Source organism: Pristis pectinata, chromosome 13 (genome assembly GCF_009764475.1).
Source record: "Pristis pectinata isolate sPriPec2 chromosome 13, sPriPec2.1.pri, whole genome shotgun sequence".
NCBI lineage: Eukaryota > Metazoa > Chordata > Chondrichthyes > Rhinopristiformes > Pristidae > Pristis > Pristis pectinata.
The window spans coordinates 38,045,437-38,189,615 of NC_067417.1; the positions used below are offsets into that span (position 1 = coordinate 38,045,437).

Below are 144,179 nucleotides of genomic sequence, written 5' to 3' on the forward strand. Positions count from 1 at the left end.
GACTGAGGAGTACAAGTATATGGTTCCCTGAAAGTGGTATTGCAGGTAGACAGGGTGGTGAAGAAGGATTTTAGCACGCTAGACTTCATCGGTCAGGACATTGAATATAAAAGTTGGGATGTTATGTTGCAGTTGTGCAAGTCGTTGGTGAGTCTGTATTTGGAATATTGTGTTCAGTTTTGGTCACCCTGCTATAGGAAAGATGCCATTCAGCTGGAAAGTGTGCAGAGGGAGATATACAAGGATGTTGCTGGGACTCGAGGGACTGAGTTATGGAGAGAGGTTGAGCAGGATGGGACTTTTTTCATTGGAGTGTAGGAGAATGTGGAGTGATCAGATAGAGGTGTATAAAATTATGAGGGGCATAGATAGGGTCAATGCGCACAGTCTTTTTCCCAAAGTTGGGGAATCAAGAACTAGAGGACATAGGTTTAAGGTGAGAGGGGAGAGATTTAATGGAAACCTGAGGGGCAACCTTTTCACCCAGAGAGTGGTCAATATATGGAATGAGCTGCCAGGGGAAGTTGCTGAGGCAGGTACATTAACAACATTTATAAGATACTTGGACAGGTACATGGATAAGAAAGGTTTAGAGGGATATGGGCCAAACACAGGCAAATGGGACTAGCTTAGATGGGAATCTTGGTCAGCATGGACCAGTTGGACCAAGGGGCCTGTTTCCATGTTGTATGACTCTATGAAGTGGATTATTGTAGTAGATCAGTTTCACTACAATCCAGTCATTTTGTGGTCATCACTACTGATAGCTAAGTTTCCCTTCCAAACTTTAATTGGATTTAAATTTCATGGCCATGATGGTGGGATTTGAACTCAGGTTTCTGGATTACTGGTCCAGCAATGTATCCACTGCATTCAAATCTGTCAAACCATACACATTAGTACACCCACTCTTCTGTAGAAGAACTCAGCGGCTCAAGCAGCAAAGGGATATTTCAGGTCGAGACCCTGCATCACATGCTTCTGCAGATGCTGCTTGATCTGCTGAGTTCTTCTAGCAGTCCATTTTTTGCTCCAGGTTCCAGCATCTGCAGTCTCTTGTGTCAGCATTTAGGATCATATTGATAGCCTTCAATCCTTGCATTGGGAATGCACTGTAATGTAAACTGCAGAAGTATCCCTGACAACTAATTCTTGTTAAACTGCAGTTCAAATACATCACATTCCATGGTTTCCTGTCGTCTATGCTACTGGTAACAACCTCAAAAACATTCCTACAGATTTGTCAAACATGATTTCCCTTTCATAAATCCATGTTGTCTCTACCTAATCATTTTGTTGTTTTCTAAGTGTGCTCCTACCACTTCCATAATTCCACCATTTACCATTCTGTTGATGTCAGGCTAACTCGTCTGTAGTTCCCTGTTTTCCCTCCTCCATCTTTGTTAAATAGTGGGTTTTCATTTGCTACTTTCCATTCTGTGAGAACCGCTCTAGAAGCTATGGAATTTTGTAAGATGATAACCAAGGCATCTATCATCTCCACAGGCATATCCATCAAAACCTTGGCATACAGCTTATTAGGTTCTGGGAATTTAACGACTTTAAGGCCCATTAATTTCACCAGTACTACCTCTTAATTAATGCTAATTTCTTTCAGCTCTTCATTCACTCTTCACCTGTTGTTCTTCACTATTTCTGCGAGGTTTTGTGTCTTCCATGAAAACAGGTGCATAATATTTTTAAAATTTTTATGCTTTTCCATATTCCACAATATAATTTCTTTTGTCTTAGTTTGTAAGGTACCTACTTAGCTTTTGCTAATCTTTTTCTTTTTACATATTCATAGGAGCTTTTGAAATATGTTTTTATGCACCTTGCCTTTTCCTTATCAATTTCTTGGCGTTCTTTGTTGAATTCTGAAATTTTCCTAATTCTTAGGCTTTGTGCTCTTTTTGACAAAATTATAAATTTATTCTTTGACCTGATATTATCATTGACTTCTCTTGTTTGCCTAGGCTGGATCACTGGTGGGTTTTTGTGCCTTCAAGGGATATATACAGTATATATTGTTAACTACGTATTAATTCTTTAAATCTTAGTCTTTGCTTGTTTATTATCATGTCGTTTAATGTAATTTCCTAATCGATCATAACAACTCCAAGATCACACCTCCGGGTTTGCATTAAATCCATTTAAGATTTCGCTTTTGTATTGAACAAAATTGCCTTCATTTTTAATATAAAATTCTGTTGTATTTTGATTGTTCTTCCCTAAAGTCCTTTAACTACCAAATTATTTAATAATCCTTTTTTATTACACAGTACCAGATTTAAAATCACCTGTTCCCTCACTGACTTCTAATCATACTGATCTAGAAAATAACCTTTCCTACACTTAATGAATTCATCATCCACACTATTGCTACTAAATTGGCTTGTCCAGTCCATGTATAAAATAATTAATTAATACCCTTGTTACATTCATCTTTAATTTCCTAATTTATACTGTGCCCTATCTTGCCACGACTGTTTGGGAGCCTATGGACATCTCCCATCAATATTTTCTGCGCTTTGCTTTTTCTTGTCTCCAGACTTCTTGATTTTCCAAGCTAATATCCTTAATCTCCATTGTCCTTATTTCACCCTTTATTATCAGGGCTACTCCTTCTTCTAAAAGTTAAATTTCCAGGAACACTTGACTCCCAATTCTTTGTCACTTTGCAACCAGGTTTCTGTAATGGCAATTATCTTAGCTATTTATTTGTCTTGCATGAATTCATCTTTCTTTTTCTGAATGTTATGTGGATTCAAATAGCCTTCAATTTTTATCTTTTTACCATTTTACCTGTTGCTCTGATAAAGGATCTTCAACCGGAAGCATCAACTCTGTTTCTCTTTTCACAGATGATGCCAGACCTGCTGAATGTTTCCAGCACTTTCTGATTTCACCTATGGCTATCATTATCCATTTACTATTCTGGACTATTGCCTGCCCTTCTCTTTAACTTTCTAAATTTCCCATCAACTATTTAGTTCAAGGTCTTATCTGTTTTCCTAGTTATTCAATTGTCCCAGCCTCATTCAGGTGAATCCCAACCGAACAGAACAACTCCCTCTTTCAAAGAAAAAAATTATAATGTTGTCAGGAAGAGTACCAGGGTCTCACGGATTGAAACTGATTTCTCCCACATCACTCTTTGAATCATGTGCTCAACTCATCCAACTGATCTCATGCCAATTTCCACATAGGTGAGGTAGTAATCCAGAGAATTCTGCTTTCTAATTTGGATCCTAGCTGCACATCGTCCTTTAGCAGATCTCTTTTCTTCGTCATATCCAACTCAATCGTTCCCACGTGGACCACAGCATTTGGATCTTTCCCCTCCCATTCACAAGATCACAAGATCACAAGACAAGGGAGCAGAAGCAGGCCATTCGGCCCATCAAGTCTGCTCCAAGGAAAGGGAAAAAAGAAATGGGGAATGGGGGAAAGAAAAAAAACCTATTCTAATCCCAATTTCCGGCCTTATCCCCATATCCCTTGATATCCTGACTATTTAGATATCTATCTATCTCCTCCTTGAACGCCCCCACTGATCTGGCCTCCACTGCTGTACCTGGCAAGGAGTTCCACAAATTCACCACCCTCTGGCTAAAGAAATTTTTCCTCATCTCTGTTTTGAAACTGTACCCTCTAATTCTAAGATTGTGCCCTCTGGTCCTGGACTCACCCACCAAGGGAAACAGCCTAGCCACATCCACTCTGTCCTTTCCTATCAATATTTTAAATGTCGCTATGAGGTCCCCTCTCATTCTTCTGTACTCCAGTGAGTACAGTCCAAGAGCCGAGAAACGCTCATCATACGTAAGCCCTTTCATTCCTGGAATCATCTTCGTAAATCTCCTCTGAACCCTCTCCAACGTCAGCACATCCTTCCTAAGATGTGGGGCCCAAAGCTGCGCACAATATTCCAAATGAGGCCTCACTAGTGCCCCGTAGAGCCTCATCAACACTTCCTTACTTTTATACACTATACCTCTTGAAATGAATGCCAACATAGCATTCGCTTTCTTTACCACCGATCCGACCTGGTGGTTAACCTTTAAGGTATCCTGCACGAGTACCCCCAAGTCCCTTTGTACTTCCGTACTTTGAATTTTCTCTCCTCCTAGATAATAATTTGCCCGCTTATTTCTGCTTCCAAAGTGTACAACTGAACATTTCTCAACATTGAATCTCATCTGCCATTTCCTTGCCCATTCTCCTAAACTGTCTAGGTCCCTCTGCAACCTTCCTATCTCTTCAATACTCCCTACTCCTCCACCTATCTTGGTGTCATCCGCGAACTTAGCCACGAAACCATTTATTCCATTATCCAAATCGTTAATGTACAAGGTAAAAAGGAGCGGTCCCAACGCCGACCCCTGCGGCACACCACTAGTAACCGGTAACCAACCAGAACGAGATCCTTTTATTTCCACTCTTTGCTTCCTGCCAACCAGCCAATGCTCCACCCAATCTGTTATCCTACCCATAATTCCATGACCTCTCATCTTATTAATCAGTCCCTTGTGAGGCACCTTATCAAAGGCCTTTTGAAAGTCTAAATACACAACATCTACCGCCTCTCCCTTATCCACCCTACCTGTGATTTCTTCAAAAAACTCCAATAGGTTGGTCAGGCAGGATCTTCCCTTCACAAAACCATGTTGGCTAGGACCTATCTTGCCTTGCGCCTCTGGGTATTCCGTAACCCCATCCTTGAGGATAGATTCCAATAATTTTCCCACCACTGACGTCAGACTAATAGGTCTGTAATTTCCTTTATGCTGCCTCCCACCTTTCTTGTACAACGGAACTACATTTGCGACCCTCCAGTCCTCCGGAACCATGCCGGAATCTATCGATTTCTGGAAAATTATCTCCAATGCCTCTGCTATCTCTAAAGCCACCTCCTTCAGAACCCGGGGATGCACCTCATCCGGTCCGGGAGACTTATCAGTCTTTAGCCCATTTAGTTTTCCTAGCACCTTCTCCCTAGTAATCTTAACTGAACTCAGTTCCATTTCGTGAGACTCCTGACTAACCGGCACATTGCTGATGTCCTCCACGGTGAAGACCGATGCAAAATATTCATTCAATTCCTCTGCCATCTCTCTATCGTCCATTATAATAGCTCCTGCACTGTTATCAATTGGTCCTATATCAACCCGTGTCTCTCTTTTACATCTTATGTATTTAAAAAAACTCTTAGTATCCTTTCGAATGTTATCCGCCAACTTCCTTTCATAATTCATCTTTTCTTTCCTAATGACCTTCTTAGTTTCTCTCTGCAGGTTTTTAAAAGCTTCCCAGTCTTCGGTTTTCCCACTAATTTTTGCTTATTTGTACGCCGCCCCTTTTGCTTTTATTTTAGCCTTCACCTCTCTCGTTATCCACATTTGTGCCTTTTTTCCATTCAAAACCTTTTTTCTTGGAATATATCTATCCTGCATTTTCCTTATTTCCTGTAGAAATTCCTTCCATTTCTCCTCTGCCAACCTATTCATACCCTATCGACCTATTTGATTGACAAGTTAATTAATCCAAGGGGTGTGACTGTTTCCTAGAACAAAATGTCCAGGTAACTTTCTCCTCCCCTGATGCACACAGTCACTGAATCCTGGAATCCAGCTGATCAACTCTGAGCCGAAGTTCCTCCAACTGCAGACACTTACTGCAGATGTGGTCACCACGGTTTACATCAGCTCCCACTTTCTATACCTGCCCTGCCATTCCTATTTTAACTGAATTTAATCTGATCCTTCCTCACCAAAGCCTCTTTCTCAACAAGGTCCATTCTTCTTTGATACTTCACTCAATTGGTCTGCTAAAACATGACCAGGGGTAAATCATGATCAGAAGTGCTTAATTTCATTTCCTGAGTGTGGCAATTTGAGCTAGAAGTGGTTACAATCATATTTCACTCTGGAAATGAGCAATTTTCAGTCAGATAGACAAATAATAATGTGAAGATCAGCACCCCAATTTCTAGGTCTTCATATTTACTCATTATTTGGGTTTCTGAACAGTCATCTCTCAATATTTGCAACGGTTTGTATCTTTGACCTTTTAAAACCTTAAGCTTCGTCCCTTAAAGCCATGATAATGAATCAGTGCTGCAGACTAATAGTTTCTATGACCTGGTTTTACAGTTTCTCTAAGTATTATTACACTGATGTTTTGCATTTTCCTTTTATTCTGATATCATTCTGTCAATTTTGTGCTCTTGAACAGGCAAATGATTACTGTAAGTAAGTAATCAATAAGTAGAACCTTGTCATTTATCACTCTTCTATCTAATGTAAGGCTTGGAAGCAGTGCCAAGGAGAGTCAGAAAGTCAATCCTAATGAAGAAGTGAATTGTGAGGAAAGGCTAGAAATGCTTGGATTTGCCAGCCTAGCCAAAGATCCTATTAAGATTTATTATGATTAAGTGGAATATAAATCCTGACAATTAATTCATCTTAAACCATGCAAGACAAAGACACCAACTCATAAAAGACAGGTTCACAACTGATGTCAGGAAGCATTACTTCATCAAAAGTATGATTAATACTGGAATGGTCTTCAAGATTAAAATAAAACAATCTTGCTTTTATATAGTATGTTTCAAAATGTCTGAATATCCATGGCATCTTGCAGCGATGAAATACTTTGTAAATGCAGGCAGTTCTGCAACGTATGTAACAGTGCTGTCAACAATTTCCTAAGGACAGCAATATGATGACGACCAGATGATTTCCTTTTGGTGATATAGATTAAAGAATAAATATTTGTTAAGGCAGTAGAGTGAACACCTCTGCTTTTCTTCAGAATAGTACCACGTGATCTCTTATCTAAACCTGAGAGAGCAGATGGAAATTCAGCTTAATACCTTGTCTAAAAGATAGCTTTTCCCACAATATATTGTATATTTCAGGACTGCACTGGAGGGTCCCTAAATTAGTGTGTTCATGTCTTTAAAGTTGGATTTGAACCTCCAAACTCAGATTCAAAAATGAATGATACAAACTGAGGCACAGATAACAAGCTAAATTTAGTATTCAGGATGTATCTAGAGGCTCTAATGCATGTACTGTAGCTGTTTATGCATTCCCTCTTTTATTCTTGTCTGTGAATTCCACACTTCAATCTTAGGTGACATTTTCTCTGATAATTTATAAACATTATGCTTCACATCCCATGACTTCTAACTCCTCTTGTGCTTAATTAGTACAAGATAGCCAGTAGGTCCCAATGTTAAGGACTTGTATAAAAATACTGGTGCACAAATTTGGTATGCAAACTGTGTTTGTTATTTAGTTATTCTATCATACTGATTCTTTCCAAATCTCTCCCAACACCCATGCACTGTTCTTATTTCCAGTGTTTTGCTTTATTTTCTCTACTAGTCGTGTGCATCGCTCCTCTTCTTTCTCACTCTGCTTATTTGATCTGTCTTTACTCTTCCAAGTAGCTGCCTCTCTCTTTCCAATGACTGAAAGTTATATTTATGTCATGGGTGAGATCAAGGTTACCCATCCTTCATTTATAACTCTCCTCTTTCACAAAAAGCAAAACAAAAATACCAACCTATTTTACAAGCATCCTCCTGCAGGCAATTAAAGAATCACTAGTTTTGCCACTTTGTGTTCAATTCTGATGGATGAGTTTTGTGGGTGGAAGACCATGAATCGGTAATGAACAAAATCAAGGCCAACAGACAGGCATCATACCAATTTTCAATTTGCTCTTTTCCCACTTGAAGTGACTATCAGGACTGGAGTCAGAAGATAATCAGCCCATTTGGTGTGTCTTGGCATATGGGTATTTTGAAGGCGTTTTGTCAGTAGGAACATAGGAACAGTAGTAGACTCAATAGTCCTTTGACCCTCTTTTGCTGTTTGACGAGACCATGCTCATTAGCATCCTAATTCCATCTACCCAATTTGCCTCCATATCTTTAACACTCTTGGCTCATAAACTCAGATTTTTATGAGATTTTAAGTTATTAGTTGAGCTAGCATCTAGTGTCTTTTTGTGTAATCAGGTGATTTATTTCCATCTTCTCTGCTGAACACTCAGTTAGCACTTCAAGTTGACCGCATGTTTCTGTAACCCAAGTTCTCCTATCAGCAGAAAAGTCCTTTCAAAATCCTAAATATCCTCAATCAAACTTCCAGAGAATACAAATATAATTTCTCTTCATAATATAACCTATGGAACCCTCAATACCTTCTAGCATTACAATTATTGAATGTCCTAGTGTCACCTCCCTGGAGTCCCATTGGCTAGAATATTAACTGAGTCAACAACATAAATTGAAAATCAGAAAACTATAAATTCTGTAATGTGAAATAAAAACAGTAAGTGCTGGAAATACTCAGCAGAATATTCAGTGAAAGGATTATTGCTAACTCTGTTTCTCTTTCCATTAATGCTGTTTAACCAGTACTTTTTTGTTTTTATTTCAGCCACATGAATCCTGTGACTACAAGGTTAGGTCAGTGACAGGATATTCTGTGGCAAGTGATTTATTTTCTGTTCTTCAAAAGCTCTTCCATCACCATTTGCAGAGCAAAAGACTTGAGAGTGTTGTAATACCCTCCACTTAAACCAGGATGAATGCAGGTCAACAACAACGAAGAAGCTTAACATTATCTGAGACAAAGCAGCCTGTATGAGTGGCACCTTATTTTATGTATTCACTCCTTCTATCAAAGGCGTAATGTGGTTGAAAGGCGTAAGACGCATGATAGAGAATCACTAAGGCTTTTTTTTAACTATCTCAGATCTGCCACCTCTAATATCTAACATCAGGCTGAATGTGGAAACACCACCACCTTCAACCTTTCCTCTAAATTATACATTAGGATGACTTGGAAATATTTCACCATTTTTTCATCATCACTGGGCTTAAATCCATGAACCCTCCCCTTTAGCACTTCATGGATAGTTCAAGAAGGGCACTCACCACCATCTTCTGAAGGGCAATTGGGAAGATGTAATATGTATGATGTAAAATTGAGGGTAGCACACATCCTTACAGGAAAACATTACAGGAAATTCCTGCTGGCATAAGAACATACCAATAGCCACTTCTGTGTCTTTTCAGCCTAACTAATCTCCTAACCATGTCAATAATTGGCCTTTTCTTCCACAATCTTGAATTCCAGCTAAAACTCTTTTATATTAGCCGTATGCAAGGTCTGGTTTGTGTCTTATTGAGTTCCAGGCTTTGATTTTCTGGAGTGCAAAGGACATGAGAAGTTTGCTTATACAGGGAGGGAAAGAAAATAAATACACTTTCAGATATCAAAGGGGCAAGTTAGAGAACAGTGTCAACAAAGGAGCAGGCCAGAAATGTATGTAATTTGAATGGGTAAAGCAGAAAACAATTAGAAATTAAAAGATAGGGGAGAAACTAGAAGCTTAAAATCTCTAGTTGCTGATGTGCGCTCATTAGCTTAGATCTAAGCCACTTATTTTCAGTTTTAAACATTTGTACTCATCAAAAAGAAAAGATTAGGCATTTGTGACACCTTAGCAAGCTTAACAAAAATAATTTTGGGGGACGGCTATGAAATTTTTCACTTTCTGGAATGTAATTGTAAACCTGCAATACTCTTACAAAAATCACTTCATTAATTACATGCAGATGTACATTTTAGCAGGGAATTAATTAAGCACAAATGAATGCATTTTGAAGATTTTCCATGATTCCTAATTTTTTAGGTCAAAAGAAATACATATCATGGAAAACGGTTACCAGTTTTCGAGAAATAACCATCATTCTTCTTAAAATAAATCTCTCTATAAAGTGGTTTCAGAGATAAAGAGATAATTGTAATTGTCCTGATTTCATTGTTCTTGGCAACAGACATGGGGGGTGCTACAGATGGGATACAAGTTAAAAACGTTGACATATATACAGAAAAATATAAGTTTGAAGCAAATTATTTTTCTATCTTTAAAAGCCATCATCATTGCATATTACATGAATTTTATATTCACGTAATAGTGCAATAGAGCACAAAATAGAGGGGATACTGTTCCTCTATATAAAGAAGTGAAATAAAACCACAGTCTGTATGGATAAATGCATAGCATGTTGCGAGCAGGACAAGCTAGGCCCATTTTTGCAACTCCACATTCTTTTGTCTGTATTCTCACCTTCCAACTGCTCCCATTCACTCATTGACCAGATAACCTTGTTTACAGCTTATCCCCATGGTCACTCCAGTTTTACCCCATCAGAGACATCCCCTCCCCCACCCTCCCTGCAGCTTTACAAGCTTATTTTTGTCTTGTTTTCAGTTCTGAAGAAGGTTCTCTGATCTGAAACATTGACTCTGTTTCTCTTCACACAGATGCAGCCTGACTTGTTGACTATTTCCATATTTTCTGTTTTTGTTTCTTCTCAACTTATTGCCATAGAGTCATAGAACACTACAGCACAGAAACAGGCCCTTCGGCCCATCTAGTCCACACCAGCCTGGTTTTCTGCCTAGTCCCATCTATCTGCACCCGGACCATAGCCCTCCATACCTCTCTCATTCATGTACCTATCCAAACTTCTCTTAAATGTTACAATTGAACCCAGATCCACTAGTTCCACTGGCAGCTTATTCCACGCTTGCATCACCCTCTGAGTGAAGTAGCTCCCCCTCAGATTCCCCTTAAGTACTTCATGTTTCACCCTAAACCTATGACCTCTAGTTCTAGTCTCACCCAACCTGAGGGGAAAAAGCCTGCATGCATTCACCCTATCTATACCCCTCATAATTTTGTATACTTCTGTAGGATCTCCCCTCATTCTCCTACACTCCAGGGAATAAAGTCCTAACCTATTCAACCTATCCCTGTAACTCAGGTCCTCAAGTCCTGGCAACATCCGTGTAAATTTTCTCTGCACTCTTTCAAGCTTATTGAAATCTTTCCTGAAGGTAGGTGACCAGAACTGCACACAATACTCCAAATTTGGCCTCACCAACGTCTTATACAACTTCATTATAACATCCCAACTCCTGTACTCAGTGCCCTGATTTATGAAGGCCAATGTGCCAAGAGCTCTCTTTGTGACCCTATCTACCTGCAATGCCACTTTCAAGGAATTATGGATCTGTATTCCCAGGTCCCTTTGTTCTACCGCAGGCTTCAGTGCCCTACCATTCTCTGTATAAGTCTTACTCTGGTTTGTCCTCTGAAAGTGCATCACCTCACACTTGTCTGCATTAAATTCCATCTGCCATTTTTCAGCCCATTTTCCCAGCTGGTCCAGATCACTTTGCAAGCTTTGATAGCCTTCCTCGCCGTCCACTACGCCCAAAATCTTGGTGTCATCAGCAAATTTGCTGATCCAGTTTACCACATTATCATCTAAATCATTAACATAGATGATAAACAACAATGGACCCAGCACCAATCCCTATGGCATACCATTAGTCACAGGCCTCCAATCAGAGAGATAACCATCTACTACCACTCTCCGGCTTCTCTCACGAAGCCAATGTTGAATCCAATTGACTACTTCATCCTGAATGCCAAGCGACTTAACCTTCTGGAGCAGCCTCCCATGTAGGACTTTGTCAAAGGCCTTGCTAAAGTCCATGTAGACAACATCCACCACCTTCCCTTCATCACCCTTCCTGGTAACCTCCTTGAAAAACTATTAGATTGGTTAGACATGACCTGCCACACACAAAGCCATGTTGACTATCCCTAATCAGGACATGTCTGTCCAAATACAGTACTTACATGTCCTGTCCCTCAGAATACCTTCCAATAATTTACTCACGACTAATGTCAGGCTTACCGGCCTATAATTTACTGGCTTATTCTTATAGCCTTTCTTAAACAACGGAACAACATTAGCTATCCTCCAGTCCTCCAGCACTTCACCCATGGCTAAAGACGTTTTAAATATCTCTACCAGATCCCTTCTGATGCCATCAGAATTGTCCTTCCTCCAGTTTAGAGACTTAACCATTGGACCAGTCCTATCCTTTTCCATAATTATCTTGAAACTAATGGAATTATGATCACTACATACAAAGTGTTCCCCTACACTCACTTCTGTCACCTGCCCTGTCTCATTCCCTAAGAGGAGATCCAGTATCACGTTCTCTCTAGTTGGGATCTCCACATATTGATTAAGGAAACTTTCCTGAACACATTTGACAAACTTGATCCCATCCAGTCCTTTTACAGTTTGGGAGTCCCAGTCAATATGTGGAAATCACCTACTGTTGAAATCACCTACTATCACAACTTCATATTTCTTGCAACTGTCTGCTATCTCTCTACAAATTTGCTCCTCTAAGTTTGCTCCCACTGCTTTGTAGCAAATCGGCAGAGTTAAGTACAGCTTTATGTTTCTCCTGGTTATAAAGCAGTATCTGTGATATTCACTGCTAGAAGCAAGTTTTTCATTTTGTATTAACATAAATCACACATTAAACAGTGCTAAAAATACTTCACATCTCATTACATTAGTTTTTTTTAAACTATCACATTTTTTTCATTCAATGTAATTGTCTTTGGAAGTTATGCAGCTGTAAGACTACATTAACACTGAAAATATTGCAATGACTGTCCCAAAAACAATCATGAAATTCAAAGTCATCTTAGACAAAGTAGTTTGCTTGGTGGGCACTCCATCACCACCTCAAATATTCACCAAATGATTATTCCCATGCATCACTTTAAACATTTACGCCCTCCACTACTGATGCATCATGATTGCAGCATGTACTGAGGGCCCATCTGCTCTCTTGGGTGGATGTAAAATCCCATAGCACTATTTCAAAGAAGAGGAAGGAATTTATCCCCAATGTCCTGACAAAATCTTACCTAACTCTACTGAAGTAAATAATCTGGTGATCGTCAAATGTTTGTGGGAGCTTGCTGTCAAAAATTGGTTTTGTTTTTACAAGATGCACAGTAGCAACTTGACAAGGCTTCTTTGACAGCAGCTCCCACATCTGCAACCTTTACAAGCAAGAAAGGCAAAGGTGTCAAGTATTTTGGAACACCAGTACCTGAAGATCCTCCTCCCAGTCACACATTATGCTGGAAACATCACCAGGCTTCTTCATCATCATTGGATCAAACATCTTAAACTCTCTTGCTATCAGCACTGTGGGGCCTGCCGAATTTTAAAAAAAAGTAGCCTTTCAACATTTGTGGGTTGTGTAATAAGTGCTGTTTTTGCCAGCAATGCCCAAATCCCATGGAAGTGAAAAATAATCTGATGTAAAAAGATGCAATGTTGTGTGTAAATGTATTTGAAATGGCTTTTATAGCAGCAATATACCACCAGGTGGCAATCATAGAACTATGAAGCTGAACAACCTCGTAATGTTCCATTTAAATTTGGAAAAAAGCAATATTCTTCTCAGATTGTCTCTCAGGAACAAAAATGATTTGCTTCTACTTCCATTCTGTGGGTTCTGTTGTGGCTGATGAGGGTGTGCTACAGGTGATGCAGGAACTGCTCGATGAGGCAGGCAGGTGGGTTGATTAGGGATTCCTTCAATTGCTTATGCTGAACTTCTGTGTGCTTCCAATGCAAGGTCTCAAGTTTCTCAATGTCATCCTGCATATTCCTTTTCCGTTTTGAATAGTCGTGTGCCAGGAATTATTAAGAGTCAGGGGATGTTATACTTTTTCAAGAAAGCTTTAAGAGCATCCTCGAATCTTTTCTTCTCCCCACCTGGTCCTCCCTTGCCAGAAAGGAGCTTGGAATATCATGCCTGTTTCAGGAGTCAGATGTCAGGTATGTTATCAATGTGGCCCGCCCATCATAGCTGATCAGGTGTAGTTAGGGCCTCAGTGCTGGGGATGTTGGCCTGTGAGGAGATGGTGACATTTGTTCATTTATCCTGTCTGTAAATTTAGAAACTTTTGTAGAGACAGCCTTGGTTTAGACAGAATATGCAACCAGTGCCCAATCTGGTCGGGTATAAGAGGCAGTTCACATGTTCCAGGGTCTCATCATGGATCTTTATATCAGAGTTGCTGTGCTGTTCAACAGGGGTAAGTTAGTAGAGGCTCTTTGTTTTGCAGATTTTGAATGAAAGGCTTTTTTTTGTGCATTCCAGGGAATGAATTAATGATGATCTGTGGTTTGCCCTCATCTGTGTAATTCAGTTCAATGACTGAAGTTGGATGATCTTGGTTCCCAACTGAACTAGATGTAGACTGAATAGTTTTCCATATGTCCTGTCGGTTACATCCACACAAAGTTTTTTTGGAGGTGAGGTGCAGCATTGCAGCAAGAAAAAAATGAGTCAGGTTTTAGGACAATGACACAAACGTCCTTGACACAAGACTGCATTGAGATTGGACTGTTGTGGACCTGTTGGTTAAGAACATAAACTAATCCATAAATAAAAAGGAGGTACTCAATGCTTCAGTAGGCTTAAAGGTGGATAAATCCCAAGGACTGGATGAGATTTATCCCAAGGTGCTATGAGAGGCAAAAGAAGAGATATCTGTAGCTCTCGCTCAGATTTTTAAACCTTTGTGGCCATAAATGAGGTATCAGATGACCGGAGGAAGCAGCATTTCAAGAAAGTAGCTAAGAAAAACCTGACAATTACAGACCTATGAGTCTAACATCAATTGTGGGGAAGTTAACATAAATAGTACAGCACTGGACGGGCTGTTCGGCCCATGACATTGTGCTGATCTTATCCAAAGATCCTTGAAGGTGACAGCACAGGTAGATAATATAGTTAAGAAGGCAAATGGGGTACTGGCCTTCATTAGCCGGGACATTAACTACAAGAGCAGGGAGGTTATGCTCCAAATTTATCAATCATTAGTCAGACCTCAGCTGGAGTAGTGTATGCAGTTCTGGTCACCACACCGTAGGAAAGATGTGACAGAGCTGGAGAGGGTGCAGAAGAGATTCATCAGAATGTTGCTTTTCAGTTAAGTGGAGACACTGGAGAGGCTTGGTCTTTTTTCCCTGGAGCGGAAGAGATTTACAAGGGGAAATGATTGAGATATATAAAATTATAGTGGGTATAAATTCTGAGACTAGAAACTCCATCATGCCCCAACAGGAAAGAAATAGCTCTACAGGCACCTGTAGTGGAGATCCAACAGAAAATCCATAGCCTGAAGAACAAATTGTGGGTGGAGAGAGCACAGGAGCTGCAGCAACTTGCTGATAATTGTCTTTACCACGATCAAAGCCATCTTTGGCCCAAGTACCCAAGGGCCCACCTACACAGTTGAGAGCCAAGAATGGAAATGAACTTATCAAGGACTGAAAGGTTGTCCACTGGAAGGAACACTGAAAAGCTCCTCCACTGTGACTCTGACATTGACTTATGTGCCCCTGACTCCTTTCCATTGCAACAATCTGGACTAGCCCTGCTGCCACTCAAGAGGTGGACAAATCAGGGAACCTTAGAGATGGTATAAATAACAATGTGTTGTACTGCTTAGTAGAAGATGTGGAATCTAGCCTTTAAGTTTCAATACATGGCAAGCCATTCATTTCAGATAAGCTATACAGTGAGGCATTTCACTAAAAGCAAGGAGAGCCTTTGACACTATATTGGACAGGGTAACAGAAGTACTGCTGGAAAACCTTAATGAGGATCGATTAATGCCAGATTAATGCCATTATAATATTTTCTCTTTTGTTGCCCATCTTTACCATCTGCTGCCATATGGAAAAACCAGCAACAAGGAACTCCAGCAGGCAAGTTCATAGGTAGCCCTGACAATCAGGAGCTACAGATTGGTGTTTCTGCTGGTGTGAGAGAGGGTGCCAGAAATCAAGGATTGATGAAGATACACTCAGGAGAGAGGAAAGATTGTAGCTGGAATGAATTTGGCCATCCGGGGAAAGAGCGAACAAGAGGTTGGCATGGAAATGGGGTAAATTACTGCAGGTGCACTCAAGTGACAGATCAACAGATCAGGGCTTGAAACATGCCGTATGCCCTCTCAGGAGGAAAGGTTCAACAGTTCGGATTAGGGTGAGATCACTAACTCAGGCAGGAGGGTGGAGAAGCAGTGATTGGCAGTTGGTGGCAAAGAAGAAGTTGAAGGATTCCATGAGGGGCTCGGAGATGTATACAGAGCACTTACCTTCTAGAAACGTCAACTCACACCTCCCTTTTCCCTTGGAAACCCACATGGCAACTATTATGTTTGAACCAGACTCCCAGTTCTACTGTGTTAAGTTTGTTAACACAGTTCTCACTGACAGGAACGTGCATTTCACATTTTTAATTTATAGCTACACTCATGGCCATCCCCTCCTTGTCCACTGTGGGAAGGTTATTATCAAAGCCAATCAGAGGTTAGCTGCAAGAGATCTGGGCAAAAATCCAATAGTGCTGAAAATCCAATAGTGCTTAGAAGCAGTGATGGCAAGTTTCCCCACAGCAAGTGAAACCTTTTTTTAAACTCACTTCAGTTTTCCAGGAATTCTGAGTTGTGGATTTTTAGGCTTTTGTTTCAAAGTCACTTATTTGAGCTTTCTTTGAAGCCAACCTATATGATCAGTAAAATGATTGCTTACTTTGACTCGAGGCTTTGCTGGAAGCCTGATGTGCTTGAACTGATGACTCTGATGTCACACCCACATTCCACATGAAGCCTGTCCCTGAATTCCCTTAACGTTCAATCAAAGCATATTAAGCATCTCCCTGGAAACTCCCACCTTTGGTTGTGAGTACTCAGACAGCATTTCACCAGAATGTTTGCAAGCTGAATACTTTGGATCCTAATTTATTTGAAGTAGATGTTTGTGATCAGCAAGAACAGAGCTTGCAAACAAATCTGAATATTTGAAGATGATTTTAATATTAATCATTCTAAAATTACTGTAGCATAGAAATTCAATCATGGAACATTGTTTATTTCAGGACTTAAACAAGTGAGTATAAATGTTTGCTGGAGCAAAATGCAATAGCAACCACGCCAGATTATTTCACATCACTCTGGAAATTCCACTGCGTTCTTTCTGAGTCATGCTTGTGCAGCTAACATGTTTTCCGGGTTAGATATGCAGCAAATAATATCATTCCCCATGCTCCTGGGAATTACTGTCATTGGTCACTCGGGAAACAAACATGCTTTTATTGAGCGATGCTGAGCTGGGACCTCACTAAAATAAGTCCCACGACCTACTTTCTATCTTTCAGACCCTTGCCCCACAGAAGCATTTCCCAAGCCTATTGATTTCACCCCACTCAATTCCCTAGTTGCTCCAGCCGTAAATCACCAATCATGCCTGACCACAGATGCTCCTCCCTCTTATCACCCTGCCGACCTTCTGACTGCTGATCACTGACCGTCACTGAGCTCCCCATCCACCCTCTCCAAATGGAGGTGCCCGAAATTCCTGAATCTTCCAAACGCTGGCCCCTGCAACCAACCCCAATGGAGGACCCAATCTCCATTTCTGCCCTGGGCCCAAATGAGCGTCTAACAATCATATTTACCATCGTTCCACAGTGTCTGAGGGAAATCTTGCAGTCAAGCATCACTTCCCTTATCAGTGAATACTTTATTTAGTAGTTTCTTACAGCATTGAGGAGGCCATTCAGCCCATGGAGTTTATGGTGGCTCTTTGAGAAATGCCATCAATCCCATTCTCCCACTTATCACCCTGTAACCTATTTTTTCACACATGTGTGTCACCCTCATTCTTAGACCACCCACCAACACTGGTGATAAGTTACAGTTATAACCGTGAACCAGCATGTTTTTGGGATGTGGGAGGAAACCAGAGCACCCAAGGGAAACCCACATGGTTACAAGGAAAATGTGTAAACTCCACACAGACAGCACTGGAGGTCAGGTTTGAACTCGTATTGCTGGAGCTGCAAAGTAGCAGCACTACCTGCTGCACCACTCTGCTGCCCATGTTTAGCACCCTTCATTGTACAAATGCTGTTGCATCTTTTAGACTCATAGAGCACAGAAACAGGCCCTTCAGCCCACCACATCCATGCCAACTGTTTTGCCCATCTGCACTGTTACCATTATCATAGAATCAAATAACCGTACAGCATGGAAACAGGCCATTTGGTCCAACTCATTCACACTGACAAGTGAGCATCCTTCCATATTAATCCCACTGCCCAGAACTTAATCCATAGCCCCTTGTGCCTACAGTACATGATTCAAGGGCTCATCTAGACACTTCTTTCATGCTGTCAGTGACCCAGCTTCAGCCACTCTCTCAGGCAGTGCATTGCAGGTACTTACTAATCTCTGGATGAAGGTGGCCCCTCTCATATCCCCTTTAAATCTCTTCCCACTTACCCTAAACCTATGTCCTCCAGTTTTATCAACCGTTGATATGGGGAAAAGTACCCTGCTGTCTGCCCCATCCATACCTCTCATAATTTTATATACTTCAGTCATGTCCCTCTTAACCTCCTTCGCTCCAAGGAGAACAGACCTAGCTTCTCCAGTCTCTCCTCGTAACTGAACTGCTCCATTCTAGGTAACATCCTGGTGAATCTCCTCTGCACCCTTTTATTCATGATGTATGTCCTAGCTTTGTTAGTGCTCCCAAAATGCATTAAGTCTGTATCCTTCTGTGCCTTGCTTATTCAAATTCCTGTCTGAATGCCTCTCTAACATAAGTGATTGTATCTGACTTCACCACTTCCTCTAGCAGTGCATTCAGATATCAATCATTCTCTGTATAAAAAGCTTTGGCCTCAGATTCCCTTTAAAACTCCTTCCTCTCACCTTAAATCTATGCCCTCTTTTGTTTGATACCCATACCATGGGAAAAAGATACTGACTATCTACCCTCTCTATGCCTCTTCTAATTTTGTGTATTTCTATCAGGTCATCTCTCAGCCTCCTTTGCTCTGGGCAGAACAAACCCAGCCTATCCAATCTCTCCTTTTCACTGAAGTCCTGCAATCCAGGCAATATCCTGGTGAATCTCCTCTGCACTCTCTCCAGCACAATTAAATCCTTTCTATAGTGTGACCAGAAATGCACACAATATTCCAAGTGCGGCCCGACAAATGTTTTGTACAGCTGCAACGTGACATGGCAACTCTTACACTCAGTGCTTCGGCCTATGAAGGCAAGCGTGCTAAATGCCTTGTTCACTACCCCATCCACCTATATCACCATTTTTAGGGAGCTATGAACTTGTGCGTCAGGGTCCCTCTGTATATCAACACTCCTGAGGTCCCTGCCATTTACTGTCTATGTCCTGTTAGTATTTGACATCCTAGAATGCAATATCTTGCACTTGTCTGGATTAAATTCCATCTGACACTACTCCACCCAATTTTCCAGCTGATCTGTGTCCCTCTGTATCCTTTCACAACCCTCTTCGCTATCTGCTACTCCACCAATTTTTATGTCATCAGCAAACTTACTACATTCTCATCCAAGTCATTTATGCATGTGACAAACAACAATAGTCCCAGCGCCAATCCCTACAGTACTTCACTAGCTACAGACTTACACTCAGAAAAATACCCTTGACCACTACCCTCTGCCTCCTATCACCAAGCCAATTTTGGATCCAGTTTGCTAACACACCTTGGATCCCTTGTGCCCTATCCTTCTGGACCAGCCTACCGTGCAGGACTTTATCAAAAACCTTGCATGTTAACCACATCTATCATGCTGCCTTCATCAATTTTCATTGTTACCTTCCCAAAAAATTCAATCATATTCGTGAGACAGGATTTTCCCTGCAGAAAACCATGTTGACTCTTCCTAATCAATCCCTACCTTTCCAAGTGAACATAAATCCTACCCTTTAGAGTTTTTATCAATAATTTCCCTACTATTGATATAAGACTCACAGGCTTGTAGTTCTTTGGCTTATCCCTACTGCCCTTTACCTCACATAGCTAATAAAAATGCAAAAATCTCTATTTAGAGCCCCTACAGTCTCATCCCTTGCTTCCCATAGCATCCTGGGATAGATCCCGTCAGGCCCTGCGGGTTTATGCACCCGATGTATGCAAATATCTCGATCGCTTTCTCTTTCCTGACACAGACATGTTCAGCATATTAGCGTACCCTTTCCCTAACCCTCCATCCTCCACATATCTTCTCCCTAGTGAATACCGATGAGAACTATTCATTTAGGATCCTGCTTGTATCTCATGGCTCTGCACATAGATTTCCATTTTGGTCCCTGAGGGTACCTACTCTTTACCTAGCTACCCACTTGCTTCTAATATACTTATGAAAGGTTTCCTAGAAGTATATTTCTCTCACTAATTACGATTGAGCATGTGGAAGTGGACTGTAGGGAAATTGCTTCCTTTGCGAGAACACCAAGTCAATTATGCTTTCAACAGCCATTTTATTGCCGTGCCTCCTGGGGACAGAGCTGCTCGAATTAATCAGCCAGTCAACCCACCTATTAGACATCTTGAATTGTGAAGGGGACAAAGCTTCAGACACATTGCCAGGGACATGCTGGCTGCGGCTTCTGGTGACTCCTGGGGTGCCATGTGACAGTGAACCACTTGTTTTGGGTTTGTTTGAATTGCAGTGAGACCAGGCAGTATTGCCTCAGAGAGGAGTAACACTGACAAAAATCAAGAAACTGTAGTGCTTTAAAATATTTTTGTTGCATACTTCTGTTAATCTACATCTGTAACACGAAGACAAAACTTGCCCTTGAATTAAATTACAATCAATCCAGTGACAACTGAATGAAGAAGCCTCAGAAAATATCAATATATTTGGTCGCTTTGGGGTGTTTACATCTCTATTAATACGAACCACTATAATTACATTTTATTCTCATGTAGCCAGACTCCGTAAAGCAGACTAATTGACTTCAGACAGAGTGCCTTTTTTCCATAGGTCTGAAAATTACCCTCTGTATTTCATCTGGAAACTTAACTGTTGTGCAAAGGTTTACCTTTGAAACCGGTAGCATCAGAGCCAATTGTCTCTGGCAGCTGTTACAACTGAGCTCCCCAAAAAACCCGCAGATCAGAAACCATATCCCCTTAGTTTACTCGGAATATACTACACCAGTACATTTATTTTTGTTTACAGTTTGCTGTTAACCTAAAATTTAGCAAGCTTAGCTAACTAGTTCTTTATAAACATTCCTTTACTATTTCTCTATGGGATCATTAAATTGCAAAGTGGTTGCCGTTTCGAATTACTGTAAGAATTTGACCAAAACATAAAGATATCTACAGTATTTAATTATTTAAATGCCTTAGATTATTTTACATTAGACAGAGTTCACAAAGCAGAAAGAGATCATAGAGTCCAGTTGGTCTATACTGCAAGTTTATGCCTCCTCAGCTCCAACTTCACTTAAACCTGCCACCCCCTTCTATTCCTTTCTCACTTAACTACTCAAACAGCTTCCAATTAAATACACCTGTGCTGTTTTCCTCAATTTTGCTGCATAGCATCGTTCCACATTATAACCACACTCTTCTCATCACTTCATGTGTGTGAATTTTTTCCATGCTGGGAGATAGCAATGATCTGGATCACAGATTTCTTTTTGATATCGTTCTGTGGTTCACTTCCTGAAGTTGTAATTTAAGTGGGTGGCAAAATGGCAGAGCTGGTAGATGTGCTGCATCACAGCTCCAGCAACCCGGGTTCGATCCTGACCTTTGGTGTTGTCTGTCTGGGTTTCCCCTAGGTGCTCGGTTTCCTCCTACATCCCATAAGTTGCGGGTTGATAGGTTAATTGGCCACTGTAAATTGCCCCTAGTATGTACGTGATTGATAAAATCTGGGGAGGAATTGATAGGAATGTGGGGAGAATAAAATGGATAAGGCTAAATAGATGCTTTATGGTCATTGCGGACTCAGTGTACAGAAAGGGTGTGTTTCTGTTCTGTGTGACTCTATGACTCTAAATTGTTTGCCCCTTTCATAACTGGCAATTTTCTCTGACATCCAGTATTCCATCAGTCAGCCTGATCAAGGACTCATGTTTTAGTGATAGGGAACTTTGTTATAACAACCTTTAAATCTTTTCAGCTGGTCATTTTACAATTCATTCATTTGCATTACTGTCACCATGACTTAATTCAGGAATATTTTAAATTGAACAATTGCAGTTTGCCTCTGCCCAGCCACTTGGTAGATCTACTCATTCAAGCAAAGTGCAGCTAAGTCCTGGATTCAATCGACACGTTATGCTGAATTAGTTGGTCTGAGCTAGGGCAGAGGAGGGGCACTAAAATTGGTCTCATTGACCCTGATCAAGGAATGAGTATGAATATATTCTAGGAACAAAAAGAGAAGAAAATTTTAATATCAGTAAAGCATTGAGGGATTGTTTACATGCCCCTCGTAGAAATGGTTATGTCAAAGTAAGTGTATTCACATAGATTAAAAGCTCTCTCTCTCATACACACAAACTCCCTCTCAATCTCAATCTCCCTCTCAATCTCAATCTCAATCCCTCTCTCAATTTCTCTCTCGATCTCTCTCTCTCAATCCCCCCCTCTCTCTCAATCCCCCCTCTCTCTCTCAATCCCCCCACTTTCCCTCAATCCCCCTTCTCTCTGTCAATCCCCCCTCAATCCCCCCTCTCTCAATCCCCCCTCTCTCAATCCCCCTCTCTCACTCCCCCCTCTCTCTCAATCCCCCCTCTCTCTCAATCCCCCCCTCTCTCTCTCAATCCCCCTCTCTCTCTCAATCCCCTTCTCTCACTCTCAATTCCCCTCCAAGCCTCCATTCAGCTTTCAAACTGATGAAGTAATAATCTTAATAATCTATTACTAGTGGGAGCAAACAAATCTGTTACAATTGGACCTGTGCAACACTATCTGATAGCAAGGTACTCGAAATCAGATTTGTATGAATGTCCATCCAGCTTGCAGAGAGAAGCCCCCTCTTTAATGTACGTCACATCAGAAATTTGCTCCAAGAAGTCCAATGAACATGTATCAATATTCAGTTCCAAATCATTACTTTATTTCTATTTTAGGTTGGCAATAGTTAATTTGAGTTTTGTGCATGCTATTATTTTTATTTTTCTCAAACCTACTACAACTGGTAGGCTAAAATATGCCTTTGAATGTATTGGGTTAAAGAGGCAATGAAGATATCAAGCAGATTCAATGACACAAATTGTGTCACTCTTATCATCTTCTTACTCCTTGATTTAGTTCTGGTAACTCTTCTGCATTCCATTGCATTGACAACTCCCTAATAGCATAAATAAAACAGCTGTGCTGCGCAACGTTGATTCCTCTTGCTGCCGTGATTTAGTGTACACAAAATTGAATGTTTCTCTCAGTGTTGTTGTATCTGATATAACTCACTCTGCTCTTAATTTTTTGATGATAAAATCTGGACATATTGATTCACATTGATCAGATATTGGGGTGGAGAACCATTACATTCATTCCTCATTAGTTCCAAACTAACTGCAGTTTTTTATTACCTATATTTTTTTTCCACTTGGTAAGTTGATAGTTTTCATGAGTAGATAAATTCTAATGGCAAGATTCTCCAAGATTCACGGTTATAGATTGAGTCTAAGAGGTTTTTTTAGGCTCCATTGTACAATATCATTCACTGTAAGGATTAGAAAGGACACCAAGTTTTCAACTCTTACAATTGTCAACATTGAACAATATTGGTCAATTCTTGTTTCCCAGGCAACTATCACCATGCACTCTTTTTTAGGCATTCTATATCACCATGCACTCTTTCTAAGGCATTTGTTACAAAGGCAAAGTCTTGTCAAATGAAAAATGAAGGGTGTGAGATTGCCGGTTGTGTAAGATCCTCCTGGAACTGAGCAAACCCTTGGCTCACAACAGCTGTTCATTGGGGATGAATGTGTTTCAAGATCTGATGCAATGCAGGCAGCCTGACTCTTAGGTTGCTATATGCAAAGATATCAGAAGTGGTTGGTGGGAGAGACTCAGTATGCTGTATGGGATGGCATGCAGTAACCAACCCAGCTAGGAACTTGCTGCTAAGTGCTGCCTCAGTATTGCACTGAATTCTGTGACATCAATGCCAAGAGCATGAATGAGACCTATGAGATCATGATTCTCACCAGCTTGTCCCTAAGTATGTCAAACTGATAACCATTGCCCATTCTAACCTAGAATCTACCCTCCATGGTATCTGTAAATTCACAGAAGAATCATACGTTGCTTTAAAGCCTCTTCAAAGAGAGGAGCTCCACTGCAGTTGTCCCTAGAATCAGATGTACAGTGTGAAATCGCAGAGTCACTGCGATTTTGCGATAGACCCTTACTCCCTTTTCAGTGGCTGATGTACCCAACTGATATTGCAACTGGAAAATGTTAGCTTTTACTTTCCAATAGAAGTGACATGGTAAAGTGCTCAGGTACATGATTTGTTTTCAAGAAACAATTAAGAAATTAGGACGAAAAGGAAATGGTTCTGAGCTGGACTGGGTTTTGTACTTGCCCACCTCTAGTTCCCTTGTTGAGGATTTGTTGCAATCCATCTAGTATGGGGTTAGTGCACGTGCATTAAGGAGCCCTCCTCCAACTTGTGTTCTGGTTTCTGTTACAAACTGCTTCTGTTGCGAGCAGAACAGAGGAGATAAGAGGTTACAATTGTCACAATAATATACAGTGTTGCCCAAGTGTCAGCACGTGGCCCACAACAGGCGTGATAAGGTGCAATATGCAACTACTTCTGAAGCTTTGGAATAGTTTACAATACTGAAAAAAGTGAGTGAAGGAACACTTTCAGGGGAAAGGCAATAATGCTGAGTGTACAGTGTCATCTTAGACACGTTGCAAACGTTAACCATAACTTATCATGAAAGTCATCAAAATTTGTGGAGGTGATATGGTCAACATTTCTGGTATAAGTGATTGTAAGTGCCTGTCAGTGATCTCTGCCAGAGAATGCAGCATCAATGGGACAAAGGGGGTGGAGTGGGTCACATATTATATGCAGTGGATGCATTATTTGATAAGGTGACTGCCAGTATGATGCAAGATGCCCATCTTAGAGAAAGGGAGTTTTTGAGGGTCAACTTGGAAACATTGGTATTGGTTTATTATTGTCACTTGTACCGAGGTACAGTGAAAAACTTGTCTTGCATACCGATCGTACAAGTCAATTCATTACACAGTGCAGTTACATTGAGTTAGTACAGAGTGCATTGAGGTAGTACAGGTAAAAACAATAACAGTAAAGTGTCACAGCTACAGAGGAAGTGCAGTGTAGGTAGACAATAAGGTGCAAGGTCACAGCAAGGTAGAAACATCCTGTTGATGTCCATTAAACCTTTTTTATAGAACCAAATCAAAACCTTCTTGAAAAGTTTCTGTGAGGTTTGAGCCAAATCCCAGGCTTGGACCTCTTGGTGGATACTTCCAATCCTGCAATAGATGGTATACCGTCTTTCACTGGATGCATCAGTCACTGGACAAGCCACCTCTCAGTGAGTTTTCATTAAACAACATCTTGGGTAAGCTACCAGAAACACTAAAACTAGGAAAGTTGGTACTGGTCGAATTCCTAGGATCTTCTTCCTGTCGCATTAATGGTGGGAGTATATTGGAAGTCTGTTGTATTTTCAGCCCTCATACAGGACTGGGTAGGGGAAGTGATAATTGTAAATATTATTATATGATGGAAGGTGACTGTAATTGTTCTTTGTGTCTCTTCCTGGATTTCAATGTAGTAGGAATTTCAATGACTACCTTTTCCCAGCGTGAAAATATCAAATTCTAGAGGCCATAGGTTTAAGGTAAGAAGGGGAGTTTGCAAAGTAAGATCTTACACAGAGTGGTGGGTGCCTGGAACATGCAGCCAGGGGAGGTGGTAGAAGCAGATACGATAGCAATGTTTAAAAGGCATTTATAGAGACACATGAACAGGTAGGGAACTGTGAGATGCAGACCATTTGGCATCATGGTTGGTGCAGACATGGTGCACTAAAGGACCTGTCCCTGTGCTGTACTTTTCTCTGTTTTATGTTCTATAACTTTACTAGATCCCAGAAGTTCCATAAGCTATTGTGTTGGCATTATGCCTGCTTATGACCCCCAGCACTATCCCACTAGAGTTTGTGTGATCAGTGGAAGAGGATCTGATTATTCTGGAACCAATAGCTGCTCCATTATCTAAAGATTAAAAAGCCTCTTTCTGCTCAGTGTGCAGCCTCCAAAGCTGGGGCATGGGACCCTCCTTAACCACACCCTTGTGATGTGAGTGAGCTAGTAAGATACTGACAGTCTACCCAATCAGCATGTGAAAAGGTTGAAAATCAGCCCCATTGTGTCTCCTAAATCAAATGGATGGAAGGCCACTTTGTAAAACCTGTTTCTACATCAGAAAACACCCAGTGAGTTTAACAATAGTTGGCTATTTGCTGCTTGACTGTGAAGTCTATCCCTTCTGTTTTTAACGTCTATTTAAGAAGAATTTACCCCCTGGCTCATTTTGCGCCTCTGATATGTTGACATTTATTGCAGTTGTATTTATTTTCCCAAGTTAGTACTTATGCAAATATTTGCTATGTTGAAACAAATATAAATAGTAATTTTAGAATTAGCAGGATAGAAATTCTATCATGTGACACACCTTGCATATGGCGCGATAGATTTGAAAATGAAAATCAGTTGCTAAAAGCGATTAGAAGTATTGAGCATGCAGAGGACACAATAGTCAATTGCATTGTGGTCCTCTGCATATATGACTTTCCTACACTTGGAGCTTACTAGATGCATAGCAGCAGCATTAATGAGAATGCAACACTTGATTGACATTGCTGCTGCAATATTGCAGCTTGAAAAGGCACTTTAGAAATGACACTGACCTCAATTGCTGGAGTATTAGTCCTTACAGCACCCCCCCACCCCCACCCCCAAAGTGCCTGTAAGGGAGTTTGTGTGTGGAACTCCTTAGCTGGTCTTGAGGACTGTCCACTTTGATCATTTGCCACTTTCAACAACATGATATCTCTTTCACCGCTGGAGACATGTTGGTTCCTGCTCCCATCTCCTACCCTCCACTTGCAGTGAAAGCTGTCCTAAATTGTCCCCACTATTTGAAGCAGTGTAAGAAACTCAGTTCCCCAATTTCCCAATTAGACATACTGTTCAGTTCACTTTTTCAAGTGCACAAGTATTTCTAGGCCAGGATTTTTTATGCTATAAATATGACTGTTCATCCTGGGGCTTGACATAGGCTCTGTATGACTTATTCCCTGAGCTGTGGAAAAACCATTAATATTTGACATGCCTAGTAGTTAGTTATTGAACTGTCTGACCAGATTAAGCACTTAAAGGTTTTCAAGTACCCATTACAGTGAATTGAATAACAATAATAGATTATTGACCAGGTACTCCAGTTTTTGTAAAATGTCCCACTCGGTACATAAAAGCTCAAGTGTAATTTGACAGAATGTTACTGCATGGGTCCAATCTACTTAGCCCATGAGATCTGCTGTTTTCTTTCCTTCACATGAGCCCCTTCAGGGGAAGTTTCCTGACTTTTTGCTCCCAGTGGGTTACTTTAAATGTTAAAAGCACATACTGGAAATTGCAATGACCACTGAATATGGTATTACTACCACTTAAATTAGCATTGTGTGCTGCTGGTCCCTGTCTTTGGTATATTGGGCAGGAGGCAAAAAGAAGGGAAGGTGAGGGAGTAAGTAGCAAAGCATAGCCCATTTCTCATCTTTGACCAACTCTCTCGGTTCCATAGAAATGTTGGCAGGGAAAGGGTAGAAAATCACATGAAATCACAGGTTCACATTTAACAGCCACCAGCCACTTGGATGAGTAGCCGTGCATTGTCAGACTGATATCCAAGGAGTCAGTTCCTTCATGAAAGGAAGAAAGTATAAAAAGGGAAAAGAAACTGCTTATGTTGTGGCCTTATTGAAGACTAAGGTGAATGTGAACCATTACACTGTGAAAATCCAGGTTGTTGGTGATGTATGGCATGCAGCAACATTGACATTCCTGAATGGAACAACATGGAAGCTCATTGAATTGGAACAAATTGTTCCAGGAATTTAGTCCAAAATAGAAATTCTGTAACATAAAGGGGTTGAAATTTGACGAAGTGTTACCTTTTTTTATAAGCAGTACAAAAACCCTTAAAATTCAAACTATGGCATAACCGCACAGTCATGGCATAAATCACACTCAATGCTGTTACGGTGAAGTATTGACATGTTCGTACTGAATGACTGCTGGAAATATGCAGCATATTGTGATAATAATAGCAGTGCCTTTCCCCAACACGCACATCTGAACACACATTCAGCAGCAGGTAGGACCTTCAATGTTGATTTTTAAAGAGTTCAGCATCTATTTAGGTTAGTTACTGTCTGATTTCCTTTTGCTGTTGCTGCCATTTTGTAAGTTTTTGGTCCTCTCCAAAGCTGTGTCAGGGAGTGGGTGCTGCAGCACTCTTTGTTGATTACTCTGCTTGATTTGCTGGACAAAATGATTAGGCTGCACGTGGAGTATTGAGTGCAGGTTGGTCACCACACTACAGGAAGGATGTGATTAAGCTGGAGAGGATGCAGAAAAGATCCACAAGGATGTTGCCTGGATTGGCAGGCTTGAATTATCAGGAGAGATTGGATAGGCTTGGTCTATTTTTCCTGGAGCCAAGGATGCTGAGAGGTCATAGAGCAATACAGCACAGATACAGGGTCTTTGGCCCAACCAGTCCATGCCGACCATGGTGCCCACCCAGCTAGTCCCAATCTCCTGTATTCTGCCCATATCCATCCAAGCCCTGGCCCTCCATGTACCTATCCAAATGCCTCTTAAATGATGCTATTGTGCCTGCCTCAACCACCCTCTGGCAGCTCGTTCCATATTCTCACCAACCTCTGCATGAAAAAGTTGCCCCTCAGGTCCCTATTAAATCTTTCCCCACTCACCCTAAACCTATTTGGACTCCCCTACCCTGGGGAATAGACTGTTACCATCCACCTTATCTATGCCTCTCAAAATTTTAAACACTTCCATAAGATCACCCCTCATTCTTCTACATTCCAAGGAATAAAGACCTAGCCTCGCCATCCTCTCCCTATAACTCAGGCCCTCTAATCCTGGCAACATCCGCGTAAATCTTTTCTGCATTCTTTCCAGTTTAATCACGTCTTTCCTATAACAGGGTGACCAAAACAGTACCCCAATTGCGGCCTCACCAACTACTTATACAATACAAACATAATGTCCCATGGTGACATGGTGGTAGTATATAAAATTAGGAGAAGCATAGATATGGTGGATAGCCAGACTCCGTTGGCAATGATAGCGGTGAGTAAAGATTTAGCGGTGAGTAAAGGGCAGAGATTTAAGGTGAGAGGGAGAAGGTTTAAAGGGGATCTGAAGGGTAATTCTTTTTCACACAAAGATGTTGGTATCTGGAATGAGCTGCCAGAGGAGGTGGTTGAGGCAGGAACAGTAATGACATTTAAGAGGCATCTAGACAGGTACTTTGAGCAGGGCATAGAGGGATTAGTATGGATGGGCATGATGGTCAGCGTAGACAGGGTGAGCCTAAGGGGGACCGATGTGGATAACCTTGGAAAGGGATGGGAGTAGTTCACAGCATCAGTCAATGTGGCAGTCAGGCTCATGAGGTTCAGGGATGGGCATTAGTTGGGGGAGCTTTGCTATCAGCCACTGAAGGATGGATTAAGATCACAATTGGGTTGGTGGTGAGGTGCAAGTTTGTGATCAGGTTGGGTGGGTCATATCCAGAATGGTGCACATATAGGTGATAGGAGGCTGAGGAACAACCGCTTAACAGATTAGATTGAAGTAATGCAGTCCCACCATGTTTGGTTGTAAATGGTGGAAGACAATTAAACAGTTTACAGGACTACAAGAAGACTGTAAGAATATCCCTATCCTTAATGAGACTGGGGCTCAGCACGCTAGTGCTAACAATAAAACAGAAGTACTTGCAAACATGTTCAGCCAGAAGTGCCAAATAAATGATCTTCCTGTCGAGATCACCACCATAACAGAATCCAGTCAACCACCAATTTAATTCATTCCACATGATTTTAAGAAACGAGTGTGTCGAGAGAACACACACCAGTCCTCATTGAGGGGTCAGCGGTGGAGAGGGTGAGCAGCTTCAAGTTTCTGGACATCAACATCTTGGATGATCAATAGTGGGTCCAACACATTGAGGCCATCATGAAGTAGGCACGCCAGCAGCTCTACTGCATTAGGAACTTGAAGAAGCTCAGTATGTCACCAAAGACTCTTATAAATTTCTATAGATGTACATTGGAGAGCATTCTGACTAGTTACATCACAGCTTGATATGGAGGCTCCAACGCACAGGATCGCGAGAGGCTGCAGAGGGTCATAGACTGTCAGGTCCATCGTGGGCACAACTATCCCCACCATCGAGGACATTTTCAAGGGGAGGTGCCTCAAGAAGGTGGCATCCATCACTAAGGACCCTCACCACCCGGGACATGCCCTCTTCTCATTATTACCATCGGGGAGTGGGTACAGGGGCCTGAAGACTCACACTCAATGATTCAGGATCAGCTTCTTCTCCTCCGCCATCAGATTTTTGAACGGTCCATGAAACCCATGAACACTACCTTGCTACCTGACCTGCTGAGTTCCTCCAGCATTTTGCGTGCATTACTACCTTGTTATTCCTTTTTTGTTGCACAATTTATTTTTGTAATTTATAGTAATTGTATATCTTTGCACTCTACTGCTGTCGCAAAACAACAGATTTCATGACATATGTCAATGATAATAAATCTGATTCTGATTCTGAAACATCTCGATATAGTAAAGGCTCTGGAACCAAACAATATCGAGGCAGCAGTACTAAAGACCTGAACTCCAGAACTAGCTGCCTCTCTAGCCAAAAGGGTCCAGCACAAGTATAACACTGACATCTACCAGACAATAAGGAAAATTGCCCAGGTATCTCCTGTTCACAAAACACATCACAAATCCAATTCAGCCGATTAAAATCCAATCGTTCTACTCTCAGTCATCAGCCAATTGAGTAAAGGTGTCATCAACTGTGCTATCAGGTGGCACTTACACACCAATAACCTGCCTTATTTGGGTTTTGCCAGGACCATTCTGTTCCAGACCTCAACACAGTCTCAGTCCAAATATGAACCAAGGAGCTGAATTCCAGGTGTGAGGTGAGAGTGACAGCACTCAACATCAAGGTAGCATTTGACCATACATAGCATCAAGGAGCCCTGGTAAAACTGAAGTCAGTCAGCATCAAGAGCAAAACACCTCAGTGATTGGAGTCGTATCTTACAAAAGAAAGATGGTTGTGGTTGTTGGAGACAAACGGTGAGCCTCAGAACAACATTGTTGGAGATCCTGAGAGCAGTATCCTCAACTCAGCCGTCCTCATTTGCATCATCAATGACCTTCCTTCCATACTGTCAGAAGTGAGGACACACAAGACACTGCAGAATCTGGAGCAAAGAACAAACAGCCGGACGAACTCAGCGGATCGAGCAGCATCTGTGGAGGCAAAGGGATAGTTGACGTTTTGGGTCGAGACCCTGCATCAGGACCATGTTATCTAGATTGATCTAGGTTTACATCAGTCTCCAAATTTACAATTACTGATGCTGATCATGTTTGTGCTCTGATTGTTTGCATTTTGTAGCAATTCTGATTGCTTGTTACTGTGCAAATATCATTACCAAACTGATTTTCATTTTTAAAACAGAATTAGAAAAATAAACACAGTCAGAAACATGCCTTGTGACATTTTAAATAAATTGAAAATTCTAATTTTGTATCTTTTACATCTGCACAAAGTCACAACCAATTTTGCATAATGAAACCAATTTAATGTAAAATTGGGTCCCTAGTAATTTCAAATAACAAAGGTCTGCTCCCAAGATTCTCAATGATCATTTCCTTGAGAAACCAAAGTCTTCAGACACTGCACTTCATGTAGGTCAAGGGAAGTGTTGCATGATCTAATATATCAGTTGGCTGAGTAGCTTCGTAGTTTCGCCTTCCATCGTTAATGAAGACAGGGCCTCTCTGCCCCATTCTTTCCCCTCATCATCATGAAAAGGCCAAGTACAAAGAAATGTCTCGAGGTAAAACCATTTTCACTTGTACACTTAAGAATTCCCTTGGGTTCTCCCTCAGCCTTTCGTAACATCTTTCTTCCTGAGAAATACTACCATGCAAGCTTTGTGAGTAATACATTAGAGAGATGAAAGTAAATCTTACAGAAAATGCTGTTCTGCCATTGTACCCTCACATGAATCCATCCACTAATTTTATTGGTGGTGATCAGGAATACTTCCTGACACCAAGCCATTTTCTGCCAGCACTTGCCACTCTGTTCTCACTTTCAGTGGATAGAATCTCTCGGAAAAGTATTCTAAATAAACATTAGAATTGCTGTCTAACAATTCAGGAAATGACATATGTAGGGGTAGTTATAGTATCATACAGCATGGAAACAGGCCCTCTTGCCCACCCAGGGCATGCCCACCATCAAGCACCCATTACACTAAACTTGCAGTAGTCCCATTTTGTTCTCCCACATTCCCGTAAACTCCCCCCAGATTCTACCACTTACCTACATACTACAGGCAATTTACAGTGGCCAGTTAACCTTCTTGCCTGCACATTTCTGGGATGTGGGAGGAAATTGGAACACCTAGAGGAAACCTGCATGACCATAGGGAGAACATACTAACTTCACATGGACAGCAATAGGAGTCAGGATTAAACATGGGTTGCTGAAACTGTGAGGCAGCAACTCTGCTTGCTCTCCCACTGTACTGCCCTAAAAAAATTAAAATTAACCAGGCATGATGTTGTCACTGTTGCTTTCATTACTCTGAAATAGTCATGGGATTAAAGATTTTGTGTTCCTATCTTAACAATTGAAGAGATATTTGTTATTGGTGCAAGTGACATAAAATATATTGCCTCTGCACAATGAAGAAATGAAATGTTCTTGGAAGCTCCTATTTGGTTAATTCTAATACAAATGCTGCCACTTCAGTTTGGTAATGGAGGATCCTTTGCAAGTCAGAATTAAAACCGGGTCACTGGAAGTGTTAGGGTGTAGCTCTACTAACTGTGCCATTGTAGCACGTGAAGGTAGGGGAGTTGAGGGCTTTACCCCATTGTGTGCTTGCAATAATGAAGGTCCCATTTGTTTTTTTATAGGAGCTTCCACTGGGTGTACTTTAGCCATCCAGGACATCTATCTCAATGGATCAAAATCAGGTGGAATTAATTTTCAGTCAGTCTTCAGAACGTGCTGTCGTCACTAATCTTGGGGCAGCATAGACACCAAAGTCAGCCACGTTTTCTGCAAAGAAGGTATCTTGGAAGTTGGGATATAAAACACTCCTAATTATTCTTAAATAAATGGAGGTAAAATGTGCCTTTAATCTTAGCTATCCAGATAAAATGAAGCATCCGTTCTAATACCACTGCAATCTCCATGCCCTTTTCTGCTGAACCCTTTCCACATCTTCTCCTCCCGCACCCCACATACTAGTCCTCCCGTGCAACATCTACTCACATTCCCTCCACTACACCAACCCTGTTCCTATCTTTGGCCAATGCCATGAGTTCTGGCCAGTATGATTTTGATGAGATTTATGTTCTTGCTCCAAGATTCTCCTCCTTCAATCCAAAGCTTGAAAAATGGCCTCTTTAGTTCCCAGCAATGCACTGGAACTAAAATAATTATAACAATTACCATTAAAGCTTCAAACAGAATTTTGCACACATCTGACATTCAGAAAATTCCTCTGGGAAAGCATGTTTTCAGAAAAATAAGAAGGTTAACCTTGTTTTTCTCTCTCCACAGATGCTGTCTGGCCTCCTGTTTACTTCTAACATGTTTCTGTTTTTATTTCATATTTCCACAGTGCATGTTATTTTGCCTTTGGCTTGAACACTGTTTCACACAAGTCTCAAAAAATCCCTAATAGGAGTCAATCATTATGTTACATTGTCTTTGATCTTTTGGCATTTCTCATCAACAAGAGAGCTTTAATAAAAAAATAAAAACAGAAAATGCTGAAAGCATTCAGCAGGTCAGGCAGCATTCCTGGAAAGGGAAACAGTTAATATTTCAGGTTTGAGACCCTTTATTAGAACTGTTCTGATAAAAAATGGGGTTAACTGGATATAAGGGTATGAATGAATGAACAAATGAGTGGGTGAGTGATGATTAGATGAAGCTACAGTTTTTCAGTTTGAGAATGACGTAATGTGTGGGCATGTGATTATCGCTAGTCATTCAGGTTCAAAACCCCTTGCTATTTGATTGGATGAGGCTCTTTCTTGAAGAAACACATCCTAATGACAAAGTGTTTGTTAATGATTGTCTTTTGTGTGGATGAGAAGGGAAGGAACAATGATGCCTTGGGATGTGGTTTAATTGCGATGTGATTGAAAATGTTCTGAGCACTTTTCTATTAAATCAACTTTCTCAAAAGTTGCAGTACCTTCTTGAATTTGACACTGAACCAAAATAAATTTTAGCCCATTTCTCCTCAGCCATAAATATTTCTGTCTGCCTGGGTTGTTTGTGCTCTGGACAAATGGAGAGAATTTTCACTGGGCTGGAATTGTTACTAGGCTTTTAATCTACTGCATTTCAAAGGCCATTAGCTCTGTCAATACCCAGTCACATAACACAGGCAATTAATCTGTTAGCCTCAATTCTCTCTTCTGTATCTGAGGTAGAGAACAGGATTAATAATCACTTGGAAAGGCAGGGATTAACAAATCAGAGATAGCCTGCATGGTTTTGTCAATGACAGATCCTATCTGACCAATAAGAAATGAATTTTTTGAAGAGGTAACAAGTGTATTGATAATGGCAGTGCAGTAGACATGGTTTACATGGACTTTCAGTAAGGCCACATGGGAGACTGGTCCAAAAGGTTAGGGCCAATGGGATCCAAGGCAAGTTAGTAAATTGGATGCAAAGATGCCTTAGCAAAAGGAGACAGAGTGATGGTAGAGAGTTTTTGTGATCCAATGTCTGTGACTAGTGGTATTCCATAGGGATCAGTGCTGGGTCCTTTGCTGTTTGTTATATACGTGAACGTAGGAGACATGATCATTAAGTTCGCAGATGACATGAAGATTGGTGGAGTTGTTGACAGTTTGAACAGTAATCTTAGGCTACAGGGTGATATTGATGTATTGGTAAAATGACAGCTGGAGTTTAAAGTCATAGAACTATACAGCACGGATACAGGCCCTTCGGCCCAACTCGTCCATGCCTTTTAAATGTCATAATACTACCTCAATGTATTTATTATTATTATTATTATTATTATTATTATTATTATGATGATTAAAACAAACTTCTCTCTGTACCTCGGTACATGTGACAATAATAAACCAATTACCCGCCTCTACCATTTCCTCTGGCAGCTCGTTCCAAATACACAACACTCTCTGTGTGGAAAAAGTGGCCCCTCAAGTCCCTTTTAAATCTTTCCCCTCTCACTTTAAACCTGTGCCCTCTAGTTTTGGACTCCCCTACCCTGGGAAAAAGATTGTGGCAATTGACCTAATCTATGCCCCTTATGATTTTATAAACCTCTATAAGGTTATCCCTCAGTCTCCTACACGCCATGGAAAAAAATCCTGTCTTATGCAGCCTCTCCTTGTAACTCAAACCCTCCAGTCCCAGTAACATCCTCTTTTCTGCACCCTTTCCAGTTTAATGACATGCTTCCTACAGCAGGGCAACTAGAACTGTATGCATACTCCAAATGTCGCCTTACCAATGTCTTGTACAGCCTTATATTATGTCTCAACTCCTGAACTCAATATCCTGACCAATGGAGGGAAGCATGCCAAACACCTTCTTCACCACCCTGTCTACCTGTGTTGTCTCTCTCAAGGAGCTATGTACCTGATGTACCTGTACCCCTAGGTCTCTCTGTTCTACCGCCCCACTTACCCCGTTTGTCAGGACATCTCTGCTCCCGCCCTACAGCATTCTCGGCTCTTCTCACCCCCTTTCTCCCTGGGGCCTCCCTCTCTCCAGGCATCGCCTTCTGTTGCCTCTGCTCTGTTTCTTCCCCCATCTACCCCTAATTCTGCATCCCAACTTGCACCTCCTCCAGACCACTCCTGACCCCCCTTATCCCCTCCTCCTACCCTGACCTCTCCTCCTGCTTCCCCCCCTTGTTCCCTCCCCTCCATCCACCTCCTATCCTTCATCCCACTCTTTTCTCCTGCACCCCTCCCAACCCCTCTCTCCCGTTTCCTCTCACCAACCCAGCCCCTCTAAACCCTCCCGCCCCACCACCCTTCCTCCTCTGGCCCCGACTCTAACCCCTTCTGGGTCTTTACCACTCCCCCCCACCCCGAGGCTGAGCGGTTTGTTCTCAACAAAGGCCTGACCTTCATACCTCTACACCCCCACCTCAACAAATTCTGAGCCCATCATGATGCCGAGCTCTTTTTCCACCGCCTCCGCCTCCATGCCTTCTTCTTTGGTAAGGAGTCCTCTCCCCCTTCTGATGACCTGTTCTCCTGCCTCCAGCCCTTTTCTTCCACCTGGACTCCCGCACCGGGCCTATTACCTTCCCTGGACCTAGTCATAACCGTCTTGACTTTTCTGCTCCCTTCACCCACTCCAACTTCACCGCTTCTGAACGCTCTGCTCTCCACTCCCTCCGCGCCAACCCTGATGTAGTCATCAAACCAGCCGACAAAGGTGGTGCTGTGGTAGTCTGGCGTACTGACCTCTACCTTGTGCCAATTCTCGGACACTTCCTCCTACTTACCCCTGAACCGTGACCCCACCGAGGATCACCAGGACATTATCTCCCGCAACATCACAGACCTCATCACCTCAGGGGATCTCCCCCCTCCCCCCCACAACTTGCACTGCCCATTTCTATCTTCTCCCCAAAATCCACAAGAAGGACTGTCCTGGCAAACTTATTGCCTCCGCTTGCTCTTGCCCCACTGAGCTCATATTCTCGTATCTGGACGCTATTCTGTCCCCCCGGTCCAATCCCATCCCACCTACATCCGTGACACCTCACATGCTCTCCAACTCTTCTATAACTTAAAGTTCTCTGGTGTGCACAACTTCATCTTCACCATGGATGTCCAGTCCATATATACCTCCATTCCCCACCATGACACCTCACCACTCTCTGCTTCTTTCTCGACCACAGACGGAACCATTCCCCTTCCACTAACACTCTCCTCCGCCTGGCTGAACTTGTCCTCACTCTAAACAACTTCTCTTTCAATTCTTCTCACTTTCTACAGACCAAGGGTGTAGCCATGGGCACTTGCATGGGCCCAAGCCACGCCTGCCTTTTTGTTGGCTACGTTGAACAGTCTCTGTTCCAAGCCTACTCTGGCTCAAATCTTCTACTTTTTCTCCGCTATATTGACATCTGTATTGGTGCCACCTCTTGCAACCTTGCAGAACGCAACAGTTCCATAAATTTTACCACAAAATTTCACCCGGCTCTCCAATCCACTTGGACTATCTCTGACACCTCTCTCTCCTTTCTCCATCTCAAGAGATTCTTTATCCACCGACATCTTCTACAAACCCACTGACGCCCACAGCTACCTCGATTACAGCTCCTCTCACCCTGTCTCTTGCAAGGACGCTATCCCTTTCTCTCAATTTCTCCACCTCCACTGCATCTGCTCCCATGATGATGCTTTCTACTCCAGGGCATCTGATATGTCCAACTTCTTTACCCACCGTGGCTTCCCCCCTACTGTGGTTGAGAGAGCTCGCACCCGCATCTCTGCCTAACGGCATGAACATCAAATTCTCCCACTTTAAGTAAACCAAACTCCCCCCACCACCCCCCTCCCACCATGCCTCTTCTTTCCTTTCCTAGCCTATCTCTCTTTTTTTCCTCCTTGCCAATATTTTTTTTCTCTCCTCCACTCCCCCCATGGAGCTTTGACCCATCCCCGGTGGATCTACTCTCCCCTCCTCCCCCACATCTACCTATCACTATCTTTTACCTGCATCTACCCATCACCACCATGTGCCCACCCTGCCTCCCCTCTTTTGTCCACTATCATTGCTCTGTTATTCCCCCCTGTATATTGGACTTCCCCTTTTCCTATCTTCAATCCTGAAGAAGGGTCCTGACCCGAAACATTGACCGTCTGTTTGATGCTTGGTGTGTAAGTCCAAAGATCCTTGAAGGTGGCAGTGCGAGTAAGTAACATGGTTAAGAAGGCATATGTGTTATTGGCCTCCATTGGTCAAGTCATTGAATACAGGAATAGGGAGGTTATGCGCCAACTCTATCAAACATTGGTCAGACTTCAGCTGGAGTACTGTGTGCAGTTCTGTCACCGCACTATAGGAAAGACGTTATAGTGCTGGAGAGGTATAGAGGAGATTCACCTTTCGGCTCCTCCCACTTTTTCCAGACCAAAGATGTAGCAATGGGCACTCGCTTGGGCCCCAGCTACGCCTGCCTTTTTGTTGACTACATGGATCAATCCATGTTCCAAACCTACAGCGGTAACGCTTCTCAACTCTTTCTCCACTACATTGATGACTGCATTGGTGCTGCTTCTTCCAGCATTTTGTGTGTGTTGCTCCAGATTTCCAGCATCCGTAGTCTCTCTTGTGATTCACCAGAGAGGATTGTTTCAGTTATGAGGAGAGACCGGAGAGGCCAGGTCTGTTTTCCTGGACCAGAGGAGGTTAATAGGCGACATGATTGAGGTATATAAAATTATGAGGGATAGATGACAGGAAACCTTTCCCCATATGAGAGATAGGTAAAACTAGGGGACATAGATTTAGGGTAAGGGCTAAGAAATTTAGAGGGGATGTTAGGGGGACCATGCTGTTTGACTCTCTGGCTCTGGGAACTAAATGAGTAATGGTTAAGCACATTCCTCATGCACAGTGAATGAGACCAGAAACTCAATGGAATTTAGACGTCAGTCCTATACTTTGTTATGTTGCAATGTTTACGGGAGTGGGAGTGTGTAGGGAGATGCCAAGCAGTTTGTTGACTTTTCATTTCTTAGTCACTGAGTCAGATAATGGTGAATGTGTGCTATTTTTAAAGCAAGAAAAATAATTTGCAAATTATATAGCACCTTTCACAATATCAGTGTGACTCAAAACAATATTTTTGAAGTGTATGCATTGTTTTCCTCTTCTGCAATCCCAAGGGGCTAAGGATGATTTGTATCCACTCCAGTTCTGAGGCCACAGACTCTCCCACTGGTGGGCTAGAGGATCTTAACAGGCAGGTGTTTGTGAAAAATCTTTAAGTTCTCCTGTTAGTGATACTCAAAGTGCTCAATGCCTTCCCTTTCTAGTTCACTGGCCAAGGATGCCAATAAGGTGGCAAGAGAGACTTTGAGGATGTTCTTGAAGCATTTTCTCTGTCCTTGATCTCTATTGCTGAATAGAGCTTGGAGTAGAGTACCTGATTTTTGATAGGGCAGGTAGATGACACAGCCCACCTTGAGGAGATTTTCTATGCTGGGGATTTTAGCCTGGGAAAATTCTGACACTGGTTTGGCTTTCATACCAATGGATTTGGAGGATTTTATGATGACAATGTTGGTGTAATTTCTCCAGTATTTTCACATGCCTGCTGCAGATTGTCTATGACTCAGAAACTTACAGGAGGCCAGAGATCACTACTACTCAATAGATCATGACCTTGCTAATGGGTTGGAAGTCTTGGTCTTCGTTCACCCTGTTTTTCAGTCAGCTGAAGGCTGTGCTGGTGCACTGGAAATGCTGGTGAATTTCAGCATCAGTGCTGCAGTTACCAAACAAAGGTTTTCAAAATATGGAAAGAGATGCAGACTTTCCAAGGATTGAGAACAAAATTGTGCAAAGGGACCAGTTTGCTACAAGACATTTTTCTTTTGAATGTTTCCTTAAGTCCATCCATTTGTACACTTCAGTGGAAGAGTCAATTATGACATGTACCTGTGCAAATGCAGAATGTGCAAATACACAGACATTATCTGTGTATTCTAACTCAATCTTCGACATTGGATGATCTTGGTTCTGGAGTGGAGGTGTCAAAGACTGAACAAGTTCTTGGTTGATCTGTAGATCGACTCTATTCCAGTGAAAAACTTATTCGAGGTGATTTGCGGTGTTGCAGCAAGGAAGATTGAGAAGAGGATTGGAGCGATGACACCAGGCTGCACTGGGACTGGGTTTGAGCTGGAGCCGTTCGCACTGCAGATGTAGCAGGGTGGTGAGTTTCTGAGCACAGCCAAATTTGAAAAGGATTTTGCAGTTCACAATTTTTGTGACTTCAAAAAAGGCCAGTCATTGAGCATTTTACTTGGATTTGCCTCACAGTGGTGATCATATTGGTTATACCTTATAGACAAAATTCACATTGCAACATTGGGAGGTGCTGCTTGCCTTGTGGCAGACTGCAATGAGAAAATTCCTTTCTTGACGATGTTCACATTTCATGTGTCTCTATGCTCTCTTCCAAGATCAGGAAGATGAGGGGTTGTGAATTCATTATAGAAGTACCTCTCCACTATGTTTTATCACTTCAGCAGCGATTTCATCTGCACTGAACGCCTTGTTGTTTACCCTAGAAGATTCAGCAGCTAATTTGTACAGGGCAAAGTGATAATGACCACAGGATCCATTTTAAAGATATTGGTTGAGGAAAAAATATTGATTCAACACCAGGGAGAAGTCCCATGTTATTCAGTTTAAGGACATGGCCATTGCTGGCAAGGCTGGCAGCCATTGCTGGCAAGGTTGGCATCCATTGCCCATCCTTAATTACCCTTAAGAAGGAGACAATGAAACACTTCCTTGAACTGCCGGAATCCTTCCTTGGTGAAGGTATGTCACATAGGGAGTTCCAGAACTTAGACCCAGCAATGATGAAGATCCCCGATCAATTTGTGCCTTTGCTAAATATACAACGTAGTGTAATAATTTGTTTCCAAGCTGATTACTTGGCCATCTGGCATGTCTCCTATCAAAGCAATTCTTGTGAATAAATCAATGTCATTTTAGTCTCCACCTTGTAATCAAGGAATCAAATTATGAAATGATTGAAGTGTTTGTTGAAAAAGTCAGTGGCTTAAATCATTCAGTCACCAAATTGAAAAGCCTTGAGTTAGCAGTCTCTGTAAGTTTTCTGTGCAATGGTGATGTAATTTGTTCTCATTATATGGATCAGAGTTTTCCTTTAGGGGATCCCCTGCAGTCTCATTTTACCATCATCAGCATCAGCATGCCCTGTCACATGTCAGACAAACAGTAGAAACTCAACTAATTTCAGATTGTTGATAATTTTATTTGATGTTTTACTTTTAGAGCTGCTTTCTTAATCGTAGAATGCATTTAATTTCAACACTAAAATGCAGTAAGTGACTACTGAGCAGGACTCATGCAGTATGTATCTTTTTTATTACAATCTTACTCTAAACATGGACGATGTGTCATACAGTTAATGTTTCAATCATATTAAATTTGATAATGGTTTAATCCCCAAACAAAGAAACATTGGTTTTCTGGACTAAGCATAATCATCCATGCAGAAAAGATTGGAGAAGCTGAAAAAAAATCCAATATACAAGGCTGTGTGGCAAGGTAAAGGCTAGGTATGGATATAGTCCAGGATTACGTCATTCTGAAGAGTATTGCTGATATCACAGTTACTCGATGAAATAATTAAAAAACTCTATTGCAAGATATTTTGAAGAAAATTCCATCTGAAATTGTTATTGTACTGAAAAAAGCAACATAAAATCTCCAAAAATTTAAGTTTTTACTTCTGACAATAGTTGAATGTAGCCTAAGTATGAGGTAGATAGCTAAATCAGATGGGGTTCAAGGTCGAGACTAAAATGGCATTGAATCCTTTATGTCTTGTTTCATGGCACGGTAGTGTAGTGGTTAGCGTAACGCTATTACAGTGTCAGCGACCCGATTTTAATTCTGGCTGCTGTCTGTAAGGAGTTTGTACATTCTCCCCGTGACTGCGTGGGTTTCCTCTGGGTGCTCCGGTTTCCTCCCACATTCCAAAGACATATGGGTTAGGAGTTGTGGGCATGCTATGTTGGCGCCAGAAGCGTGGCGACATTTGTGGCCTGCCCCCAGAACATTCTACGCAGAAGATATATTTCACTGTGTGCTTTGATGTACGTGACTAATAAAGAAATCTTATCTTATCTTATATAAATACCACAATGATCAAGTATTCAAATTGTGGCATTACAACATTGCTACCGAGTTATAAAATGGATGATGTTATTTTCAAGAATGCAAATAAAACAACAGCCTTTAACAGACTGATTGTAGTTCAAACATAATGCTGTCAGGCAGCACAACTTTTTCAGTGCCATGGGTCTTATGCAGTCATTTATGAGAAACTGACTAAGCAAACGTGATAGGTCCTTGCCAACTTTCCCAAAGTATAAACCACAATGATCAAGACCTCTTTATCTCTTGCCTTCTTTCCATGCCTAATGCTGTTCAGTCACAAAACCCTTAATTGACTGTGAAGTATTTCAGGACATCCTCAGGCTATGTGAATTTTTGTTTTCTCTTTTATGTTGTTAACTTTGGTATTAGCAGTATTAGGGTTACTTAATAACCTCATTCTAAGCAACTGTGAACTACTTATGACAAACATATGTATTGATTTTCAAACTCATTGACCAGCATCCTCCAGTCTATTGGTAGGATACCACATGGATAAAATATGCAGAGTTGAATGATGCCATGACCAATAGATCAAATCAAAGATCTGCAAACCCGACTTATTTCATTGTGAAACGTAAACAGAAAATGCTGGAAAAACTCAGCAAGTCAGCCAACATCTGTGGAAAGAGAAACTGGCAGCATTTCGGGTCAGTGAGCCTTGGTCAGGTTTTCATATTTGGTTGTGAATTTAGTTTTGATCTTCTTGCCTTCATAGTCAATTTATTTGATAAGGATTCCGTGAAGTGCTTGGGGACACTTTACTGTTTTAGAGATAATAAATGCAAGGGCCCAGATGTTCTTCTGTGCCCGAAGAGGTACATTAAACCATTGGTTTAACGGGCTCAGCAAATCTTTTGTGTGTGATCTCCCACAGCAATGTTTATCGTGCAGGAGTAGTTATGTGTGATGGAAAGGCCCTAGTCTACCATTGTGGAACTAGTGGGGGAGAACAGGGAAGTCATGGGTCATTCTTGCAAATCATTGGGGAGTGTGGGGCAGTGGGGTGAAGTAGCAAGATGATGGTTGAGAGAGATCCCATGGGGAGGCTGGCATTTTGAGGAATGGGCCAGGCCATTGGCAGGGTCAGGTGAATTTAGAAATTTGAAATTTGAATCAGGGAGACGATTGGGTTGAGTGGGGAACTGAGCAGGGACACAATCAGACCAGGATCTGGAGTTGGGGCTGCAGCCAGATGTGTCCATTGATTGGGGGAGTGGTGGGATGCAGGGTGGAGACAGGATTCAGGGTCTAAATAACATTAGTAGTTGGCAGTTAGCAGTAGGAATACACAGTATTTCAAAGAGGATCCATCTGGCAGAGAATAGGACACTGACCAGGACAATTTTCTGGAAGAACAGGAGAAGGAGTGGTAGTAAAACTATCAGCAGGAGATTATATTCACTTCAGGTTTTCTACCCGAACCTTGGTGAGAAACACTGCATGAGACATCCATATCAGCTAACATGATTGGGACCTCCACGTTCATGTGGGAATCCGGATTGATGGCACTTATGTATTTAAATGCAATGAGTTCTGTGTGGAGCTTCCAGCAAAAGCCTGCAATGTACAAACCATTGTTTCTTTCTCTAGTCTTGCCTGCCCTGCTAAATACTTCCAGCTTTTGCTGTTTTTACTGTACATGACAAATGCCGTGCTTCTACATGAAATTTCATAGAGCAGATCACTGGTGTGTCCAAACAATGAGTCTGCTGCCTGACCCGCTTTGCTGGAGCTCTCTAGTATTCAGCAGAGGAAATCTCAAGATTTATGTTGGCCTGCTCTACGCTGAACATCGCCAGTGCCATGAAGTCTTGACCCTTGCCACCAGTAATATGCTGAACTTGCATGACAATATCCGAGCTACCACAACAGTGTCTCCCACAACAGGTAAAATGAAAGCCAAGATGTCAGCCATCAAATGCAACATCATGGTTGGATTTCCACTTGTATAAATGTTGCCTCGCACAACTCCATTCTGGAGACACCATGTTGTGCAAATTCTGTGCAAAGTTGTTGATGGATATTTTTGTGCATCTTATCATTGTACACAGGCTTTCGGGTGAGCCCGCCAGATCACTGTTTCTTTGTGCCTACACATCATCCTTCTTCAGAAACAAAATTCTTCTTCAACGGCCTACTCCAAACTCGCAGCTCAATCACATGCAACAGGATTCATGTACAACCGTTTCCTCTGGGTAAACTGGGATTTCCACTGTCTTTTTGCCTGGCTGCAGACCACTTCTGCTCAGCACTCGTCTCATGTAGATCCCACCTCTACACAAACTAAGTTAGTAGCTGGGTGCTTTAAATTCAGCTTGGGAGTGTCTTTATCACTATTCTCCATATACTACTGTTTGCTTGGCCAGTATGCAGTTCTTAGATATCTGAAAAGAGAAAGGCGTAGGGTTGGATGGGAGAATTAGAGGTACATCCTTCCACCAGTGATGGATTGCAACTCAAGAGATTGTGGGATGAGGGGAAAGAGAGCTGTGGGAGGTAAATTTAGGTGAAGTATATCACTGACCACGACCATAAACTCCTAATTACAATATATACACTCCTCCTGTTGGTGGAGTTGTGCTCGAGCCTCTCTGGTTACTGCTGCAGCCTCTAGTTGGACCTGCAACTGTGTTATTAAATGTTCTGTACATGTCTGTCAAGCTCAAATGTCCCTGTGTGTACGTTGTGAGATTTGATTATGAGGTTTTCAGTTTTGCTATGGGAGTGAGGGTGTGGTACAGTGTATGAACGTTTGGTACTAGTCCAAGTTGTTAGAGATACTTGATAGGTGCATTTGGTGGGATGGTATTTGAAGATACTTTCACTGATCTCAGCTTGCATGTGAAACAATTGAATTTCTTGCAGAACTACATCCAGTTCCTCAGGGTCTAATCTTTGACAATGAACTCCACAGTTGTCTCCTCTCACTGTCTTTAAGAACTTCCTGGCCCTCTGTGGAATCTAGATATCACGCTTTCTCTCCATCTCCTTCCAGGAAGGCCTCCCGTCCACCATCGTGGAGTCTGCTCTCTCTCTTTCTCTCTCTCTCTCGCCTTCTTTCCATGAGTCTTTTGTCAAATCATTGTAACCTCGGCAATAACCTCCGCTTTCTGCAGCCACATTGAACCTACCCTTTTAGAAGTGCCGCTAGGGCTTTAAGAAAGACAGACAAGTTTTAACTAATGTTGACCACTCGCGCAATTGGGCCCTCTCCAATAGCGTTAAGGCTATCAGCAGCTTCATTTACGCTGACTGGTCGCCGAAATTTAAACAACAAATAGGCTGAACGATTTGGTGTCCTGTCTGAATCTTCGGGTCGAATCGGCACAGGTTAATGCTCACTTTAGGAGGGGGGGGGGGGGGGGGAGGGTTGGGATGGTCTTATGTTTAACTCTCTGTGTGTTGATCATATTGCTATTTGAAGGAACTTGTTTTATACAAACATGGCAGTCACTTTTGCTTTAACGAGTCTCTGGATTGCATGTTAATCGTTAATACATGAAGCAGTTTGAAATGTTTCGGGAAAGGGGTGACGAAATGACATATAAATACGTATATTGTTTAGTTGCAGGGCTTAATAAAATGATTTAAACCTAGGAAGCGGCCTTTCCATTCCTTACACGTACCTGGAAGCGAGTGATCTGAAAATCATTCTTTCCCAATGCTACATTACAATCGCGTTCTACTGTTGCCATCGTTACTTGATACCAACATTCTTGATGACATCACAATGACACCTGTCCCGGCCCCGCCCCTACTGCCACCAGCAGCCATTCATTAATTTCAGGAGGCGGGAGCCATCATCGCGCGGTGACGTAGCACCGAACGGTGGGTCAGTGGTGTTCTTGCAGGAGTCAGTTCTATACTGTAACAGTGCAGCTACCTGCAGTGGAGTTTCGGCGGTGCATGGTTCACGTATACAGTGGGAAGCACAGAGAGACCATGTCCAAGCATCACAGGACACCCGCCAGAACTATGGATAATCTTATCGAAGTGAAAAGCAAGGTAGAATTTATTAATCGCTTGATGTATTATATAACTTTGTTTCCCTCAGTGCTAAACTGGTCGCATGTTATTAAATCCCATACATTACCGTGAGTTTTTACAATAAGGTAAGGTGGTTCAGGTTATGTAACAATGCAACAAAACGGGTCTGGGTTCAATGGATCGCTCGTTTTTTTTGGATGTTTTCCAGGGGCTGCGTGTGTTATATTCGTAAATGCGTGCGGACTACGGTTGCTTGCGCCGCGCTGTTCCTCGGAGCGAATTGATCCGCTATTGATGTAAACAAACCTCACCTTCCTTTTCAAAAAAAAACCAAGGCGTCAAAATGTGGTGGATTTTTGTCGTTGCGGGTCTTCTACATTTCTATCAATTCTCCTTGTCTCCTCTCTAGGCACTCTTTAAGTGTTGGTGCGTGTTTCTCGCCATCATAATTCTCATTATTGGCTGTTAATATTGGAGCCATATTTAATGATATTACGTGTTACAAAGAATTTTAAAGGTCGCTTCTGGAATAATATTTGTAGATTTATAATCTGCCTTTAAAAACAAAATAATATTTTAGATTCGTGTATATGTTAATATATTGGAAGCCGACTGACTGTGTTTAAAGATGCAGGTGCTACAAACTCTTCATTTTCCCTCCCACAGTTCGATGCTGAATTCCGAAGATTTGCTCTAAAACGTTCCAACATTGGAGGTTTTCAGGAATTTTACCAGCTGATCCAAGCCGTGCATCAGATCCCGTACGTGGACGTATTGTTGGGATATACGGACATTCACGGGGATTTGCTGCCCATCAACAACGATGACAACTATCACAAAGCGGTCTCGTCTGCCAACCCCTTACTGCGAGTCATCATTCAGAGACGGGGTAAGTGAAAAACGTGACCAACTGCAATCTTCCATTGAAAGGCTGGTGCCGGAACTGTATCCCATAAAAATAATGTCGAGATACAAAATGTGACGCAGAGTCCGATAGTGCCTTGACATTTTTGTTGTGACGATTTAAACTGCATATGTGGTCGCGGCGCTTAAGCGCTCAATAATATAATGCGCCACAATCGCTTCTCATTACAAATGTACGAGGTATCCTGCAACTCCGACACCTTTGCTCAGTTAACGGTCTACGCTATGCAAAGAATCTGGTTAATCTTAACTTTTTCGAAAGAACCAGAAGGAATAGTGTTGCATGTAGTCACTTGCAATGAATGCTATTTTTAGCACAATATTTCTCCATTATTCATGTTACCATTTGATCTATTTTTAGCACAAACAAGTATTGAGCCACCAGTTCTACTGGTGCCAGAAATGGGTGCGTTAAATGGCTATAAATTAACAAATGAATAATTAATTTAACCCTGGTTCTGGTTGATTAGTTTTTATGGGTTAAAACTATTTCATTAGTTTTTTTTTTGAAACATGCTCATTTATAGGCCATGATAATCATTCCAAAGATTGTCTAGATGCAAACTATTGAATGTTTATCCCATATTTAAAGCATTGGTTTTTCATAAAGCTTAAGTTTTCACATGGGGAGTGGGTACTGAAGTTAGAATGGGTTAGGGGGGGAAAAAGCCTTCCTGAAATGGATCAAAAGCTTTTTGAAGCTTCCATTGTAAAAGGGTCCTTTATCATTTTTGCAATACACTGATAGATTCCACTCTTTCCTCTTCTCTCTTACCACCCCCCCCCCCCTCCCTGCGGATTGCAGAGAATGGATAAAATGGTCAGTTTGCACATCAATCAATCTTGGTGTGGGCAGCAAACTTTGAAACAATCAAAGTAACCTAACAGATCACCTTGTCCTCCCACAACCCTAACTATATTATCACTCAGTGGAGAACACAGCTGTGGATGCCACAACTGCTAATTGCCTACATGATCTGAAGAGGCATAACCCATGTTGCCACTTCTAGAATTTTTATTTGTACTGTTGTAGTACACAACAGTGGCAAGGTGATGTCATATCCCTTGCAATCCATGAAGTGAGCAGAGTTTTGGATTATAATGTTTTTAGTTTGAAAATTAGGTCCTTTTAATTGCTTGTTATCTTGTTTTGAGGTGCATTTGCAGTTCCATTAGAAGGCAGTTAGTGAATAATGTTGAAGATAAATACAGAAAGCACATATTTTTAATGTTTGATGGTGTTGAATAGATGCTACATAATGTCTCAAGCATTTACCTTTTTCTGAATGGAAAAGACCAACTATCTCAAGGCACTTTTTTCCTTGTATCAAGTGACCCTTTTTCGGGACTGCTGAACCATGTTGTAATACATAAAGTTGTTTTCCTGACTCTGAATTTTGACATCCTATCAGACATGAAATGTCTGAAAAGAAGGTTCCCAACTTCCTATTTCTGATTTGATAATATTTTGATTAAATCAATAAGGCTAACATATAAAATTGTTTGGTTGTTTTTAATATAATGAATTCATTATTGCAGTGCTTTTCTGGTAGGTAAGCAAATGGCATGCTTCCAAGATTCAAGAATGCAGTGGCAGATATTCAGAAAGCTTAAGTGCTTGGATATACTTGAAAAATGTTGATAAAGATATAATGAAGAACCCCATTTATCAAACCAATGCAGAATCCAAGTATAGTCCAATAACTTTGTGGATTTTTTCCAATCAGATGTTTGTGTTACAAGAACTTCCTGGGGGAAAATGTAAAACAAACTTGAAGGTTATTGCTGGCTGTACTTTTTGTGCTAACCAGGTGAATGTTATACTTTTCATGAGATCCTCAAACTTCAAGCTAGCAAAGGTTTACTTTAACTGTATTATACATGTGCAAACCTCAACAAAAGGAAATTGGCAAAATTCTGCTTGTACCAGCACCTAAATCTATCTGCATTGCTTCATACAATTTTATGAACAGGACTTCAGGATTCCTGTGATTGGTTCCTCTGATCACATTGGCCCTTTAACCCGAGTTTGTAAGTTGAGAGTACAGAACTGCTGCAGCTGCAACCCTGTATTCTTTCAGTTGAGACTATCACATAGGATGCTGGTGGCACTGCCAAAATGCTGCTTTCTTTTGGCATTGCAACATCAAAGGCAACTTCAAACTTTGCCACAGTCAATCACAATCCAGATTATGCACTATCAATTTCTGTGACCTTTTCTGCTCTGTCTACCTCCATGTGAAACTCAAATTTTCCCCAGAAATTTGTAATTTTTGTTTGTCTTGATGATACCCATTTTTTATCAATTATTATTCTTGTCTATGGTGACTAAATCCTGGAGTGTTTACTGACAGTTTCATTTAATTATTTTCCCTTTACATTTTAAAGTGTGTTGCATTTTTGGGGAAGAGCCAATATGTTTTAAAAACAAAATAGGAAATGCTTAACAGTTTGCTAAATCATAACATACTGAATAAGTCAGAGTTCATTAGTGTATCTTGCATTAAGTGCTTTGGGGTCTTTCTCCTTTTGAAGGATGCTATATTTGCCATGTTACTCCTGGGGTAGGGAAGTAATTGTATGAAGTGTACCAGTGAGCTGCAGTTTATCTTTCAAATTGTAGGTGATCAAGTTTAATGTTTGCTGATGACGCAAGGAGTCACAAGCTTGGTAACTTCTGACCTTTTAAAATCCCATGGCACTCTGTCTTCAAGTACTTCAATTAGCTAATGTAGCAACACTGTAACATAAAATTAGTAAGCAGAAATGATTTATTGTATATGACTGAATTTCTTGATTACAAGATTAAATGTAGCTATGTTCTCTCCTTCCCCACTTCACCAATTTACAATAGATGAATGGCAGTCTTTATAAAATGTCCAATGTGTGGGCAGGACTATAGACCTGGAAATCTTGGCTTGTGTTCTAAATCTCATCTGAATTTCTTGCTGGATTTGAATGTTTATTTGGATTTATGGATCTGTCAGGGTTAGCCCTCTTTCCTTTTTGTGTCAACAGACAGACTTCTCAATCCTTTGAGTCATTGCTTTTCACATAAAACTCTGATATGGAGTCAGTTTAAAATACTGCTATCATTGTAAAACTGTCAATGCTACCTGTAATCATGGGAAGCTTGAAACTATGTATAATTTACCTGCACTGACCTAAAAATTTGATCTAGTTAATGTAATGTGTAGGCAGTCCAGTGAACCAGTGTATATTGAAGACAATTTATCTGAATCATGGCATTAATACTCTTGTCAAGTCTTATTTGTATTTTCAGCTTCTGTGGTCCACATCCAATTTGTATTTAAAAATCATCTGTTTTTGTAATCCAATTATTCACTAAATAAACTCACTGAGGCATCTATTGGTATTTTAATGTAGCATTAATACTTGGTTTTTCCCACAGTATATTGGTATTTCAAGGATGGATGTCAGCTTGGGTCTAGACTTGGATGTTAATGGACAAATATTTACCTTGTATATCCGTTGCACACAGGAACCTCCCCTTTTGAGCTTTTTACGAGACAGAATTTTCCTCCTTTAAATGGTGCCCTTCAGTGTGTCCAAAGAGGCAGTCATGTGAACGGTAGCGCCCTGGTGAATGTTGTAGAACAGAGGGATCTAAGAGTACAAGGGCCTGAGGGCACGTACCACCAGACTTAAGGACAGCTTCTATCCCCCTGTGATAAGACTATTGAACGGTTCTCTTATACGATGAGATGGACTATGACCTCACGACCTACCTTGTTGTGACCTTGCCTCTTATTGCACTGCACTTTCTCTGTAGCTGTGACACTTTACTCTGTACTGTTACTGTTTTTACCTGTACTACATCAATGCTCTCTGTACTAGCTCAATGTAATGGCACTGTGTAATGAATTGTCCTGTACGATCAGTATGCAAGACAAGGTTTTCACTGTACCTTGGTACAAGTGACAATAATAAACCAATACAAGTACATAGTACCCTTAAAGTAGTGTTACAGGTAGACAGGGTGGTGAAAAAGGCTTTTTGGCATGCTGGTCTTCATCGGTCAGGGCATTGGATATGAATGTTGTGTTGCGGTTGTACAAGATGTCGGTGAGGCTACATTTGGAATACTGTTCAGTTTTGGTCACCCTGCCATAGGACAGATGCCATTAAGCTGGAAAGAGTGCAGAGGCGATATACAAAGATGTTGCTGGGACTTGAGGGACTGAGTTATGGAGAAAGGTTGGGACTTTATTCATTGGAGTGTAGGAAAATGAGGAATGATCTTGTGGAGGTATAGAAAATCATGAAGGCATACTTGAGGGTGAATGTGCTCAGTGTTTTTCCCAGGGTTGGGGAATCAAGAACTCAATGACATGGATTTTAAGCTGAGAGGGGAGACATTTAATAGGAACCTGAGGGGCAAATTTTTCATATACAGGGTGGTCAGTATATGGAATGAGCAGCCAGAGGAAGTGGTTAGGCAGGTACATTCCCATCCATGCACCTTTCCAAGTATCTTTTAAATGTTGTTAAAGGTTTAGAGGGAGGTTGGCCAAACAGGCAAATAGGACTAGCGTAGATAGGAACCTTGTTCCGCATGGACCAGTTGGGCCAAAGGGCCTGTTTCTGTGACTCCATGTAATCAATATTACAAAGCAAGAAATATATTGGCTAATTTGTATGCAGCAATGTGATAAATTGGCCAAGGCACTGACTATTAATTTGCTCCTATTTGAAATAGTATAAGATTTTTCAAATAGCTGAGGGGAACTTGAGGGGCTTCAAAAGATGACCCCCCCCCCCCCCCCCCCCAAACAATGCAGCACTCCTTCAGTAATGCATCTGAGAGTCAGGATAGATTTTTTTTCTCTTAGTAACTTGGCTGGGATTGTAACTCAAAAGGTGGGTGTAAGTGCATCTGATCCACAGCTGACCCTTGCAGAACACTAACTTCAAGTTGGGACGTTCAAGTGGTTCAAAAACTGTTTGATTATGTTAGCATTAAATAACACTTTAAAGATATGTTTGATGAAAATGACTTGCTAAATTGCTGCACACATTCTAATAAGTTTTTTTTGGATCTTTAATGCATATTTTCCTATATCATTTTAATTGTGATTTATAAACAAAATTCTAAATCGCTTGTCAAAGATTTTTTTTGTTAGCTAATTCAATATGAGGTGGGAATAGACTCCTTGAGTGCCTTGTTCTAACATTAATTCTGGAACAAGCTATGATCAGATCTTTTAAAGTTCTTTGCTAAGTGAGTAATGACCATGTGTGCTATTGTTTGAAAGCTGGGGGGGGGGGGGGGGGGGCGGCGCATGGAAATCAAATACCTGTATGGGTTTGTTTTGGAGAATGCATTTCAACTTGTAAACAGTTTTGTTTTGCCTGATATTGTAACAACTTTAAAGTTAATTTTTCAGTTGAGAAGTGAGATGATGCATTCCAGACCTTTGGAGTGCTTTTCACAGGTGTGCATAGCCAGTGGCAGTTATATAAATACAAGGTGGTATTTTTGTTTCAAATGCAAGCAAGTTTTTCTTGAATGCAGGTCTCGGCAAACCTGCAATTTGTTGCTTTGTGCCTACAGACTCCATGAGCATGGTACACCCAAAAAAAAGTCACTGCTCTTAATATTTGATTGCATTGACCATGATTTGTGAAGTGATGTTGCCCATCATATTAAGTGACCTTTGTTAACATTTCTCAAGCTGGAACTTGAGAACTAGAAAATGTTCCTCAAGAGCTTGTGAACAAATTACTGAAAGTTTTTACTCATCTAAATGTGTCTAGTTTCTATTCAGTCAGCATCATCTAATTTGCATAGGTTTTAATCTTGGCAATGATAGGACTGTCTCCTTTTAGGATCTATGCACCAAGAGAATTGCCAAAGAGTCCAATTGCGCAAATGCTGGTGTAATTCAAGTTCATAAATCAAATCAAAGGATGCATTATATTGTGACTTTGGCATTGGATGCATCTTGATGTGATATGGTTGCAGTGCGTTCCTACAGATAAAACCTTGCTGGTGGCAGTGTGGACAATAATGGAACTTTTATACATTTTATTAAAATGTAGTTAGTTTATTAATCAAGATATTATTTCTTCATCTTGTTTATATACTCCCAGCTGGTAACAGTAATATCATCTAAGCAGTAGGAGTTACTTGCACTTTGACCTTTGGTGAGATTGAAGTTTTACTATTGGTTTACACATGACTGACATCCTTAATGTGAATTGAATCCAGTAATCAAAATGGGCAGATGACAACCAAACACCAATATGCTAATTTTTGCTGGTTACAACTTTTCAAGGAGGTTGAATTAATGGGGCAAGAACCTAATGAGCAGTGAAAATTGGGAGTGACATCTTTCCAGATTTTGTTTTGGGGAAAACCAAGGCCATGTTCACAAACTAGCAAAAATTCAGTTGTCACATTGACCATCTGCTGCACAGGCCAATTCTGTACAACAACAAAAGAGAGAGCATGCTACTTGAAATATTGCAGTGTGTTGTAATTGGCAGAACCTTTTTTAAAAACAAAGTTATTTTAGTCAGGGATACTGTTCACTATGTGGGGAAAGAAAACCTGGCATAATTAGTTTGTTCTATTGGTTATCTTGCATATTTGGTGTAGAATATTGATTTGCATCACTATTTCTACCCCCATCCAAAAAAAAACAAGTCTTGATCCCTGGGGCGGGGGATGGTGGTGGCTGGATTTTGGCCCGTGAAGCAAGTAAATCTGTCGATGGAGTTTGGAAGTGTAAAGTATGAGAATTGTGCTTGGCATCCATAAGTTTATTTTGTATGGCTAAATTATTTTTCTTCTGAGACCTTGAATGGAACAAACAAGTCCATAACAATCCTAAACAGAACATAATGGACTTGCACAGCAAGTTGATGAGTAAATGTGGAGGGAACAATATTTTGCAACAAAAATTGTTGGTTTTGATTGTTTTTGGGGGGGGGGGCAGGGGCAACACCAGGAGATTTTTTTTTAAAACTGCAAGTCCAATCTTGTATTAAATGTGGCCAAAGACAGTCTGTATCACACATGAGCTATTAATTACAATGCAATCCTTGTGGCTGCAGAGACCATGCCAGATTTCAGTTCAATATTGACCATTGGAAACTGGTTTTTGTGCTTAGAATTTGTTTTTCACTTGTCCTACTCAACTTAATGGAAAACAAACCAGTTAATAAAGTTCCCTTCTGTTTAGTTATCTGAATATGCCTTCCATCAATATTTGTTTCCCTTGATTAAGTAGCTACCTAGGCTGTATGTTTTTTAAAACTTACTCTGGTTGCAATCTACTCCTACAGTTGGGAGGCACCTTGCTGCTCTTCCAATGGGTGTGATATGAATAATCCTTGTGGGAGAATTCTTACTCTGTTGCTACTGGTCAAACCACATTCCATTAATCAGTTTCTGACTTGGCTGATAACACTCACTTGGGTCAGATTGTGGGTTGCTCTCCTGTTCTGAGACTAAGCTAGGCTCAAACATTAATGGAATATTGATGTATTGCTGCCTCGTTGTAGGCACTAACTTCTGGGTGAGATGTTAAAGTGCATTATATGGAATATAAGATCCCTTGGTGAAGGGTCTTGGCCTGAAACATCAACTGTTTATTTCCCTCCATAGATGCTGCCTGACCTGCTGAGTTCTTCCAGCATTCTGTGTGTTGCACAAATCCCTTGGCACTGCTTTGAAGAATAGGGATCTCCCTTATGTCCTGGCCAAACCTTTCCTTCAACCAACATGATTAACCTGGTCACTATCTATTATTGGTGTGCATGCTTGCTGTGAGCAAATTAGCTGTTAGTTTTTTTTGTCAATGACTAATGTTCAGTTTGTCAAAGATGCCGTACAAATACAGATATTAAACAAGTATCGGGAAGCTGTTAAAAGGTTTGCATTTAATTATCAATGCTTTGCCATTTGCTTTCTAAAGCTTTGAGCCAAAATCTCAGTTGGTAAGAGTAAGATGCATCAAATGTGCACATGATTTCAGTTTTTACAGTTGGGATTTGTGTTTTTGTGGGGGAAGTCTTTAATGGTATGTGGTGCTGAAACCTTGTATTTGTTTAGTGACCTTCTTAAATTGGTGAGCATGGTAACTTTTAATGCTTTCCTAATGTTGTTAAATCCTGGGAGAAATTGGCTTTTGTATTTGTCATGCAGAGTTTTGAAAAAGCAAGATTTAACCACTTTTCAAATGTGCCTTGTCTGTTTTAATATTGTTTCCAGTCGTGGACCCTTTCATGAATTGGTTTTAACTAAGCAAAATGTAGCTTCTCCACAGCTGCAAAATATCCTCTAGTATTACTTCCACCAGTGCTTTCAAAATTGTCTGTTTAAATGTGCCTCATAATTATACCAACCAGATTCTAAAAGGCAAATCCACTTTTGGATCCAATGAAACCCCCTGCAATCCAATGACTATTTTGACTCTCTGCGCCATGATGATTTCCTGTTAAATGTCACTATGGCAGCACCTTGAAGTTTAATGTCTGCTCTTTGAAATGTCCTAACAATTTAAATATTGGTACACTATGTCCAGAGATTGACTTGACCCTCCCCAAGGAGTGTATGACTTCACTTATAATGTTTATGCTTCACTTTGTAACAAATCCAAGTTTTTAATTCCAATTAAGCTTGTGCAATGTCATTTCATCACGAAAGGCTGGCTAAATGAAAAGGAGATGCAAAACTTTATCTGCACTTCAACTGTCCAATGTGAACAATGATATACTCCCCAGGAAAAGGCATCAGATGCCCAGTAACTGAGGCTTTTAAGTCCAGTCTTCAAAACTGAGAATGCAGATATTCTCTGCACAGAGCTGGGTGAGCTATTGACCTTTAGAAGAGAGCAATTTATTTTATTGTTCGTCATACTCTTCACTTGATGTGATAACTTTAAATTGACCTCTTGGTGCTTCTCTTATTCTGGCTTCCTTAATCATGCTCAAATGTAATCATTCTGCCACCAGTGGCTGTAACTTTTTAGCCACCAGGGTTCTAAGCTCTGAAATTCTCTCTAAACCTATCCACTCATCTGAAATTCTCTCTAAACCTATCCACTCATCTTTAAAGTATTCAATGTGCTGGTCATCTGCCATAATATTTCCTGTTGATTCAGTGTTTACGCTGCTGAGAAGGGCCTTGAGGCATTCTATATTAAGTGCACAGCATTGTACATTGTTGTAGTTGTAACCAAGGTGTACAATATGGTCAATTGTTACAAAAGATCTGCACTGAGTTCTGTATTAACTATTTTCATGTCATTTATAAGATCAGCATTGTTTGCAGAACTGTCTCAGTTGACCTATCATTTTTAGCCTGTTCTTGTACAGAACTTGTTTCTTCTACCTCTTTACCTTCTATTCTTTCACCCTTTGTCCAATTTCGTCCCACCTACATTTATAATTCTATTAATGCCCTGTGACGATTTCTACAGGGTTTCAGTTTCTTGACCACAACAGACACTATTTCATGGACATCCTGTCCCTGTATATCTCCAGCCCTTGATGGCTTGAGAGTCCTTTGTTGCTTCCTTGACCAGAGGCTCAACCAGTCACTTCAGTCCACACTGTCTTTTTGCATGGAAGATGCATGGAACATACGTTGGGTCGTGGCCTGTTCCTGCCTTGGCCCTTGCACATTCTTTTCCTACCAATTTCCACCCTGAAACTTTGCTTCCATGTGGTCTAATGCCAGATTCTTCCCTTTTCAATATTTCTCTACCTCTGCTTCAGGGAATAAGTTAACCAATATCTACAATAGGCCCCCAGACTCTCACTTGTACCTTGTCTGCACTTCTAACACTCTGCTTCCTGTGAGGGCTCCATTCCATTCTCTCTGTATTGTAACTGTTCTGAGGATGCCAGCATTGTGTGTGCTTTTGATTTGTCTTCCATTTTCCCCTCCATAGTCGGCTGGGCTCTTAACCCCACCTGTTCCATTTCTTGTGCTTCTCTGGGTGGGAAGAGAAGTGGTGAGAGTAAGATGGGGTTTTCCCTGACTTTGTCATTAATCCAGTCAGCCTCGTTCAACAGTGGTAAAGCTATTGGTCCTGCAATGAGAGGTCTGGGCATTTTCCTCTTCTGTTCTCAGATCCTGAAAAGTGTTTCTCTCCACAGATGCTGCCTAAGTATTTTATGCATTTAATTGAAATCGCTTGAAATCTGCAATTCTGATTTTAAAATAATTTCTTCATGCAAGATGCAGTCAACTGTTGAGTCTGAATTATTTGCATCCTTGTTTTTAACATGTTCCCAGTGGGAGATGAGTGCATTCCAGCCCCTCATCTCCTTTAGCTTGGTGTCTATTGGGCAGAATGTAGGTGGCTCTGTCTAGTGTATCTAACCTCTGTCTGCTACCATTGAGCCCAGTGGTAGACTACTGCTATATGAAGTTTGGGGGTTAGATGTGCTTCAAAGTCCATTGCCATTTATACCAGCTACCACTGGTGTTAGAAGCTTGCTTATTTGCTTTTATGGGATCACTGACCTTGAATAATAACGCAATTTAATTTTTTTGTCTTTTACTTTTAAAATTCCTGTGCCTTTGAAGGTTTAAAATTGCTTGGAAATATTTAATGTTTCTGCTCATCACACATTTAAACAGCTTTGACTGCTGCTGGTCAGGATATTTTGGGCTGATGCTGTGTGAGGCCTGTACTGTTTTATTTTGTGTGAAATGACTCTTGGGTGTGGAGAGTTGGCATGCTTACCCTACCCTTGTTTTCAGATCAGGTTAGTTGGCAGCATGTTTGGGCAGTGGTCTGGGTCAAGTACAATCTGGCCAATTAAAGTCAACACTGCCACTTGTTTTTGCTGTTGACTAACAGTACCTGCAATAAATTCAGGACCCCAGAAAACTTGCCAGCCATTCAAAACTAATGCCCTGGAATCTTTGATACTACCCAAAGATGACACTTTGGTTTAATATCCTCTTTGAAAGGGTGTCTCCAATGGTGCAGAACTTGAAGTGTCAGTATGGATTTTTATGCTCAAGTATCTGGAGTGGGAGTTGAAACCTCAACTCTGGTATTCAGTGCTACTAATTGGCATGAGTTGTGTGGAACCCTGAGGTGCCTTTGCACTCAATTGAAAACTAATTGTACGTATTTTGACAATTGTGTTCAGTCACTTTTCAGAAACTTTCTAGAGCCTTCAAGCACGTCACAAATTTACATCTGCTTAGATATGAAATTCCAGTGATGCATGCCATCCTAATTTGCATCTGTAAAATAACATTTTTATACATGTAATCCACCTCATTATTTAAAACAAAATGACATGGCTAATGTTGGTGGTTTGTAGGATAAGAGCATATTATAGATTGAGGGGAAAGATCATTAAGTATTTGATCAATGAAAGGAATTTTAAATCTATTTGGGTGAAAGAGCCCTGAACCAATTTGGAGGGAGTCAGGTGTGATACTGGCTACAAGGGCAAGTAGTAGAGTGGTTACACTGGAAGTAATGATGGCATCACTTTAGCTGCCAGAGCTGAATTGAGTTGGAGGACTAGAGGGGATTGCTATTGGCTTCATATTCTGTTTAGATTGTAATCCTTTCATTCAAGGTTTTAGTTTGGTGCTAAATTAAGATTGCTTTGTGCCAGCATTGACCTTTCATTAAGTTCTTGTTATCTTTTTCTTAAAGATGTCAATTTCAGGGATTCTATTTCTTCACCTAGTGACAGCTTAAGTCTTCATTGCAAAGAAAGCAATGCTATTAAATTGCTTGTGACATCTATAGATTTGTAAGAAAATTTTTGGGTGGGGTCTAAACCAGTGACTCAAATTGCCATCGACTCTGACTATTGTGCAAATGTCATTGTGACTGTCTTTATTGACTCATTGCTCAGGCAGCTAATCTGTACGTTTTACTGCATCATAGCTTTTATAGCATACTTGTGTTTTGTTAACAATGACGGAGTTACAAGAGGGTGTGGTGTGCTCTTACTTCTAGTTAGCAAAGCAGTGTTTGTTCATGATTATGCTATTGCACAACATCATTGTTACAGAAATAGTTTATCTAAACATTGCTGCTCTGCTTCATACATTTGGCATCAGAAGTTGCGGAAGTTCTTGTATCCAGGTATGAGTGTGGGCGGGAAGGAAGGGAAGACCGACAAGTTAGCAGAATAAAAAGGATTGAGGAAGAACATTAGTTGAATCCAGACTGTGTGATTTAACTATCAGGACATTGGTTTTTGCAATCTATTACAAAGTTGACTGTCACGTTATCCCAGTGGCCATCTGTGGCCAACAATTCCCTGAGAACCACGGATACACCTTCCTCTTGTAGGTCTAACTTTCAGATCTACGAACTGGAGTGCAGTAACTGGTGCTGAGCTGGAGGCCAGAAGTCTCTTATCCAGCTCAATCCTATTCATTTGAATGGGGTTACTGACCTTGAGTAAAAGTAAGTGGGTTTGTTTTTCTTAATTACAAAAACATTTTAAGAATGGTTCAAAGGGTGTCCCAAGGGCGGGTTCTCAGGCTGCTGCTTGTGGCTTGCTCTACTTTTACAGGATAATTCTCTGGTGTGGAGTGTTAGCTCAGTTGGCTCTTTGGACAGCGCATTCAGGCAGCTGGCTGAATCTTGTCTGTTCCAGTCTAATGTCAAAGGCACCTCTTTCATTGGCGTCTCCATTTCATCAGCCACAAAATCTAACTGTCTCGGCATATTTTTTTCTTGATCAACCTTTAGTTACAAGTGATTGGGAATAAGTGACTTTTATTGATTTTCAGGACAATGTGTCATTCAGTCTCCCATTTGCAGCATCTGTAACTGTTTAGCCCCAAGCTAGAGTCTCTACCTGGCTTTTGCAAGATCTTTTAAGCTGTTTTAGAGAAACAATAGGCGACAAACCTCCACTTATTTCTACTGGGGGTAGGACAAAGTAAAAAGGGAAAGTAACGTTTGAGGCAGAAGTGCACATGTTGCCTTTGCACTTTGAATTTGTACAATAAAACCCAACCTTTGAATTATTTAATGAAAATATAGGTGTATGCCTTGTACTGCCACATTTTGGAAGGTACGTGCAGTACATTCATACACCTTGTATTGCTAAAAGATAAAGGTTGTAGTCCACATTCTTCATACTGCAGATTCTTTGAGGATTTCTGGTTTAATTTGCTGGGCAGCTAATAACAAACCACTAGCTACGTCACAGGGTGAGGTTTTTCAATTGCATTTGCTGTTTGGATAAAGCAAGGTAATTCAATCCATCCATCAAGAAAAAGAATTTCTTAAAGGCCGAAGTATATTGGAAGCCATTACCACCATTTCCTCCAGGTTTGGATGTTTTGAATGCTCCCAAGGGCTCAGTTTATTGACTAAAGTGCATGTGTTCGACTGGACTAATTTAATAATCCAGGCCTTGCACAAAGCATGACTTAAGCAGCCAGGTTGTTTAGAGCCACCAAATGAATAATAGGAGCACTGGGCCCAGATGATAGAGGTTGTATATTTCAACCAGACTATTGGTATTGGAAGTGTTTTTAAAAACAAAATATTATTCAGACTTAAATGTACACTCTACCTTTCTAACCCTGATTCAGCCTCTAAAAGGTTCAATATTGTATTTGTAGCCCCTCAGTTTTTAATTTCCTCCCTGACACCAGTGAAGCTTTAATCATTTATCTACACTAAGTACCTGAGCCAAAAGTGGTGATATTGGCGAAATTGACCAATTGTTTGGTCAGAGGTGGGTTTTGAGGGGGAATTGGAGGCTTGGGGAGAATTCCAGAGTGTTGAAGTTGGAAGGTGCAGCTGGCAGTGGTGGGCAAAAAGGTGGCTACTTGTGTGAGGCCAAAGGTAAAGTCACACAGTGATCAAGTTACTGTGCTGGCTGCTGGAAGTCTGGATCTTAATTGAGACGCAGGAGTTTGATTCCACCATGGAAGCTGGAAAATTTTTATTCAGGTAACTAAACAAAAAATCTAACTGTAACTGTGAAACTACTGAGTTGTTCTTTCTTTTCCTGTCTGGCCTGTGATTTCAGCTATCTCTGTGGGGTGAGAAATTGGGTTAATGTTTTGGGTTAACAATACTTCAGCAGAACATCTCAACTGCCTTAGTTTTGCGGCGATCAGGAATGGGCAATAAGAGCCACCATTGTCAGTGACCTGTCCCTGTCATTAAGTCTTGAGGCAGTGAAATATGAATTTTAATGCCAGTGAAGGTAGTAAGGATGAGGTTCAGGTGGAGGAGGATAAAGTGATAGTTTTGCCTGCAAATGGGAATGGAGGTGCAATGCTCTACATTATGATAAAGTATATAGAGTTGATCTCCATTCCTGGCCAGATAAACCTCTTGGATAACCTTCCACTCCATACACTTTGGTTGTGAGTTTGATTTATAGTGGACATAGCACCATGGTCACTGACAAAATGTGTTTGGATCTGTATGCAGGTAACAAAGATAACAATAATACCTAAAGTTTGTATGCACATGAGCCAGATTGGTATGGGTCAAATTAATGTTGATTGCAAAATATGAAAACATGATTTTAAAGAAACTTGATAATTACCATTTGAAATTTATTGGAAGAACTAATCACTTTGTCCTGAGCTTCCACTTTATCTACTTAATAATCTTGGGCCTTGGTTATTCCTTGATGGTTGTCCTAAAGTGGAAGAGAACCAGTTCCAAAAAATTATTTGGGATGTGTGAGTTTTGATTGTTTTCTTCCTGCTCCCCCTTAAATGTAAAATCAATTTATAAGCAAATGACTAAAAGAATCTGATTTTTGTTTCTCTCTCACAATCAATATCACTCTTCAGCTTAAGATAAAATGTACAATCTGTTAGTAAGGTTGCCATATGATGATATAATTGGAGTCTATACTGACCAAGCGCCCATTTTCACTCACCTACACTTTGGGGCCCATTTTAGTGGCCAATTAACCTGTCAACTTGCTTGGCTTTGGGATGTGGGAGGAAACCCACGTATTCATGAAGAACTCCATGCAATTGGCACCCAAAGTCTGAGCTGAAGCTAGGTTGCTAGAGCTCTGAGCCAGAAGCCCTGACAGCTACTGTACCCTAAAAATTTATTGTAAATGTGGGATGGTATGTTATTTTTGTTACTGTGAAATAGTCATGAGATAAAGATATTGCATTCCTCTATTTAGGATCTGAAGAAACATTTGGTATTGGTGCAAATGACAAAATGTCTTGGAGACTAACAATGCTAGAGCTTTCTTGAATATGGTAGACATGAAAAGCTCTTGAAGCTTGCTTAACCCAATTAAAATGCTGCCACTTAATCTAGTGAAGGAGAATCATTTGGAGGTGGAATGTTTTAAACACTTGGTTAGCTTAAATTATGACATTGATATAATCGCAATTTATGAAGGGTGCCATTTTCACACTGCTGACAAACTGCTCAGCACGTAAGCAATGTATCTGTTATAATTGTAAGGAATCTTTGCTTTTGATGCCAATTTATTTAGATTGTCTATTCTTTCCTGGTATTACTAGTATGCTGATGCTTTTTCCTGAGTGCTGACCTTGGTTATAAAAGCAGCTTGTCAGTCTCAAACTTTCATTATCTCACTTCATCTGGCATACAGCTGTTTCTCAGCTCTGAAGTATTTGCCTGGTTTCTCTTCACTGTTGGCCCCAACTATTGACTACTGAATAGTCTGGTTAATGGGTAAAGGCAAGGAGCCCAGCTGAATGCCTGATTTCTGGCAACCGAGCTATGTTTAACTTTGTGATCTGGAAGAACTGCTCTTGCGCTCTTGTTGGTAGGTTACCTAACTTTATTGGGAGGGTTAATTTCCATGCAGATAGTTGGAATTCTAACTTGTTGCATCAGATACTTGGGTTGAAATTTAAATCCTGAGTGCTGCCATTTAAAATAAAAATGCTTTATTGTACAAATGTTTATTGCAGACGAGGGCCAAAATAAACTGCAAAATGTGGAAAATGCTTTATTGGTTAAATAGTGCTGTTAATGAAGTTTGGCCTGGTAAAATATAACCTACAATAAATAAGCATCCCTTTTAGTATACTAGTCCTTTTTTTATTTTCAGCAGTTGGGGCTATGCAAGTTGCTTAAAGATGAGCATCAGAGTTTAGGAGCCAATCTAGTAGAAGTTGTGAAGCTGCTTGAAATAATTTAGGTAGTGAAATCTAGTTCAAACAGAAGGATTGGTGAGAGCTTGACAGCAGATGAGTTAAGATGCATGTAGATTGAGTTGCCTTTCTTGTACGTGAATACCTAAAATTCCTTTGCTCCTCTGCTTCTGGATTCTTGCTATGACAAAAATATTAAAATTTGTTATTTATGGGTCCAATCTGGATAGCTTCATATTGCTTCAGTTGAACCCCACCCACGCTTGATTCAAGTCTCTTTTTGTCTTTCCTCAACCTTTTGTAATCTGCACACCTGAATATACAACACTGCATTACACCATTCAAGTCAATGAGTATATTTGAAGCAAAAAAAAACAAACAGCTGGAGCAACTCAGTGGGTCAGACAGCATCTATAGAGGGAAATAGACGGTCAGCATTTTGGGTTGAAATCCTTCAGTCCAGCATCTGTAGTTTCTTGTGTCTAAGAAGCTTGAGGCCCCATCCTTGCTTCTCCGGTACTTGTCCCTTGCCCTTCAACCACACACCAACCCATGTTGCAACCGTTAATTATTTTTTTTCATCTGGTCTGAATCCTTTTAAAGTAATTTCCATAAGTGTACAATATTTCTTGAAGCTGTTAACCTTCGTTTGTGACTTTCTCAAATGTCCAACCAATCCAATTACATGCCTTAAGAATGCCATCCTTAACTTTTGTCAGCTGATACTTGTTCAGGAGCTCATTCAATGAGATTCCAGAAACTTCCCCACAGTTAGGTGGACAGGCCTGTAATAATTGAGTTTCTCCATCCTTCCTAAATTTTCCAATGTAGTGGCACAATCCCTGAATGTAAAGAACCTCTTATAGCATCATATCTATAACTTCCCCACTTCTTGTTTAGTTTTATTTTGTCTTTTTGTTGATGTATGCTTCTAACTATTAGAATACTTTCTATATTCAGCGAAGTTTGCTGTGGCTAATTAACTTCTCATTCCTTCAAAGTTGCCTTAATTAATGTTAACACTGTTTTTGTGCTACTCCCTCTCAGACTTGGTGTTAGATGCATAATCACTAACAGGGCAAAGGTAAAGCTATGGTATGCCATTGACTTGGTGTCAGATTTAAGCTATGATCACAATCTGTCAGGGCAGCCTAATACTGGACTATTACTCATCACTAAATCTGATATAGTTTGTGCCATTATCAATAATAGTCTAAACAAAATATTGAATACATTCCACAAATTCATTGTTGCAACTCGAGCTATTCTGTTTTTTTCAGTAATAAAGTCCTTGTATATACTCCTTAACTCTATATTGCAGCTTGCATTCTAATTTCTTTCCTTGCCCTAACCCTGTTATCAAGTCTGTTAACTATATTCCTTTTGGGTCCTGCCCCTTTCTCCTGAAAACATTTCCAGTGCCTCATCATTCCTGTTAATCTTTCTCCTGCAATTGTATTTCTTTTGAAATATTGCAGAAAAATATTCTTCCCCACAGCACAACTCTCCCCACCCCCCAAATCCCTTGGTCTAATTAAAAATACCACAGCCTACAATCAGCTTCTACTGATGCTTGAGTAATTTTGCTCTAAAAGTTAAATTGTGCATATTGGTACAGATCTATATTGTGCTATGAGAACAAACTGCTTTTAAATTTGTGCAACATGATCTTTGTGTATTGTGAATGTAAATTTGTATTGTGTTACAAGAGGATTTTTGGATTGTTTCACTTTTTAATTGTAATGCAGTGTAGTCATCAGCTTTTGGAATGGTTTGAAGAGACTTAAAACATTTAAGTTTTGGAGTTGACTACTTTGACTATTTACTAGTTTGGTGACTTGCTGCAATCTCTCATTCGTGGCAAACTTGGAATGATCCTTTTGCCTTGTCACATGTACCTCCACTTTCCTGTTTTGGCTATGAAATGGTTCATGACTTTGTAGGAGCAATGGGTACGGGGAATGAAAATAAATTCTTTGAATACTTTCAATCTATTGAAGAGGCTAATTTTTTTTTAAATTTCTTGTAACCTCATCGGGTAATTCACACCTGACTGCATTGAACTTGCTGAGAGAAGGATAATGTCACGGGAGTGTCCCTGCACTGAGCATGGTGCCTCAGTTGCACCAGTAGGGCTACTTTTTATTATTGCTCTGGCTTCCTTTTTGTTTTGTTGGCTTCCTCCTTTGTTTTGTCGGCTTCCTCTTTGTTTTGTCCTAGCAGAATGAGAAGGTTAATGGTAGAACCAGCACTTTATGGCTGAAACATTAACTTGCCTTTTGGTTTATTCTCTGCACACACGTTTTGTCTGTGATCAATAATTTAGTGTATGTGGACACATTTAAACTCGTGGATGAAATATGTCTTCATTAGATTGTAGTGTACTGCATGGGTCATTATTATGACACACTTGAGCAGGGCTCTATTTAAGGATGGTTGTAATTTGAATTCTTCAGCTCAGTGTTTGGACTTCTGTAAGCATGTAAATTTCAGTTGAAGAAAAATGAATGTGAAAGATTTTAGCTTGTTTTGAGTTAATTGCTATATTTAAAAATGCCACAGTACAGGACATGCTAGTAGTCACAACTGAATTTAATTGCATAAATTATATTTAAAAAATCCTATTGGATGTATTTTTAAAAAAAAAGCTTTTTTTGTTCAGTAAGTGCAATATCATTAATTTTGGCCAATTAAAATGCAAATGCTCCTGCCGTATCGTTGCAACCTAGTTTGGTGGACTGCCAGTGCAATGCTATGACATTTTTAATTATCATTAATATGTGCTGCAAGGCGTGCATCAATGATCTATAGTATTAGAGAGACTTTGTATGAATGTTTATGGTAATCCATTTTAAACAGACGCGACTTGAGCAAACTTCATAATTTGCAGCTGTGATCTTCATGTAGTGGAACAGATGTGATTTCCTGTTACAGTTTTGAGACCTGTTTTCAATTTAGGACCCTAGAACTGCTTTTTTTTTTAAGCACTTGGTGTGGAAATCTTTTTTTAATAGAACACATTTTCCCTTCATACAACTGTACCAAATTAGATCAATTTTATGAACTGTTTTTGCTATAATTGGAATATGACAAGTGAGAAGAATTTTGTGCACTGATGCACAAATAGTTTCTCTTGGCAAGTGTCTACTGTATATCTCTAAGGACAGCAGCTTAGCCCAGGTACAGGGAGAATACCTTTTCAGTATATCCCAAGGTGCCTTTTAGTGAATGGCATAAAATATTGGTTTGCACAATAAGCAAAAATCCAACAATTAAATGACCAGATTCTGTTTTGGACATGCTTAAGGGATAAATATTGGTTTTTATCATGGGAAGATTGTCCCAGCTTATCAAATGGCATAGTTTATGGTGATTTGAGATTAGGTAAATTTTCATGTCAAATCTAATAGATTCTTTCACTGTAGTGACTGTCTGGATTTTGTACCTAAGTCTGTATTGAAGATGTGTTTTTAAAAAAAACATAATTGTATCAATACAGGAGGGGACTATCAATTCGCATTGGCTCTATATAAGAGCAAACTATGCTGTGCCACCTGGTTGTCTGCAGACCTTTGTTCAAGTACCAATCTGGATCCCTTTTTTGAAATTGACAATTGAACCTGCCTCTACCATCCTGAAAGGATGTTTTTAATTTTAAAAAAAATACAAGAAATGCAGTACAATCAGTACATCCTTACATTCATCATGTCAATCAGTACATTCATTGTGTCATCAAACAAACACATTCTACTTGGAAAGTGCCAATGTCATTCATGTGGCCTCTTTGAACAAAACACCCATGAAGTGTTTGAGGGGCTGTTACACAGGACCCAGCCTCTCAATGTCCAGTGGTGGCAGGGCTTTGGATTCCCCTTCGTGTTGCCTGCACCCAGCTTCAATGTGTCTTTTCACGCATATTCCTGCAGCCTCCAATGTGCTAGTCAGCAGCATTTAACTCAGACATCTTGTTGCACTTAAACCAAGTTTCAGGCAGACCAAAGTGTCCTTCAGAGTTGTTGGATCTTCCAGCAGCAGTTAATGTAAAGGAGTAAATTGCAGAACTTAAACCCCCATCTTCTGACTTGAAGGCGTGAGTGACACTGCTGAGCCAAGGCTGAGAAGTATTTGAAGTGAAGTCTCTTTTGTTTCTTGAAGTCAACTTAAATCATAAGATCACACAAACAGTAAGGTATTATGGATGATCTGTTTTTTTTGGCAACTCATTTGAAGGACTGGGCAGAAGAATTCCCTGCTGCTTTTCAGAGCCATTGGTAAACAACCTAGGTGTGTGAGACATTGTAGAAAGGTCCCATCATGACAGATTGGACAATGCAGCACTTCAGTACTGCACTGAAGTGATGCCCTAGAATTTCTACTGGTCCATAGTAATTCAAATACCTGCAATTCTCCAATTTCAATAAAAGTGCTGCCAACTGTCAAATTGATATGGTAGTTTCTGAGATTGGTGCTTGACTTTGATCCAAGAGTAGAGTATTAACAAGATTTAAAAGGAACTTGGACAGGGGAGGTTTAGAGGGATATGGGCAAATAGGACCAGCTTAGATGGGAATCTTGGTTGGCATGTTGGGCCGAAGGGCCTGTTTCTGCACTGTATGACTTCAGAGCTCTAGGTGAAGTTTTACAATTCAGTAAAAGGTAACTCTTGTACAAGTGAGCTTGCACTCTACTCACGAGAAACCCAAACCACAAACATAATGGGTTTGGAGGAAACAATCCCTTTTCCCTGTAGATTACTTGTAAGGTGGTAGGAGTCCACTGTTTTGTAGCACTTATAAACTGTAAGTCGCTATCTTTTAAAACAGCTGAATTATTTTGTGCTTGTTTATTGACATAATTATTCATCAAAGCAGCACAAGTGGAATGTTAAGTACTTGGAGGCATTCGTATAGTTAATCAAACAAACTAGATATTCAAGCCCCTTTGATTTCTTCTTATGAACCACTTCTCCTGAAGCATTGTCTTGAGTCAAAACAGAATATTAACCCAGAAGATGTAATTGGTGACACAGCAGTTGCTGACTCAAAGCTCCCCACAAAGATCTAGTGATCTGAGAGTTTTGCCGTTTTTGCTATATCTGTTGCTGATGAGCATCAGTTCAGTTCAAGGGTATTCATGTGCATAATTAACCTGAAGACTTCGTAGTTGCTGAGTGGCCAATCATGTTAAAGAACTTAATACAAGGAAAAAATTGTTGGTACTGAAAGATTGGAACATTATCTTAAGCATGTTTGTTTATAAAAGTCGTAAAACTTTTATATACACACTTTTTTTGAAAATGTGCTTGGAGTTCATGTGGCAAAGCCTGAGATTTTCAGGTTTGAGAGTTGGACTTGAAGTGACTTTAAGTGACTTGTTTGCAATAGAAAAGTGAACACACCAATAGTTCACCACTTTAACCACAGAGCCTGGGCCATGGCCTTTTAAGGGTTTGAGTTTTTTTGGAGAGGTAACAGAGGATTGGGGGCAGGGCAGTAGATATTGTCTACGATGGACTTTAGCAATGTCTTGCATAGGAGGCTGGTCTGGAAAGTTAGAACACAAGGGATCCAGGGTGACTTTGCCAATTGGATACAAAATTAGATTAGTTGTAGGAGGCAGATGATGCTAGTGGAGGGTTGTTTTTCAGATTGGAGGCCGGTGACCAGTCGTGTGCCTTAGGAATTAGTGCAAGGTCCTTTGTTTGTCATGTGTTAATGACTTGGGAGAATGTAGGTGGTGTGATTAGTAAATTTGCAGATGACGACAAAATTGGTGGTGTAGTGGTCAGTGAAGAAGGTTATCGAAGATTACAACAGGATCTAGATCAACTGGGAAAGTGAACAAAGCAGTGCCAGATGAAATTTAAGTTGGACAAGTACGAAGTGATACATTTTGGAAAGTTAAACTAGGACAGAGCGAAGGCAGTGAATGGTAGGGTCCTGGGGAGCATTGAACAGGGAGACATAAGAATACAAATACATAGTTCCTTTAAAAGTGGCAACACGGGTAGACAGTGGTGAAGAAGCAATTGGATAGGTTGGGTTGGTTTTCCCTGGAGCAAAGGAGGCTGAGAGGTGACATGATAGAAATGTATAAAACTGAGAGACATAGACAAGGTAGATGGCCAGAGTCTGTTTCCCATGGTAGGAGTCTAAAACTAGGGCAGAGGTGAGAGGGAGAAGGTTTAGAGTAGATCTGAGGGTTAAACTTTTCAATGATTAATATCTGGAATGAGCTGCCAGAGGAGGCAGGATCAGTACCAACATTTTAAGAGGCATCTGGACAGTTATTTGAATGAGGGTACAGACACATGTAATTAATGCAGGAAAGTGAGATTAGTATAGATGGGATGATGGTTGGTATTGATGGGGTGGGCCAAAAGTCCTGTTTCTATATTATACAACTGACTGTAAGTGTTTGGAAGTGGAAGTTTATTTTAAATCAACATCTCCTTGTTTAGATGGTCCAAATTACCTTGGAGGTCAGGCAGTTGCCTTTTTAAATTTACAACATGTTTGGATCATCAACTTGAACAGTCTTCAATTTGTAGATTCTCAAGCACAAAAGTATACACTTCTCCAGTTTTGAAATGATTGAATCACAAAATCATCAGATGTGGACGGTGAATTTGAGTGACCTCTTCTTAATCACTCTGTTTCAATGATGTGGGTCTGTCAAACAGATTATCTGATTATTTGTCCTATCAAACTTAAACCTGGTATGCTCTAGTATTTAGAGAGGAATTGGAGACAATTGGATCCAGTTTTGGGTTGGTTGTGTCTTTGTTGCATGTGAGCTGAGAACAAGTGTGTTGGGTTTACAAGTTACATTCCAGAAGTAAACCAACTGGTCTGAATAGATTTTAACTGGGTACATATTCAAGAATGCCAAAAATGCAGGCTGTTTTTATGTGAAGAATGACTGGCTGTTTCAATTTCTCTAGCTGGGTAGGTTAATATTTCTCTTTCATTGTTACAAGTGATTAGTATAGAGCTGGTGAGCAGCTTATTTCAATTCTGTTTTTTTCATATACTGCAAAAGTTAGAACTTGGACAAATCAAAGGCTTGGAAATTCTAAATGGCTCTGTTTTAAATGCTATGACTATTGTATATTGGAGGTACAAGACTGCAGATGGTGGAATCTGGAACAAAAAAATAAACTGCTGGATGAACTCGACAGGTCAAGTAGCATTTGTAGAGGCAAAGGGATGGTCGACATTTCATGTGGGGACCCTGCATCAGGACTGATTGTAGAGAGAAGTGTATATAGAAGTGAGAAGGAGGGGTGAGATGGGCTGGTAGGTGACAGGTGGAAACAGTTGGAACCAGGTTGGGGAGGGGGAAGTCCAGGTAATGGGGGGGGAGAAAAGTGAACAAAGGGGGAGGGACCCTGGGTAGACTGGTGGGAGTGGGAAAGGAACATGGGCGGGAAGGGGTTGGAGGGTGTGGGTTACCTGAAATTGGAAAATTCAGTGTTTACATCATTGTTCTGTAGGCTACCCAAGTAGGTGTTTTTCTAGTTTGTTTGGCCTCACTGCCAGTGGAGAAGGCCAAGGACAGATGAGTCAGTGTGGGAACGAGAAAAGTTGAAATGACCTTCAACTGGAGGTGGTAGAGAGGGATGCAAAACAAAAGCTATGGTAATGCTGATATTGTGATACACTACCTGTTAGGTGTAGGTGATGGAAAATAAGACCATTTTTTAAAAAAAAACTAATGTGCAGACTATCAGTCACCACTTTGGAATTTGATTCTTTGTTCATTAAAATATTATAAAGCTAGTCACTGTCAAACTGACAGTAATTTGTTTTTTTAAAAAGGCACCAGATACAGTATGATTGGATTGTTGTAGCTTTTTTAGACAATGGGGAGTCAGGATATCTTTTAATCATAATACTGGTCTTCAAATGGCTCCTGAGCTTGATGAAACTGGCAACATTATGGACTAGATCCCATGCAATGCTTTCTTCAGCACCCAAAATTATTCTTCCTCTGTCCTTCACCACCACTAACCCCCCCCCCCCCCCATTCACCACACTTGCCTGAACCAGAAGTGGAGTCTGATCCAGCTGGCTATTTGAAATAAATAAACTTTAAAATGCAGCACTATTAATTATTTTGCTTGTGCTATAATTAATGAGAACTTGGATCCTCTTCATGTGCTAATAAGAGGGCCTAGAATCTCCATTTGATATCAGTGGATCTTGGATCATACGCCAACTGTGTCCTGATGTGGGGTCTGAGAAGCTTGTTTTTCCTCCCTCAGGAAATTTGAATAAGACAGGCTAGACTTCATATGGCTGAGCTAAGTGGCAGATTTCTCCCCTTGAATTTAATAGCAAGTCTGGCACTTGCAATGAGTGTGGCTATCCAGGGCTTGCTTCTGTTCATGTGGCTGAACTTTGAGTGTTCCTTCAGAACCATTGACTACAGCCAACATCATTTAGCCCAGTGGTGAGCACTGGTGTATGTTGAGCATGGTAATGTACAGAAAATAACATTCTATTGAAATAAACCTGTGGAAGAACTCTGTGCACAGCTCAGTAGTACTAAGATGATTTGTATTACTAAGTTTTTGAAATTTCTTATCCATTATTTCCTTTGCTTTTACTGATTGATCAGCAAGTCTAGCACTTGTAGCTATCCAGGATTTGAACCACTGTCATTACTGATCAATCAATACAAGGAGCATTAACTGTTTCTGAACTCCTAATTATGATGATTTTAAGATTGTTCCTAAGTCTTGGCAGTAACTCTAGCTGAAAACGTACAGTGAAGATTGTCCTTGGGTATCTTGAAACCTGACTGTATTAAATACTGGAATTTGCATAAAACCATATCACACAAGTAATTCCCAAGCATATGCACATTTCCTGGCAGCGGAACCTCGTAATGAATGGTCATTTCTGCTGTAGAAGTGGTCCCGAGGACAAAGGGGAAAAATTTGCTGTATTCTACAGGATATTTGGCTCCATGTGGAAACCACAGCTTGCCTGAAGGATGGCATTGCTACTAAAAGTATCTGCCTATCTGGAGGTCAAGTATACGGTATGTACTTTAACTACTGATCTTAGCTGTTAGTATCAACAAGCTTAGTTGACGTGCATTAGTTACAATCTAGTTACACTAAGGGGAACAAAGGAAAAGGTTGTACTCTTAGTCACTTTGAACAATGGTGCAGTAATGATTCTCTGAATTAAACCTTTTTACAAGGATTGCAGATGTGAATGTTTTTTTCATGCAATCAGGTGTGAAAGTGGTTTGGGGAATCTGAGGCATATGGAGAGTTGGGATCACTGCAGTGAATGCATGGCACTTTTTATAATGCAAGCTTTCAGATATTTGCCAGTGTCTAATAGCCTATGCTGTTTTTCTTTAAATCATCTGCATTTGTTTGTCTTCATGCCCTTGCAGTGAAGGTATGCCAATAATTATAACTATAGCAGTCACTGCCCAGTACATTTGTTGTTCATGGTTCTGTACCAGAATCTAAGACCAGAAACTTCCTAAATGAAGTTGCCCGGCTTGTGATCTTGGTCAGCTGTGCTGGCACTCTGAGGACAGTGGTGAATTCCGTTATTGAAGTCTGCCTTTGAGAAGTGACTCAAGATATGGAAAGTGATTCATGGTTTCACTGTAAATCTTGATTGGAGGTGGGGGGCAGGTTGGTAGAGGATTTTGTCTTCCAGATATTTGGTGTACAGCTCATTGAAGGAGTCAGTGATGACTTTGTTCACACATGTTGTCTGCATAGCACAATGACTTGAGGTTGGGATGATCTGTAGTGGGGTGAGTTATTTGATTAGGAACTTGCTAAAGTGTGGAGCTCAGCATGGATGCTGTTACAAAGAGCCAGCATAAAAGACCTCTTGTGGGTTTCTGATTCTAATTGGATGCTTTGATTTTGCAGTATTTGGTATTGGTAACTTTATTGCTTTAAATTAAAATTGGTTCAAATGTTTTGGAAGGGTTTAAATAGCTGAAATGGTGGTGTCTTGCATTGACTTTGTTAATTTCTATTCCTTGACAATCATCATGCACATTCAGTGAAAGCATTCCATTAACTTATAGCTGTGGTAGTAGCTGCACTGTATATGGTTTATGATTTATTAAATACTGAAGCTAGAAATTGATGAAATTGAGCTATATTTGTCTTGCACTCGAGTTGCTAGTTGTCATTGGGAGGGTCTCTTACAACTGGTAACCCTAATAAGGTGAGTAAGCAACATTTTGTTGGGAGGTGTCTGCTTCGATCTCCCTTTTACCCCAAGTCTTTGAGCATGTTGCCTTGTCCGTCCACGTCCATCTTCCCTGTAAATGTCTGTTTGAATTCTTCCACATTGGTTTCTGCCTTAACCAAAATACTAAAACAGTCCTTGATCACAAGTAATTGAGGCTTTAATTTTTTCTTAAGGCCTACTTGGAAAATTTAGTTTTTTGGTTTTTCACCAATAAAACTCCATGCTTCAAGAAATGTCAAACATGCAAAATTTGTATTTTGTTTCATTTATCCTGCTTTAAGAATGCCATACATGTCTTTCAAATCCTTGTAGGCCACTGATCAGTGTTGTTTCTGTGGGATGTGCAGTGCTGGAAAAAGGCCAAAGAAAATCTAGAGAGGAAATGATTAAAAACCAAAAGGTGTTCATAATTATATGAAAATGTTAAAACTTGCACTAGTCCAATTTTGCTGTCTTTTTGGTAGCCTTGTTGGTAGCACCACTGTACCAAGTGTTTTTGAATAAGTGCAAATACCTAATTTTGGTAGAAACTTTCTTGAAAAATAAAATCTTCACTGAATCAAAAATAACAATTTGAACCCGAAAAAAAATATTGTTTTGATTGTAACTGGTTTCCTTTTGTTTTCTTAACCAGTCTGCAGCTTTAACATTGCCCTCCAGTTCCTCTTCACAGCTAGATGGACGTCACTCAACTGGTTACACTCTCACCCATGCATTCATAGCCACTGAATCTCTTGCAATGAGTTTTTTTTCCTCCCATCCAGGGAGACCACTTCATGGGCTCTATGGCACCCTAAGTATGCAGCTAAGAACTAATTCTCAAAGCTGTCAGTTTGGAAAACATCCATCTGAGGGAGAAAGAAAGGGAAAGAAATGGAGGAAATAGCCAGATATTTGTCACTTGGGTAATGCAAGTACCATTTGGTGCAAAAAGAATCTTTTGAATATGCAAGAGATTTCATTTTATAGGGTCATATTTCCTCTCCCCATTAATTATTGAAACAGATGGGGTGGCGGTAAATAATTTTAAATTTGAACTGCCTGCTAAGAGGTTTGTAACTTGTTTGCTGTAGGGTTACCTTTTTTTTACATTGAAAGGCTTGTTAATTAAAAGTTGATTAAACATTTTCAATGTGTTTCATTATGAAATGAATATTAAATTATAGAAGTTGATTTTGATTTTTTTTGATTGGAGTGATATTTTGAGTCAAGGTGAAATTAATATTTTTCTGTCCCAGATCAAATTTTAAAACTATTTATAGGCCTTCTTGACCTTTTTCCATAACTGTTTCTGGCTTGTAACTAGCACTGGCTGTGGCTGTTCTTAAATTTGCATTTGAACTGCAAGGGCAAGATGTCCAGTTTGAGATTGATTTTTGTTGCCGAAAGAGCAACTTGAAACTGGAAGTGACTGAACTGAGTAATTTGAAACTGAACAAGACCAGTTGTTAGGGTTGATGCCTTGTGTTCTTAGTTCAGCCTGATTGCTTCATTTGCCCAACCTTCCCATTGCCAATTTACCACAGCAGCCCTAACTAGCATGTTTTGCTTATTCCTGGATGTGGACTAAATATAATTTGTTGGTTTTGTGAGCACATGAGGTTAGAATCTAATGTAGGACAGTGGAGTAACTAAATTGGTCCTGGGGTGTTGGAAAGGCAATGAATGGAGGTGTGATAAATGAAGTCTGACAGCAAGGAAACCCTTGGGTTAGAAGTTAAGAAATGGATACAAGATTGTGGTGGGATGTGACGTGCAAGAGTTTGCAAACAAGTGTGATGCTTCTGAAGTCAAATATCTAGATGAGATTGGAGAAGAAGGGTGATTTAAAATCAAGGAAAGTTGCACAAGTAACTGCAGAATGGCTTTGTTGCTCTCGAAATTTTCATTGCTTTTGGAAGTACCATGATTGCTTCTGGAAGTACCATGATTGCTTCATGCTAGAAAATGAGAAGAATGATCTTGCATCAATTTGGGTCTGATCTAATTTAGGAAGAAGTAATATTATAACTTTCTAAATATTGTCTATTCTTGAGCAATTACAACTACTTGAAATCTGTTAAGCTTTGCACTGCACTGTCTAAAGCAGGTTCAACACAAGCACATCTTTATTTGTATTACATCAGAACTGTGACTAGAGATGGGCGAGAGATGTGGAGGTGGGATGAGAGTTTGTGAATGGTCTTGTTACAGTAGAACTGTTCTGGAAGTTATAGATATGGGCATATGCCAGGACTTTAATTTCCAGTAGTTTATGTAGGCTCCTTTAAAGCTTGCCACCACTGGAAAGATCTTTATAGCAAAAATGCCTGAAATTCCTCCTTGGTCTGTAGTGGTGAATATGCAACATACTTTTCCTCAGTTTTATTCCACTGAAGTTACTATTATTTTGTACATTTTGGTGCCATTATTCAAAATGGAGAAATTAGTAACTTGGTCTTTTTAATAAATTTTAACACACATTTCTCAGCGACATTCAAAATATGGCAAAAGTTAAAATCTCATTTTGAGTAATTTCATTCACCTATTCTTTGAGACTTCAATTGGATGATTACTGGTGGCAATTCATGATTTATTAATTTCTGAAAATTGAAGCCAAGTTGCACTTGCAATTAAGCATTCAAGTAATTTGGCACTTCAAGGTTTGCCTGCTTCTGAAGTAACTGTTAATACTTTATTATGCAAAGTTTTTTCATAATTTTGTGAGCTATGTGGCATTCTAGATGGTGCAGTTTATTGAGATTTTTATTTGATGGTGGGGGGAGGTATTATAGTAGTGAAGGAGAAATGGAAAAACTTTTTGTTCAAATCACTGTGGGCCTGTTGCATTGAACTCCCGCCAATGTGCAATCTTTCTTATCCCGTCCCCTAATGCCTGATTTTTAAAATCTTCGATTCAGGACCTAGTGGTATTCTATTTGCATTTAAATTAGTTCTCTGCTTCTGGAATAGACTAATGTTATCGGCATAGTATTCTAAATGAGAACTGACCAAAAAATTGTTCAATAGGCTTTCAATTGAAGTAGTAAACATAAACTTGTGCTTTACCTCCTGTGGTTGTATTAATCAGATTGACCTACTTTCAGTCTCATGTACATGTGTCACTGCTGCCTGCAGGCACGGTAGTGTAGCGGTTAGCATAACACTATTACAGCGTCAGCGACCCAGGTTCAACTCCCTGCTGCTGTCTGTAAGGAGTTTGTACATTCTCTAGGTGCTCCGGTTTCCTTTCACGTTCCAAAGACATAGGGGTTAGGAAGTTGTGGGCATGCTATGTTGGCGCCGGAAGTGTGGCGACACTTGCGGGCAGCCCCCGGAACATCCTATGCAAAAGCTGCATTTCACTGTGTGTTTCAATGTACATGTGACTTGTAAAGAAATACCCATGTGTTCCAAATCTGATTAATATTACCTATTGTGTGTGTGTCAGGATATGTTCATGGATGTGGAATTTGGGGATAGAGTGGCAGTTTTAGCAGCTTTTTTTAATCCTGCACATCTCCAGCTGCTTAATTGCTAAATGGGTAACAACCCTACACTGTTGACCCTAAGCCCAGAAGTGTGGAGGCCAGCAATATTGCTGACTTCGTCTAAATTGGGGCTAAGGATGAACCATGAATTTTTCAATTGATCTGTTGGATCATATTTGCAGAACAGAAATGGGCCATCTGGCCCAGGGTGCAATTGTTTCAGGGCAGGCATGGTAGTGTAGCAGTTAGCGTAACACTATTACAGCACCAGTGACCCAGGTTCAATTCTGGCCACTGTCTGTAAGGAGTTTGTACATTCTCCCTGTGTCTGCATGGGTTTCCTCCAGGTGCTCCGGTTTCCTCCCACATTCCAAAGACGTACTAGTTAGGAGTTGTGGGCATGCTCTGTTGGTGCCAGAAGCGTGGCGACACTTGCGGGCTGCTCCCAGAACACTCTATGCAAAAGATCTATTTCACTGTGTATTTCGATGTAAACGCCTAAAGTTGTTCCTGAAGTGTAAATTAACAATGCAGGTAAACATTGGTTCTGTTTTGCATCTTTTATTTCCATTAGTATTCCATTAATATTTCTATTTATATAATCATTGGATTTTAAAAAAAGTGAGAAAAGTATACCAATTTGTTGCCAACATTTTGTTTTGAAACATTAATTGGATGCCCAGATTTTGTAGCCTAGTCTAGAGCAGAAATTCTACCTGCGAACTGTGTTGCCATCAGATATTTGATTTAGCAGAATCATCCATGGGGTGTTTGAGCTCTGGGTAGAGCAAGCAACAGCAAGACTCGGTCAATGAGACTGAAGATTCCTGACTGAGGCACTGGGAGAAGTTAATTTAAAACAACGTTACAGAAAAGGGAAAAAGATAGGATTTAAGATCTGTGTTACTTGAAGGACAAACATTTTAATATTTTCCCTTCCAAGGCAGACCTTGGCAAGAAAACAATGGCATAGATACCAGCTGCATTCTTTTACCTTGGCAAATGCACATTCTTTGTGTTGGCATGCTCTGATTACTGCTTGCAACAGCCCAGTCTTATCCTCCTCTGACATTCACAAATTTGTCCTTTTTAAGCTCTCAAACAACCAGGAGTGTGGAGCAAAATTCTTCCTGAAGAGACATTAAGTACTATTGTATCCATGTGCTTGTATCAGAAAGGGATTGCATGCATAGCCACCTCACTGGAATGAATAATGACTTGTTTTTCCTCTGTTACTATGGTTAATAGTGACCACTTCAATATACAGGATTCATTTAGCTACTGCTTTTTTTTATATTTTATTACCTTGGACACAGATTAATAGCATATCTTGGATTGTAAACGGCTCCCCACCCCAGCTTGACAAAATTGTAAACTGTACTGTGCAAACAAAATCTCATGTTTAAAATGCAAATTTGATATTTGGTTTAGGTGGGATTGTGTTTCTATTGTGGACTCGTGTCTCAGACAAATAAAAACTGATTTGCTGTAATTTTCAGGATCTGAAGTGTTTTTTGTGCCAGAGGGCAAATTGTCAGGTCCACATCTTCCATGAGACCTTCCATGTGTTCCAAATCTGTTTTTCTTTTGCAGGATAGTAATCTGGTTACTTGTAATTTCAATTATGTATAGAAGTTTATTTAAATGGGATGGTGAGGTGTGCAGTGGGAAGGGAGAGAACCTCCTCCTTCAAAACCAATAAATGCCCAAGTTTATCTAAGTGTCTTCTTTCTACTTTCTACCCTGCAAGAACTTGAGAATCTGCTCATTTATAAAGCATCACTTTGATCTCTTGTTTTCAACTGGATCAGATAACCTCTGTGAAGCAGTGGCTCAGTTCTTGGCATGACAAACTTTAAATAATTTAATGATACTACACATGATATGGAATCGTGATCTTCATGAAGCAGTATGAAAGGTCTTGAAAGTTTATAAGGAATTGAAAATCTCCAGCATCTTGGCTGTTGTCCTTAGTTGAGGTCAAATTCGTAATTAAACAGAAATGGGTTAAATGAATTTTGTGGTTAATCTTTGGAAATGCAGGCATATAATTGCTTGGCACATGATAAATAAAGCAACTCAGTGTTAAGTTCAGTTACTTGCGGCTATCCCAAAACCTTATTAGCAATAAACATCCACGCATGTAATCTTCCATTTATAATTCTCATCTCTGGCTCATAACAATACTATAACATAAATTAAAAGAAATGAGCCCCTTCTGTTTACTGTATCTAGGCCTCATAATTTTGTATACTGCAAATTGTCTCCCCTCAGCCTACTCATTCCAAGAAAACAACCCTTGCATATCTGTCAGTGGTAGGGAAGCTATTGGAGAGGATTCTTTATTGATGGGATTTATGAGCATTTAGAAAACCATTGCCTAATTAAGGACAGTTGGCGTGGCTTTTTGAGGGGTGAGTCGTGTCTTACTGGAGTTTTTTGAGGAGGTGACAAAGGAGATTGAAAGTAGAGCTGTGGATGTTGTCTATATAGATTTTAGTAAGGATTAGCTGTGCTCCTGTGAAATTCATTTTAAAAACACAAGCAGTAGTTTTATTAACAATTCTTGTGTAAAATCAACCTTTCAGAACATGAGCTGTACCAGGAAAAGTAATGACCATGAATAGTATTGAATTGTTTTAAAAACCCAACTGACCCATTAATCCGCTTAAGAAAAATCTCTCTCATCTACCAGATATTGCCTCTGTGGGCCTCTATTCCAAGCTTTTATTACTGTTTGATGCCCTTCTAGATGTTTGAGGATAAATGAGTGTTACCACATACCAAGACTTTTTCTATTTCTGTTTCTTAATAAAAGCATGTTCTATTTTCAACTTGTCCTCGGGTTTCATTTTTGGTGTTCATTTTTAATCTCTCCACCCAGCCTTCTAGCTTTGCTCAGGATATTAACACAGCATGTTTTTGCTTTTGGGTCTGATGTCACCTTCCCATATCATCATTTCAGATTTTAACAAATACCTTTATTACCTTCTGTCTCTCAATCCTTTACATCTGAGAATTTGAGTGAACCTACTTTAGTAACACAAGTTCCATGTTTTTCTTAATTTCCATAAAGTACGTTCTTATATTATGTTCATTCTAGAGGCTTTTTAAGTAAATATTTGTTGAAGATACTTTTGCATCCTTGAAATATTAATTTCTCGGGTCAAAATGGGTCAATTTTTTTCCTTTTTGGAGCAAGATGAGCAACCTGAGTAGACTCGTTGAATCTGTAAGTGAAAGAGAGAAATGTAATGGCATATTGAGAATATAGCAATAATGTACTATTGTAATACCACTTTAATTTCCAGAGCTTTCAAATTTAGATCATTCTAATGGATCATTGTTTGGATTAGAATGTAGTAAAATGGATTAATTTTTAAACTGAATTCTCATTTAGGACAAGTATTGAGCAAAGCAAGAATTATAAATCTATTTTGAGGGCTTGAACTACCTCCGTAGCATGGAGAATGTTTAAAGTTGAGTAACCAGTTGTGGCGACTCACCGTCTAGTCGGGCGAACCGGCTCGGCAGTCGGGTCGCGCGGTGTCGGAGCGACGAGGCCCAAGATGGCGGCGGGCCTCGTCTTTCCAAGCGACGGGGAGAACCCGCGCGCGGGGAAGTCCTGATGACGTAGGACTTACGTCATTGCCGGTTTTTTGGGCGGGAGTTTTCTCCCTTAAAGGGCCCGCGCAAGGCGGGAAAATAAACCAGTTCTGTTTGGCAATTCTCCGAGTGAGTCTTGTTTTATTCCGCGGTAGCAACCGCTACATTGGTGACCCCGACGGTCCAAACGGCTTTTGGACCTGCAAAATGGACGACAGCGCAGCAGCCAACGCAGTGGCCCTCAAGCTGCCCACCTTTTGGACACTTCGGCCCAGCGTCTGGTTTGACCAGGCCAAAGCGCAATTCCACCTTTGGCAGATCACCTCTGACTCCACGAAGTACTACCATGTGGTTAGCTCTCTGGACCAGGAGACAGCTGCCCAGGTTGGAGACTTCATCCAGTCGCCTCCGGAGGAAGATAAGTACCCGGCTTTCAAAGACCTTTTGATCCGGACCTTCGGCCTCTCCTGTTGTGAGCGCGCCACCCGCCTGCTTCATCTGGATGGCCTGGGGGACAGATCCCCATCCGCCCTAATGAATGAGATGCTGGCATTGGCCGAGGGACACAAGCCATGCCTGATGTTCGAACAGGCCTTCCTTGAACAGCTCCCCGATGACATCCACTTGTTGTTACCTGACGCCGACTTCAGCAACCCCCGTGAGGTGGCCGCCCAGGCAGATGTCCTGTGGAGGGCCAAGCGCGAGAGCGGTTCGTCCGTCAGTCAAATCACCAGGCCGCGAGCCCAACGCCCGCCTCACCCGGCCCGAGCAGCCACGCCCCATTAACGCAGACGACGACACGGGTGACCAGCTGTGCTTCCACCATCAGAGGTGGGGTGCGGAGGCCCGTCGATGCCGCCCACCCTGCAAGTTTCAGGGAAATGCCAGGGCCAGCCGCCGCTGATGGCTACGGCGGCTGGCTGCCGACAGAGCCTCCTCTTCGTTCAGGACAAGAAATCTGGACGGTGTTTCCTCGTTGATACTGGAGCGGAGGTCAGTATTTTGCCCCCGACAGGCCGTGACACTCGTGACAGGCCACCAGATCCTCTACTCAATGCCGCCAACGGTACAACGATACGGTCTTTCGGCACCCGTACCCTTCGATTACACTTTGGCGGCAGCCGTTTTACCTGGACCTTTACCCTTGCCACCGTCGCCTGACCACTCCTAGGAGCCGATTTCCTTCGGGCCCACAACCTGTTAGTCGACCTGCGAAGGAAGCAGTTAGTTCACTCTAGTACTCTCCGGACCTATCCCCTGGGAGAAATCAGCCCACCAGCCCCGCGCCTGGACTCCATTTCCCTTTCTGGCCTCGATTTCGCCAAGCTCCTAGCCGAATTCCCATCGATTTTGGCACCTTCGTTTACAAATTCTAGGCCCACACATGGGGTACGACACCACATCATTACCACAGGGCCACCCCTTCATGCCCGAGCACGGCGATTACCTCCAGACAAGCTCCGCCTGGCAAAAGAAGAGTTCCGTCACATGGAGGAGCTGGGGATTGTTCGCAGGTCAGACAGCCCCTGGGCCTCCCCCCTGCACATGGTCCCCAAAGCCACCGGAGGGTGGAGGCCCTGCGGCGACTACCGCAGGCTGAATGACGCCACCACCCCGGACCGCTATCCCATCCCTCACATCCAGGACTTCGCAGCGAACTTACACGGGGCCCGCACCTTTTCCAAAGTGGACCTCGTTAGGGGATACCACCAAATCCCGGTCCATCCAGATGACGTCCCCAAAACTGCGATTATCACCCCATTCGGCCTGTTCGAATTCCTTTGGATGCCGTTCGGCCTTAAGAACGCCGCGCAGACCTTCCAGCGGCTGATGGATGCGGTAGGCCGAGACCTGGACTTCGCGTTCATTTACTTGGACGACATACTGATCGCCAGCCGTAACCGCCAGGAACACCTTTCCCACCTCCGCCAGCTGTATTCCCGCCTCCGCGATTTCGGCCTCACGATTAACCCGTCCAAGTGCCAATTTGGACTTGACTCTATCGATTTCCTCGGCCACAAAATCACCAGCGACGGGGCAACACCCCTACCCGCCAAGGTGGATGCTATCCGCCATTTTGCCCACCCCGACACAGTCAAAGGCCTACAGGAATTCCTTGGGATGGTCAACTTTTACCATCGTTTCATCCCTGCAGCAGCCCGTATCATGCGCCCTCTGTTCTCGCTGCTGGCTGGTAAGGGCAAGGACATCATCTGGACTGACGAGGCTGCGGCTGCTTTCGTTAAGGCCAAAGACGCCCTGGCAGATGCCACGTTGCTGGTACACCCCAGGACTGACGTCCCGACTGCCGTCACGGTAGACGCGTCCAACACCGCGGTGGGTGGGGTACTGGAACAGCTACTCGAAGGCCGCTGGCAACCCTTGGCATTTTTCAGCAAACACCTTAGACCGCCCGAACTGAAGTACAGCGCTTTTGATCGGGAACTTCTAGCGCTGTATCTGGCGGTCCGGCATTTCCGATACTTTCTAGAAGGCAGGCCTTTCACCGCCTTCACCGATCATAAGCCTCTGTCCTTTGCCTTCTCCAAAGTCTCCGATCCCTGGTCAGCTCGTCAGCAGAGACAATTATCCTACATTTCCGAGTTCACAACTGACATCCAACATGTCTCCGGAAAGTATAATGTTGTTGCTGATGCACTTTCCAGACCAACCATCCACAACCTATCCTTGGGTGTCGACAACACGGCCCTGGCTGACGCACAGCAAGCCGACAACGAACTGCCCAGCTACAGAACTGCAGTCTCGGGTCTACAGCTCCGAGATTTCTTGGTTGGTCCAGGTCAGCGGACCCTACTTTGCGACGTTGCGACTGGTCAGCCCCGCCCTATAGTCCCTGCAGCCTGGCGGAGACGCGTTTTTGACTCGGTACATGGGTTGGCGCACCCGTCCATCAGATCTACTGTCCGACTGGTCGCCAGCAAGTTTGTCTGGCATGGCCTGCGCAAACAGGTCAGTGACTGGGCCAGGACTTGTCCGCACTGCCAGACGTCAAAAATCCAGTGACACACCAAGGTCCCACCACAGCAGTTCGAGCCTACCCGTAGGAGGTTCGACCACATACACGTCGACCTCGTGGGCCCTCTGCCGGTTTCAAGAGGAGCCCAGTACCTCCTTACTATCGTGGACCGGTTCACGAGGTGGCCTGAGGCAACCCCCCTGACTGACATCACAACTGATTCCTGCGCCCGAGCACTGCTCACAACTTGGGTCTCACGTTTTGGCGTTCCGGCCCACATCACTTCAGACAGAGGCACCCAATTTACTTCCAGTCTCTGGGCTGCATTAGCGAACCTGCTAGGGACGCAGCTGCACATCACCACGGCCTACCATCCTCAATCAAACGGGTTGGTGGAACGTTTTCACCACCATCTAAAATCGGCCTTGATGGCCCGCCTGAAGGGTCCTAACTGGGTTGACGAGCTGCCTTGGGTCCTGCTCGGCATACGCACTGCCCGCAAAGAAGACCTCCGCACTTCGTCAGCTGAGCTTGTATACGGGGCGCCACTAGTTGTCCCCGGGGATTTCATACCTGCCCTTCGGGACCAAGGGGAACAACCCCCTGCAGTCCTACAAAGACTGCGCGGGAAGCTTGGCGCCTTGGCCCCGATTCCCACCTCATGGCACGGTCAAGCCCCATCCTGCCAGCCCAAGGAACTACGGGACTGTAAGTTTGTTTTCGTTCGCAGGGGCACACCTCGGGCGCCATTGCAACGACCATATGAGGGACCGTTCCGAGTCATACGGAATAACGGATCCACTTTTATTTTGGACATTGGAGGCAGGGAACAGGTTTTCACGGCGGACCGCCTCAAACCGGCCCATTTGGATCTGCAACAGCCTGTCGAGGTTGCCACGCCACGACGCAGAGGCCGCCCCCCCTAAGCGGCAGCTGGCACAGCCCACGGACCTTGGGGACTGTCTCGCCGGTTCTGGGGGGGGTTGTGTGGCGACTCACCGTCTAGTCGGGCGAACCGGCTCGGCAGTCGGGTCGCGCGGTGTCGGAGCGACGAGGCCCAAGATGGCGGCGGGCCTCATCTTTCCGAGCGACGGGGAGAACCCGCGCGCGGGAAAGTCCTGATGACGTAGGACTTGCGTCATTGCCGGTTTTTTGGGCAGGAGTTTTCTCCCTTAAAGGGCCCGCGCAAGGTGGGAAAATAAACCAGTTCTGTTTGGCAATCCTCCGAGTGAGTCTTGTTTTATTCCGCGGTAGCAACCGCTACACAGTCATATTACTGTCAATCTCGTATACCACTGAAGATTTAAGAAATCTCTTTAATTGTATGGTAGCTTTGCATTGGAGGTTTTGGATTCAATCTCCATTTTACAGATGTACATTATCCAGGCCAGGGTTTTGAACTCCATTTATTTAGTGGGACTTTTCATGATTTGGCATGTAGAGTGGGTGTGTTCAGCAAGGGTTATCAGTATGTACTGCTAGAAATCGACAGGTACTTTTCTATTGGCTTTGGCAAGCAGAGTATAAGGCAGCACAGATGCTGCTGGTAGCGCAGCTGTGTCACCTCCAGCAGTCTAGGTTTGATCCAGAATTCAGGTGGTGTTTGTATGTTCTCCTTGTGACCACATGGGTTTCCCCGGTGCTTTGGTTCCCTCCCATTTCGCCTTTTCTTCTATTTGCTTCTCGCCTCCCACCACTGTCACACAATCGCAATTGATCCCCCTGCAGACTGTGAAGCACTTTGGGATGTCCCAAAATTATTAAAAAAACAAATATATATTCAGGCAAAAGGAACCTCCTGCAACATGAGATGGTTCTTAGAAACTGAAGGTGTTGGCAGCTTGCTTTAAAAATTGCATTCTGGGAGAATGGCAACTTTGTAATCCATTTGAATTTAGATTGTAGTTATCTACGCAAGCCTTTATCTGTTTCGATGCTTTGCAGGAACTTTATCATTGCTGTGGAAGATGGCCAGTCCAGCCAATACCAGTTTGCACTGGAATAGTGATCTGAGGAATTTTTTTAAACTGAAATTTGGGCCAACAGCACATACCTGGGGGGGGGGGGGGGGGGGGGTGGTGGGATTTGAAACTGTACAAAACATCTGAAGTATGCTGTAAACGGGTTAATACAAAAAAAAGCATTAACCCAAATGTTGATGGCTTTATTGAAGTATTTAGAATCGTAATAAAGCATCTGTAATTTATTGAACAGTGCTTTTGTTGGTCTTTTTGAAGGGTTGGTTACAGATTATTTCCTGAAACCAGAAAACATTAATCAATTTTTAATCTCATTTGGATTAAACTTTTAGTGTGATGAAGCAGTCAATTTCCTTGGTAATCTAGTTTTGGTTATCTCATCTGTTGTTTTCTTGGCACACAATTCATGTTTACTTATCAAATATGTATTCTCAGGTGCTTGCCTTTGGCCTCCGACTTATTGGGAAACATCTTGCCTCTTTGGTGCTTGTACTTGGGCCTAGTCAAGAATGCAGCATGATAGGTGCAGATAATCTGTTCCTGGAATTTAATGCTGTAGCTTGTTGTGATAAGCACAACCAGTTTCATTATGATTGGAGGCAAATAATTAACATGTTACTGCTGTTGAGATCTGAGGCACATATTCACACATCTATCATATCATGCAAATATTCATTGTTTCCATCAGCTTTTAAAGTTTTAACAATTTAAAATATTAACTGGATTTTGGTTTGGTAGTTGGGTAATTCTGGGCTGAAAAAATGGAATTCAAATTTTTTTAGTTGCAATGGATTCTTGGCATTAGTTTTGTCATAGTCTTGCAGCACAGAATCAGGCCATGGGCCACTGGGTCTACCTTACCATCAAGTGACCATTTGTATTAATTCCTTTTTATTCTCCCTGTATTCCAATTAAATATCCCAGATTCACCCACAGGTTAAGGGCAATTTACAGTGGCCAAAGAACCTGCATATCTTTAAGATGTGGGAGGAAACTGGAACACCTGGTTGAAGCCAAGGTGGTCAGGTGGAAAATGTTAAAACTCTGTGCAAAACTCTATGCAACACCCCAGATCAGATTTGAACTGGATCACTGGAACTATGAGGCAGTAGCACTGAGTTACTACTTGTCTTTGCACATAATTGAGAGTGAACTATAATTCAATTCTGCAAGTAACATTTAATTATTTTTAGCCTTGAGTTTGAGATTTTTGTGTAATATGTCCGTGTTTAATTCAAATATCTCCTTAATATTTATGCTAAATGTGCACAAATAAGTTTTTGCTATTTTTTATATTTCCCAATGTCCAAATGAAACGTGCTCGGTTCTTAAAACTACCCTTGAAGGATCAATCTTGAATTGAGAAAGGGAGTCTCATAGGCAACCACATGCTGTGCTGTATCAGTCTGGTAACCTGTACCTTTCTAATTTCCCAAAACCTTTCCACCAAATACGGGGCTCAAGTCAGGAGTGTGATGGAATAGCCTCCACTTTCCGGAATATGTTCAGCTTCCAACAGGAGGAAATGTTACACTACCCAAAACAGGACAGCCTGTGTATTTGGTTACCCCACCCACTACCTGAAAGGCACCACCTTCCTCCTCTATTTTCTGGGCAGTCCCTTGGATGACTTGCATAATTTGTCTCTGGTTATTGGAAAGGGAAATGTGAATGTCTAAACCTGAAATTGAATTCCCTTGAATGGTTTCTTTTTGAATCTACTCACTAAGGGAAGAATATTATTGGAATGGGCAAAATACAGGAGTGGTATAACTTTGTATTGAGGGATTTTTCTTTGCCCAAAATTGCTAGAACAGCCAAAGCCTGGACTGGAGCTTAGGCAGAATATAAATCTGGCTCAATAAGTACACCAAGTAGGACTCTGATTTATTTGAGACAGGGAGTGCATCAATTCCAAGTATTCAGTTTGTAAATAGCAAAGTATTGCTGGAATGAATGACTCCAACCAGTCATTCCTCATTCTTTACCTGTATGTCTTTTTCTAAATGTATTCTTTTCATGTATTACTGGGCAATGTGCACAACTGCTCACAACAACTGATTTACTGATAATTGGATCAGGTGATCCAATCACTCTGCATTGAATGGAATGTGGTGTCAGATACCAGAAGTTGCACATTCCCTAACCAAGTGCACAAACACATGCAGCTATCTTGCAGTAGCTGGATTGTTTGCTAATAAGTTGTTAACTTTCACAATGCAGTCCTACCCCATTCCCGTCCCTATCAATCACCTCTGACAATACCTGGAATGATTTTTGAGTTTAGAAGTCTGAAGGGTTTCAAAAAAATATTATAGTGCTGAATGGTTCAAGAATCAGTCTCATCTGCATAGGTGCTCCATAACACTCAAAATTGTGTAGTGGTTAGATGACTGAAGCTGTTCAGTCCTCGCATACGGTCAAATGTCTAACATATCACTGCATGTAGGCAAGGTATTAATTTCCAAAAAATCAATCCCCATTTGTCCCTGAGGTAGTGAAGATACTGTAGGCCTGCAATGGCTCAAGCAGGCTTTTCTGGTGAAGGCATTTGAGAATGGTGTCATGGGGTTTGAGAGATTGGCAGTGCATTTTCAAGACCATGTAGTGATTTTTTTAAAAAATAGCTTTGAGGGGTTCTTGCCCTTCAAGGTTGTAGTAATCGTTGGTTCATTGGATTGGAAGCTACAGGTATATAACCATTTGAGTTGCTACAGTAAATCAAGTGAACAGTACATTTCTGCAAGATATGCTGGAAGAGTGAATGTACCAATCAAGTGGGCTGCTTTTGTCCTGGATCGTATTAAGCTTGTGCTGCCTGGATGAGTGCAGCTCCATGAGGAGAGTATTCCATTAGATTTCTGAATGAACCTTTTGGTGCAATTCAATGACACTCCAGTTCTTACCTTGAGGGAGGAAGTCTCATTGGAGGCTGACAATTGTTATTCTCACTGAGGAACTACAGTGGGCCTAAGATTGACTTTCAGCCACCATATTTGTGTAGTTGTTTGACCCCAGTAGTGGAAAGTCTCACTGACTTCAGTTTTACCAGGACTACTTGATGCCATATCTGGCAAGTGTGACTTTATTGGAAATTACTTTCCTCTCCTCAGGAATTCAGTTCCTGTTCATGTTTGGACCAAGGGGTCTGGAGCATGGTGCATATCAACCCAAGCATCAGTTGGTGGATGACTAAATGTCACAGTGTCATGGTTGGCGACGTCTTCTGTTACTTTGGTATATTGATGGGGCTGTAGTTGGACAGATTAGATTAGTACTGATTTGATATTTATGGATGGGGCAAGTGAAGCAATTTTCCACATTCCAGGTTGTGACAGAGCTTGGACTGCACGGCAGTAACCTGGATTAAAAAAAAATGCACCTAGTTCTGGAGGACATGTTTACAGCACTACATTAAATGTTGTCATGGTCATGTAGCCCTTTGTACCCAGTCATCTTGCCAGTTTTGTATATGGAATGAATTTGGCTTCTGGCTTGAAGTTGGGATGAATAATTCACTTGGCACTTAGGGCTGAAGTGACCTGCATATGTTTCAGCCTTCTGCACTCTCTCATTTGTTACATTGATAATCTCTCATCAACTACCCCACCCCAAATTCTTGAGTTGATGTGGCAAGATTGCAAAGCTTGACCTGATCCATCAGTTGTTAAATCGCATGGTTCTGTTGATCATCTGGTCATTTGGTGCATTCAACCCATTGCTTCACCAGGTTAGCATCTCCATGTTTTTCTGTAAACCTCATTCAACCATCTTGGCTACCTAGCCTGTGGCAATGGTAGAACATGGGATTGAGTCAGGGTTTTGCAGCCTGGAAATGGGGCCTCCAGCCCACAGAGTCTGCACTGACATCAAACACCCATCTACTCTAATCCCATTTTATTCGGCCCATTCCCATCAACTCCCCCCTCCTCTTTCTCCCCCCCCCCCCCCCCCCCCCCCCCCCCCCCCCCCCCACCACCAATTCTACCACATACCCACATGCAGGAGAAATTTGCAGTGGCCAATTAACCTTCTGGGAGGAAAGCAGAGCACCTAGTGGGAGAGCTCCCATTTCCCAGGGAGGTTGTGCAAACTCCACACAGACAACATGGGAGGTCAGGATGGAACCAGGTGACTGGAGCTGTGAGGGAGCAGCTATACTAGCTGTCCCATTGTCTTACCCCTCAAAACAAAAAAGTTCAGCATTGCGCTGAAATACAATTCTGGTGGTGCTCGGTGTTTCATGGATGCCCAGACTTGAGCTGCTAGATCAAAAAAACAGTAAAGGATGTTCTTGGTAACAGAACCTGGCCTTTGTCTCCAAAGGTCATTCCTATTAACTTTACCACGACTGATGTTCAGTAGTTGAAGGGCTGGCCAAGTAGAGTTCTCTCTCCCCAAATGCCACAGACAGTCTGGCTGCTAATCCTTCAGTTCTCAGTCAATGGCAGTGCTACTAAACCTGTCCTGATAGGCAATGAATCTTCCAGCCAGTGTACATTCTTTGCTTCTACAATATTTCCAGGCAACTGAGCTGATGGAGAAGAGAAGGTGTTTATCTGCACTGCGTTTCCTTACCCAAGTTTGATCTGTTGCCTTCTGACTCTGTGTAGTAGAGTCTATGTTGGGGTCTTCTGCTGTGGGATCTGGGCTGTAGTGCTGAAGACTTGGCTTCAACAGCTAGTCACATCTTGACCCAGGTTATTCCAGTACAATCCCTACTTTGATACCTACCTGACCATGTGGGAAGTTGTCCATTACTGTGCTGCTAACTCCATAGTCAATGGGGCAGGACATAAGCAACCATTATGTCCTGGGAGGCTAGGTTACTGATTGTACTTGCAATCATCATTTAAAACAAAATTTTAACTTGACTGGTATGGTGCAGTGCTCCAATTTAGTACATTTCCATAAGGATTGGCAAGGTGTACATTTGATAGGTTGGAGTCTGATACCTAGATCAATGTGTCTAGTTTTGATGATGTAAATGGCTTGATAGGTGGTTAAATATCGACTCTGTTGTGGATGTGTACTTGCGTGTGGTCCAGAATGGGCAAAGATGGATGGTTCCCCTTAAGGACATTAGTGAACGTGATGAACTATATGAAATTGCTAGATTGCCATAATCACCATTCTTGTTAGATTTTCATCCTGGATTGCTTTGTTAACTGAATTTTAAATTCTCCAGTTGCTATTTTGATTTTAAATTAGTCTCAATCTAGATCTGTTTACTGGTCTAGTAATCTAGCAATTAATGTGTGACTGACATCTGGACAAGATCCAGTACTAGACTGCTTAAGTATGTAAATTAAGGGTCAAATACTTGTGTTGATTGCCCACATTGATCAACCAGCTAAAGAGTCTGTTAAGGTTGGGATCAAAGCCTGCTTGGATTCTGCATAGGCTGTCCCCACTGGTAAATCAGTATTCTTCACATTGCCTTGCAGACCAGACAAAGCAATCTTGCATGCACCTAATATCTTCTTATGTGACTGCAAGATGTTGTAGTGTGTAGAAATGATTATAGTGATAACTAGATTGCAGGATATTTAATATCTTAAGTTTTAATTCATTTCATTATCAACCTAATGTACAAAAAACTGTCAGAGTAGGGCAGGTGTTATTGTCATCTGAATATTCCTGGGAAGAGAGAATAATTGGACATTCCCTCCAGATGAGAAAATGGTCAGTTCTAATACAAGTAAATGAGACTGTTGCAGTTATGTCTTTTTAATTGGGATTTTGCTGTTGTCCCTGGTGAGAAGCAAATAATTATCAAAATGAGGTCCAATGTGATCTTGTTTATGACTGTTTCTGGCATTTTGGGCGCCTACTCATTTAGTCTTCTGTATCACTTAATGAGTTCAGTCCAGTCTTGATCTAGGAAAGCTTTTAATAATAACCCAGATAACAAGACTGAAATTTGTGTGGTGATTTGCTTTTGCTACTGGTGTTGTACCTTTTTATATATTTTAAAAAAACTTTTTTTCCTCCTTCAGAGTTCATCATCTTGGGCAGGATTAAGGATGACTTGCTTCCACTCTGGTTTTGTGGTTTGTGAGATGGCTAATGAGGCCAAAGTGATAACAAAAGACTTCCCCTATACACAGGGGAAGTTAACTGGAGGGCTGGGGTGGTGTGCTCCTGCTTCTGTATGCTACCCATGCATGGCCTCCAGTTACATATACCATCCTGAATGCTCCTCCTCCATTTTTGAGCAGTCATGGGCCAGAGATTCCCAGCTTTGAACATATTCTTGAATTGCCTGGTAATCACCTTCCACAAGAGTGGAAATAGAATGTCTACTTTAGGAGTCTAAATTGGGCACATAAGTGATATGGCCAATCAGTGTAGCCAGCTGGGTGACTAGGGTCTCAATGTTGTAGATGTTAGTCTGTGAGGGCATGCTGGTGTTGGTTTTGCTTATTCTTCCAGTGTCTTGAGATGCCTGCTGTAGATGGTCCAAGTCCCAAGATCATTGCTTCCTGGTAGACCATTAGCTTTAAGTCAACTCTAACACCCTTCTCAATTGACCCAAGGCTGTGCTGGTGCATTGAAAGCATTGTTGAATTTCCTTGATGTCTGCCTTTTCAGAGAGGTGCTTCTGAAATATGGGAATGGTCCACATTTTCCAGAGTTCCATTGTGAAGTTTTTATTGTCAGAAAGCAGTGTGATGCAGCTTGGGGCAAGTTGTTACTTAACAAGTAACAATACACCAGACTCTAATTATTTTTTGATATCAAGTGAATTTATTGCGGTTACTGTAGACAACCTTGCACTAATTCCACCCTGACAAAACACATCCTCGAATTAAACTCTTCCTTCGAAGAAAAAAATATTGCTGTGATACATGTTAGCTGATGGAGACCACAGTGTAAGCAGATTGTTTTGGATCCAGGGTGCTAAGTTGTAAAAGAGCTTTTTAGTGTTTGTTTCCTGTCTGTAGCCAGCAGCAACCTTAAAGCAAGTTTCCCAAGCAGCTGCTGAGATTTGTTCTTCTAGTCTGACACTGGCAACAAATGTTAACATGAAGCAATGCTCTTTTTCAGAAAAGCATAATGCTTCAGGAGGTAAAATTGGTTTAAACGTAAGACAGCCAAATGAGATTCACAGAAGGCCCTTAAAACCTGGTTGTGCAGATAAATTCTTGAAGAGTGCCTGGGGAATTCCAGAATGAGCACCAGGCTGCTGTTAACTAGCAACATTGGGAGAAAGGGAGAAGTGAATGCACTAAAATTGAGTTATATGAACAATGTTCAGGGAGCTTGTTGGGTGATTTTTTGGGGGGGGGGGGTTGAAGAGGAGGAGGTTAAATGAAGGATGAGAATTTTTTAAGCCTAATGTGTTGGACTGAGGAACTAATGGAAGAAGGGTTATGAAACTAATTTTTGAGGAAAATTGTTTGGTGGTGGGAGTGTTTTTGAAAATATAGGGTTGGATTTTCAGTGTGGGATTGAAAATGCTGACCAAATGCTAACTCCTTGGCTCGGCCTGAGACACTAGCTGGGGAGAGGAAAGGAATTGGCACTAATTATATGGGGGCTTTGGCAATGCCTAGATGTTGGCGAAGCAGTATGACTACAAACGCCAGGGATTGAGGTCAGTACAGCCAACCTGTGGAAGCTGAGTACCATCTGTTGCCAGAGGGAAATCTTCTTGCCATGGGAAGAGCAGTCATTGTTGAAGATGCTGTGATGCTGGAGGAGCTCAGCAGGCCAGGCAGTGTCCGTGGAGAAAAGCAGGTGGTCAACATTTTGGGTCAGGAGCCTTCTTCAGGACTGAAGATAGGAAAAGGGGAAGGCCAATATATAGCAGGGGAAAAACAGAGCAGTGATAGGTGGACAAGAGGGGCCCGCCCCACCTCCCCTCTCTTGTCCACCTATCACTGCTCTGCTTTTCCCCTGCTATATATTGGCCTTCCCCTTTTCCTAACTTCAGTCCTGAAGAAGTCCTGACCCGAAACGTTGACTGCTGCCTTTTCTCCACGGACGCTGCCTGGCCTGCTGAGTTCCTCCAGCATCAGTGTTTCTCACCTAGATTCCAGCATCTGCAGTCCTTTTGTTTCTCATTGTTGAAGATGCTATTGATTTAATAGCATCAAGTGACCAATCCCACTGAGTTGGCTGATGAAGCACTAATGTTGGAGGAAGTAGTCGATTGTCAAAAACCTGCACAGCGGTTGAAGGGGATAAAATTAGAGAAGATGACCTTTGTGATTTTTTTTTGTAGCCACTTGAGTAATGGGATTAGGAGTAACAACGTGGTTGTAGGTTAGAAAGACAAAATCATCTACTTGAGGTGCTTCCATTGTCATGCAGGTATTTGCAAACTAAACCACTTGAATATTTTGGAGATGTGTTTAGTGTGTCAATGCATTAATTGCATTAACAAAGTAACACCAGTGTGATTGACTCTTTCAGTCCTCTGGAATTCATTCATGTGATATCACTAAAATGGAATTTGACTAATCTGGGGTTGCTGGATTACTGATTTCTAACTCCTTTGCACCTTTTAATTTCTTTTGATATTCTCAATGTAAAGATGCTCTGACAGGACTTTAAATGTGGTAAAATTTGTTGCTCGAGTCTTCACTACAAGTGCCTCCTCGTGACCAGAGAACAAGATTCTTGAAGCAAATCATAAAATTGCAAAATAGCTGTACTGTGCTTCCAGAATATATGGGAATGTAATTTTTCAAATACCATCACTGGTAGTGCAGCAGTTTGTGACCTGGTATCTAAGCAACTGTATCTTAATTTGACTATAACCTTGTGTTGTAACCTATCTACAGAATTGAGTTGCTAAGGCAAAAAAAAATCCAATATTTTTTGGTTTTGCTCGTTTGCAAAGCAACTCCTATACAATTTGTTATACAAGGCTTGAATTTATCATCAGGCCATATTTATAAATTAAAATTTAACACCATGCTTTGATGATGTGAGATTTTTGTTTTGACTGAAAGTAACTACCACCTTAAAAGAGCATCAACAGTTTATTGATGCTTTCTATAGGTTTAACTCTTAACCAAGCTGTCCACTTGAGAGGCTCAAGATGCTAGGGACCCACTTTTCCAGGGATGACAATGTAGCAAATTCAAATTGCATACAAAAAACTTCCACTAATCTGTTTTATAGCTAACTAGGACCTTGATGCATGGATTACAGCCATGGTTACCAAGTTAAATTTTAACCCGTTGTGTTTTTTTTAACCAGAAGGGATGCATTAAATTCAATATTATTACTGAGGAGTTTGTTTGATTTGCTGTCAGATGATGGATTTGAGCTCCATTTGAAGCTGATGTTGCCCATCCTTGACTACATAAGTTGGGTATGTGTCCTAGTAATAAATGGGGACTAGGGATGGGCCAAAAAATGGTCAAGACATTTGAAGCTTGAATTTAAGCTGGGATGATTTTGGTGTAGTATTGTCTGAGGTGTTATTCTTGGATGAAATATCCCTTGTTTGCTTGCTTTGTTAGATCTAAACAATCCCAAGAATGGTTCTAAATGCAATCATTACTAATGTTCTGAATATTTCTCTCATTTTGCAATATACAAATGGATTATGGTATTTCCCAGCCTGTTAACTTTTTTAAAGAAATAAGTAATTGATTGTCTGTGACATCACTTTTGGGAACAAAAAAATACAAACATGGAAAATGAAGATTCAAATTTTATTGAATTTAAAAGGGAGCCACAAAATGATATTTTAGGATGTTGCAAAATTTGCCAAAGGTGATACAAGAGAGACTGCAGATGCTGAAAATCTGGAAGTCAGTGACTTGGGGTTCAAGTATAAAGTTCAGTGAAATGAAAACTTTACACTGCTCAGTGTATTGATATAGGAATCTGGAGTTTTAAAAAAAACACATTCTTAAAAAGCGTGGTGTTAAATTTTAGTTTTTAAGTATGACCTGATGATAAATTTGAGTCTTCAGTTGGAGAGTGTCACATAAGCAAATTTCTTGTGATCTGTATGTAAATGCTAGTCGGTATTGATTTCCATTCTTGTCTCTTGACGTTAAACAATTTGCAATTACCTGGCACTTGAACAGGAAAATTTGTTCCAGGGTACTTGACATGAGTGTTACCAAACAATAGCACAGAGCCAGGGATGTTGGTGGAGATGCTCAAAGCCTTGAGGTAGTTAGAGCTAGAGGCAGAGATATAGAAGGAAATCAAGAACTTTAACTCTGTGTGCTATGGTATTTATGGTAGGGTGCTTAAAATTGGGGATGTGCAAGGCCAGAATTGAAAAAAAATGCAGATATACGAGGATTGCTAGGTCTGGAGATGACTGAGGACTTGGAGGGATTTGAAAGGAGGCATGGTGACAGGAAGGAAGGATCTTTGGAGTAAAGGGTTTAAAGGAAATAAGTGAGCACATAACAACTGACATTGCACATGCTTGGTTACATAGAAGGAAGGTATGTGTCCTAGTAATAAATGAGGACTAGGAATGGGCCAAAATTGGTCATGGGATAGGTTGTAGGTAGGATGCAGTTGGCTTGACTGGTGATGCCCGGATTGAGGCCAAATAATCCAGAAGCTCTTAAGAGCAGGGCAGATGATCAGGAAATGCAAAAACAGAAAATACTCAGTAGGTCAGGTACCATCTGTGGAAAGACAGTTAACACTTCAGGATGAAGACCTGTAGAACATAGAACAGCACAGCGCAGGAACAGGCCCTTTGGCCTGCAATGTTGTGCCGAACCAATTACACTGGTAATAAAATGCCCAACTAATCCCTTCTGCCTACATAGTGCCTATATCCTACTGTTTCCCTCGCATTCATTTACTAATAGGTATTTCTATCTAGAGTATTTTGCAAGACAGGAAATCTTTGCAATGGAGTTGTTATAAAGTACAGAGGGCAAAGAAATGGATTTCTGCAACAGTCTGGTTTCTAACCAGAGTTAAATGGCGTGGGGTGATCATGAGTTAGCAGGCAATGGTAGTGATGTGGATGGGCTCTGATTATTATTTTAATATTTTGAGCAGATTGAAACACTAGCGGCTGCATCTTGCCAGGTAGCCAAATGAAGCACAATCTTCCAAGGAAGCAGAGGAATTTGCAGCAAGGATTCCATGCAGGAACTGGCAATGGGCCTAGTTGTGTGATAGTCGGTTAAGTAACCACTGCTAAAGAGAGGGTAATTCAAGCAATAAAAGAGTAGATGAGAACTTCTGAAGATCTGCAAGCTTAGAAGCCATCATCAGGAAGATGATGATAATGGCTATTGCTTTAATTGGGATTGTTCTTTTGCAATGCTATAGACCTCAAATATGGACCATTTTTAAAAAAAATGTAGAAGCAGAAACTTCTATGTATTTTTTTGCTGAAAAGGAAACTGTTTACAGAGAAATGGAAAATTCTTTTCTCCACTAATACACATGCAGGAGCATTGTGATTTGAGAATGCTGTCTGCCTTTGATGTTTTTAAAGTATTTAGGGTCACATTTGCGATCCATTATTTTATTAAAAATCAGCTACCAGATGGAGTTGGTTATTATTTGGCTCACTTATGCCACTGGTGCTTGATGTTAAGGGAAGACTGGCTGAAATTAAATGTAAAGTCTAATAGTAAATTACTAGATTGTACTTAAGGGGAAAAAAATCTGTAGATGCTGCTGTTTTAAAGAGAATATTAGGCTTGCATACTGGTAATGTTAGCTGTGATATGATTTCATTGATTATCATACAACTAACACTTCAGATCTGAATAATGTTGCATCCTGGTCTGGTTTGTGATGACATCACTGCTGGTACCCATCAAGATTTTAAGCAAAGCTATAATTTCCTTGAGGATTCCAGTCACCACTACTTGGGGGTTTGACTCTTGGCTCATGAGATTGCTCTTTTGTATAATAGTGCCAAATATCTACTGTTTAGTAATCTTGTTGCAGTGTGCTATAGTTGATGCTCAGGGCTCATCTACATCACTGTCATTATCTGCAATAAATCCATTGGAGAAGGGTGTTTTGGACTTGTAGTATAAACAGTTGTAGTCTGTTAAGAGTGCTTCTTGGCTATTCCTTTCCAAAGTTGAAACTAAATGTCCCTCAAGTACAATACACAACCCTAAAAGCCTACTGAAATGTACCGAAGTAGTCATTCTCAGATGCAAGTCTAGACTCAGTGGGGTGGGGTGGGGGGGGGGGGGGGTGGTGTGGAGGGAAATTGTTGAACTGATTGGGGTGGCATTTCAAAAAAGGTTTTTTTTTAGCATGACGTTGAGGCTACAGCAGAAGGAGTTAAATGCAGCCCACAAGCTGCATTTCTATGAAAGAAAACTCCCTGCAATACAATGACACAATCCAAGGTAAAATATTTTCTATTCGGGCAATACTCCAGTCTAAACTCCTGGCCTTTGTGGTTTTTGGAACTCTGGGACAAAAGCTGTCCTAGAATTGTTCAGTTTGTTACTGGTCCAGGATAATGTTTGACAGGAGGGGGGAGGATAGTCGATAATAATTTCATACAATTATGTATCTTCAAATAACGGACGTCCCCTGCAATACGAAACTGTTAGCAGCCCCACAGCTAAGCTTGAGCTTGATCATTAGTTCTCCCACAGGAGCTGCTGAATGCAATGAGGGTGTAAGACTAGTACTGATTGCTCATTGCACAAGGGCATTACTATCCCAGTAACTGCCCTCACTGGCATCAACTATTTTGGGTCGTCAATCCAGAACATTAATCTTTGCAGTATTTAGCTTCCAGGAATTGGCGTTGAGATTCTATGTGGTTTTGTTGGGAGTATGGGGTGGGAAGGGGTAAAGGCAGGATATAGGAAAATTAATTTACTACTTCAGCATGGAGCTGGGTGGCATGTAACCTTGTTGAGCAGGAACTGCCCAACGATGAACACCCCAAGGCTGTGATTCAAGTTCCCCAGCAATGGTAACTGAAGGTCAGCCTAAATGAATACAGAAATAAGAGCAGGCCCCTCAAGCCTCCCCTGCCATTCAGTATGATCATGGCTTCAATGCTGGCCTCAACTCTTCTTTTGTGCCAGTTCCCTATAACCCTCAATTTCTTGACCTTTCAAATATGTCTCCACAGTAAATATATCCAGTGTTCTGGCCTCCACTGTTCTCTGGGGCCAAGAATTCCAGAGATTCACAACCATCTCAGAGAAGGAATTTCTGTGCACCTCAGTTTTAAGTGATTGACTGGCCTCTTATTTTGTAGCTATGTCCCCTTTAGTTTGTGCCTCTCCCACAAGTGAAAACATCTCAATGTACAGCCTATCTAGCCCCTTGTATGTTTGAATAAGGTCACCCCTCATTTTTCTAAACTCCAAGGAATACCGACCCAACCTGTTTCTCCACTTGAGAGGACAACCCACTCATCCCAGGAAAACAAATTAAACTGTAGATATTGGAACCTGCATTGAAAACAAGTGCTGGAAGAGGCCAGCCAATTGAGCAAATGTGGGAAGAGGAAACAATCAATGTTCTTAGGGTCAGTGACTCCTCAGCAGTAAGAACTGTTCTGAGGAAGGGTCGCTGATCCGAAACATTGGTTTCTCTTTCCACAGATGCTACTTGACTGGCTGAGTTCTTCCAGCAGTTCTGTTTTTACCCCTGATCTGAATCTTTTGCAGTGGTGAGGCAAGTAATATTGGGCATTCACTGGGTAGATAAATAGTTCTGAAAAATCACAGGATCAGGAGGGCATTAGAAACAGTAATGTTGAAGTGAGCTCAAAAAAAAAATGCCGGGGGAATTGGGTACTGAAATTGTTTAAAGTGGCAGGATGCATTGAAAAAGTTTGTAAAATAAGAGAATTGGAATTATTGACTTTATAAATGGCAGTGGGAAAGGAAGCTGTATAAAACATTAAATCTGGTTGGAGCTCAGCTGATGCATTGTGCTTTACTCTGGGCACAATTTAGACAGCTTGGGACCTTAAAGAGAAGATGCAGAGTAAATGTACCAGAATAGTACTAAAGGTGAGCCTGGGTTGGAGCCTTGTGTGGAAATTTTAAGTGATATTTGAATTTTGGTGGACTTTGGTCAGTGGAAATGGTTCTTTTGTTTTAATACTGATTTGAGGTGGTAAGAGCAAATGAGATGAGGCACTTGCATAGCATTGTGTCGTTTAAAATGTACTGCAGGGAATGGTGGAAGTAGACATCATAGTTTTCAAAGGGGAAATGGCTAAATTAAGACCATTCTGAATTATGGGGATTGAGTAGAGCTGTGATACTTATTGATCTTAAAGGGTCACCATAGTACGATAGGGTCAAATGGCTGCTGTTAGGTTACATGAACTCGATGTACGCATGGTCATGCTTCCAATTTAACCTGTCAGTGGCTTCAGGAGGAGTCATACTTTGCCATACTGATTCTACCTGGAGTTTCGTGTTTTGTTTTTTTTTGCTTTCTGCTCGTAGCATCAGCTGTGATCTCTTCAGCACTATTGTATCCACCCAGTGAATGCCTGAAATTGCCTGCCTCACCGCAGCATTCAACATTAGCCACATCTGGGGGGCTCAGTTGTATTGAGTTAACTTTTACTGAATAAACTAACTATGAAGAAATGGCCTGTAAAATTAATGTTATCCTAATGAATCTATTTTTTTAAATTGGCATGCTGACACATTTTGTCATTTGAAGGTATGTATCAAAGATGGAATTGGCCCTGTTGTAATGAATCTGGAATTAGTTCAATGGAGATATTTAAATGTTGTTTGAGAGAGTGCTAATCTGAATTTTATTTATTTCCACATAATCCACATTGACGTGCATGGTATAATAAATCTTTCTGAAGGTTCTGTATTCTTGTGTTGGTGGTAAAGCATCTTCTAACTTTCCACTGATTAGTTTTAGAACCGCCCTGGTAGCATGTAGTCTGGTGGGCTTAAGTGAACCCACCCAAGTCAATTGCAGCTAATCTCAGTCTCTCAATATGAATAAGTAACCAGTAAGCAAAGACATTAATGAATGCAGTCATTGGCTAATTTTATTAGGTAATGCATGCTGGATTCAAGAGGTTTTATTCAACTGCTCTCTGAACTAAGAGGTGGTGGAATGATGCCTGAATGTTGGGTTGTCTTTCTCATGATGCCAGCAGGCTGTTGCCAAGGAGAGATGCCCAGCCAACCAAAGTTCAGTGAAGAAAAGCTATTGCTGGAGCTGCCGTGTATACTGTCTGCAAAGTAGGATTGGAACAATGCCAAGTATAATATGTCAGTCACAAGATGTCGTTTGTAGCATTTGGCTGGGGATGTTTCGGTGTTGTGATGAAAATGGAAGCCTTGGAAGGATTTAATGAAATTTTTTGGGGCAAGTGGACACTTTTGGGAGGTGAACATCTAAAGTTCCTGCTGTTTAAAGATGGGTTAGGAAGTGAAAGCTATACTTAAGAAGTTTAGTTTGGAACTATTTTTACTCTTGGTTTTATTTGATCAAATTCACTGGGCTAAAACAGGAATGAAACTATGTACAAAAGCCACATCAGAGTATAATAAGCTGGAAATCTGAAATCAGAAAATGCCTACATTCAGTAGGTTAGGTAGCATCTGTGGAGAGAAGCAAGCTGACTTGCAGGGTCTGCGTTTCGTACAGATTTTGGCTTGAACGAGAGCTCAACTGTTTCAAGCCAAATATCGCCAAGCTACAAGACTTCCATTTTCAAGTGTTTTGACATTTAATGTCACATCATTCTTGATTATTTTATGGTAGAGCTGAGTTCTGGCTTGAGTGCTTGGTAAGAGCAGTACAAATCGCCACCAAACCAGTTGGATGCAAACATCAGTGTTTCTGGATTCTAAATGAAACTACTTTTTTGATGGAATCCTTAAGTAAAATATTTTTAGAAAATAATATTATATCTGTACTGATATTGAGTAGCTGCCTTCAGTCTGCCGTCCACTTTGTAACCCAGCAATTGTGGAAACCAGGAGATGTCAAGTAATTGTCCTTTAATGCTGATGTCCAATAGATAATTAGTGCTAGTTTGTACACCCAAATTAAATTGATTACCGTAGAAACCAGGTAAGATCAACATATTTATTTTTGTTTTGAGCTGTTGGGCAATTGTTTACAGCAGTTCTAATAATTGTCGTGCTGTGTTTGGTTTTATTTGAGGACACCTAAAAGAATGAACCAGAAGCCTTTTAAATGTGATTGTCATTTTCACTATTACACAATCTAGGGAATAATCTTTATACAGTATATTTGGACAAGACTAGATCTGTCAGGATGTAATCCTTTGAACATTGCTGTTAGTGAAATACAAAAATTATGTTCAAACATGTTCAGAATGATAGCTGAAACTAGAGCATCACGAATCTCTACATCACAGGCTATGCATACAAGGAACGGGAGCACACAATACCCAAGCAACCCAACCACTTGTCCACTGAAGCACACTCTACTGCGCATGTGGCAGAGTCTGTGGATCCTGCATTGAATTCTTCAGTGCCCACTGAAGTCAACCTCAATGCCAAGGAACTGCCTATCTGAATTTCTCAATCAATGTTGGCACTAAAATATGTTATGTTGTTTGCAAGACATTATTGTATGCAAAAATATTTGCAACATTTGTGACTTAAAATCAAAGTGCCTGTTTGTTTCTTTGACATTACTAGGTTTTGAAAGGTTCTAACAAGATGCAAGTTTGTCCTGTCTGGTAAATTGCTGAAAATGTCCTTTTTGGTCTGGGCTGAAGACCCAAAATCTCCTCCTTTTTGAAAAAGCATCTTTAAAGTAATGTGGGTACAGTTGGTGGCAAGGTTAATGGTCCTTGTCCTGAGTATCTCAGTAGGTCTTCAACTCCTGATGGACAACAAGAATGAATAAATGACCTTGTATAAATGGTGCACAACAAGTTACCTACAAAAGTTGTAACAATGATTACATTTGTATTCTGGGCAAGTCTCTGCAGTTCATGTAGAACTTGTCAAGACAGGTTTGCACCTGTGCACACATAGTGGTGGTGTTCATGGGTGAATGGGGAAACAACCTCAAAATATTGAGTGCTCTCCTGAAATGAAAAGGACAGCTGCATTAGAGCTGATAACTGAATCTGTCCAAACCTTGTAGTTTAAAGTTGAACCTGTCGAGTCCATACTCATTGATTGCCCATTTCAACACTATTAGACACAATCACTGTTGGATCAACTGTAGCTTGAGCAGCACATTTTGCAGTCTTGGCAAAACCTCAAGTTTTTTTTGTCCCAGTGATTAGTTTTCTTAAATCCCTTTCTACATTGCCTAGATTTCTTTCAGTGCCTGTACTAAATTGGTACTGTTCCTTCTGTAATTTTGTCGGTACATTATTTCATCTGAAATGTATTTGTTGCCACTCGTGCAAATTATCTAAACTGCTCTGCCAGTTTGAGGAGATGTTTGCTTTTTGTTCATGGAATTTGGATTTTACCAGCTGGGCTAAAAAATTTAGTGCCCAATCCCAATGACCCTCAACTGTGTGTTCAAAGTATTCACAAACTGCTGTCAGGTTGGGTATTTCGGGATCTGTACCAAGCAACTATGCAGATACATGTTATTGCATGATTTGGAGGGAACTTGGTAGTGTCCCTGTGTGTCTCCTGCACTTGCCTTCCACAAGGTGGAGATTGAAGTGCAATGTGTAGTAGAGAGAATGCTAGTGTGGTAGAGGGGATGCCAGTCAAGCTATCCTGGATGACTTGGAGCTGCAAACATCCAAGTAGGAGTGTTGTGGAGCGTCTCTTGAGCTTTATGGTAGGAAAGGAGTTGAAGGGCAAATAGCAGAACTCTGCTCTTGATGTTATAATTTTGAGGCTAGTCCCATTACCCAATCAACAACCCCCAGATTTTCTTTAAATCCTCCATATTGCTTCACTTTATTCCAACTTTGTATCCATTCCAGACCTGGATGTAGTCCATTAAATGTTGCCCACAAAAGGTTACTGGTAAAACTTTCAAATTCTCTAGGGAAGTCTTGCAGAACTCTTTCTGGTTGATCTTAACTGCTAATTGCCAAGACCTAAAACTATATTTGATCTTTGTCATTTTAGTCCCACAATAGAAAAAAATTCAGCAATTCTTGCTTTGCTGCTAATTTTCAGAGTGCTGGTTCCCCTGAAAAGTGTTTCCATAACCTGTTCATTCTGTGGGCAGCAGTATAAACCACACTGGGACATGGGGCAAGTATTAAAAATCACTCAAAATGAAATGACCAAATGATTTGGGTATCAGTTAAAATTGTTCTTGTCGTGTTCCTTTTATAAATGCAAGTTAATATACTGTTGATGTGAATCTTCCCTGATGTCCAATTCAGAACTGATCACAGACAACTCCAGTAAACCATTATCTAAAACTGACTTCATATGGATTGTGATAAATTTCTCCAAAATGGCACTCCAGTGGAGCGCCTGTATGGTATAAAAAAAATATAGATAAGATTTCTGCTTTTAGTCTTCCTTGCTCTTATTTATGCTGAATCCATCTGAACTGTAACCAGCTACATGTCTGTAGCAAATCATCTGAAATGGACAAAAATTTTATTCCAGGGAGCTAAAGATCTAAATAGGATGACCTGGAATGTAAAACTACAAGTAAATTCAATAGGTGTTCCATAGGAGTGCCATATTTTGGAGGAACTTTTTTTAACATGATCCAGATTATAATCTATTACAATATTAGAATCAACTTTATAATCTCTTCTCATTTGAGATGCCCTGTCTTTAGTTGCATTCAGATGTTACCTTAATCTTGCTTCCCAAGTTGGAATTACGTTACAGATGTACTGACATAATCAACATTTAAGACACTTCTCTTTATTTGTACATTGTAAACTGCCTTGCTAATGTAATTGTTTGGAATGTTTGACAAAGTAGTATGTCTTCTACTCTATCAGCACTAAGATTAGAACTAGATGAGATTTTTGTGTTCAACTCTGAAATCACAGGTGGGAACTTTTAAAGATTTTTTTTTCTAAATATTGTGATACAGTTTTGTCTTCTGCTTCTGTGCACCTAATATATAAGTCTGTACTCAGCAGTGGTTTCTTTGAAAGGACGCCTGACCAGGTTGGAGTTCCATCCTCATAACATGTTGTGAGGACCTTTTTCAAATGAGACCAGCTTGCGGGAAGGGAGTGTAACTGTGAAACTTCAGATGGTATGAGGTGGTGTGGTTTTTGTAAGAAAAAATTAATCCATGTAGTACTTGGAAAACATAGTAAAAGCAAAGCAACTGATCACGTAATACCTAAAGGGCACCGGGAACAAATGGATGCAACGTTTTCAAGGAAGTGATGGCTTCTGACTACAACAGTTAAATTTTGCCATTTAAGCTTAAAATGCATGCCTACAGGTACCCAGTAGAACATGCCTGATTAGTTAAACTTGACAGTAGTTGTATGCTTTCTAAGGTAACCTCAAGTATTGGCTAGATCCCAATGGACAATTTGCATTGTAACCTGCCAAGAAATTGTAGCTTGAATCTAATCTCAATGGGAGCATATTTTCCATGACATTGCTGTTAGCAAGTTGGCAATTAACAAGATTAATAATAACTTTGCTGATCTTCCGTGAGCAGGCAATCTCTGCTTCGTTCCATGTAAACAATAACTTGCATTTGTATTTTGTCTCTAACAGCCTCCATCAGGTCATACCAAAACCTCGAGCTGCCGAAGCACTTTTAATGCTCATTTGTAATACTGAAAATATGGCAGCCAAATTGAGCATTGCAGGCTCCCATGAATTGCAATGTGATTGTGAGCAATGTTTTTGATAATGTTGGGTGAGGTACCTTTTTACAATCATCTGAGTGTGTGCATGCAGCCTCTTTAATGGCTTTTCTAGAAGATAGCACTGGTCAACAAAAGATCATAAAAGCAGGAATAGGCTGATTTTCTCAATAACCACCTTTCCTGTACTAATCCCATAACTCTTGATTCTCTTCAAGACCATTCTTTTTAAACATTAATATGCTCAGCAACTGAACTGCCATAGTTCTCTTGGGTAAAGAATTCCAAAGATTCATGACCACTTCAAGAAATTTCTTCACTTTCCTTAATGGCCAATCCATTATTTTGAGACTGTGACGCCTATGGTTATGTATCCTATATGCTCAAACTACACAAGGTGTATTGGTTTATTATTGTCACTTTTGTACCGAGTTACCGTGATAAACTTGTCTTGCATACAGTTTGTATAGATCAATTCATTACCTAGTGCATTGAGGTAGTACAGGGTACAAACAATAACCGAATACAGAGTAAAGTGTCACAGCTACAGGGAAGTGCATTGCAGATAGACAACAAGGTGCAAAGTCATAACAAGGCAGATTGAGGTCAAGAGTCCATCTCATTGTATCAGGGAACCGTTCAATAGTCTTATAACAGTGGGATAGAAACTGTCCTTGAGCCTAGTGGTTTGTGCCCTCAGACTCCTGTATCTTCTGCCTGACGGGAGAAGAGAGAGTGACTCAGGTGGGTGGCGTCTTGATGATGCTGGCTGCTTCACCAGGGCAGTGAGAAGTATAGACCATGGAGGGGAGGCTGGTTTCTGTGATGGGCTGGGCTGTGTCCACTACTCTCTGCAGTTTCTTGCGGTCCTGGGCAGAGCAGTTGCCATACCAAGCCACGATGCATCCAGATAGGATGCTTTCTATAGTGCATCGATAAAAGTTGGTGAGTGTCAAAAGAGACAAACAGAATTTCTATTTGTCAGCTTGGCTTGGATTTTTCTATGCTCAAATATCTAGAATAGGACATTAGAAACTCTAGAGGTGAGAGGGAAAACTCGCTGAATCAATCTTGATGATCATATGCAGAAAGTAAGGATTTGGGAACTTTTTTGAAAAAAAAATTATGTACTTGATTAACAATCCACATGTATTTCTCAATGAATTTCTCAATGGCGGCACGGTAGCGTAGCAGTTAGCGCGACGTTATTACAGCGCCAGCAATCGGGGTTCTATTCCAGTCGCTGTCTGTAAGGAGTTTGTACGTTCTCCCGAGTCTGTGTGGGTTTCCTCCGGATGCTCCTGTTTCCTCCCACATTCCAAAGACGTACGGGTAGGTTAATTTGGGGGTTTAAAATGGGCGGTGCAGACTTGTTGGGCCAAAAGGGCCTGTTACCACGCTGTAAATATATAAAAAAAATCTTAGTCCCTGAACAGAGAGGTTCTCAAAGTGCTTCAGTGTGCATTTATCTACTAATTATTACCCAGGCTTGCTTCTATGTGTTAAATTCCTTGTAGGTAGCATCAGCATCCACTACTGTTTGCTGTCTTCCACTAATCTGAGGAAACAATCCTATCAAGTCAGTGTGGCTACAGTGGAACCATGTGCAGGCATATATTTAGTGCAATACTGCTTGGGTACTTCGTGCTTTAGGCAACAAAGTACCTGGATTGATGAACAAACATCAACAGTGTCTCTTATACCATAGTTCTCCCTCCCTATATATTCATGTGGCAAGTTAAATTCCTTTGCGATTAACTAGTGTTGACTGCAAAGATTTTTTTTCCTGCTGTGTAGCTTCCATCATTTGTGGTTTGGGTTAGTTAATGCACAATGTAAAACAGGATGCCGTATGATTTGCCTCACCAAGTATTTATAGACATCGGAAACAGTTTCAAAATGAAAAATGTCAATAGCACAGCCAATCCAATCCATTCAGATGTTTCACTTGGGCTAATGGAAACTAGTGTGGGCAGAAGCTTTTAAATTATTATTGATTATTGGAAGAAATAGTGCTTGATCTTGCACCTCATTTTTCCCTCCCTCCCTCCCCTTCCCCCACCCCAATTCACCCCACCTAAAAGTATCTAGTAGTGCTTTTAAGAAATCAGTGAAACCTCTAAGCTTGGTAGAGTATATAGGCTTCCAACTTGTATGGTTAAATTCCTCCTTGCTAGCACTGGAGCAAACAGGAAGATAATTTAGAAATTTGCAACTTTGCTGATCTGGGCATCTTTATTTTGATAGCGTTGATGAGTCAAGAATTTCCCAAATGGGGCTGGCTTTTTTCCTCTCCTGGGGAATTGCAATGTTTTGGGTGGAGAGGGGGCAAGCATGTATTTTGAAACAGTACATTACAGTTGGCTTGAGACAAGTTGGACACATGAGTCTTTATCATGTGAACCTGCATTTGAACTGCACATTAAATATTTTACATTCCTCATTGTGAGCACTCCTAGTATTAACTTTGCAATGGAGCCTCATTTATGAAAACTTTATCATAGAATAACATCTGCTTGGCACAACTTTGTAAGGCACTAAATTTACGTACATGATGGTCAATGGATTTACATGGTAATACTTTGATTCCTACTGTGTGACATTTGTACTAATGCCAATCTCAGCTGGAATAATCTCCATTTTGCAAAGAGCTAACTTCAGTTTCAAATTAATAACTTCTGTTGAGCACAATTTTACATTTTGTTCTGCTCCCCATTTTCCCATTTATAGTGTGTCTGCAGTTGTGATCCCTATAATCTTGCAACAAAAACTGTAGACTACTGTGCACATGATTCTCTTTTTTTTTTAAAGATTTTAATATCTGAAGACCAGGTTTGTTGACTGTTTATTTCCCTCCATATATGCTGCCTGACCTGTTGAGTTCCTCCAGCACTGTGTGTGTGTGTGTGTGTGTGTTGCTCCAGATTCAAGCATCTGCAGAATATCTTGTGTCTAGGTTAAGTAAGTGGTCTGGAATGATTTGGATAGCTATCAAGATCCCTTACAAGTACAATGGATCAGAGTGTACAAGGGGTTTATCATTCTACCTTTTTGAGTTGCAATGAACTGTAAACTATGATATGTAATCTTGGCAAACAATTGTAACCTCTTTGCAGTAAAAGAGGTTTCTTTAATCAAGTAGTTTGTCTTGACTAGTCTTTTAAATTGAAAGTCAAATCTTGCTGATCCAGTATCTTTTCAAACACACTATATCAGCTAAAATTTTAATTTTGCTTTGATTTTATCAGAGTTGAAACCAGCTTTGCAAAGGTTGTATTGCATCATAACTTTTTTACTGGAATAACAATACAACTTTGTCTAGGAAGTGCCAGGTGGATTGGATTGCCTGCTTGCTATTGAAACTGCAATATTTTCATCCATTCTTGTTGGTTTGAACTTTTTGAGAGATTTGGAAGCTTCAGGCAACAAAAGACTGCCCTTACTACAGTAGCTTTCAGGTCATCTTAAAATCCTGGAGATGACAGAGAATGCACATCACATGATAGCATTAGCGAGCATCATGGCTAGCTGTACATGGTGAGCTTCTACATACAATGTAACAAAAACCAAAATGATCCATCCCAACCAATACTGGGGGTGAAGGATAAATACTCGTCAGGGTATGAAGGTAGTGCCATGGGCCAAATGAGAGCACATCAAGCCTTGGTTTCACATCTTGTCTGCAAGATGGGATCTCCAATAGTGTATCACTGCTTTAATAATACATTGGAACATTTGCCTGTAACATATGACACCTATGTTGGTCTTTGCTACATTCAGTTTTGCCCTTTTACCTTTTTTAAGGGTTGTTTTCTGTGATTTTAAACTGCTGGCTCAAATATTGCAACAATTTTGAGGTTGAACATGAAAATGGGTTATTCAGCACACTCAGTGTTGACCATCAGGCACACATCTATTCTCATCCCTTTTTATTCTGCCCATGTTCTTATCCACTTCCTAGCAACCCCCCGCCCCACCATATTCTACTACTTGCCTACATACTGAGGGCAATTTATGGTGGGCAATTAACCAAGCAACCTGCACATCTTTGGCATGTGGTAGGAAACTGTAGCACCTGGAGAAAACCTATGCATTTGCAGGGAGAACATGCACACAGATGCACCCAAGATCAGGATTGCACCTGGCTGTCTGCAGTGTGAGGCAGCAGCTTCATATGTGCCACATGTAAGCTGAGTGTTTTTATGCAAGCTGAAAATTTGTCTTGAAGCAAGGTGCTCTTATTAGAACAACTGTCCCATGAAGCCAACAGATACTTTGCCAGACTTGAGTAGAACTTGATGCAAAGGATGGGTTCTGGTATATAGAACTTGACGAGAAGAGCTCCTGTTGAACACGTTTCAAAACGGCAAAGAATGCCTTTTGAAATGGGCACAGCACCTGAAAAGTTTTGGCAAAGACTGGCTATTGTATTTAAAGTGCTTAGTGGGAATAGTGATCAAAACAGATAATGTATTGGTCTCTGGAGGAGAAACCAGGTAAGAGGCAGAGTTTGGTTGTGACTAAAAGTTGAACCCTGATGAGCAGATGCATGGAGAGACAATTGACAGTGAATAAGTAAATGTCGATGTGCTTAAAAAGTCTCCTGTTGAGGGTTACTTGATCACCAGAAGCCCAACTTCTAGTGGATCTGGCAGGTGAAGAAAATCCCGAGCCCAAAAGAAGTCGGAGTTGATCAAATATCTGAGAAAGTTTCTGCCCCGTCTGAGATGCATGAACAACTTTGGCAACCAGGAAGGTGGAATAGTGTTAATTATTTGCTTTCAGATGGTTAACTAATATTGCAGTGCAGGCCCTGTTTTGTTAATTTAAAGATCTGGCACTACAGGAGAAACTGTTTGCTGTGATCCTTTGACATTGTCTGTACACATGGGAGAATTTTGTGTGCACGGTGACCACAAGCCACTTGTTCATTGCTATTATATAGGCAGACACACTACTGCAACAGCAGTGTAAATGAGCTGGTGATTGGATGAAACACACTGATGTGCAGAAAGCAGTGTTAACGCTATACACCATGCCGCTGGACTGTACAAGGTCCTGGAGGAGAGTATCCTATATCTGAGGAAGCTGAACCATCTCAGATACCACAAGAAGGGGATTGTTTGACTGCAGCAGATATGGGGATACTGGAGGATGCACCACTACCCCACAGATGGATAACACAGCTTGATAACATGTTTCTGGAGAAATCCAATCAGTGGGGACCAAATCCTCAGTTGTATGAATGTTTTCATTGTAGGCTGAATAAATAAGGTACAGAGAGAGAACCTGTTTTTTGTGTTTGAGTGGGATTTGAATTTTTTGACCTGAACAAATCGAGTCGCGAATGATTGACATGATATGACTTATTCAGCATTTAAAAATTTGAACAATGATTTTTGTACCATATATATTCTGGGTCAATGAGAAGCCTGAAGCCTATCCCTAAGTATGTGTGTTAAATGTTTATCCTTTCTATATAACTTTGTAATCCAACAAAATTGGTTTCATTTCTATTGAGGGGAGGAAGAAAAATAATCAACATTTTGCAGTGGCCTTTAATGTTTTAACATGAAATACATGAAGCATGTTGTTATTCTGTCCTGCAGTGTAATGAACCTGAAGGACAGTGATGTGAAGACTGTAAATAAGAGCTGCTCTAAAGATATTCATTGAGATTTAAATCTTTTTTTACAGTGCTGTCAATAAATAATATCCTATTATGTCATCAATGAGCTGTAACACTGGAAGAGGTCACTTTGTGCATTTCAAGTACTAAATCTGATGTAACATGAATTTTAATTGTTTTCCATGAAGCTGAAAAGCTACTTTATGAAATGTTACTAACCGCATATGAGAGGGGAATGTTAAATCTAAAGGCATGCTTCAGTTGGCTAACCAGTTCAGATTCTGGAATTTACAACAGCAGTAGACGGTTTTATGATCTTAACAGAAATCAAATTAATTTTTCTTCTTCATCTACATATTTTTTAATTTACGATCCAAATTGTCAGCTACTGCATTAACAAATCTGACCATAAAATAATTCAATATTTGCCACAAAGATGCATGAGGTGGTCTAGCAGAGTAGTAGTTGCAACAATCATTTGCCATTCAAGTTACCAACAAGAAGTTAACAATAACTTCAATTAGTTAAAATAGTTTTTATGGCCAAAGGACTTCTAGAACGTAATGGGTGGTCTTGCATCAGGGAATGGATGAGCTGTCATGTACTATGGGAAGTATGATTATTCCCATTAAATGAGCTTCTGCAGCAGCTGAAAAGTGATCGCAATGGCAGAGTAATGTTTTAATGCCTCTATGTATTTGGTGTGCAATCTAAATTGTGCTTATTCCATAAGAGTATTTCCTGTACTTTGAATTGTTCTAGGGTTGGGAATTGTGTGTGGTGGTTGGGGGGGGGGGGGGGGGGGGGGGGGGGGGGGGGGGGAAATAGAAGACAATGTTAATGGACCTGTGTGCCATTTTATGCAGTCAATATCTTCCATGGAGAACTGACCCTCCCAAGTTATTTTTCTGTGTATTTGGCATGGTGTGCATCTTGGATTGCCTTAATCATTTCAATGAGAATAAATATTTCTGACTATCCTGGAATGTCAATTGAAAATGTAAGAAAGATTTGGAAAATGAATTTCTTTCACTCCCTTTCTGGTGTTCAGTTCTCCATTGGATTTATCAAAGTGACAAGTGATTCTCTCCTTTCAATCACTCTATATGTCTACAATTCAATAACAAATTTAAACTTCACTCATTAACTTGAATTTCAAGGTAAAACCAACAACCTTCCTTGCTGCAAGTGGCGAGCAATAGATCTCTGCAACATTCTAACTATGTAACTGCTGGGCACTAGCTAAGAATGTGGAGGAAATATTTATTCTCTCTAGCTAAGACTGGATAACTGCTGAATGATTTTGATTCGACTTGCTTTCCTTTTATATGAAAGCTCAAATGTTGCTTAAGAAAACTAACCAAGTATTTTCATCTTTCTGCAGCTGAAGGAGACTGTGGAGCATTTGGAACTAATTCTCTCCTACGCAAGAAGAAAGGTCTTCATGTCCTTCGCCCTGTCCATCACAAGTCAAAGCCTCACATCTTGATTGGAATGCCTCAGGATTTCCGTCAGATCTCTTCCATTATTGATGTTGACATCCTTCCAGAAACCCACCGCAGAGTTCGTCTTCACAAACACGGCTCTGACAAACCGCTTGGATTCTATATTCGTGATGGGGTGAGTGTCCGGGTAGCCCCCCAAGGAGTGGAGAAGGTCCCAGGAATCTTCATCTCGCGGCTTGTCCGAGGCGGCTTAGCAGAGAGCACAGGCTTGCTCGCAGTAAATGATGAAATACTAGAGGTGAATGGAATTGATGTCGCTGGGAAATCACTGGACCAAGTGACTGACATGATGGTGGCGAACAGTCACAACCTCATCATTACTGTGAAGCCAGCAAATCAACGCAATAATGTCATTCGCAGCAGCAGGGCCTCTGGCAGCTCTGGTGTTTCAACGGACAGTAGTCCCAGCCAGCATAACGTTATATCAACCTCACACTATGCTAACCACTACAGTACAGCAGAAGGAGAGAGTGAAGATGAAGGAGATATAATAATTGAAAATGACATGCCATCATACATTCCAAAAACTGTGTTCCCAAATTACATCAATGGAGATCTAACAAAAAAGCTGCAGCATAACATCAACCTGAACAGCCCACTGTTAGACAGCAAAGAAAGCAAATATAAAGGGTCCTTAAACTCTTTGAACACACACAATGATGGTTCCAGCAAAATAAGTTCAGGCCATGGAAACATGCGAGAAGATGGAACAATGATAACACTATAGATGATTTTCCTTTTAATCACTTTTTAAAAAATATAGTAAAGCATTCAGAATAACATTTCCAAGTCAATTCATGGTTGACTCTGACTTGAGCCTTGTTAAGGAGGTTGGAATCCAATTAACACAAATATCTGATGTAAATGGTGAATTTGGAGGAGAAAACACTTATGAAAGCAAGAGAAAAATCACAATCATTCTTGTATGAAGGATCTTTCAGAAACTGTGCTTATTCACTTTGTTTCATTTTCAATGGCAATTAAATGCCCAAGATTCTGTTCAAAAGCCAACCTCCTGAACTGGTTCCTGTTTAATAAAACTGGAATGCATCACTTTACAAAGTTACATTTGAACAGATGTTACCTGCAATTGGAGACAAATGTATCTTGTGAAATTGCAATACAAGTGTTTTTAAAAATGCAGGTTCAATAACTCCATATCATGGAACCTGCCCATTGCGTCAGTGACCTCATTGTTACAAATGTAAACTTACTTACAAACTACTTATTCAGCGTTATTTGCATTTATCTGATTTGAGAGCAGGAGTCCCCTTTTTTCCTATGGAAAACAATTATGAAACTGATTAAATGTGGACAGAAATTTCTGTGGAGCAAAATCCTTTTGTGAAGTAGCTGTTCTGCTCCCTAAAAGAATATTTGAGAGCTTTGCGATTTTTAAATGTGGATTTCTTGCTGTAAAGCATATTTTTTCCCCATTTTTGGTGTTATGAGGGTGTCCTGTATAGTATTCTTTTAACCTACCTATATCTTAAATTTTAAGAAACTCTGCTGGCTTCCACACCCTTTTTACCATGCTGCTTGACACATTCTTTTTGTATTGCACACATTTGGTACTCCTTTTATCACAGCACTATTCAACATTGAGATAAGCCACTTTCAAGAATATTCAAACCCCAGTGTACACTTGGTGACAAAAAGCACTTTTTAAATTAGGATTATTTAAAAATGACCGAATTATTTAAGGTTCTTCAGACCACTATAAATAAGTTAACAGTTGATCAAAAGTTTCTGATTTTAACCTCTTGTCATTAAATGGAAACTCCTCACTGGCAAACCTGGGGCACACATTTAGCAGTATTGTCATCTAAAGAACTTCTGCATTGAATGTAATTGGTTTTTATTTCATTTTAAATTGTGGGATCACTTGAATATGAAGAAATTTTCATTTTTCTTTTCACTTAAAATTTTTAAATGTAGTGACAAATTTTTGAATTTTTGGAGAAGCCTAAAATTCCCAAACAACTTTAATACTATCACCACATTCATTTCAAGCACTTTCAGCAGAGCAGCTCCACTCTATTGCAATATAATTTTTACAGCTTTAGTAATTATTTTAAAATGGTAGAAGCATTAAATAGGAGCTTGTTGCAGATGATCTAAGTAACCTGGGACCTCAATAATAAATGCAGATTATTGGAAAAGCACATAATCAAGGCACAGTGATTTAAAAGATATCATAGTCCAGCCTGTTAGTTTCATGGCCTAATCCATTACTTTAAATCTAGAGTCTGTATATTGTTGGCTGCTGGATTAACAACAATAATCAACATTTGCCTCCCTACACACTTCAAAAAGTAAGAAGCACAATGACTCTGCAGTTTTCATTAGCTTCCTGTAGAATGAACAGCTTTTGTTTTCTTTCAGAATAACACCAGGACTGCCAAAATCTCTGAAAATATTTCCTCTACTTAGTGCTGCTTAAGTGAGGATGAAAACCACCATGAAAGTGCTTTTGGGAATTGTAACTGCAATCATCCAAAAACATACTTGTAGGCACAAAATGATTGTTTTGACCATCATTTTAACTGCATTTATTGCCATTGTTTCTCTTGCACACCACATTTAAAAAATTTTCTCTGGTAGTTCTGAGCCAGCAGGGTTCAATGGTGGGGTACGAATTTGCTGATTTTTATTTTTAGACCATGTATGTATTTTTGATTTGTTATGCATAAAATCTGTTTGGTAAAGAGGGCAATTTTATCTAACTGGGGATATTTTGTAATTTTTTTATGAAATGAGGGCAGTATTTTTCTTACTTTTTTGTATTTGACCCCACTCAATCCTTAGTCTCCATCTGCCTTCCCTAAACTACCTTGTATTTATCTTATTTAACAGATGAGCAGTCTTAAGTGCAGACTGCAGAACAATGCGAATGTTCCATAGATGTATGCTGATTATTCAAATAAAAGTTCTAACATGCACCAAAACATGTTTCCTTTAAGCTTGAATCAGTTTTCCATAACAAATTATACTATCTGTGCTGTTTTTAAAAAAAAATCCCTATGCACAGATCAACAATGTGGAACCTTACTGAGTGAGGATCAAGGATGGTAGATCAGTTTTGAGGACTGGAGACTAATGGAGCAGCAGGAGTTTGGGGAGGATGTTCCAAAGAGTAACCCAGATGCATGGACCTGTATTATTGTACTGTAATGAAGGCTGTACATCAGACATAAGACCTTGAAAGGATTAGAATGTTTTGAACTAAAAGTTGAAGCCAGTGATTTAATGCAAAGGAGGTTTTAAATTGGAGAAATTCAGTACTTGGGGTATCACTAGCCAGCAATGACTGGTGACATAGTGACGCTACAGGTTGTGCAGCAGTTCAATTGTTCCAGCAATTCTTTGATTTTGACCTCTGGTGCTCAGTATGGAGTCTGCATGTTCTTCCTGTGACTGCATCAGTTCTCCCCAGATGCTTGGGGTTTTCTCCCACATCCCAAAGATGTGCTGGTTGCTAGATTAATTAACTGCTGTAGATTACAATGATACCTAATGTTGGTGGGGAATAGGTGGCAGGGGCAGGGAGGTTTGTTGATGGACACCTGTGAGAGAATAGGTTACTGGGGAAAGGATTACACGGCCAGCATGGATTTTAGGCCAATTGGCCTCATGTCATTTTAAAAAAAAGAACAAAGAACAATAGGAAAATGGGACAATTTGCAAGTAGCAAACACTTGGATAAGTTGATGTTGAGGGATTTGGATGACAGGACCTGTGAAGTGTTCAAGTGGTAGAATTAGACAAGATCATTGTAAGCAGAGGTGAAAGTGTAATGTTGAAGTTATGAGATTTGTATACCAACGCTGGATTGGACAGAATGCCAAACAATCCAATGTGGCTAGATTGGCACGGCAATAGAGATTATGAAAGAACACTTGGTAAAAATAGTTCCAATTTTTCCAATGAAAGAGGGAAGAAAGTTGCTACCAATCTCAAACAGATTAACTGAGGTTTGCCGGTTCCCAACCTACTGCTACAGTAGTTTTTATTCCATAGAAATGTATTTTCATTTGGGGAAGCAAGACCAGAATGGGATAAAACAAGGTCAGTGGGGCCAAACACTGAATATTAACTGCTGTGGTTCTTTCACGTGGGAAAATTTTGCTTACTTTGTACAGACATGAAAAACCTGTGATCTCATTGGAGAAACTGACTAGAACTTAATGCATTGTCAAAAAAAAACAAAAATTTGTTGATCTAGCTGTTAAGTTTGGTAATCTGACTGACCTAGTTTCCTGTTGAATAAATGCTCACAGTGATGCAAGTTACATTTCTGATTTTAAAAAGGTAAGATTGCAGTCCTTCATGTTTAAGGTGGACCATATATCCCTCTATCTCTGGTTTCTCTTGCCAGCTTCACACCATTCTCTCCAGAGCTGCCACTGTATCCCATTCACCTACATGCTGCTGATTAGCAATATTTCCTCAACCTTGCATTGCCAAAACAACTTTATGGTGTTTATGCTTCATACAAAAATTCTCTCTCCCTGGTCATGTAACACCAACACCATAGAATGGTCTTCTATACTTTGTGTCCTCCACTGTAAGTTCACTATAAGCTGCTGCCTTCACTACCTCTACTATTTTACCATTTTTTTTATTTTAAGTCTCTAACAATGCTGAAGAGACTCAGCATGTTGGCACCCTGCTAGAGAAAGATTTTGCCAAAGATGCTACCTGACCTGCTGAGCACATCCAGCAGTTTGGTTTTTTTTTGCTGCTTGATTTGTTTAAGTTTAGTCTGAGGTGCAATTTCCTCCAGTTGTATCCCTACCAATTCCAAATGCCCTCCTAAGCAGAGTTTCTGAAGTGGTATTCTCCAACTCAAGTCATAATTTTTTGTTAGAAAGTTTAAAAAGTCTTTTTCAATTTTCTCTCTACTGCAAACTTTATTTCTACCATAAGCACTCTGAAACTCAAACAAATCTCTGCTCCTTGCCTCATTGTCTGTCCTTGTTGGTTCCATGCCCCTTGTGGTTCCAGTTTAAATTTTATGCTCGTGGGAACCTCCAAGGATAGCTCCACATGTTGTGGAAATCCAAATGCCCCTTTCTTACCCTCCCCCGGTTCTTAAAGTTGGACACTTCCCTCTTCCTCAAGGAGCTGAGGAGCTCCTTGAGGAGCTGATCTTTTTGCCTTCATGATCATCCAAAACCAACACTTACCTATTTCGATTTTCTGCTATGGCTATTTAGTCTAATTTTTACCATCTGAAACATTTTGATCATTTTTCTAATTAGAGATACTACTAAAGGAAAACATGGACTGATCAATGGAACTTGGAATATTATCAAAAATGAAAAGATTAATATTAAATTTGCCACTGATATGCCTATGTCATAACCAGCAATAGAAATAATGTGGCTATAATACATCACAAGATGAATATTCTGCAGTGAATGGGTTCATTACCACCAATATGTAGCTTTCTGATCTGTGGAAATGGATTGCCCAGGAACAACCATTTGCTAATGTCTGCATAAAGTGCCAGAGAATATTCAGAAAAAGCAAAAGCAGCACAATTACAGTTTTGAGACAAGTAAATTATCCATTTATCAAAATTTAATAACCATCTGTCCACCATCTCATTTAAAATGTCCTTATTGTGTCAATCCCCAACACAACAGTCCTGAATCCTTTGAAGTTTTTGGTTACCTCTCCCCCACTTGTCATCAGTTATAATCTGTTTCTCCTTTGGAGCACTTTAAATTTTTGTTAATGCTCAAAGTATTACCAGAATGAAAACTCTTGATTCTCAAGATGGAGAGACCACTGATCTGTGCATGCAGCAAAAAGTCAGGTGGATGTGCTATCGTGCACATGAAGCCTGTTTGAAGTGTAATCTGCTGCTGTCAGTTACAAAATACACATTTTTTCATACAGATGACTATAATTAGCTATTTCAGTTGATGTGAAAATTGCAATTTTCTACTCATTTCAGTGAAAGTGCAACAGTCAGGATGAAAATTTACCCAATTGTATGTCAGTGCACATCAGAATATTTTTCTCTTTTACCTTATTTTGGAGTTGCATGCAGAGATCTTTCACTTGAGGTTTGATGTCTCCTTGAATGATGGGAAGATAAAAAAAAATAAACATTTGGGAAGCAATCCTGTCAAATTAATACATAGCATCACACATTTGCCTTTGGAGATTCCAATTATCTGCACTTTCTGAAAGGCTGAAATTAAAAACCACCCCAATTACTTTAATTTGTAATACTTCTTGTAGTTAATAGAACTAAATTGCTAAATTGTGGGTTTTGCCAAAGAGGCTCTAATTTTTTTTTAATAAGGTGAGATATCAGATTTTGTTTTAAATATTACCAAAAAGTGTGACTACATTAATTTAGTTTCTAAGCACACAATTAAACATTGGGATGAAATATTAAAATGTGAATATTAACTTATTGAAACCCCAGGGTTACTTTTATTTGCAAAAGATGAATGCAGCCAGACAGTGGAGGCGCTAAGCACGTGATAAAGGATTCTTTTTAGAAAAGATGAAAGTAAATAATACTTTGATTTACTTAGTTTACCAAATAAAACTATAATTTTGTGGGGAATGGGGTAGGAATGGTTCTGGTCAGGCAAATATTAAAATACTGGAGCACCTTATTCTATGGGGTTTAAGGAATGAAACTGGTGTCATTTTACAAGGGCTTTGTATTTCAAGCAAGGATACAACAACAGGACAAAGAGGGTTTTGTGCAATTCTGTCTTTTTTTAAAATAGTGTACCAAAGATGGTATTGTTTTCTCTCCAGAACAGTCATTTAGCAATACTGGAAACATTGTATCATTGTGACCTGATAGCAAACAGTTTGTACTGGGCACAATGCACAAAGAATCTTTAAAAGCATTGTAATGTGGGCCCCGCCTTTACATCTTGTATGTTATGAAGTTGGGGGTATGGAGACTATGCTTGCCCAATTTGTTTCACAAATGTAATGATTAGGTCCTTTTCATTCCATACCATTGAATATAATTGATAATGAATAAACAATTAATCTTCAATTGGACAAACAAAATAATTTAAAATTATCTCGAGTATGTGGAAATCTAGCCATACACAGGTTTAATGCTCACAATATTATCTGTCTGTTAAAGATGTACTTCCCACAATTAGTCATTTTAGATGGTCGACATATGACCTCGTTGTCTTTCTCAATTAGTGAATTACATAAAGTGCCAAAACTTTGACTAATCTATAGAAAACGTGATTCAATAAGGTACAGTCTCTTGAGAATCCATCCAGTGTCTCTTTTTCAGAACTTCAAAGTGTTGTTTATGGTACTTTTACTAAATCCTTTCCTGAAAATTAAACACATTTATTAAATGGCATTAAAGTAGGTACCTAACAGTCAGCACTGATTTGGTGGGCTGAAGGGCCTGCTTCAGTTCTGGCTAACTCAGATTTTATACATTCAAAATGTAAGATAAAGGCCAAATAAGTATTTAAATATCTTGTTTAACAACAAAAGAAATAAGTAATGCATTTTGGACTGAATTGAGTTGACTAACAGCCATTGGTTCTGTAGGGAAATACCAGATGTCAGATGCTCACTGCTCAGATGGTTTAAATTTCCATGCCTGCCCAGCCAAATGTGGTTGCCCAAAATGACTGAGGGGTCAGGTGGCAGCATACCCAACGTCCCACTCTGTTGCTCGAATCGCCGTGTGCGATGGGAGAGCTCAGATGTACCTTGCAGCATCACACCAGAGCTGGTGGGCACACAGCCAGCGACTTACTCATTTGAATAGAATTGTTGTCCCATACAAGTGCAGGTAAGTATTTGAATTATTTTACTTCCTGAATTTTCATGGTGTTTTTATTTACTTGTTTTTAAGATGTAGTTAAAAGGCCAGCATAGTGTTCTGGGGTGGAGTCTTGGGAAGAGCAGGTCAGCAACAGGTGAGCATTGTGTCTCAGGAGGCTGGGCACAGTCCAATCCAACTTGCCAATCTATAAACTGGACAAACAATCCTTGGTGTTTGGGTAAAAAAAAAACTGGTTGTTTCAATTAATACTTTATGAATTATCACAGAGTTCAAGTACCAGCTCCTGCCCTTGGTCTTGGTCTTGCCTTAAACGTAACATGAGGAAATGAATGAATACAAAGTAACGATCAGGAATGAATAAACTGTAGAAAAACAATGATGATCCAGAGTAAAATAAAATGGCAAATGCCATAAAACAAACAATGAATTACTGTGTGTCTAGGAGGTGCTGGCAAGTGGAGAGTGTTCAAAAACACATTTGTGACTTGACATTTGTTGAAAGGCTTTGGGAGTCAGATGGCAAATTACTTGATATAGTTGCTGACCTGCTTTTTCAGCCACTGTATTTATGTGGCAGGTTAAGTTAATTTTCTGATTAATCATGCTCCCCGGGCTGTTGATGTGATTTGGCTACAATAAAGTCATTGAAAATCATGCGTAGCGATATCCTGCAGCTGAGCCGACTGGCCTCCAGTAAGCACAGTCGTCCCTAGCTCACCAGGCCATGGTCTGAAACTAATGATCTGGAGACACGAGTGCAAATCCCAGCATGGCAGTTTGGGAATGTAAATTTAGTTAACTACAATGATAAAACTGTATCGGTAACAGTGACCAAGAAAACATCAGTTTGCCCTTTCGGGAGAGAAATTTGCCATCCTCATCCCTTATGGAGAAATTTCTGCACCCAAAGTATTTGGAATGTCTAGAGCTCTCCATCCTGGAAGGCTGAGACACTTCCATCATTGTGTGTGTACAAGATGCGCGCAGCAGGCGGGCATTATAGGTCAGGAGGAACATGATCCAATTTCTTAACTCGTGAAGTTGAGATGGGTAGATTTTTTTGGATATCAAGGAAAATGGGAAATAGCACAAAGATGTTGAAATGTATGATTAACCTGAGTCTTATTCATTGGCAAGAGTAAGTTCAAAGGATGAATGGCTTAAAGCAAAAAATAAACTGCTGGGCGAACACAGCAGGTGAAGCAGCGCTTGTGGAGATAAGTGGATGGTCGATGTTTTGGGTGTAGACCCTGCCTCAGGTCAGAGAGTGCAGAGGGAAGATGCAGTAAGTGCAGGCAAGTATTTGAATGATTTTACTTTAAGTATGATCAGTAAAGAGAAGTGAGAGGGAGGGTGAGACAGGCAGGTAGGTGAAACATAAGAAATAAAATTTAGGCAGGTGGAGCTAGGTAAGGGAGGGCTTATACTATCCTATTTTCTACATTCTTATGGAGTTATCTTTGTGTCAGTTTAAACAGTCTTTCTCTAAATTGGAAACTGGACACTTTTACCTGTTGTAAAAATACAGTCACGAACAAATGCCATTATAAATAAACCATGTTACAAACCTGCAGTATTTCCACTTGACAGCATGAACTCTGTGGTTGTAACTGAATACTGGTAAATGACTGCATACAGTTCCACCAGGGACATATTGCAAATCTTAAAGAAAATGAGCAAATACAGAATGGAAATCTCCCATTTTCTAGGTTTTCCACTTGAATTTTGCCAGTGGATCTGAATTTTATAATCACAGCTGTCACCTTTTATTGTCACTACCCAACCTTTAAGACTTGGCTGGGTAGGTCACAAAAGGATGGAGATGGATGTTATACGATAATGATAATGTACCTGGTGCTCTAATTTGATCACAGGACAGATACCATATTTCATTTCTCTGTATTTACTAAACAGTTAATTACAACTGAAATTACTCATTAAATGTGTTCAATTGCCACTCCAGAGCATGTATTTCTGACCTGGTTCTTCAATGCCATTCTAAGGGGGTGCTGCACTTTTGGAGAGGCTATCTTTCTGATAAAGTCCAATGTACCTTCAGTGGATGTAAAGAATTCCAGGAATCTATTTGAAATAGAGCAGATTTCAGCCTTTTTAACCATGGGTACCGTCAAATACATACCAACAAGGCACTGCCTTGTAGCAATTAAAACCTAACTCCCACTACAGAAAGGACATCATGAAGATAATCAACAGGAAATGAGTAACAATGTGAATTCTTCTGTTCCCTCTGATAGATTAACTGTTTGTGGTCCTAGTGAAATTCCTCAGATCTCCCTTGCCCTCTTAGGCTGTTCTTGCTGCTTTACTTGTTCCCATTCCCCACAGTCTGCCTTGTTTTAGTATTAACCCTGCTGTAATCATTGAAACAATTAGGTTACAGCATTTTCCATCCAACAGTGGGTTCCTACCAACTTTCTCATCTGTTTTATTGTTATCATTATTACAAAGATATTTATAGCATATGGACTGAAAGGCAAGCTTAAATGAAACTGTACATTTGTCATCAATTGCCAGTTAATCTTCAAAAAAAAAACTTAACATTTGGGGTGTGTATTACCCAGAGAGATTTAAGGAGCACAGGGAAAATTAGCAAATGGTACACTATGGGCCTGCATATCAAGGCATGTTTGTGTCATATGTACTATTTCTATTCTGCAGATGCTGGAAATGTAGAATAAACACTCATCAGGCCAGGCAGCATCCGTGGAGAAAGTGCTAACACCACAGCTCCCCACATCACGAAAGGTCATTGACCCAAATTGGCAAAAGTGCCCTTCTCCCAAAAAAAACTGGCCCTCTTCTGTTTCCCTCTCCTCTGACGCTGTCTGACCTGCCTACCATATCTGACATTCTGTTTTTATTTCAGATGTAAAGTATCTGCAATCTTTTGCTTTTTAATATTTAATATGGTATACAATTGGAACTTTTAACAAGGACATTTGCTGTCATTATGAAGATTGTGTTGGTAGAAGTTTAAAGCAAGCTATGCTGCTGCTGTTTAATTAGTGTATTTGGATTCCATTATTGGCAGCCAAGAATCTGACTGAACAGTGGAAATATTTCCTGTGGCCTCACTATAGGCCAAAGGGGCACCTAAACATACTCACACAAGGCCCATCTTTCAGCTTGTCTAGGCTGCTCTCCTCTGAACTCTGATTTCATTCTTTATCATGAATGAAGCAGGAACATAATTGATCTGGGCACAAAGTGAATCCCAATCTCAATCATTGGAAAGTTACAACATGGAAGAAGGCCTTTTGACATACTGAGTGCATGCCAGCTTTATGTAAGAGTAGTTCAGCTTGTCCCACTGCCCTGCCATCTGCATTTTTTTCATTTCATGTATTCATCTGCTAGTTCCTTTTTGAACACCACAATCAAATAGGACTCCACTACCTGCTCAGAAGTGGATTAAAGATCCTGTTATTTTTGTTCCTTCATCAATTACCTCTATTCTACATCCTCTGATTCTTGACCATTCCACTAATGAACAGTTTCTCTCCATCTACTCTTCATAGACCACCTATGATTTTAAAGGCAGTTACCAGATCCCCTCTCGATTTCTTCTGTTCCAGGAAGAACAACCCATCTCCTCAAGTCCAACCACACAACAAAAGTCTCTCATCCTTGGAAGTATTTTCGTAAATTACTTCTGCATCCTTTCTAAGACTTTCTTTCCTAAAGTGTGGTGCTTAGGGTTGGTCACAACTGGAATATAGAGTCCAATCCTATGTTTTTATTGAGTCATCAAGACTGACTTGCTTTTTGTACTCTATTTTTAACACCTTTCCCAATCTGCTCTGCCACTTTCAGTGATTTATACAACCAGGTCAGACTACTCCAATTAGAATTGTGGTCTCTATTTTATATTGCCTCTCCTCATTCTTCCTACCAATACGAAACACTTAACACTTTTCCACAGCAAATTTTATCTGTAAATGTCTGCTTTTTTCACCAGCCTACATCACCTTGAAATCTAACCCTATTTTCTTCATAGTTCACCATGTTTCAAAGATTTAGGAAATATGATTGCGGTCTGGACACGCATGTCCAAGGCATTAATATAAAGTAAGAACATTAGTGTTCCTAGTACTGAGCTCTACAAAGCAGCACTGCAATTTGTCCACTGAAAAACAAACATTTGCCACTACACTGTCTCCCATCACTTAAACGACGTTCGGTTCATGTTGCTCCTGCCCCTTTCATCAGATTCCTTTGTCAAGTGCACATACACCACATTAATCTGATTCCTCCTTTGCCATAATTTTGTTAGAGTTACATTTCCCCATGAATGTGGTGGTAAAGGTAGTGGGTTTGGAAGGCGTTGGAGTAGCCTGGGTGAGAAAATGAATGCATTTTGTGCATGGTCTTCGCTGGTTATGCAGGGAATAAACAGTGTCATGGAAAATTATGACCAACATTACGATTATGCTAATATGTTGTACAAAGTTAGCCTATGCCACTACTGACACGTTCATAGTTTGGTTTTACCAGAAAATTATTCCCGCAACTAGAAGCACCAAATGATTTTTTTTCAAAAAACAGAATTACAAACTTAAGTGAAGTCTCTGAAAGTGGTGAAATATTCCAATGCATGATCATGTAAACTAGTTGCAAACAGTTAAGATAGATATACAGTAGCTCAAGTGGTAAAAGGACAACTGGTAAACATTGTGTAACTGGCACATTCCATTAATAACATGAGCACTGTGCTCATTAACACACCTAGGTACATTTGTACTGGCCTGAGGTGTTGATTGTGGTTTTGTGCGGAATCGGTCAATATTATAATCTGTATATTTAGTCATATTTGACAGCCACAGGTTGGTCGTGAAGGTCAAGTTCATGAGAAAGAATTTTTGCACTATTGTTTATTCCTGTGATCATGGTATAGTTTCAAACATATAAGGCAAGGCTATTTTTTTGACCCATAAAATATGTTATCATTATTTTGATACTGTCAACTGCTTTTAAAATTCATTTTCTGGATCGGTATTGATAGCAAGGCTAACACTTACTGCCCATCCCTAACTGCCCTCGAGAATACAATAGCGAGTCACATTCTTCAACCGCTGCTGTCCGCTGTGAAGGTACTCCCATCGTACTGTTGGGTAGGGAATTCTGGGATTTAGACCCAGTGACAATGAAGTACCAATATACTTACAAGTCAAAATGGTGTGCGACCTGAAGGGGAATCTACAAGTGGTGGTGTTCCCACGCACCTGCTGCCCTTTTCCTTGGTGATAGAGATCATGGTTTTAGAAGGGGGTCATTGAAGTAGCCTGGGTGAGTAAATGAAAGCACTTTGTGCACTTGTTATGGAGAGAATGAACATCTCGGGTGGTACCTGGGATGCCGATCAAGTGGGTTGCTTTGTCCCTGGATGATGTTGAACCTCCTGAGTTGCTGGAGCTGCATTCATCCAGGTAAGTGCGGAGTATTCCATCCTGCTCTTGATTTGTTTCCTGCAGAAAGTGGCGAAGCCTTAGGGTGGCAGAAGGTGAGACACTTGCTGTAGGATACCCTGCCTCTGACCTGCTCTTGTAGTCATAGTATTTATGCCGGTGGCCCAGTTGAGATTTTAGTAAATGGTGACCCCAGGATATTGATAATGCGAGGCTCAGAAAGGGTTTGCCATTGAACAATATGGGGAGGTGGTTAGACTCTAGCTGGAGATGGTCACTGCCTGGCATTTTTGTGGCGCAGATGTTACTTTATTAATTATCAGCCCACGTCTGAATCTACATCTTACTGCATGCAGGCAATGGGCTGCTTCATTTGCTGAGGAGTTGTGAATGGAATGGAATCATCAGCAAACATCCCCAATGGTGATCTTATGATGGAAGGAAGGTCACTGGTTAGGCCTAAGAGACTGTCCTGAGGATGATTCAACTTTGACAACTGCAATCATCTTCCATTGTACGAGGTATGATTCCAACCACTGGAGGCTTTTCCTTTGCCTGCTTACTTCAGATACACCAGGGTGTCTTTGTACTATACTCGGTCAAATGCTTGCTTGATACTGCAGGCAGTGACTCTCACCTCACCTCTGGAATTTTGGAAAGCATTTTACATTTCTTTCCCACACATCTTATTCTTTTCCTCCCTTTCCCAGCCTTCGACCCAAAACATTAACTCTGTTCCTCTTTCCACTGATCCTGCCTGATTTGCTGAGTGTTTCCAGTATTTTCTGTTTATGCTTTGGATTTCCAGCATCTGCAGTATTTTCGATTTTCTTTAGAGGTTGCACTGGCTTCCAAGCCTTTGCTTATTCACTTCTAGTCAGTCATATAGAATATACAAGAGGAACCTCTTCCTCTGGGGAGGTACCTGGTTCCTTTGTTCCTTCCTCTAAGGAAGCCACCAGAATCAGCAAACTTAACCACCTAAGGATTGTTGGAGCTTCTCCAAGCTGCATCCCTGATCTTTTCCTAGTGTTTTTTGTAAACCAATTACTTACCCACTTCTGACCCCCCTCTCCAGATAGCTGGACTCCTGCTGATAGGCAGTTTCACAGTCGACAGAAACTTTCCAGTGGCAATTCTTCATCTGCAGGCCTTAACAAGCAGAAGCCGTGAAATGTTACAATCCCTTTTCTTGTTTTAATTAAATGATCAGATGGTATCTATTCCCCAGACAGACTGAATGGTAATTTACATTGCTAATAGATGCATTATTATGAACAGCTGATGTTCCTGTAAATGTTTTTTGCCCACCATTCTTTCAACCCCCTCCCCCCACCCCATCATGAAAGTCTTAGTATGTTCAGCTAACCAGTTCTCTGGGATTTTCTACATTAATCCAGTCTTTAGAAGTGAGCTTTTATATTTGCATCTCACAGACAAAATGTGTACTTCTGATGCCTGAATCATGAGTTGATATAATACTTTATGCAAATACTGTTGTCCAGAAAATTTAATTGTATTTTGGGACACAGCTACATAAAGTTGTTCTAAAAATCTTGACTTCAAAGCAATTAAGAGATTAAAAACTGATAGTGGCTTGAATTTAGCAATTCTATTTTAATTGAATCTTAAATTAAATGGAAGAGCCTGTAAAATGCGACTCTGTTGCAGGTATCATGTTTCAAATTGACACAACTATAATGAAAGATAAATAGAATTAAAACCTCCACAGGTACGGACAGGCTTACCAGGAAAAATTTATTACAAAGGATAACTTTCCTGTGATGAGCTTTCCTAGTTGTATTTCCAGTAGAAGTATTCTGGAGGTATGCCAACATTTGGTGGTTTTATACACAAATACATTAACTCTTACACTGAAAATACAATGTGCATTTTAAAACTATTGATTCAAGTGAAATGTGACAAACAGCAAGAGAATACGTTTAATCTAGTAAATATATCACTGCTAGGATGTTAATTGAGTAAATCATCACAAGAAACTTATTGCCTCCTGATCATCAGGTATTTATCAGCTGTTCATAATAATGCATCAATACACCAAGCTGTATTGCTTTGGTGCTCTATTATGCAGTGGTACCAAATGAGAGCTGCAGCTATCCTGGAACCTTCTCCTCCTTCCTAGGTGGTCCCTTAGGATCAAAGATGACTTCATTCCACTCTGATTTTGTGGGTTCTGAGATGACAGATGAGGCAGGAGGTGCCTGATGGAGTGGGTGGGTGGATGGATAGGTAGTTTGTGATGTGTTCTGCTGTTTACGTAGGGCTTCTGTGTGCTTCTAATGCCTGGACTCTAAATTCTCAATACCATTCTGATTGCTCCTCCTCCTCCTGAGCAGTCAAGGGCGAGGGATTCCCAAGAGTCGGTGGGGATGAGTGCATCCTTGAATCTTTTCCTTTATCTGTAAACTAATCTTTCCTCATGACAGGGCTTGGAATGGTGTCTGTTTCAGGCGTCTGGTGTTGAACACGCAAACGATGCAGCCAGTTCGATGGAGCTGACTGAGTGTAATTAGGGCCTCCTATGCTGCAATATCGATCTAAGGTCAGGAGCTGCAGAAAGTGAAACACTGCTGTAACAAAAAGAATTGTTGTTTACAAATACATGCAACCCGATTTGTAATTCACACTGCATGTAGCAGCAGGACATTCAGCAAGTACTTAAAGATGGCTAGAGAAGTTGTATCTCATGGTATTAAAATGCTTAAACAAGATGCCTGCTGCAGTGGAATTCAAATCCTGAATTACACCAATGTGGAAATGGTACTTGATGCAAATACAATGCAAAATTATAGCTCAAGTAATCAGAAAAACTAGTGCCTGACCATATTTTTCCCCTCAAATGGCTCATTTACTAGTTTTCTTAGTTTCCTCACCAGGACATTAAGTGAACAATGACTAGATAATTGCTAAAGAGGTTTTGATAACCAATGCTTAACAAGCCTTTGCTAATCCAACTCTGTAATCAACCAAAAGAAGGGATACAAGAGAAGTCTTGCTGTGATTCCATTTTAGCTAATAAAGGGTTGAAAATGGTGTTTGAAACATTGTACAAAAATTTTGCCACCTTATTCTTCTACTGACCTTAAGGTTTTATGTAATACTGGCAAATCTGATGTAAACCTGATGAAGGCTTTATGTCATTCTGTTAATTATGGACTCTCAAAATCACAGTGATTTTAGCATTGGAGAAGCCAATCCCACCATTGGGTGGTGCAGCCCCATGCAAGAGAACCCAGCTCGTCCCATTCACTTGCCCTTTTCCCAAAGCTTTGCAAATTATTTTTTCCTTTTAAACACAGAATGAAAGTTTTCAGAAAGAAAACAGCAGATACTGGAAATCTGAAATGAAAACTGAAAATGTTGGAAAGAGTAGATCAGGCTTTGAATTGAAACATTAACTGCTGATGCAGGATTGAGCAGAAACATCAACAATTCTTCACCTCCCACAGATGCTGCTCAACCTGTTGAGTTCCTCCAGCAGATTGTTTATTAACTCTTTCTCTTTCCACAGAGGCTGCCTGACCTGCCAAGTATTTCCAGCATTCTTTTTATTATCCCTTTTGAACACCAGGATTGGTTCCTTACTCCCTCTGGCTTTTTAAGAGTTGTTTTTATTTCAGTTGGGAGTTTGTTTTTCTCCAGTTGCAGCAGCCAGAGCACCAGAGAGAAGGAGGTAGCAGCTTTTTATTTTAAAGTTGTGTGATTGGGAAAGTGGAGCGGTCATTGTGAGAGTGGGCCAGTGTAGGAGTAGGAATCTGAAGCTTTGGCGAGGAGGCACAGGTGAGTAGCAGGTAAGAACAGGTAAGGTTTTTTTTAAATAGTATAAATAAAAGAACACCAAATTACAACTAATTAAATAAAGTAGGGATGCAGGATCAGGTGATGTGTTGTAGCTGCATGATATGGGAGCTGGTGCACCCCGTTGTGGTTCCTGGTGACGACATCTGCAGCAAGTATTGGTTGCTCAAGGAACTCAGGCTCAAAGTTGATGACCTGGAATCTATACTTCAAACACTGTGATGCATCAGGGAGCGGGGGAGTTACCTGGACGCTGTGTTTCAGGAGGCAGTCACACCCATTAGATTAACTACTACAAATTCAGTCTGTGTTCAGGGATCAAGAAGGTGTGACTGCAAGCGAGGCAGGTAAGGGTATCCAAGAGGTAGTGCTGGAGGAGCCTCAGCCCTTGAACTTGTCCAACAGGTTGGAGATTCTTGCTCCCTTTGCAGATGAGAGTGGGGGCTGTAGGAAGGATGAGTAACCAAACCATGGCACCAAGGTTCAGGGAGCCATTCAAGAGGGGGGGGGGAGAGAAGAGAAATGTAGTTGTAATTGGGGATAGTATAAGCAGGGGAATAGACATAATTCTCCGCCGCAAGGATCGAGAGTCCCGAAGGCTGTGTTGCCTGCCTGGTGCCCAGGTTCGGGACATCTCATCAGACCTGCAGAGGAATTTGAAGTGGGAGGGGAAGATCCAGTTGTCGCGGTCCATGTGGGTACCAACAACATAGGTAGAACAAGGAAAGAGGTTCTGCTGAGGGAAATTGAGCAGATAGGCACTAAATTAAACAAGAACCAAAAGAGGTAATAATCTGTATTGCTACCTGAGCCACGTGCAAATTGACACGGGCAATCAGATCAGAGTTAAAAAGATTGGTAAGGGAGAAGTGGGTTTGAATTCGTGGGACATTGGCACCAGTATTGGGGAAGGTGGGAGCCTCCACCTGAACCATGTTGGGACCAGGGTCCTGGTGAATTGCATAACTAGGGCTGTGGATGGGGCTTTAAACTAAATAGTAGTGGGATGGGTTCAACAGATTGGGAAAAGAATGGATAAGAATTTAACTTCAGGCAGCATGGAGACAAATTTGAGAAGAAGGGTGGTGAATACAGGACTGAAGGTGTTATATTTAATTGCTCGCAGTACAAGAAATCAGGTAGATGAGCAGAGTGCAGTTAGATATCGGCAGATGTGATGTTGTGGGCATCACAGAGTCGTGGTTGAAAGAAGATCAAGCTGGGAGCCAAACATCCAAGGATACACATCCTATTGAAAAAAACAAGCAGGTAGGCAGAGGGGGTGGGGTGGCTCCGTTGGTAAAAAAAATGAATCAAATCCTTAGAAGTGACATAGGATCAGAAGATGTAGAATCCTTGTGGGTAGAGTTAAGAAAATGCAATGGGAGTTATATACAGGCCTCTGAACAGCAGCCAGGATAGGGGGTACAAATTAAACAGAAAAGGCATGTAAAAAGGCCAATATTATGGTGGTCATAGGAGATTTCAATATGCAGGTAGATTGGGAAAATCAGGTTGGTATTGGATCCCAAGAGAACGAATTTGTAGAATGCCTATGAGATAGCTTTTTAGAGCAGCTTGTGGTCGAGTCCACGAGGGAAAAGGCAATTCTGGATTTGGTGCTGTGCAATCAACCAGATTTGATTCAGGAGCTTAATGTAAAAGGAACCCTTAGGAGGCAATGATCATAATATGATAGAATTCACCCTTAAATTTGAGAGGGAGAAGATAAAATCAGATGTATTGTTATTACAGTTGAGTAAAGGTAACTACAAAGGCATGAGAGAGGAGCTGCCCAAAGCTGATTGGAAGGGAACCCTAGCAGGGGTGACGGTAGAGCAGCAATGGCACGAGTTTCTGGGAATAATTCAGAAGATGCAGGATCAGTTCGTCCCAAAGAAGCAGCAGCATTCTAAAGGGAGGTGAGGGAACCATGGCTGACAAGGGAAGTCAAAGGCAGCAATAAAAGCAAAAGAGCGCATACAATTTTGCAAAAATTAGTGGGAAGCTAGAGGATTAGGAAGCTTTTAAAAACCAACAGGAGGCAATTAAAAAAGCGATTAAAGGGAGAAATGATGAAGTATGAAGGTAAGCTAGCTAATAATATAAAAGAGAATACCAAAAGCTTTTTCAGATATATAAACAGTAAAAGAGAGGCAAGAGTGGACATCAGACCGCTGGAAAACGATGCTGGAGAGGTAGTAATAGGGAACAAAGAAATGGTGGACCAACTGAATAAGTATTTTGTCAGTCTTCACTATGGAAGACACCAGCAACATGCCAGAAATTCAAGAGAGTTGGGGACAGAAGTGAGTGTAGTCGCTATTACTAAGGAGAAGGTGCTTGGGAAACTGAAAGGTCTGAAGGTGGATGCCACCTGGACTGGATGGACTACACACCCCAGGGTTCTGAAAGAGGTAGCTGAAGAGATTGTGGAGGCATTAGTAGTGATCTTTCAAGAATAAATAGATTCAAGGATGGTTCTGAAGGACTGAAAAATCGCAAATTCAGTCCACTCTTTAAGAAGGGAGGGAGGCAAAAGACAGGAAATTATAGGCCAGTTAGCCTGACTTCAGTGGTTGGTAAGATGTTGGAGTCCATTATTGAGGATGAGGTTTCAGGGTACTTGGAAGCACATGATAAAATAGGCTGAAGTCAAGCATGATTTCCTTAAGGGGAGATCTTGCCCGACAAATCTGATGGAATTCTTTGAGGAAGTAACAGGCGGGATAGACAAAGGAGGGTCAATGTTTGTTGTTTACTTGGATTTTCAGAAGGCCTTTGACAAGGTGCCGCACATGAGGCTGCTAAACAAGATTGATAAGCCCGTGGTATTACAGGAAAGGTACTAGCATGGATAGAAGATTGGCTAACTGGTAAAAGGCAAAGAGTGGGAATAAAAGAGACCTTTTCTGGTTGGCTGCCGGTGACCAGTGGTGTTCTGCTGGGGTTGGTGTTGGGTCCGCTACTTTTCATGTTATACGTTAATGATCTGGATGATGGAATTGAGGGCTTTGTGGCCAAATTTGCAGATGATAAAAGATAAGTGGAGGAGAAGGTAGTGTTGAGGAAGCAGGGAGTCTGCAGGAGGAATTGGACAGGTTGGAAGAATGGGCAAAGAAGTGGCAGATGGAATATAGCGTACAGAAGTGTACGGTCATGCACTTTGGTAGTAGGCGTGGACCATTTTCTAAACAGGGAATGAATTTAGAAATCAGAGGTGCAAAGGGACTTGGGAGCCCTAGTGCAGGATTCCCTGAAGGTTAACTTGCAGGTTGAGTCGGTAGTAAGGAAGGCAAATGCAATGTTAGCATTCCTTTCCAAAGGACTAGAATATAAAAGCAAAGATGTAATGCTGAGGCTTTATAAAGCGTTGGTCAGACCACATTTGGAGTATTGAGAGCAGTTTTGGGCCCCATATCCAAGTAAGGATGTGCTGGCATTGTAGATGGTCCAGAGGAGGTTTACGAGAATGACCCCAGAAATGAAAGGGTTAACACAGGCTCTGGGCCTGTACTCACTAAAGTTTAGGAGGGGGGATCTCATTGAAACCTATCAAATATTGAAAGGCCTGGATAGAGTGGACGTTGAGAGGATGTTTCCAGTAGTGGGAGAGTCTAGGACCAGAGGACACAGCCTGAGAAAAGAACAGAGATGAGGAGGAGGAATTTATTTAGCCAGAGGATGGCGAATCTGTGGAATTCATTGAGTATACTTAGGTTCTTGATTAGTAAGGGCATCAAAGGTTACGGGGAGAAGGCAGGAGAATGGGGTTGAGAGGGAAAAATAAATCAGCCATGATCGAATGGCAGAGCAGATTCGATGGGCCGAATGGCCTAATTCTGCTCTCATGTCTTATCCCAGATTCCAACCACTGTCTATATTGTGTAGTATCTCCCCAAGTCACCTTTTTTTGCTAATCACCTTCATTTTGTCGTCTCTGTTTCTTGACACTTCTGCCAACAGCAAGATTTTCTCTCCTTCTACTTTGCCGAGACCTTTCATGATTCTAAAATTCCTCTATCAGATCTCCTCACACCTTCCTCCAGTCTGTTCATGTAACTGTGGGATAATTTTAGTAAATAATTTCTGCACCCTCTCGACATCCTTCACATCTTTCCTAAACTGTGGTGCCTAGAACCGGACTCCAGTTATAGCTGATGTAGAGATTTTTAAAAAAAAACAAGTTCATCATGACTTCCTTGCTCCTGTAGTCTATGTCTGTATTTATAAAGACCCCTACTCCCCTGCAGGCTTTGTAACTATTTTCTCAACCTACCCTGCTATTTTAAACAGTTTATGCACGTCTAGTTTCAGATCATTCTGTTTCTGCACCCCATCTGCTCCATCACCTTCTCCTCATTGTTCCTACCAAATTGTAACTCTGTACATTTTATACTTCACCTGCCACTTATCTGCCTATTCCACCAGCCTCCCTCTAAGTCTGTCTTCCACACAATTTACCAAGCTTTCAAATTTTGTGTCATCTGCATATTAGAAAACCATGCCCTGTACATTTAAGTCCACATCATTAATATACGGTCAGCAAGCAATGGCAAGCGGTGCTGTCCTCTCCAGATAACAATCGTTCACTAATTCTCTACTTTTCCAATCATTTAACCTATATTCAATTCATGCTTTTACTCTCTGTGGGCTTCAAACTCAATGACAGACTGATAACATATTATCAAATATTTGTGAGAGCTCATTTACTTCATATCAACTGCATGACCTCAGTGACCCTCTGTTACCTCCAAAAACAAACTATCAATTACTTAAACATGATGCGTCTTGAACAAGGCTTTCCCCGAACAATCCACACTTGTTCAAGTGACTGCTAATTTTGTTCCTGATTATCATTTCTAAATGTTTCCCCACCACCAAGAATAAGCTGACTGGCCTGTAGTGTGCAGATTTATTCTCGCATCTTTTCCCAACAAGGATGTAATATTTGCAATCCTCCAGGTTTCATATTGCAAGATTATGGCCAATACTTCCATGGCTTCTCCCCATCTCTCAGGAACCTTAAATCACTGCCATTTGGACCAGGTTATTTATCAGCCTTAAATTCAGCCAGCTTTGAGTGCCATTTTTTAATCAATTCTGTACTAAGCCAATACAACAACATCTTCCTTTACAGAGACTCCATCAGCACCAATTTCCTTGGTAAGGGCCAATTTAAATTACTCATTTAGTACCATGTCCTCTACCTTCAGTCCTAAGTGGCCCCACCTTTCCTCTTACGATCCATTTACATGTCTATGGAAGATCTTTAGATGCCTTTTCATGCTTCTCAGCACTTATTGCCAATCCCCTAATCATCCTTGAGAAGGCAGTGTTGAGCTACCTTCTGGAATTGGTGAAGATGCTCCTACGGTACTGTTGAAGAGGGAGTTCCAGACCCAGCAACGATGAAGGGAGACAGTGATATATTTCCAAGTGAGGATGGTGTGAAATTTGGAGGGGAACCTGCATGTGGTGGTTTCCTATGCCCCTGCTGACGATGTTCTCCTTTGTGGCAGCAGTCACAGGTTTGGGAGGTCCTGTCAGAACAGCCCGGGTACGTAACTGCAGTGGAATCTATCTTTGGCAGAAACTGGAGCAAGTGTGCTGGTGATGGAGGTATTTCAGAATGAGGGATTTGCCTTGTTAAAAAGATCTTAAAATTTATTATCTTCATCAGTGAAATATTATCTTACTTAATGGGCATACTTGAAAATGGATAAAAGAATCACACAAACCTCAGTTTATAGCTATGATAAAATTGCAATTCTTTTGTACAAAAGATATTATTTATTTTTGTCTATTATAAAATGTGTACATCTTCAATACCACAGGGGTAAATCTCAGTGGTAAAGTAAAACAAGAACTCAGGAGCTTCACTGATAATTCATCCAAAACATTCTGAATGGTCTAAAAATTGTGAACAGTTCTCGCTTTCCTTTGATTTATAGAATGAAAATAGCTCCTGCGAGAATGGGTAACCTTTCTCCCAGTTTTGATCTATGACACTGGCAATGTCATCAATACTGAGATGGAACTATTAAGGATGCAACGTGGGAATGATTTATCAGACAATTGTCCATTCCAATTAATGAAAAACTGAATTAACACAGAGACAAAGTAATAAATATTGCACTTTGCACAACTGTCTGAAAATCTTTAGTGAGTGCACTAAAAACTGTACTACCTCTTTAAAGTGATTTATCTGACCTTTTAGAAATTATTAGGTGTATTTATATTTCCTATAAGCTATTTTCTCATGGATATATTTTACAATAACAGACTTTAGCTTATAGGAGATAAATGGATATATCAAAATTCATACTTGACAAAGCCACTCCAAGCTAGATTTTAATTGACCTTTCACCTTGAGATACTGAAAACTGGTTGTCAATAGTTCCGCATTCATGTTCTTTGTATTGCCTGATATTGGTGACTGCTGCACAGACTATGTGAGCCTATTTCAAGATTGAATTTACTGTCTCTAGTCAAAAAGTTGAATAAACTGTCAGAAAACTGAATTACATTATATATAGGACTTGAATTTTTCTGTTTTAACCAATAATTGCTGGAAAAAAGTCTCTAACTATCTAAAAGGTTTTTTCACAAATATACTGTTTATTGCATTGTAAAGGTAACTTTACAATATATTATTTACTTAAGAATGCAGCAATCAAAGTGAGGGCTCAATGGGGTATCAGTTAGTGTTGCTGCATCTCAGTTCCAGTTTCAATCCTGACCCTGGGTGCTGTCTGTGCAGATCTTGCATGTTCTCACTGTAATGGTGCGGGCTTCCTTTGAACATTCTGATTTTCTCCCACATTACACATGTGTGCTGGTGGGCTGATTGCCTTCTGTGAATAATCACTTAGTTAATGGCAAAAAGAAGTCAAAGGGGAATTTGATGGGCATGTGTGTGGAAAAAGAGAGAGTAAGTGCAGGGAAGAGAGGGGAAAATCGGACTTGTTTCCCAGGAGCTGCAATGGATTCAGCAGAATGGCTGCCTCCTGTACCATTATAAATAAAAGATGTAATGGATCAAATTTGGATGTGGTTACATAAAATATGCTGGTCTGACTGAGTAGCCAGGGAAAAATACCCAGAAATAGTAAAAACATAGGCAGAAATGTTCAAGAAGATTACGTCAGATACTGAGAATTTAACACTACAGAAAGGCTTTGGGAACATAGAAAAATTAGCAGTGAAATTAATAGGATAATTAGAAAACAGAGGGCATGAAAAAGCACAGTCAGGTAAGATATAAAAAAAATCTGAAGTTGTTTCATCAGCGCACAAGGAGAAAGAGTAGAACCAGGGAAAGGGCAAGACTTCTTACAGACCAAAACTGTTACCCGTATGGAGGCAACTTCTTACTGAATACTTGGTAGTGTTGGAGGATATCCCATTTTCAGAGGGGTAAGTGTTTGACTTTGGTTGTTGGGATTAAATGGTTGCTGTGGTAATGACCACCAACCTCACCACCCCAGTAAGAGAAATTGTGAGGAAATAAACAGATGCTTGGTAATTATGCCAACCATCACAAACGTGAGTTGTCAGAGAGCAATTTTTTTTAATCCCTCTAAGTAACTTTAATTTTGGTAGAAATGCGAACACTTTCACCAAAAACTTCTAACTAGAGTATCAAAATAAAATTACAGGAAGGTATTATTTAACACATTTACTGCTGAGAAATTGAAGAGAAAAGCAGTCTTTCTATTAACTGTAAAGAGGAAATATAAATGACCTGCGGGATGTTTAACTGCTGCTCAGGGTACAAAATGCAAAAGTAATCCTTTGCTGCAGTTACACAATCAATTATAAAATACTCTATTTCACTTCAATAAAAAATTACAGCTTAAAGTCAAAAACTAGTTTCAACTATTGTGTTGAACATAATCCAACGTAGTTAACAAGGTTAAACTAGAGAGACTTTCAAGAACTTAAACTGGCCAAAACTGCAACGGCTGGGCTGCTCCACCAGTGCCGAGGTAGAATGATGTCACAGAGAAAAGCTCACCTTAAATAAGCACCACATAAGGATGGAGCAGAATGAGCTTTTAGCAGCAGAGCAATAGTTGTTATTCAGTCCCAGATGACTGAAAATGTCACTGTACAAACTGATCACTAATAACAAAAGTTCAGTGGAACAGAAAATATAAAAGGTGTTGTAGGATTGTGTGCGTGCATCTCATGTAAAGATTCAAACCTTTAAAAGGAGCTGGTACAATCTTTACGTCATCTGTGCAAGCTAACTTCATGTGATCATAGAGTGAGACAGCATGGAAATAGGCCCTGTGGCCCACCAAGTCCGTGCCAACTGTCATGCACCCATTTTTACACGAATTGTACCCTAACCAATTTTATTCTTGCCACATTCCCATCAACTTCCCCCAGATTCTATCACTCATCTATACACAAGGAGAAATCCACAGTGGCATGTTAACCTACCAACCTGCATGTCTTTGGGGGCGTGGAAAGAAACCAAAGCACCCAAAGGCAACCCACACGGTCACAGGGAGAACATACAAACTCCACCCAGACAGCACTCAAGGTAAGGATTGAACCCAAGTCGCTGCAGCTGAGAGGCAGCAGCTCTGCCACTCTACTGCCCTATAACGTCAAGAGTCTTGCACACCAGCTAAGAGGAACCAGTACTGCCTAAAAGTGGGTCGATCACTGACTCCAACCACGGAATGAAGTCAAAGTGCAGCTTGCACGACATTGTGAAGAAGAACAACAACAGAAATAAGAACTGGAGAAGGCCATAGCGCCTCCCAAACATGCTCCACAATCCATATCATGGCTGATCTGATATTATGCTTTGATTCATACATTTGATACCCCTGCAGTCCAAAAACCAATCCAACTCAGTCTTGAACATAATTAACAACAGCCTCCACCACTCTTTAAAATAGAAAGTTTCCGAGTTACAGGCTTCTGAGAGAAATTCCTCCTCATTTCATTCTTAAATGGATGACCCCTTATCCTGATACAGTGCCCCTGTTTCTAGATTCCTCAACATGGGGAGACAGCCTCTCAGGACCCCTCAGAATTGCATATGTTTGAAAGTGATGTTCTGAATTCCAGAGGAAAGGCCCATTCTACTTGATCTCCCTCAATGGACAACTCCCTCACCCTGAAGAATCACTTAAGTAAACTTTTACTGCACTTTATCTATGGCAATAAGGAGATCAAACCTATACACTGTACTCCAGTTGTGATCTTAATAGACCACTGCACAAATGTTGCAAGGGTTCCTTACATCTGCACTCCACTTCCTTGCAATAAAAGATCAACAATTTTCTGTACCTGCATGATGACTTTGTGGTTTTTTGTATGAGGATATGCAGATCCAAGCACCAATAGGCTCATACTGTTTAAATAGGATATATACATATAGACCAAAGAAATCAGTAGTTATAAGGTGATGAATTAATAAAATGGCTTTCAAGATCATATGTTGAGGGATCAGCTGGGGAAAAGGCTATTTTAGATCTGGTTTTGTGCAATCAGAAATGGTTAATTGATCATTTTGTTGTAAATGGCCCTTTCAGGAAGAATGGCTATAATGTGATAGAATTTTACCTAGGGTTTGAATGTGATGTAGTTCAATCTAAATTGAGGGTCTCAAACCTACACAAAGGAAATTATGAAAGTACGAGGGGAGATTTGGCTGTGGTTGATTAGAAAAATACATTGAATACTTTAATTTCATATGTATCCCCTTGCAGCACAAAAACCCAATGAGAATAGTGGTCCCTCTGTGTGACTGACAGCAAAAATTAAAGATAGTGTTAAATCCAAGAAAGAGGCTTATAGTTGTCAGAAATAGCAGTAGGCTGTAAGAGTTTCTGTAGGTATGCAAGTAGGAAGATTAGTGAGGGCAAATGTAGGTCCCTTACAGACAGACATGGGAGCAGGGAAATGGCAGAGGAATTAAACAACTTCTTTGAGTCTACATTATAGAATTCCCCTTTGACTCTTTTTTTTGCCATTAATTAAGGGGTGATTCACAGGAGGCAATTAAAATTCTGTAAAATGCTTATAAAGTGTTATCCTTCATCTCAAGAGGCTGGAGTATGACGAGGTAGAAGTTGTATTGTAGTTTCCTGGTTGGGCAACATCTAGAATAGATCACAGAGGTGTACAGTACAGGACAGGCCCGTCGGCCCACAATGTTGTACCCAACTAATTAAACTAGTAATTAAACACCTAACTAAACTAATCCCTTCTGCCTGCACAATGTCTGTATCCCTCCATTCTCTGCATAGTCATCTGCCCAAGAACTTCTTAAATGCCTCTATCATATTTACGTCCACTACAATCCCTGGCAGCATATTCCAGGCACCCACCACTCACCTGCCTTGCACATCTCCCTTGAACTTACCCCCTCTCACCTTAAATGGTGGATCTCTGGGAAAAAGACACTAAACTGTCTATCTATGCCTCTCAATCTCAAACTTCTATCAGGTCTTCTGTCAGCCTCTGCCGCTCCAGAGAAATCAACCAAAATAAATAAACAGCAGGAATAAACAAACAGCACGAGTAGGTCATTTGGCCCTTTGAGCCTATCCACCATTCAATATGATTTTATGGCTTTTCCTCTCCTTCAATATGAAATTCTAACACTCTCCCATTGCCTTCAATGCCTTTTGTGTCCACAAAATCTCTCTCTCTCCTTAATTATATTCACCAGCTTCATAAGTTCCTCCTTATTTCACTCCTAAATGACTTGCCCCAGATCCTGAGACTGTAAACTCTGTTGCTGGACTCCTCAACCAGAGGAAACATCCTGCCTGCATCCAGGCTGTCAAGTCCTGTCAGATGTTTCAATGACATCACCTAAACTCTAGTGAACAGAGGCAAAGTTGACCTAATCTGTCCTCCTACAGCAGTCCCACTATCCCATAAAACCAATCTGGCAAACCTTCATTTCTCTCCCTCTTGAGCAACTATATCCTTTCATAAGTAAGGGTCAGTTTAAGGCATGGCACTGCAAGAGGGATGAATGACTCCTTACAGCACAGATTTATCCGAATGATACCAGAGTCAAAGAATTAAATTATGACAACAAGTTACATACATTAGCCTTGTATTCTCTTGAGCATAGAGGTGTGCATATTCCCCAGCACAAAGATGGCTCTAAAATACAATCAGATATTCAACTATTTATCATAGGGGATGGTACTGAGAGGCTGCTGCCCTGTCCCAGGTGCTACTTAAGTCCTGTTGGTCCTGTCGGGTGGTGACACTACAGTAGTGTCACCACCCGACACAGTTTTTACACAGAGAGTGGCAGGTGCCTTGAATGTGCTGCCAGGGGTGGGGGTGGAGGCAGATACAAGAGAGGCATTTAAGAGGCTCTTAGATAGGCACACGAATATGCAGTGAATGGAGGCATGTGGACCATGTGCAGGCAGAAGGGATTAGTTCAATTAAGTGCCATTAGCTTAATTAGTTCGGCACAACATCATGGGCCGAAGGGCCTGTTCCTGTTCTGTGTGTACCTATCCCCAACACCACCACCTCTCCAAACTGAACTATTTATTGTGACCCAAAACAGTTCCTCTTCCTGGGATCTTGACAATTTGAACTCCTTGAGGTTGTAAGCTATTCTCCCCTTAAAACCGTTGCATTTAAATGTTAATAAAACCAGGTGTCAGAAAAGTCTGCAGTATTGATCTTCACCAAAGCTAGTTTCACCCTTTGTCCTTTGGTCAAATGCCCCTATCCCATGATGTGGCCTTGGGATCTCACTCTTCTGCATTTTGATCAGGCAAAGGCGCAACCCAAGTAGTTCTGAGTTATCCATGTCACATGCTGTAAACAAAGTTCACAACTGGGAATATTTCAAATCTAAAATAGATAGTCAACGTGCTAATATTCTAGTACTATCACCTGATGATGGGCCTGCAGTCGAAAAGCTAACTTTTAAAATCCCAGAGTGCACCGAACTGCCTTGAGATAGCTGGAGGCAGTCATGCCTCTGAATCAGAAGGCACACAATCCAACTGGAGCTGCTGTGACCAATAGTCTGCAGAGCAAGATGAATGCAAGTGAAGCACAGAAGGATGAGCAGAAATTAGTTCTAGCCAATAGGTACAAGGTAAATGATAAAGACTGTCTGAGGACAGAAAGCATGCTGAGTATGATATCCTGGAGCAGGGAAAACAATGTGTTGGTTGCGGGGCCGGAGGGTGGAAATCCCATAGTCAGCGGGTCAGATAAAGTTGCTGTAAGGAGGATCAAGAGTCCCACACTGTATGTTGCTAATCTGGTGTCCAGATGAAGGATTTCTCATGCTAATGTAAAATATTGGAGGAGAATTGAGTTATTGTGATCAACATTGTGATAGACTTTATGTAAGAATTCTGTCCTATAACACTTAAAAATCATATGTCATGTAAACTAATTTCAAGGCCACGATATCATTTACATTTCCTTCACAGGATTATACTTCAGGTCCATATTCTTAGTCAGCCTTGCAAACCTGCAGTTGAGAACATGGACCTCAGAGCCTGCTCTCAGGTTGCTGAATCTAGTTTCTGTCTTCAGCTCAAGGCACCTCCTCGTATGGCAATGCTCCCCAGAATCCCTTTCCTCAGTTTATTACTTGAGTCATATGGAGATACAGCATGGAAACAGCATGGAAACAGGCCCTTTGGCCCACCTTGTCCTTGCCAACCCTCGCTTGGGTCTGAATACGAGGCTCAAACTGGTGCCGCTCCAGAGCGCTGGGTATAGTAATGATGTTCGAGGCTGAACAAGCTTTCGTCATAATTTATGCAGAAAGTGTCTTGTTCTAATGGAAAATATTTTTCAGTTCTCTGTTCATGTGTGTATTTCTTGATTAAGGCAGCAATCTAATAAATTCTTAAAACCTTAATATCATAACAAAGTTTTATATTTGTTTTTATACTCTATACTTCTTGAGATATAGCCCAGAGTTCAAGTAGTTTCTTTTGTAACCACCTCAAATCCCTTTCTTTGGGCATCCACAGCACCGTCAACTTTCACATACAGCATTATAGCTTATGTTTTGTTTTGTATACCAAAATGCTGGCATTGAAATATCATAAACCAATTTCCCTATCCTGCCAATTTTTCTTTACAACTTCCTTCAGTCTTCTAAAGAATTAACAGATTTCCTATTTTGGTATTATCTGCTTGCTTCTATATCACTTCCTCTTAGTCTGCATCCAAACCATTTACAATTCAGATCAATGCTCCCCAGAATCCCTTTCCTCAGTTTATTATTTGAGTCATATGGAGATACAGCATGGAAACAGCATGGAAACAGGCCCTTTGGCCCACCTTGTCCTTGCCAACCATCAAGCATCTATTTACACTAATATACCCAACCCACTTTATTCTCTCCACATTCCCATCAGCTCCCCTCAGGTGCTCCCACTCAACTACACATTAAAGGCAATTAACACATCTTTGAAATGTGGGAGGAATCCCAAGCATCCAAGGGAAACCCATGCAAAGTCCACACAGACAGCGTTTGAGGTGAGGATTGCCCAGGTCACTGACACCATTGAAGGTACGAGATTACAAAAAGTATTTCTCCTCTTCCCAATTTCTTTACTTTCCACAGTGTACTTGTGGCTTTTACTGAAGCTGTCATTGGTGTAACATTGCATCAGGAAAGACAGAGTCTCCAGTGACCTGGATGATAAACAGATGGCTATTTTGCCACAGTCCAGATGTGGTTGTCTAACTAATGTACTCTGCTGCTATCTCCAGACTCGGGATCAAAGTGTCTCAAACTTCCTCAACACAAACACTTCTCTTTGAGATATCGCCAAAGCCCACATGCAAATCAATACTAATGTTTTTGCCAGCTTAAGCTATATAAACAGGTGACAAATTAAAATTTTCATTTCTACGATACTTCTTGGCCAGTTGCCCTTCACCGATAATAATGTGACATTGATCATCATGTTGCATTATGACATACTCCTTTCTAATACAGGCCATCCCTAGGTAACAAATGGGTTCTGCTTTTACAGACACCCATAAGTGAATATTGTCCATAGTGTCAGAAAATACACAAAAATCACTTGATATGCTAACCATACCTCCGCAGTTTTGTAATCAATGGCATCAAAATCACAAGACTGATAATAAAGAACAATTACTAAAAGTGGAGAGAGAGGAGACTAGTGCTGCCATTTGTAGGCACGAATGTATGTACAGTATGTATGTGTAATGGACTTAATTTTAATAATTTAATATTATGAGAGCTCATTCATATGCATGGGGTGTCCATAAATTGGGCGTTCTTAACCTGGGGACAGCCTGTACACAGAGTTTGTCCACAGTCATTTGAAATTCCTAGGCTAAGGTGATACTTCCAACTCCTTCACTGTGGACAGAAGGCCATGACCATTTCCTATAAATTTCTACTATTAAGTGAGGCACGTTATGAAAAAATTTAATGGCTTTAGCAGTAATCAATTCAATTCCATCATTTTTTTTTAAACATTATTAATTTTATATAGTGTAGCAACTCACTGCACTGGCATCGAACCGACATCGCGACGTTGTCGGAGGCCCTGATCCAAGATGGCGCAGGGCCCTCCTCCTTCCCCAGCGTTGGGCTGGGAATACCCACGCGCGGGAAGGTCAGGTGACCTGCACGTGACGTCAGCGCGGGAAGTTTTCGGCTATTAAAGGCGCACCGCGCCCCGGTCGGCATTCGACCTCTGATTTCGAAACCAGCGACTCTGTGTCTTCATTTCGTAGTGTGTAGCTAGCTGCTACAATAGCCTCATTTTCTAGATGCAATTAAAATCACTAAAAGCTAACCATTGTGGTTGAAATAGATTGCAGCATCTGAATTGATTGTGATTTCTTTTCTCATTTAT

At 40.8% G+C, this 144,179-nt stretch overlaps 1 protein-coding gene across 1 annotated transcript; it reads left to right on the forward strand.

Annotated features, from left to right (window-relative positions):
• The first annotated feature begins 45,961 nt into the window (after positions 1–45,961).
• Positions 45,962–115,198, forward strand: pard6a (par-6 family cell polarity regulator alpha). The gene is made up of 3 exons (XM_052028230.1): positions 45,962–46,164; positions 46,813–47,035; positions 112,134–115,198. Exons 1-3 carry the CDS (start codon positions 46,066–46,068, stop codon positions 112,979–112,981), a joined length of 1,170 nt encoding a protein of 389 aa, XP_051884190.1. The 5' UTR covers positions 45,962–46,065; the 3' UTR covers positions 112,982–115,198.
• The last annotated feature ends 28,981 nt before the right edge of the window (positions 115,199–144,179 follow it).

Coding starts and splice junctions, on each gene's coding strand:
- pard6a (XM_052028230.1), top strand. CDS start 46,066: ATGGTTCACGTATACAGTGGGAAGCACAGAGAGACCATGTCCAAGCAT. Junction 46,165..46,812: donor TTATCGAAGTGAAAAGCAAG/GTAGAATTTATT, acceptor TCCCTCCCACAG/TTCGATGCTGAATTCCGAAG. Junction 47,036..112,133: donor AGTCATCATTCAGAGACGGG/GTAAGTGAAAAA, acceptor ATCTTTCTGCAG/CTGAAGGAGACTGTGGAGCA.